We start from the raw sequence: 103,262 nt of genomic DNA, 5'->3' as shown, positions 1-103,262 counted from the left end.
AAAAACGCGCTCGGTTCCAGGTTGCAAGAACAACAATCAAACCAACGAACCCGATCAGGATGACTCCAGGAATCGAAAGCTTAATATATACGAGATTGTTCAATGTAGTGATTGCGGAATTATTACTCGTTCACTGCATGCGATTGCGCGGCGTTCTTACTACTTAAATTTCAGGTTTTTTCATTTTCCAATCGCGTTTATGTATGTTTTATAAACGTAAAGTGCCCTTTTTCACTCACTGCATTTACTACAAGCTAAAGCAGGTTTATTTACTTCGGAAGCGAGGTGAATGATGGACATTTAAAATTTTATTCACTGACACTGATGCATGTCTTAACGACTAGACCATCGTGGCTGCTCTTGAAAAGCTTACATTTTTTGGCACACAAACCTATTTTCCGACAATTCCACGCAATACGTACATGGAAAAGTCAAGTTGTTTTTTTTCTGGAGCCAATTTCTTCTCTTGTCACTCCACAGGCCCGAATCTGTGGACCTACCTGTTGCAACTCTTAACCACTACACCATCGTGGTTGTTTTGGAAAAACACTTACATTGAAACATACTCTTGGAATATTATCATTTCGAACAAACATGTTCAGGTGATATATACTTTCCCATGTCAAGACTATATCAGCTAAAAACCTCTCTCAGTAAAATTTTACCCTAAAAATGGAGACACGCAGTTTTACTACAGCTTGAGTACATTTATTTACTATAAACAACATCATAATCATACAAGTACATCCAAAATTGATTACAGTGCCAAGATTTCTTGAACAAGCCATGCATCTTTATCATGCCCATCCAACGATCAGAACGCAGACCTGACCACCAGAAGTCCAGAATGACCTTCTTCTTCTACATAAGCTCAATCATTTTTCACACATTTCAACAAAATTACGTACATCTATTTCGCTATCATATTCTGCGTATGTGGTTATATAAACAACGTTTAATTAGGTATTATGTTTAAGTATGACTAACTACAGGAATAAACGTTTGAACGGCTACGATACATGAAATGTTCTTACCTATACATGAATATAAAAAAATGTCCCCAATTCAATACCCTGCCGGGTATATTTAGTTAGTGTGAAATATTTTTTGAAAAGTGCGTGCTGCATGCCCTGAACATCCAGTTTTTTCTTTTAAACTTCATCGATGCCATTTTTCTTCATATTTCACTGGAAGATCTAAAAAAAGAACAAGGTCAACGACTCTTAGAATTTGAACATAGAATACTATATTTGACCCACTACAAAAAAATACAAAACCATCAACTATTAATATTTATTGCTTTTCATGGAAATATTATTACAAAAAATAATTATAAACTATATAAATTCGTATTGAGTAATAAAGTTATGTAATGATAGTCGTTCAAAGCAAAGTACTAACTCTGAATTGAACGTAAAACTGCTTTCAGTTCGTAAAGTACTGCCTTTGACCCTTGTCGACACGAGGCAGTCCCGCTGAACCAAAAACCGTTCAGGGAGAGTATATTTAGCTCAATAAACAAGATTTTCAGTAGAAAATCTGATTGCTGAATCAGCGTTAACCAAGACTTAGGTTAGTTGGCTCAGCACGAGGTAGAAATTAAACGGAATATCGTTGATAGCATTTCGTTACTCCTGAAGTAAACAGAAGACACGCGACGATATTACGATATCAGTACGGTATAGTGTTACATTATAGTAAACTCAATAATACACGATTCATGGCATCCAATCTACCAGCTGATGAATCTTTCTGGAAACATACATAAACTAGGCGCCTTTTGATAATTTGATAATATGATTGTGCACACCGTATAAAACTGATTTGCACAACACTAAAATTAAATCTATAATCATTTATAAATTACCCTCGTAAAAAATTACAACGATTTCTAAAATTACTAAGTCATTCGTTTTCATTTATTCCAAAATTATACGAAGCTCCGACGGTCTTGAAAAAAATCTACATCCCTTTAAAAAATATCTAATCCAAAAATCTGGCGGTCATGTCAATTACGCCCTCATTAGCGGTGATAATTGTGGCAATTAGTCGTCCAATATGTCGTCTTAAAAATGATCGACGAGAACGGAAACGCTGTTGCTTCCAACTTTATATTGCTTTGGTTCACCTGCAAAGTTCACAGAGAAAGGGTCCCTTAGTGTACTATAATACAGAGGTACCTATTGTGATAGCAAGGGACAACTAGGAGCATCGACGAAGCATTATTTATTCATGCTGATTTAACGCATAGAGATTGAAGAAGAGAGATAACTCGGTATTTTAATAATAATGCATGTTCTTAGAATTCTGTCATAATTTATGTTTTGTATCGGAAAAACAAAGGTAGTATTATTTATTATTGTCCCGTATTAATTTCAGGTCAGTGCCACACCAAGGGTAACCTACCTGAAGAATTGTTACTGGAGTTGAGGGAAAATGACCATCCATCGGGGGTCATCGAAGCCGAGTGGGGCAAGCGTAATTCAACTGGCTTTAGAAATTTTGTACCGTGAGGTCCGCACATCACCAGAGGACTGAGGAGAGTTTCACCTGAATGAGAGAAAAACGAAGAATGTCGAAGAAGCTCGGGTAGCGAAGCATAAAACTACAGGATTGAAGATGTCTGGGGCAGTTTGTATAAAACTCTTTAACTACATTTTGCATAGTTAAATCACAGTTAGCTCAGAAATACAAGACTCTGATTGGCCAATTCTGTTTTTAACTACAGTTAAAAGTTAACTAGCCTTTAAAGATATCCTGATTACTTTTGTTGGCCGTTATGGGACAAAATTCACCTCTCACCTTTTTCTGAGTCCAAGGGAGGCAACATGGAATTATCACTGCCAACTTTAAAATATATTTCTTGTTCAATTCCGGGCGGAATGGCGCCAGACGGAATATAAATGCTCACTCCAGTTTCCTGAGAGGTCAGAATACCGCCACGCGATGTGAAGTAGCCGCGGGCTGTTGCGACCACCGTGGGCTCATCATCGCCAACCGACTCGAAATCGCTAAACACAAAACACGTGATTTCCCTCAGCGCTGCTGATTGGCCCACGTATGTTTCGAATAGCCGCCATTTTGTCACGCCACATTGCAAGGTGATTCGCCGAAGATTGTTTTCGAGCCCAGTCCGCTGAACTACCCTCGAATTGACCTTTGGTCACACCCTTCACATACACTACAACGCGTGTATGTGCGATCGTATTTACGAGAATTATGTAGGAATCTTAACTCGTAATATCTTCATCCTAAACCCATACCATTTACAATGTAAGGTGATTATTAGAATCAAGGTTTCTATTAAATCTATCCAACTTCACATAAATCATTCACTTTGCAGAAACAAAGCATTCACTAACTAGACGTGTTCACCAACACAAACGTTAAAATCAAGCACTACAAATTAGTGCACAATCATCAATAAGGAACTTATTTGTTAGTAAGGCAAATTGGGCAAGCGCACTGCAAATTACAAGAATACGTCTATTTATCCCCTAATTAATAATCACCTTGCATTGTGGTACGACAAACTGCAGTCACACCCAAACATACACGTCTTACAGAATACATTATGAAATTAACCAGATCATAACCAGTTGCCAAGTAATGGTTGAAAACAGCCAAATGGCAAAACTCTAGAGAGTATCGTCTCTTGTGAAAGAAAACTACTTATTTCCCGCCGTATACATGGAGAAATAAAACTCGTCATAATTGTCTGATACTGCATTAACGCAAGTTCTTACCTCGTTGCCTCTCCTCGTTCATCGTCGTAATCATTCGCTGGATAACGATATGCAGCACTACCATAGCGATATGTTGCGCTTTCCGGTACCGGCTGCTGGTAATCACCATTGTATTGTCGTCCTTCGTCGTGATCGGTCGTCGTTCGTCGGTAGTCGGAATAGTAGGTAGATGACTGCGTTCCAAAAGGACGAGGGTACACGTTTGAGTAAGGCATAGGCCTATTCGGCCCTTGGTCTTCGGCGGGAGGCGGGGGACGCCGGCTCGGTGGGGGCTCACTTTCATAGTGGTTTGGAGGGGGTGGGCGGCGATCATAGGAGGGGGGTTCACTTGAGACACGGCTTGCGTATTCCATCTACATTCGAAAACATCGCAAATATTATATAGTGACATGCAGGAGGGCACCAACAAAACTCTTACCACTGTTCGAGATTTGGTCCAAAAATGCCTCAACATATCCACGCTTAACCCCATTATCCCTTACCTTAACTTGAGGTTCCTCACGTCCACCATATCCATCCTGCTTATCCTCACCAATATTCACAAACTTTGCACGTGACCTGCCGGGGTAATACTCACTGAATACACCGCTCTCAACCCTTTGTCCACCACGAGTGTCAACGATCGTGTTTCGTGCCTGCTTCGTGACCTGGTAACTGGTCCTATACTCGGTGGTAGTCTGGTTGCGAATGTTTGTGGACTTTTGCGAGCTAGATATTGATGAAAGTAGTTAGCAATGGTGGAAGAAATGAGAAAGAGCGCTGTATATATACACAGGGTGTATAAAAAAACTGCAACCCTAAAAATTCTCCGAGGGGGCTACGATGTTTTGTTATTGAATAGAAGCGAACATTTTTGGATACACTCTGTATACATAGAATGCAGAATTTGAATTAATTCATTGCTACAAAACACCCTATCGTAACCCGCGTGCTATTTGTTTCTGTGTGGTAGAAAATAATTAAAAAGCTTCCAGACAAGCAAATTTGTAGGAAGCTAGATATCGGTACAAAGAAACTAAGATCAGTGGCGATGTACAAGGTGCGAGTGATGATCGTGTAGTTAATGTGATGTGGATTGTGAATGCATTGGAAAAACAACAGTGAAAACTATAATATTCCAGGAATCCAAGCTATTATTCCCAAGCTATGAACCGACCGATATATATTCCTCGGACTTAAAATGCAATGCTAAAGTGTTAACGATTGACTGTCCTTGTGTGTCTGATCAATTAGAATAATTTGTAGGATCATTTGCTCTATAAATTAATCATTAATTGATTGATGAAGTAATAAATAAAATCATGATCAAATATTGTTATATAATCAAATATGAAAATCTACGATATACTACAGGGTGTATCAAAAAAAACGCAACCACTTAATATTCTAAAATTCATATTGTTCATAAGCTCAATAGATTTTATGCCCCTGGGATTTTAAAATGGCTTCTAATCGTACAGTTCAACTGCTAATGGTCAAATCAGCTAAACTAATAATGGTGCAGCTAACAACTGAACAACGAGTTTTTATTGTCGTGCATGATAACTTGAATGCTAACTGTCGACCTTGTAAAATAAATTGTAAATAAACTTTTACTCGTTAAGTACTTTCAATTCAGCTCGTTGGTTTACGCACCCGACTTTGTTTACCAACGATTGTGCCGCTAGAATATGATTACAAGCTTTCTCGCATTTCAGGGGCCAAACGTGTTTTGTGTTGTAGAACAAAGAGGATATTCATGAATATTAAGTGGTTGCGTTTTTTTTGATACACCCTGTAGACTAACACATGCTAAATCACAAAAACATACATATACAAAAACATTAATATAGACCCTTTCCATATCACCACGAGCAAAACAGAGTCAATCTTAACGAATCATACGACTGATTAAAATGTTCATTGATCTTATCATTTTGCAAGTCACAAGGCTCGTTATAATCATTCTAAGGATATTCATGTTGAAACTGAAAAAAATCACGAAATGTAATAATCAAACGTCATTTAATCAAAGGTGATTTAGCCAACCGTATTAATAATTATATAATTTGCAACCGTAGAACAGCCAATCGTTAACACCGAAGCATGCCTAGTTCCCAGGGCTACGCGCGAATCTACCTGAAGACATCCTCAAAATCAACCGCAGCGGCTTCGACTGGTTTCACAGTAGTCCGCACCATGTTCTCATGTATCAGCTCGCCGTGTTTCTCCACGTCTTGCGTGTTGGTCACGCGTGATTCTGGCGGCTCGCGAGGGAATCCCGCCTCCTCGTCGTCACTGTCACTACAAAGCCAGGTCATGTGTTGAGAATATTTTTCTAGTACTCTTTTTGAGAAACCGTTTTTCGCCGGTACGTAAGAATGAAGTAAAGAGGAGTGGAAATGAACGGCACGTATGAAGAAAAAACAATAACTAGGATTTCTAAGTCCTATAGCATTGCTTTTAAAAGACCCGGAATGTTTCCTAGGGTAAAGTTTAAAGCATTGATTCTTGTCATAACTGCCATTGTAGCTATAACCTAATATTGAAGGTTGTTCCGCCAAGGCAAAACACTGCGGTCACAACAACGTGTGTATGACACAGACCGCAAAAAAAAACTGGTTACAAATACCTCTGGGCTACCTTGGATGATATTATTTGTTTATTTGTTTATTTCTACCTTCGATATCGTCGTTCTTCATTCTTCCGTTCCACGCGTCTGTTATCTTCCTGATACTCCCCTCCGGCTTGAATATCTTTACCAATATCAAACAGATCTGAAACCTTCACCCCAATCCTCTCGTCATATTGATCCGCGTCCTGGTCTCGTTCGACATGACGCAATTGTACGGCAGGCCGAGCGTCGCCTGGGTACGACTCGTCCCGAGGACTTCTTCGATCCCCGGAATCTGTTTTCTTCAGACTGACTAATGGGGGAAGTGCGCCTGGCAATACCCTGGAGAAACGTTGAAAAATCGAGATGCTTCATTCAATACAAATAACAAATTACGACTATCCAGTCTAAAGTTTAAGATCAGTGTATAGAACTTACTTGACACCAGGTGGAATATATGGCTTTCTCTCATCACGATGCTGTACCTCACCACCATCGTACGATCTTCGGTTTTCTTCGTACTGTCTTCGTTCATACTCTCGTTGCTCTAATTGTCTTGCATACTCATCCTCCGGCCTGTCCCGGTTCTGTTCCTTCTCTCGTTCCCGGTCCATTTCCGCTTGACGCCGGTTTTCCTCTTCTTGAATTCTCAACTCCTCCTCCTTCTTTCTTTGAAATTCACGTTCTTCCTCTTGCCTTCTGAGAAACTCTCGTTCTTGGAATTCCTGTTCTTGTTTTCTTTGAAATTCTCGCTCCTGTTCCTGTTTTCTCTGAAATTCACGTTCCTCTTCTTCTCGTCGCTCTCTCTCCGAGACTTCGGGGGTAACGCTGAACGCTTGCACGACGGGCACTTCTTCCGCCTGCAGTCCGGCTGCGGATGCTGCCACGACAACTTCCTCGTCCGGGGTGTTGGGGTAACTCTCCGGCTTACGGTCAAGGTCACCAGGAAGATCCAGACCACTCTGTTCCATGTCATAGCCGACGGAACGCCTCGGCATTTGCAAAACGACTTCATCGTCATTATGTTGTTGGCTCTACAAATAAAAATAAACAGTTAAGAAATAACACAACACTCTAAATTGTAATGAAAGTTCAAATAGTCCTCCTGCACTACAGTAAAACTACATTGGTGAAACTACTAAGCGCTCAGCCTGGACGAACCAAGGTGTTACAGCACTGCCCAACTAACAGTCTTAATATGCAGCACTTCAGAAGGAATATGTAGATCGTAACATACCAAAGTTTCAGGCAGCCATATTGGATCTTCTTGTTGTTTCTTGATTATGTCAACACAGTCAGTGTACCATTTGTTGTTGCGTTCCAGTGGAATGACAGCTAAACGACAGCGTAGAACGATTGCACAGTTAGATTAAACTATCATAAGCATTTAGAACGCTACGTGCGTTCGTTATCATCCGATTAGAAGAAGCAAACAGTTTACCTGTAAACAAGTACGGATACTCGAGACTGAGCGTGTCAGCTTGGTCAAAGAGTTTCTTTACGAATCTCGCGGAGTGAGATTTGTTGGTCAAGTCATGACGCAGGTCCCTAGGGGGGGGATATAATCGATTAATACTGAAGCAAAATGGACAGTACTTGATCTAGTAAAGTGCAGAATGGTTGAACTTACTTAATAAGTTGTTTACTGCTCGGCTGCATGAATATCACTATAGGTTCTAATCCAACAAAGTTCAACATTTCAACTCCGTCCGGTGTTACATCAAGTAAACTGTGTTTGCCCTAAACACGGAAGAATATTTCGTTCAGTAAGATACACGCGACAACTGACCAACAGTGTCCGCACTAAACCATGTCAGTACACAATAGTTAATACATACACTGGCAATGTTGTCCCGAACAGCGCTGAGTTTAATCCCAGATTGTTTACTTGGATCCATTCGACCAAATGTAGCTAAGAAAAGAAAAGAAAAGTCAGAAACAGACGTAGAAATAAATATTATTTCGACGAGAAAAAGTGCATGTACTGTATGCAGTTATTTCACGAACCTGGTGAGGTAAATTTATCAGAATACTCCACCATCAATTTGTCACGACATATGTCAGCAATTGGCCCCAACAAGACGACGGGACGAACAAATCCAGCTGCGAAATAAACGTGTTAAATTGCATGTCACAATTATATTTCATATACATGTAGTGCGGCGCCGGGGCGAAGCTTAATCGGCTGCAAAGCCAAAGGCTATTTACCTTTTTGTTTTACAACTCTTTCATAAGCAGGATATTTGACATCAAGCTCTATAAAAAGTGGAAATCATTTAAAATATAAAATCGTAGTAGGAGACACGTCACCGGAGGAAATGTTTGGGTAGTCAGACTGTGCTTGATAAAAATTAAACCCAAGGGAAAAAACTAAAAGTATTCAGAAAATTCTGAAAAGTTTGATACGTACGGAATGATGTTTCGTCAAGTTGATCAGCTGCTTGGTATTGCTTTTTCTTTGGCGTGTTGCTTTTGGTATCTTTCCTTTTCAGTGTTCCTGATTTCTGTTTGGGATTTGCGCCTTTTTTCGCTTCCAAATCCTGAGCGATTGCAAGTTGCTCAGCTCTAGAGAATGAGAAAAAACGTACGCGTTTAGAGGCCGGTTGTTGATGATTTGAATGTCGACAGTGTTTAATACATACTTCATAATATACCATATAGTTTTAATAACGTACAGTACCTGCATTTGTTTGGAATAATGCCGACTTCTGTCTCTGCACCACTCTGCAGGACCCTCTGTGCTCTCCATGATCCTATGGTACCACCATTCATCGTATCAAGTACATGAAAGACCTCGCCTCTTCTGAATGACAACTCATCTTCATCGGAACCTTGATAGTGGAACTGGGCCCTAGGAATATTAAAAATATTATATCATTGGTGAATTGCTTAAAATGTTTAACAATGGTGGTGATAATGGTGTCTGACACCATGTCATGTTAAAGATTCATGCACTATTTAGATGACAATCGTATTATTAGCATCACATCTTACTTGACATAAAACGAGTCGCCAGGGGAATCTTTGGATTTGTCGTAAACTACAGAGAAAACAAGTGTTCAATAAAACAATTTATCCTGAGTAGAATTTATGTCTGAGTAGAATTTTACCAGATTTTTTGTACTGGACGAGCAAGCTGACTTCCTCTGGTAGTGAAAGCAGAATGAGAACTGCCTCTTCTCTCGTGATGTCTTTGAAATCAATATCATTAGCCTTGACGAATAGAAAATAGAAATGAATTTGTCAAGTTGCGCTGTATTAGTGAATCATAAACTCGTATGTTATCTCGCTTACTGATAAGACTTGGTCTCCAACACGAAGCCCAGCGACTTGCGCAGGACTTCCATCTTTGATGGCATTTGCAAAGATGCCGACAGCATTTCCACCAGCGACCTGGATACCAAGACTGCTACCAGTTCGATGGAATGACACAAGATGTGGCTCACTAAGCAGCAAAATGAGAGAGACACAATTAAATTATTGCCAGTTTTCATGAGTTTAGTAGTCAGAACTACCATATCTTAACACCTTTTTGGAATTTTTTTAGTTTTAGAATATTAGAATGACATGAATGTATACAATTTTAACACTAGTTTGCGAAAAATGAAGGCAACTCACCCATGGAATTTCTTGTCTCTTCTTGCGTCAATGTCTCTTTCCCGTTCATCACTTCTTCTTCCTGCACTTGAGATACTGTAAGTAGCTGTACTCCGTAATGTGCTGTCCCATCCACCATCTATAATAGTAATGATTACATTGTCAGCACAATATGGAAACCTCTGCTGGCTTTATTGATGTCTCAAGAATGAATAAACTATGAAGTACCTCTTGAATCGCCTTGCCATTGACCTTGTTTGAATGCAATTAAATCTTAAATAAGGAATAATTGCAGATTAGATGCACAATTCAACATAATTTGAATGAATTTAATGTTCTGATTGTTCTAATTAGTAGATGCCACACACAGACCTTGTCCATTCATCCCATTACTCGAACTTTCAACCATTTGACTTTTGGTCATAGACACATGTTCATTCACACCTGCAAACCTAAATTAACAGGGCCCATATCATTAAAACAAAACCAGGTATTGTATTAATGTACTACCATATGCTGTTTGGTATCACAGCAAAGGAAACATTAATTTAGCCAAGTAAAGGTCAGTACCTTGCTGGCATATTTGCTGGAACATCTTTATTTCTGAGAACAACAAGATCTAATCTTTCCGGGGCATTTCTCATGATGTTCACAGCATCAGGTCGACTTAGGTCATCCACTCTCTTGTCATTTATCTGAAAAAATCATTAAGTTAGATATATTATCATCATTCATCTAACTAAGCCTGTCATTCAACCACATTTTTGTATGCTTTGGGCAAATACAGACAGTGCAGGCCCTTATAGGTCCAACTGTACTCATTAATTAAATTTTCTGCTTTGTAGTAAACTAGATTACTATTAGATGTAAAGAGGGGAAAGCAATTGTCAAAGTCCAACCCAGTTTTCAATCCCACCTTAAGGATAACATCACCACGTTCAAGTTGACCCTCTCTACCAGCAGGTCCTCTTTCATCGAGATCTTTGACAAACAAAATGGTTCCCAATGACAAGCCATAACTTTCAGATGACATTTTGTTCAAGATCACATTTCTTGGTTCCTTGCTTGTCTCAATAGGTGGTCGGCGTTGCGCCTGGGGTGGCTCTTGAATGGAAGGAATGCTTGTTGGTGATGATGTGGCTGTACTTGGTCTCTTTCTCAAAATCACCTAGAAAGTGAAAAAGTGTTTTATATATCTTGGCTAAAACTCTGTGCACAATAAGAAATTCATTTTTCCAATTTAGAAATTGTTCAACTTGTGGTAAGGCAACTAAATATTATGTTAGAAGCATTAACATGTATTTGGTGTTTATTAATGTGCAGTGCTGCGAACAAGTATTGACAGTCACTGCCATAACTCTTACAAGTTTAACTGAATAGCCACTGTTTTTCAAAGCTTCAACTGCCACACTATGTTCAACTCCTTCAACATTTACTCCATTTACATTGAGAATAACATCATTCATCCTACAAGAAAATACACAACCGGTAAATATAAATCATTAAAATGTTCGAAAAACAAATGCCAGGGATCACAACGAGACATACCGTAGCAAACCATCAGCAGGACTTCTTTCAACAACATCAGAGACAATAATCGATGTATCACCAGTCTCGTAATGCGGGTTATCCAGGCCACCGGATACAGCAATACCAAATCCCTGATCAGGAGCAGCCTTTTCAAGAATGATTGTCTGTTTTTCCATATCTGAAAGCTGAAAAATTCAAAAGCATAGCATGGGCTAAGATTGCTGGCTTCACAACAGCACATTTTTATAATTGAACAGATGAATAAAAAACACTTTCTATTCAACTAAAAGTTGTAACATTAAGCACAAACAAATGCTTTAAAGAATATTGATCACAAATTTACATATCTATTTGTAATGTTTATTTTGCATCACACTAAGCACCCAGTAATTAAATTGTAATTAATTATGGATCTTCACTGCTCATTTGAATAAAAAAATTATTTGTTATTTTATGCACTTGTTATTCAATCACTTCCTGCTGAATAAATCTTTTAGGAATTTAATTTAATTCCAATATCCTTTCATTTGTCCACAGATTCATTATTTTGTACACACAGGGGGTACACCTAACAACAGTAACCACTATGCAATGAGGATTGCAAGTGCCAATTTGAATACCAAAAATTCTACCGCTCCATGTCAGGAGCATTTAGAAGTACGTGGGTGGGTCACAGTCAGGAATTTCCTGGTTATAAAGACAGCACTTGAATATTGATAAGGATGCCTTAAGAAACATTGAAAAATGCACGGATAGACTTGGAGCAAAAAAATATCATATAAGCATCAATTTATTTCACTGATCAAACATGTTTTGATAGTCATTCTAGATCTTAATCAAAGCAAACATTCAAGGAATTTTTTTTAAGCAAAGGAACTGCAAATATGTTGGCACAAATACTGTTTGATTAAAAATACAGGAATTTATATTTGTGTTCGAGACATACAATATAAATATTGCATCTCTGTTGACCTCAATTACGTTAGTAAAAAGTTTGGATAGACATGCTACAGTGTACATCAACAGCATAACTAAAAGTAGTCAAGAAGACAACAGTAAAGGGTATCACGTTACTCGCAAGTCGTAAATAACTGCCAATTTCAGTTGAAAATTCACAACAATTCAGAATATTAAGTCTTGTTAGGAGTATTCGATATTGTTACATTATCAGCCATTCTAATTGGAAGAATGTATCAATTATAGATATTCCCCATCTTTATATATTATTGCAATTTCTAGCAATAGCAGAATGTTGTGTATAAAAGCCTCGCATTTGCCTTTACGGATTCTACACAGGCCTACGGTGATAATATTGCCTGCAGTGACAATACCGAGTCTCATATCGTCACTACGATTTGCTCTCAGTGCCCACAAATTGTTCTGCAAAAGGACAATTTAAATCTTCAAAACAATAACAGATCACCGGGTTTTTAATAAGCTGAATATTCATACTTACGCTAGTAGGCTTAACCAAAATCAGTTTGTTTTAAAACGAAATCATACTGGGCAATTTGTATCTCATAGTTGTATGCAGGGGATAAAAAACGTATCGTTCTCGTTGGCAATAACACTGCACTGATAAATTCGTTGCAATTTGATGTGTTTGTTCGAGTAAGGAGTTCGTAGCGTTCAGTAATGGATTCACGCAATATTTGCACGCAATAAACCCAACATAAAAACAGGGACTTCATACAGTTTACAGTGATTTAAACAATATACATAATGCCTTACAAGGCTTTGAGCAGCTTTGAGCAAAACCCAGGTCGAGTTCAGCACGAAAAGGCACACGGAAGTCGCGCAAAAAAACTTTTTAAAACAATACTTTGTACGCAGATGCCGACTATGAAATTTACACCGCATTGAAAACGACTGCTCAAGCAACAAATCGCATCGCCTTAGGTTTACATACATTGTATTGACAACTTAAAATGAACATCAAACGGTTTAACACATGAACTGTTGTGATAGGTATCAGAGATAAAAAATAATTCTTTCAGGAAATAGGATTAAGGAAGGTAAAATTTGAAAACTCAAACTCACTTTGTATGCGGTATATGGTTCACTTGCTCGCGGGGATGCTCTACCTTCGGTGGGATAATACGGCCCTCGTTCAAAGCTTTGAGGATTCGGATCTTTTCGTCCTCTATAACCTGGTGGAGGATCTCTTGGCTCGGCTCGAATCTCACGAGCTCTTAGATCTTCGCCAGCACCGCGTACGGGCATTTTGCACTGGCTTTTAGAGTACAAACCACGAAGTTTAATAATACCACAGCCACTTGTTCGTTTCGCAACCAATACAACAAACGACTGGTTTAAACACTGGTCTTCTTAGACCATCTAATTCCACCTCGAGCAATGCCTTTCGCTCCTTTACTCCGATAAAACCCAAAATTGCAAAAGGTTTGTTGTACTTAGACGACAAATTGTCGTTTACAAATTCTCAAACAAGGAATGTATTTGGGCGTCTTGTATGATAGCTTCGTCATAGCGTCCACTTGAGAGCCAATCAGATTCGAGTATTTCTCATTGAGGTATTTAATAATGTTGGGAAAATATTTATGCATATAGTCCAGCGCGTATATAAAGATCAATGAAACAATTAAATATCGATCGGTTCATCCAGTCATCCAGATATTTCCACATACTTTTAACTCCAAAGTAGACAGAGAGTTCAAGTGTTTTATATTCACATATACAAGAAATCGTTTTCTCCAAGCTTATATTTACAAAAATTCCATGAATTTAAAATCTCTGATTTGAATTTATATTTTCCCGTGCATCTTGAACTCAAATTGTTCTCCAATGATAGATAGCTTGCGTCCTTTTTCCTGCCGTTTGAACTCAGTTAAATCACCAGCCATGGAAAGCCTACGGCCTTTCTCTGCACGATTGAAGTCTGTCATATCTCCAGAACTACAAAGAGATAATTTTTAGTAAAAGCTGATTTGAAAATACCAGAACATACAGAGAATATTTGCGCGTGTTCATACTAGTTAGCTTCACTGCAGAACGGCGAATCAATAGCGGGCTAGTGAAAGAGATTCTTACTTTCTTCTAACGTTTACCATTGAAGTGATACCACCGCGGTGTCGAATGTCACTGAGGACATTCTGTCGTGCTTTGAGAAAATTTACCAGTTTTGCGTTTTGTTTTAAATTTTCTTTCTAGTGAATGGAGTTAATATAGATCAGAATACTTAACAAGTGGGAAGGGTCAACATACACTAGTACCGTGCACTGGATTCAAGGCTCTGTTTATCAGCTCATGACCCCACCTGCACATGGCCACAGGTATCCAAAAGCTGTTTCTGGACATTCAAGAGCATTTCGATCGTCTCCTGCCTTTCAATATCTTCGTCCTGACTCTTACTCTCCGACATACGGCGAGCACGCTCTGCATTCGCTTGACGGTCCGCCATTTTACTTGAAGCTGTACGAACAAGTTCCTCTTGCATCCGAGCTTTGTTCTCTTTTGTCTTGTCGATATCCATGACTTTCTGAACCTGTTTATCCCTCTGTTTGTGTAAGCAAAAAAGCGTATTCAACAATGGCTCTTCCTGGCACGAGCCAGCACACGTGCCAGACGCGTTTCCTCGAAAACAAATCTCACCTTCAGTCTGGAGAATAATCCCAATAACTGTTCCTGGACATTGACTAAAAGATCACGTGAGCTATCACTCAACATGTCGCGCATGCGCTCATCAAACTCCGCAATCCTTTGCTGTTGTTCTTTACTGGAAAGGTCCTTCGCCGAAGAGACGGCTGATTTCCGGCGGATATCTTGCAGCAATTTTTCTTTGTTTTCTTCGCTTTTTCTCTGAGTTGCAACGTCCTTATTCTCTTTTGTTTTCTTAATATAAACATAATTACATAAGCCACTGGAATCAGCGTGTTTTTTACGCACTTTGTGTCAGTTATCATAAGTGTCCTTGTGAAAGAAATTGTGGGTGTGTCTAGCTTGATGACTTCATGTTTACATTTTACAGAGTGTGTGGCTGAAGCAATTTAAAAACTAAAGAGACTGAGTATTAGTCTGACAAATGTTCGTTCGCCCTTGTAATGTAAAGGAAGGTCTGATTATCCGGCTCTTTTGAATGCACCAAGTACTCAAAAAACGTAGTCCGTTCATTACAAGTATCAACCGGCGATATACGATCGACGACTTACTTAACGCTTGATCCAGTCAGTCTGAGACACTTACTGTGGCAACTTTAAACGCGTTCTTGAGGTCATTTTGAACTCTCGTTAAATTCTCGCTTGCTTCAGCAATATCAGCCTCATTCTCGCCTTCCCCTCGCATCATCTTGTCCAGCTCTTCCAATTTCCGTTTCCTCTCCTTCTCGACTTCCTTATCGACGACTTTCTGCGCAGACCTTCGCAACAGCTCAGCGTGCATGATTTCCTTTGCATCTTCGACCTTCTGACGAGATTGCTCATTTTCCACTTGATATTTTGACTGGAGATAAAGCAGGTAAAATTTATATAAAATCTCGTATAAAGCACATACCTAGCTTTGGTTACATTCAAAATAGAACACGCAATAAGTTCAATCAGCGTTTGGCTCTTAACTATGGCTCCGTTTTCTAGGACGTTTTTAATAGAATGTTTAAAGACTTTTTGACTGGGTAAATTTTTTAAACAAGACTGTTTGAAAGCGATGCAAAAACTATGAAAAGTTCTCAAAGTCAGTCAAAGATTCTCCATGGAGATCCGTGGAAATCCCGAGAATTTCTAAGTTGAACAATATGGCAATATGCACCATGCTTACTCAACTTACGTCATGAAAAGCAAACAAATGTAACAGTTCTTCATTAACAACTTTTTTCGCCTCAGATGTCATTTTAGAATCTTCATCATCACCGTCATCAGTTAGCTGTTCCATTCTCCTCTTCCGCTCAGCTTCCAGCTCTTCGCGCATGGCAAGTAATGTCTCGCTGGGCGTGGAACGAGCTAGGTTTGGCGTTACCACGACATACTCCTTTTTTCCACCGTAAATCCCCTCACTTTTTAATCTTGCAACGTCCTGGCAGATTGGAAAAAAAATGAAAAACCAAGGAATTAAAATAATGTCATGCAGTCAAAAGCAGGGCAATGGCAGGTTTGTCTCAGAAATCTTTCCCGATTTAACAGTGATTTTGTCTTCCAATACTTCCGAAGTCTTGAACAAAACAGTCATCCATAAATACATACATAAAAATAGGTTAAATTTAACTAAAATTAAATCCAGGTATAGCGGGTATTCCGGCTCTGAACAACCGGGTCCCTAGGTCATACTTCTTCTTTCACTTACTTTGTGATGTCCAAAGTGGCGTTGCAGAGCATCTTGCATTGTCTTTAGTTGCCCTTTTATTTCTTCCGTATCGATATCACTATCATCGTCATCCTCAACCCTCTCCATCTTTCGTATATTTGATTCTTTCTTCAAAGTTATCAAAACCGAGGAGCACGCGCGCGCTCTATATGCTAATTATGACGTCACCGTAATGAAAAGATGGGTAAGCACTCCACCTAATAGCGCGCATTCAACACAAACGCGCAAATTAATACCACATAGGAGATGTCAACACACTGCGCAAATTATTTCAAGTGTAAATATATATTGCGAGACTTACGTAATAAACATAGAATTTTTATTCAATGTACAACATTGCATATATATAGCCAATCAGTCAAGTATTTATATTATACTACCATGTTTCAATATGCTATGATTATTCACATGAAAAAACTAATGAGAAACTATGAATTGACATGAGTTAAAAGGTTTACAATTGAAAGGTGCAGCTGATATTTTCTCTGCTGAATGCCATTTTCTACAGAGACAGAGTAAGCTCTCTTATGCATGCAAAAATTACTGGCCACATTTACTGAATTTTTCATCCACAAAGGCAGGCAACAGACAAGCCAATGAGGTGGATGTCTACCAATTGTATTTCAATCATTTCCCCAATCATTTTATCCAAATATTCAACCCTTTCATAGTTCAAATAAATCGTCATGAGAACCACTATCACTTTGTGATGAATTCTTAGTCCTTAACACACGGTTGCTTTTCAACCGAACATGATTGCTGTCCTTTTGACTGTGTCGTTTTGATCTTTCTTTTTCGTGGTTTGCTTCTAGGTTGTTGATCAATGCAGGTACGCTACTTGATCTGAATAAAGAAACAAAAAACTTTAGCGTTCAGTTATATATCTACGTACAGTATGTTTAAAAGTAATGAAAAGCTAGGATACACATAGGTATGTACATAGAAATTATTCTTTGAAGGATAGCTAGATATTAGATTCATTATTTTTTGCTCCAAAGGAGTGGTTTCAGAGATAAAAGTAATCTGGAAATCTCTTGAAATAAAGAATTGCCAGAAGTACCTTTGTTTCTTTGCCTTTTGTATTGAAGCTTTCATATCACCATCAAACTTTTTTAAGAATGAGTTCAATGAATCATCTTCATTTTTTGACATGGCTCTCTTTGTCCTTGAGCTCTCAGCTTGTGAATGTCCTTCTACATCAATACTTATATCCCCATGGTGAACCTCATGTACCCCAGAGTCCACACTTTCTTCGCTGTCACATTCATGTGGCCCTTGTAGTTTTTTATCCATGGATATACTTTGACCATCATCACAAGATGTGGCCTCTGTTAAGCCATCACCAAAAGTCAACTTGACTGGTATGTTTAAAGTTTTCAAAATGTGAATATTATCATTAGTCCATAGTTTGTTCACTCTCCTGATCTGCTCTACCTGAAAACAGATGCAGCATAATATAAAATTATATCATTCACTTTTTGAGTGAACTGAGGTAGAATATGATATCTTTCCTACAGCATACAAGGTGCTTGCATGCTTCAACGAACATAATTTGTAATAAAGTAGGCAATCTGTAATTGAAAGTCTGGTAATTTCCCCTGAAATTATCTGTCAGCCCTTTAATGATCCATTAATAAGAGGCATTTTTATTGTATCCTACAGTGAGATTTATGTGAATTACATCAGCCTGGACTTCCTTATTTTACTTGAAAAGCTCCTTAATCAGTTTTAACGAAACTATCAATGCGTGTCTCCTGCTGCAACAAATAACTTTCGATTACTCAGTGAGTTTGATTGATTTAAGATGATTTTACTTTTCTGTAAAAATCAACAGTCTCTTGATATAAATTTACAATGCAGTACTTAACACTCTTTAGTTGAACATTTTGTCATGAAAAAATCACAAATAATTTAAGAATTTTTTGTCGATTATAATTAGAAAGAAGCCTTTGTAAAATTTATAAAATTTAAATATCTTTTATGACTTTATATGTATGCTACATTCACTGTGACTAAAGAAGGCGAGAGATCAGATCAAAGATTCCCAACACAAACCACTATACTTACTAAAAATACAAATATTCGACAATACAAATTTTGTTAAAATACACAGTGTACCTACCGTAACACCGTATTTTATCGCTAATCCTTGTAAGGTATCAGACTGATCAAGACTATGAACAGCAAGCTTGTAATCGGCTGAACTCTCTGGCTGTCTTGTCGCACCATAACAAGTCCGTGGACCTTTCCGACTTTTCGATAGCGAACTGGTCTCTTTTATGCTTCTACGTTCAGGTTCCATTGGTTTGATGTGACAGTTGCTTCGATAAATTCATGCCGATGGAAAAACTTGTCTCAAAGCGTACCGTTGTTGTTCATGTTTATTTTTTTCGATTACTATGATGTGACTGGGGTAAAAGAACTGGGATTTTAGTTCGTATGGTGCGAAGTAACCTAGGGTAAATTGATCTCTGTAAAACACCCCCGAGGTAAACAAGTTCCGACCATTGCGACGCGCGCCGTAGCATTTTAATTCTGCGCAATTCTTGAAAAACATTTTGAAAAACAGTTTTCGTTTTTTTTACTACAAATTATAAATTATTTTTAGTGCATTTTTACCTACAATTTTTCATCGTCTTTTGTCATTGTCAATGACCCAGGATTATTCCGTCTTAAAATCGTAGTTTATATTTTATTTATTTCAAAGTGAAATTCAACTCAGTTTGAAGAAAAGAGACGGATATTTTTTTCATGTTTTTCTTTGTGAGATTTGCAAATGATTGCATTGCAGGTGCTTTGGAGGCTTTTGTTTACAATGCTTGTAAAGTGTATTATTATTAAATAGATGAAACGGCTGCATATGTGATAAAATTTTTCAAAGATTGAGAAGGACTTTTTGAAAAACACACATAAAAATACTTTCAGGGTATCAAATTTACTATTTCCGCAAAATTCAAGCGCGCAAGAAGCGGAGAAAAATGAATAATAATAAACAAAACATCATTGACAGCCCTGTGACAGGAAGTACTACCGTAGATTTCAAAGGTTAATTATGCCTGACAGTTTGTTTCTAAAAGTTTAACGCTGGCATCGTGTTGATATATGATCGAAAGAGAAGGAAGAAAAGTTCATAATTGCTTGTGTGGGATAATGAAACGCTGTCTTATATATGCGAATTGCGGGGAAATAATTAATGGAGGGCCAGTCCGGGCAGATGTTTTACTACACACATAATAGCATTATAATCATACGTCGCTAATATATACTTCATCATAATCTGGATAATATATCTTTGAAAGAAAGAGGAACACTGACTTGTCTATCGCTAGTGCGCGGGACTTATTACAAGACTGTTTTTAATCTCACACTGAAATGATTGTTGTTACATTGTCACTCATTTTGTTGCTTTTGAAAGACATTGGATATGTTACTTATACATTTGACAGGCATGAACTGAACAATGGGGAAAGTGTAACTCCGTTATCAGAAGCGGATTTAAAGCTTTTCCATCATTCAGGCAAACTCGGAGAACAAGGGAAGATATTACATGGAGAAATTGATGAACTTGATTATTTCCCCAATGGAAAGGATTTTTATGAAAACTTTGTCCGCAAACGGAGGCCCCTCATCATCCGCGGTGCTTGCAAGCAATGGCCAGCATTTGAATACTGGAAAAATGAAACGTATATGAGATCGAAATATGGTGATGTGCTATTTGAGGTAGATTTCACCAAACGATATGAACGCAAGCCTCCAATAAAGAAAACTATAACACTGAATGAGTTTTTTGATATTTATAAGACCCAAGAGGTGTATCTTGATAGTGCATTTCCTCAAAGTAATTTAACGAAGGATATTGCAGTTCCATTCTGTTTACAATGTGAAGAGATAATGACGAAAATTAGTAGCATCCATTTGCTGTACAGTAATGGTGGAACAAGTTATGTATTACATCAGGATGGCTATGAAAATATTCTGACAGTTTTGTCTGGAAAAAAGGTTCTGTTGATTGCAAATACATCATACAGCGCAAGACTTCATGCAGACGAGTATATCACGGTTCCAGGGCTGTCTCCTATTGATCCTGAGAATGTGGACCTCGTCAAATATCCGGGTGTGGCTGGTGTAGCTTTTCATGAGGTGATGTATCTATAGCTGTTGTAGGTGATGTACCTAGCTGTTGTAGGTGATGTATCTATAGCTGTTGTAGGTGATGTACCTAGCTGTTGTAGGTGATGTATCTAGCTGTTGTAGGTGATGTATCTAGCTGTTGTAGGTGATGTATCTAGCTGTTGTAGGTGATGTACATTAATTAATAAGCCTATCGTACATCAATTAAGCATGTCCAACAATTCCTTAATCCTGACCTGCTTTACAGTTTACACCGTCATCACCTATCAATCTTGTACATTGATTCCATTAAGTCATTGGTGTGCCCTTTGGTTGTTTTTAGGTTACTCTTGAAGCTGGCGATGCTCTTTACAACCCACAGTTATGGTGGCATCAAGTTAGGTCATATGATTCTCCCAATATTGGAATCAGCTTATGGTTTTCACAATTTTCAACAGAATGCAGTAACTCATCTGAAGAGTTTGTAAGTATATGCTAGTTCACATATATCCCTTGTTTGTATATCATTACAGCACTGACTCCTCAATCATCCCCAACCTTCCCCATGAAATTTCAGGATAGAAAAACATAGTTTCCTATAAAATTATTATCAACAATTAATGTAGAAAATGGAGGAGGTTGTTAGGCATGCTGAATTATTTGAGGAGTGCGTAAAAGAGTATCCAGAGACTATCGCATGCAGGAATCAAAATCAGCCACTGGGAAGATATTATTGGCCAGATGAAAGCAAATGGGATATGCCATCGTTAGAAAAATATAAAATGGGAGTAAAGAAACTAAAGATGCTATCAGGTTATGAAAGTAAGTACAAAGTTGATAAAATATTGTGAGTGCAAGTTGAGTGCGTTGCATTACAGGTTTGATCAATCATTCCTGAAAAGCTGTCCCTTGTGAAAGAAATTTATATACTGGGTATCATTTTATAGTTCCTCTCTTGGGATTTGGAACTGGTTTCCTAACAGATGAAGCAAAGGTATCTACGCTGACGGCATTAAAGTCTGGATACAGGCAAGTGTTACAATTGATAAAACAGACAAGTCATAGTTCATTCAGGCTCAAGATGTTCATCTTCTTACAGTCCATTGGCAATTTGATATCTAAATTACAGTGGAATTTACGTTTTAAAATATTAGGGAATTCCACGACAAACTCGCTATGCTCAGTCTTTGTTCAAGATAAATGTCGTTGCTCTAATCCTAATATTTTGTTCTGTTAGGTTATTTGATACAGCTGTAGCTTACAAGAATGAAGAAGCAATTGGAGAAGCAATAGAAATTAGTGGTATACCTAGAGAGGAAATCATAATTGTGGATAAGATACATCCTAAAGATTTTCATAAAGCTGGTGCTACCATACAGTCGGTTGAACAATCTCTTGAAAAACTTAGGGTAATTAAATTCAAGCATTCAATAGCTCTGGTTTTACACACTCTCTAATATGGAATATGAAACGCTTTAAGATTAATAACTCTGTAATGTGGTCATCTCTCTAATATGATCACCATTCTCTAAAATGATTTGTGTTTCAAACACAGACATCTCTCCGGACAGCACCATATCTTTTTAATAGGGACTCCTCGTTAATATGGTCACCTCCCTAATAGGGTCACCTCTTCAATATAGACACCTCTCTAATACGGACACCTCTCTAATACGGAACACCTACCTAACATAGACACCTCTCTAATATGCACACCTCTCTAATATAGTCACCTCCTTAATACAGACATAGTGCGGGCACCACCCAATACACTCACCTCTAAGACGCAAATAACTCTCAGTACACATACCTTACTCTACAGGTGAGCTACATTGATGTGATGTTACTCCACGCAATGGAATGTGAGGAAGATGGCCGTTTGTCTTGCAACGGGGCAGCAGAATCATCTACTAGAACATGGGAAGATGCGTGGTTTGAACTGGAGAATGCTGTTGATCAAGGTGAAATATGAATAATTTTGAGTCAAAGTTTATGAAACTGTTGGTTTTAGATCTTGTAATTATGTTCAGTTATAAGAACTATAGCTCTGACATAAATTTGAGAGCGAGATAAAGTATATTTTAAGATATACATTAAGCTGTTTCAACGGAGAAATGGATTTTTATTTGACAACTGGTCCCAGTCCATTCCCGCCATTTAAGATCACTCGGGTACAATATCGAAAGTGATGAATCGTTTCCTGCAGGTAAAGTGCGGAGTATTGGAGTTAGTAATTTTGAAGTGAGTGATCTTTTGCGACTATTGGAGATCTCTCGTCACAAACCATCCGTAGTACAAAACCTGTTTGACCCGTTTATACAAGACATTGAAACGAGGCAGTTTTGCCAAGATCATGGCATTGCATACATGGGATATAGGTACGTGGTGTTACAGTAAATATTCTTTACACTTCTTAAGATCAGTGAAGAAGATGTAACGCGTTTCTTCGTTACTTTACACTTGATATTTTTTATAAAATGTATAATACTCTGCTTTGTAAAATAAATTACTCTGAATGACTGAATTCAACAACCGTTATGATGGTTTTGTGATCCGTTTTCCGTGATCCGATTTCCGTATCTTTAGCACTCTAGGCCGCTCCTGGTCAGACATTGGTCTGCCATACAACCCAGTGTTGGAGAACCAAGTGTTATCCAGCATCGCCGCACGTTACGACGCCTCAGTTGCGCAGGTCGTGATACGTTGGGCCTTGTGGGAAAATGTGATCGTGGTACCACGTTCAAGCAATGCCAAACACATCGCGTTGAACTTTGCTGCGCAGTACGTGCCTCTAAACGCCGATGATGTCAGCACGATACGTGACTTACAAGGACAGATCGATGAAGATGAGCTAACTGAAGCTATTGAGAAATCTGTAAGTTGTTTTGGGGACTTAGGAGCCGGGATTATGATAAAAGTTAAGAGTATAGAACAGTGAATATTTGGTGAGGTTGAAGAGTAGAATTGGAAATGTGGGGGGCTAAGATTTGTGTTAAAGATTGAGTTCACAGATTGCATTTTGCTCTTCCAGTTTTAAGACTTGTATTCAATGATTTTTAGCAATCCCAAGACAAGACCAAGGCTGCTGCAAAGGCAGAGATCATTGACAACCCGTCTGTTGTGGTAGAACGTGCTGTCGACCTTGAAAATGATGTTGCTATATATTTCGGTTCGGACGATCACTGGATGTACGCTTTAGATGGGAATAATGGTTCCCTACTTTGGAAACATCAAACTGCTGACGAGACTGGCTCGGTTTGTTTGGTAAACGGGTCAGTGGTATACTGTGGAGCGGATGACGAATACATGAGAGCATTTCATGCAACTAATGGTTCCCTTATATGGAAATTTCGCGTCGGTGGTCCTATTACCTCGTCGGTCAGATTAAGCGACTCTGGAAATTTGTACTTCGGTTGCCTTGACAGCCACATGTATTGCGTCAGCTCCTCTGGTGACTTGATTTGGCAAGCAGATATTGGGTTTCCTGTGTGGGCCACGCCCGCTTTGGCGTCTGGAGGAAAACTTGTATTTACCGGAGGGCTCGCTGAAAAGCCTGGCACGGGTCTGGTTTACGCGCTTGATGGGGAGACTGGAAAGACTGTCTGGTCATCTTTGATTGGTGGAATCTTCGCCTCTGCGGCTATCGACGAAAAACGTAATATAGTCGTGTTTTGTACCGTCCAAGCAACATGCCATGGGATACGTTTGGATAATGGAGAGCAATTGTGGCAAATAGAAGTACAGTCGGAGGTATACTCGTCCCCTTCTATCCATAGAGCATCTGGAATCATGTATGTCGCTTGTCTTGAAGGAACACTGTACAGCATTAACATTGAGAGCGGTCGTATACAATGGAAAAAGTCTGGTGAGTAGAATTAAACAACAGAGCATCTCCTCTCGCGCCATTTTATCCCCAGACCCTTGAGGACATAAAAGCTCACGATCAGGCAGTATATATGAGATCTCTATATAGAACCTGAACATTCGTTCTCTCATACTGTAGAATACCTGGTTAATTACTCCGCCTACTTTATTCCCTTTTCTTTCTCCCCGTTTCTTGACGAATTGACGATAAGCGAGCATCTTTATTATATATCTTAGTGTTCATCCCAGAAGTTCGATCATCACCGCTGGTCTTGGACGACGGGCGCATGTTTCTTGCAACAGGAGGTGGTATGGTACTTCATATGAACTCTGATAACGGTGATATCATTTGGTCCAAAAATATCGATGAATCAGAAATATTCTCCTCGCCGAGGCTGGCTACAAACGGTTTGCTATACGTGGGTTCAATCCGGGGGGAAATGGTCGCATTACGTGCCACAACGGGGGAGGTCGAATGGAGTTTCAAGACGGAAGGAGCCGTGGTTGCTACTGTGAGAATCAGCGGCAACGATGTTGTCTACAACGCGCCCAGGCAACAGTTCAACGAATAAAAATATTGAATTCTAAAAACTTTACCTAATATATTTTAGTCTAGAATACGCTCCCATACTAGTTCACGATGCCTTTACAAGATCCTTAGAATCAAAATATACCTTCAACAAGAACGAGATACGACAAGAAATTCTTATGTTTTTCGACAAAAAGATGATGTCCATGATTATCTTTGACTATAGCTTCTTTAAGTATCGAATCTAGCATGGCAATTGCCTGAAATATACAAGAAAAAATCCCGATTCGACCTACAAGGGCTTTCGTCAATACTTCTGAACTATATAAATATATATTTGATGACAATGCAAATATTTGAAATGGATATTGCTACTATCTGTTTTAAAAAAGTAATTCTGTATTCACAGTTTGCTCTATAAAATTTTTTGGTGCATGTTTCAGGAAAAAAATAATTGATGCTTACATCTAGATGTATACGAAATATGAAATACAAGTTTATCGTATCTGTGTCAGTATATATCGTATTTTCTGTAACGTTAAGTGTTACTAATTGCCCGCCGTTCATGTATTCCGTCTGCATTGTTTAATGCTGCCCCCTGCTACGAAAATCTCTAGTGTTTACAATGAAACGATGAAGTGTCCTCTTCATGTATAATTGCAATAATTTTCAAGCATCACTAGGGAAAGTTGTGCATGCTAGCACGTACATTGATGATTGATGTTTGCCCTAAGAACCTCATTTAATATTTAATTGCTTTGAACCTCCGATACCTATATATATATAGACTGGTCTTTGTGAGATTACCTCCTTGAAACAGCCTTGGAATTGATGCGAATCAGTTTGGCTGTTATCATAAACTAGTTCCATAAATGAATGCTAATATTTTCAAAGCTTATGCAGCCCCATAAGAATGAAGTTTAATACTTTTTGTCTTTCTTAAACGATGAAAAACACGATGATCAGTGAGTCGCCAAGCCTTCCCGACAGAGGGAAGGAACTGGGCACCTCCTGCAAAGCTATGAAGTTACCAGAAATACTCAGAAAGAAATCTCACTCCAGCTTGTCAGCATATTTTGCATCTTTTAAATGGATTTTATAACAAAGATAAGGTTTCTTCTCAGGAGAATGTTCTTAGTTGCATATCCCCAAACATGACCACACCCAATCCCAAGAAGTGAACAAATATACATTCCGAGGTTATCCAAGGAATTATCGTTAACTTAAAGTAAGGTGGTAGAAAATATATCAACCCTATAAATATTTTCTATGTGATAGATCTCATACCTACTTTATTGTGAAATCATTAGGTAGAAAGGACAGAAAGTAGCTCAAGAATTTGTACAAGAATGTTCCATTATTAACAATCACACAGTACATACTTGAGATATATATTTTGATGCTATCACATGAGAGAGTGCCTCACATAAGATAACGAGTTAATTTTTTTCACTTTAGAGTAAAGAATTTAAGCAAATGATGTAAACAATCTTTTTTTCTATGAATATTAAAATATAGTTATCAGTATTCGTATAAGCACGTCTTTGATATACGTATGCATATGTAGTCTGTTGTTTTGGTGGAAACTAGGTGCCCATAGAGAGGCCTTTAAACCTTTGTTTCTACCACTCTCACTTAGATCAATATCATTTGATGTTCAACGGAAAAAACACTCACACCTTAAGTTTGAGCTGTTTGTTATAACGGCGGTGCTTGGATATAATTACATCATTATGATAATCAAAACTTAAATTGTGATACGGGCTAATTTCATTGAAATTATATTGTTTCTATACTTGGAGCTCATTGTATTGCTGAAACAGTTTCACAACAATGTCTGGATCTCACGAATACTCCTGGGCTACATTCCCTCTGTATGCTCTGATTGTTGTCATTGCTTTAGTTGGGAACTCCTTAGTGATTTATGTTCTGCTCATTCGACGGAAAAAGTTCCTGAATCAACCGTACATGGTCTTTATCCTGAACCTGGCGATTGTGGACTTTTTGACTGCTATCTTTTTGATATTCAGGTAAGACGTTATAGGTACGCGATATTTGTGCATGTTTCGCATAAACTGCACCGACGTTATGTACCATTCATACCTAGATCTAGACCTGCGCTTTGTGACTTATATAATGATTATAAAGATTCTAGCCGAAAGACTTATATGGTGATTTATAGGGAAATTGAGTTGCATGGCTTTGGTGATTTACCAGAAAAATACCTATATATAATACAGACCCACGGTAGTTCCATCCATCGCACAGCTAATTCTTAAGCGTGTTAACAACTACGAGGCTATATATAGGCCTACCTTTGAACTTTGAGGTTTTCGTAGAGTACAAAGGCACTTCGATGCTGCTGTGCTCAATAAATGATTACCACATTTCACGAAAGTCTATATTTTCTCACCAAAGCTCTCTCCCGTTGTTTACACTGAAAAACAATCAAGTTCATAGCCTAAGCTCATAGAATTTAGTTTTAGGGCGTTTAGTAACCGAGCATGCAAAACAACAGCTAAAAACAACTGAATTGAGTAGTTAACTATACTTAGTATTAATGTTGTTCACTAAGTGTATACTCTAAACAGTTAGGTCTAAATTACCTCATAAACGACTCATCAATTTCGTAAACAACTATCATGCAGTATAAAACTTTAATTACAAAATTAAGGGCCTGTTTACATGGAGCGAGTTATCTTGGCTAGGCGAGGTAAAAAGCGCATCACATCAAAGGCTTAACCTGATTAGTCTTTCATTATATGCAGTTTTCACCTCGCCTGACGCCTAGCCAGTATAACTCGCTCCATGTAAACATGCCGTAAAACTATACAGCCTAATTTTTCTGTTCTATAGAGTCTGTACCTATCGAGTCTGAATACAAACCGTTCTCGTATGGCCGCATGTCTTTTTTAAATAATACAAGTTAAGCTGGATAGATAATAAAATATATAACTCTTTAAAACGTGCGTATTTTATTTTAGCCGTTTCCTCTATCTTCCGCCAATACCGACCTACAGTTACACAGCTGCCGAAGCATTCTGTCAAATGATATGGTCGGGAAGACTCGCCTTTGACATGGGTTACATTTCTGCATATACATGCGTCGCGTTAACTGTGGAACGTTGGTGCGCTGTGGTAAAACCAACTACATATCTTTCAGTGAAATCAAAACACGCAGTTCATACGATTATTTTTGTATGGTTTTGGGGTTTTGCTGTCAATCTCGGTGTTGCCTTTCGTGTGAAATACAATGCAGATGAAAAGCGATGCCAGTGGACGAGCATACCGCAAGTGAACGAGGAAGTCACTTGGATTTCTCTAACCGTGCAAACTCTAATACCTTTTACCGCAATTGTTGTGTTGTATATTCATATTTACTGCACACTGAAGAAGCTGCCTCGGTTAAACTCGAATCGGGATGTTCAACTTCGCAGAATAACGGTGGTGGCCTGGTTAGCATGTTCCGCGCTGATCATCGGATGGATGCCAGGACGTGTCACTTTCACCTTAACTAAGTATGGTGTTCTCAGTCCGGACGGGATCGTTCATTTTACCTGCGTCATGATAACTTTCCTGAATAGCTGTTTCAATCCTTTCCTTTATGGGATATACAGTCCAGCATTTCGTGCAGAATACAAAGAAGTTTTTCATTATTTCTATCGCAAAACAGCCGACGTCATCAGTCGTGGTCTTAGTTCCGTGAAGCCTGCTCATGACGATGGCCAAGCTAACCCCCCTGCAGGTAAATTAGGATCTAACCAAGACAACGCATCCACTAATAATCCAGAAAACCAGCAAGGTTTTTCTCGGAACAAGGAGACAGGCGATCCTTGTATAGAACAAGGCTGCTCAGTTTCTGTTTTGCCAGAAAACAGACAAGATTTCTCAATACCCTTCGCCTTGAAGAAAGTCAGCCATCATGACCAAGGCAAGTCTCGAACTGTGATACCAGATCAAAACCACGCCCTTTCTCAGAACCAAGAACCCTGTCTAAAGCAAGGAAACTCACTATCTGTAAATCCAGAAAGCAGCGAAGATCTCTCAATCACATTGAAAAAAACGAGTAGTGGCGTTGGTAAAAGCAAGTCTTTCTCTGTAAGAGCAGAAGATAACCAAGGCTTTTCGCACAGCCAAGAGCCGGAGCCTTGCACAGAGCGACGCAACTCACGTTCTGCAGAGCCAGAAAACAGCCAAGACCTCTCAATCACGTTGAAGACAAGCAGTGACGTGGACGAAAGCAAGCCTTTCTCGATAAAACCAGAAGATAACCAAGGTTTTTCGCACAATCAAGAAATGGAATCCTGCTTTGGAAAACGCGATTCGCTTTCTGTAGAGCCGGAGAGCAGGCAAGACCTCTCATGCTCAATGACTATGAAGACAATGAGAAGTGACGATGACAAAAGCAAACCTCTCTCTGTAGAACGAGAAAACGAAGAAATTAAGAAAAACTGTGAAACAGATGAAAGAACCCAATATCAGAATACTCGCTTTTAACTGTAGTTTAATAATAGTAGTTGACTTGTAGACAACAGCAAAAAGACATTTATTTCCAATATTCTGTGTTATTGTGTAAAGCTGATAGGTTTCCACTAGCGATCTGCGATATTTTTCGTGCAAAGCGAATTCAGTTTTCTTCCATTTTGAGAGACGCAAAATATGAATGCATCTATATGTGTCTGTTACGCCTGATTTATCCAATTTTAGGAAGTCCAGCTGTCACCATCCATGCAAAACTGCTCGAGATGTTTTGTCCACTGTTCAGTTTTTCTTGGCTTGACATTTTCTCGAATCCATGCTCCGAGATCTGAGTAATATTCCTCGTTTAACACTGAAACATTACTGCCTATTATCTCCTTCCTTTTTTATACACTTACTTGTATAACAAGAGTGCATTTCCACAGAGAATCTCCAGGGTGCTTACGCTAATAGGCAATCGCGTTTTTTATACTAAGGGCTGCTTTTCACTGCCATGAAAACAGAAAGAGACCTTTTTCAAACATTGTGCATCTTTACCGTTCGAGCATTAAATTTACGGGACATGAAAGAATGACAAAGAGCCATCAAAACAAAGCTAGGAATTATTAAAAAATACCAAGATTTGCTTTCTTTTGAAGGAAAACAAACCAGGGACCTCAAATTGTCAGGTGAATAATTTATTAAACGATATTATTATTCTAAAATAATTCGATATTATTTGTTCTTCGAATGTAGTGATATATAAAAATTTCTCTCTCTGTGCACCAACCTCTCACTGGCCTCTCCTTATTTGGTGTTGTTGCTGGATTTTTGCATAATTTCCGCAGTCAACCGAAAAAAAATGGCGGCCGAATGCGAGAAAGCAGTGTACGAAAAAGGAGAAGATTATAAAAATATTTGGGATAAGGCGGAGACAAAACACACGGACACGCACTTGGAAATCATGGGTAAACCAGTCATGGAGAGCTGGGAGACGCCATATATGAACAAGCTGGCAGAAATAGCGACTTCAAATAGTGGGCGAGTTTTGGAAGTAGGATTTGGCATGGCTATCTCGGCAACAGCAATACAGAAATTTGATATTAAAGAGCATGTTATTATTGAATGCAACGGAGAAGTGTATAAGAAATTGGAAAAGTTTGCAGACGGAGCTGTACCGAAAGTAACGCCAATGAAAGGTAAACGCTAACTGGGAGATATTGATGCTTGTGGGCCGTGGGGTGTATATTAAATATATTCATGCTCTTTTTACCCGCAGGAACAATAGCGTACAAAAGAAATCAGTCGGGCATAAGACGAATAATCGAATATATAAATATTGTCTTAAATAGTTAAATATTAACTTGGTAAAGTTTTCCAAGGAGTAGGTAAACCATAGCAGAGGTAATGTGACAATGTGTGTGTTGAGAAAACATTGTTCAACTTTTAGGACTGTGGGAAGATGTTGTGTCAAAGTTAGAGGATGAAAGCTATGATGGTATCTTATACGATACATATCCTTTGTCTGAAGAAACTTGGCACACCCATCAATTTCCTTTTATTAGAGAAGCATACCGATTATTGAGACCAGGTTAGTACAACTATAAGGCCCTAATTACATAATAAGGATGTTGTTTGTGCAGTGATCAGTGATGTATACGGTTGTCATATTACCAAATGAATACGAGTGCTAATTGTATGAATATGCTTGATTTCACATCTGGGTAAGAATTGTATATTACAAATTGTAGTATTCATTAGTATATATGCCTTGATGGCCACCCCTATTATTGCACTTGTCTTCAGGTTCTTATCTTATTGAAATAAAACAGGATTGTGTTATTAATCCGTAGGTGGCATTTTGACCTACTGCAATTTAACATCATGGGGTGAGTATATGAAAGGAACATATAGCAACATTACGAAGATGTTTCAGGAAACCCAAATACCAAAACTGCTTGAAGTTGGTTTCAAGCGGGAAAACATTTCGACGGAAACTTTGAAGATTTCTCCTCCGAACGAGTGCAGGTATTATAGTCATGGAGAAATGATTGCACCCCGTGTTATAAAGTAGACTGAAAGACATTTAGACATTGTTGTGATGTGTGAATAATGATATTGTTTGTGTATATCTACAAACCTCTAACTGTTTAGCAATTTGGTTATCTCTTATAGTTTGAAGAATCAGTTTTGTAATGATGATCTCTTCTTTATGGTTGTTTTTAACTTTAAATTATTTCAATAAATTTCTTACTAACATAATTATGACTTGTATTTTGTGTTCCCTTCTGAAAAAATCTTGAATTAAATTGATCAGTTGCACAATTCGGATCCCTGTCAGATGAGTCTAGGTCGGGTCAGACCCCCCCCTCCTCCCACCACTTGGCACAAATTCCCCCATTATTTCAATCAAGTCATTATATATATATCATAGAAAATTGTTTTATTTAAAAATTGGCCTACTGTAAGAGTCAGCTAGACAATAAAAAACTTGGTATGTAAAAATGGATGCATCATAAAACTCAACTAACCAGTTTTTGTGCAATCAAATGTTGAAATAAGATTCTAACGTTCCTTGTCTTCTCACATCTGTCGTCCAGCAATGAAATCCTCCGCCCAAAGACATGGCATAGGAAATATCCACCAAGATGCATTCAATACCCAGATCTTCAAACATCTAAAATAAATTTATGAATCATGGCTATAAGCATGCTAAAACCAGCTACTGTAGGATAAGTGCAGGTATATGTTGAGAAAGTGCCAAACTTGTCATGTAAAAGGGAAAATAGTGAAAATTGAAATACAGGCCTGCAAGTGTTGAAATCCCTAAAAATCTCACCAGAATCTGACTCACCTTTTGTGTTGGATATTCATATTTTGAAACCACCACTCTCTTTGGATCCAACATAAGAACATTCATGGACAACCATTTTGAAGACATCCACAATGGATGATCATCAGAGATGAGTGGTGTTGGTGGTTTAACCACGTGCCATCCCGCCTTGTGGAACATGTCTATTTGGTGACAAGGACGGTCGGGGTTAGATAGGACTAAACCGGGTCCAATGATGTTAAACGTGGCGTCGATATGCATGGGATTGGGGTCACCAAAGGATATGGTATGAACTCTGTATCCCCTAGTTTCCAAATGTCTTCTCATCCACTCAATACCAAAACTGTTTGTCACCTAAATATTTTAAGTTTTCATCACTTTTTTTTCGCCAATGCAGACTGTATTCTGCGCAGTAAAGTTGCTTTGAAAATTAACCAAATAGTACCTGGCTGCGTTGAACAAAAATATCTGTTCCGCATCTCATGAAGTCCGCTGCGTCGAAGCAAATATCGTGTTCAGTTGTGACGAACTTGCCTTCGGCCGCCAACTTGTGACGATCCTCGACCGAGTTTATCGGGTAGTCCTAAAACGTTTAAAACGCAGAATTTGCAAAGATATGGTGGCTGTGGCCATTCTCTGATTGTCAAGTTCATTTTAGCGATATTTACTATTTACGGAGTTTGTTTTGGAAAACGCTTTGGGAAACGCCTTGAAACATTCCTTACTTCCCGTTCATCGGCCAATCAGGATGGCTCATTGAACAAATTTAAATTTGATAGGTCAATAAAATGACCAATACGAATTGCGAAAGTTGTTTCGGTCAGAAAGAAAAGGTCAGAGGGGAATAAGACGTTTTTCAATGAGTTTTCTAAAATGTCAGTTGATCAACTGATAAATTGTTCAATGTTATTTGGAACTGACGCTCCCGTAAAATTGACATATGAACTGATAACCTTATCATACAAAGCATCGTCCATTAATGCTTTCGGAGCGACTGTCCACGTGGCCCCAGCATGAAAATATTCCTTCATGAGATCTCTATAAGCTCTGTATTCAAAAAATCTTGAGCGCCAACACATTGGAGCTTCAATGATCTCTTCACCAACGACCAGAAGAATATCACGAGGCATCGCTGCGTACATCCCCGTTGAAGTGAAATCTGGTGTTCTAAACTCCTAAAGCAAGAAAATCTTACACATAGTTTTAAGTCTGAGGTGTAACGGTTTTGCTCCTGCAAAGAAAACAGGCCCAACGGTGCTGAAAATGACACAAAAACGAAAAAAAATGCAAATAATCTTGTAATGACTGAAAATGTAAATAAATTTGCTGATTGGTAACAAAAGAAATTCCTCCACATTTAGTTAAAAATATTTTTTGTACCTCGCCATGATCCATTACACTTGGTCGACGGACGGTCACTCCTTCCTGCTCCAAAATGTTGCAAAATTCATCGATTTGCTCCACTGCTCTCGAGACATGATCACGTGGGAACGGCTTACCGCCATGTTGTTGGTAGAAGGGCCAATATTTCTGATGAGTATTCGACTTCACTTCAATGGTGAATGGTGGAACATAAGCGTTCTCTGGTCTGCCAACAATCACCTCCTCCAATGGATCCCATTCGTTATGAGAACAGACTGGACTGCAAGGGAATTACTATCAATCGATTGCTGAGATAACTGAGATATACGTAAATCGATAAATCTTTATATTATAGGACCTGTCTTTGAAATATTTTAGCTTTTTTATACATGTACTTGTTCATGTCCATATAGAATCTAAGCGATCCGCCAACGCGACGCGATTTTTACGAATTTTGGAGTCTTCAAAACCAACTCATTTTCACCTTGTTATGATATTCTTGATAATTACTGAATGATACGTTCTTTGGACATGTTTGTGGCCAAAACCTCTCAAAGTTTCCTTCCAGAATTTGATTTACTTGCTTCAAAAAACTGAAAGCTCACGGCGTTGCGTTAATGAATCACGTCCGGTGTGTGTGAGCCTTTATACTACATACGTGCACGTACACGCACACAATGACGTTTGTAGCTAAATGCATTGGCTTAAAATAGAATTTTAGAAATCCGTCAGAAAGAACTCGCCCCTGACGCACGTGCAAACCTCTAAATCTAAAAGTCTTAGGGGCTGTTACACTTGAACTTTTTGCTTTGATCAGTGTACGATTTTCTACTTTTGATACTGTGAGCGAGTGAATGAAAAACTAATGCTCTGACGCCGAGGACGGTTGTATAAAAACGTAGTTAACTTTTAACTATAGTTAGTGTCTTTTAGTGACAGAATTGAGCAATCAGTGTCGTGTATTTCTGAGTCAACTACGATTTAACTACGCAAATAGTTAAGAGGTTTATACAACCGAGGTTTAATCAATACCTTTTGCTTAACTTCGAGCTCCTCTGAAGAGAACTTGTTGTATTCAAGCTCAAGAATGATAGCGCTCGCTGTCCAAAAAAAGAACCAATTAAATAACATTTTAATTGAAAAAACAAAAAAAGGGCTTTTCAAACGTTAAATTTACGGGACACGAAAGAATGACAAAGAGACATTAAAACAAAGTATTAAAATTAAGAATTCTTAAAAGCGACATGCTTCCTAGCAGGTTCCTAGTTATCATCTAGCGCAATTGCTGTCAAAACAACTTCAAAAGCAAGGATCTAAAGCCCTAATTCCACGGGCTAAATTTTCAAGCGAAATGCGAAATATTTTGCCTGCTTCTTTTAAATTGTGAGCAATGAAGCCGAATTAATTTATTCAAGTGGTCGAAATTCAAAAGAAACAGGCGAAATATTTCGCATTTCGCCGAGAAAAAGCGCCCGTGGAATTAGACCCTAGAGCAATCAAATTTCAAAAATTTTCTCACTCGCCGACTCGTGAACGTGCTCCCCCCAAATCTTGAACATATCCCTAATCCAGTAATCCTACACCCCTGTATCATATATTAAGTTCTTGCTTAGTGCTCCAAATATCTAGGTGTATATGCGTAGCCGATAATTATATGAAAGGCGTATATAAATTTTATGTATATCTAAGATAAAGTAACCTTTAAAGGATCAGTTTGCGATGCATTGAATGTCTCTTTGAGAGAAGACAAAGTGAATTTTTATTGCCAATGTGCTGACAGCACAGATAGGTTTTATAACACATGAGATGTTCGTATTTCATTTAAATAAATGCATACCTTTTTTATAATGGCTGGTTCTCTCCCCCTGCAACCACCACGAAAAATACGCGCAAACAACATCGTTTTTGGGATATTTTCGGCACAATTTTCAAATGACTAAACCACTTAAACTTGATAAACAATCGTCTCGACCAAACTTGTTAATAATCAACCAGGCTTAAAAACCGGGTGGGAACTGGGTAGAACTTCATGGAATCATGGTCACGTGATCATTGTATCTTCGAAACAATGACACACTATAAAACATCTATCAGAAGTGCATCGGATCCGACAAAACTGTCACGATCCAGTTTTATCGGATCCGACTCACTTTTGATGGATGTTTTTTTTCAACAGACTATAAAACATCCATCAGCTGTATGACAGTTTAAATAAGGGCTATTTGATTTCAGAACTGTTTTTATAATATAAATCAAATATAATTATAGTCATATCTTAGTTTTAGTAACACTGCTTACAAATACGATTCTAATGTTCCACGTCTCCTCACATCTGTCGTCCAGCAATGAAATCCTCCGCCCAAGGCCATGGCATAGGAAATATCCACCGGGATGCATTCAATACCCAGATCTTCAAACATCTAAAATTACGGACAAGAAACGGCTGATGAAAGCGCATATAGAGTCTGCATTTTTTTACTTCTAAAGATTAAAATCAAAATATAATAATTTGAAATAAACTGTGGGTTGTTGAACTTTAAAACTCTCAGCGAGAGTTAGCACTGATGAAAGCATTGTAGCATTCATCGACGACGGATGTATGGATCATTCGCTATCTTAGCTTCACATGACAATAATCCTCTGGTAGTGGTTGAGTAATGCAATAAAACCCAACAAATTTCAGCTTACCTTTTGTGTCGTAGTTTCGGATTTTAAAACGAAAACTCTCTTGGGATCCAACATGAGTACGTTCATTGACAGCCATTTCGAGGTCGTCCATAGAGGGTAATCTTTTGAAATTAATGGTGTTGGTGGCTCAACCACTTTCCAACCTGCTTTGAGGAACATATTTATTTGGTGACAGGGACGAATAGGGTTAGATAGGACTAAACCAGGTCCAATGATGTTAAACGTGCCATCGATGTGCATTGGATTGGGGTCTTCAAAGGTTAGAGTGTGCACTTTATATCCCCTAGTTCCCAGATGTCTTCTCATCCATTCAATACCAAAATTGTTGGTTACCTGAAAAATTATTCATTCTAATAAAAAAAGGATGTGTTAAGATGGGAAGAGGCGTTCAGCCTCCCTTTGTCTTCCCTGCATGTTAAATCACGATGCACAACACTACCCGGCCCCTCAGGGATTGTACAAAAGCTTTCCTGCAGTTTGTTGAGAGCCAGGGAGATGGTAAACTCATGCATAGTTACCTGGCTGCGTTGGGCAAAAACATCGGTTCCACATCTCATGAAATCCGCAGCATCAAAGCAAATATCGTGTTCAGTCGTGACGAACTTGCCTTCGGCCGCCAACCGTTTCCGATCCTCAGCTGAGGTTATTGGGTAGTCCTAAAATTTGAAATTACAAAATAGACAAATATAAAGATACATATAATAAATTGCTATATATCCCACCTCATCAAACAGAGCAGCGTTTTGCTTCTGATACAAAAAAAGATTAACAATTCCATATGGCTTCGTGCATTTCCTGAGGCCAAGTGTTGTATTATGAACGACGCAGTTTATGATAAACTTAGGTTTAATTATACTAAAGTTAGCTTTGGTGCGTGGGCAGGAAGGACAAGGGGGAGTTATGTTGATAGATAAATACCCACCTCGTCATACAGAGCATCCTCCATTAATGCTTTCGGAGCGACTGTCCACGTGGCCCCAGCATGAAAATATTCCTTCATCAGACTTCTATAAGCTCTGTATTCAAAGAATCTTGATCGCCAACACATTGGCGCTTCAATGATCTCTTCACCAAAAACTATAAGAATATCACGAGGCATCGCTGCGTACATCCCCGTTGAAGTAAAATCTGGTGTTGTAAACTCCTATAAGAATGAAAGTGTTTTGACATTACCATCACAATCATCATCATCGCTGACGCTGTGATTATAAAATTAACACTCGATCTTGTACCTTGCCATGATCAATGATGTCAGGTCGACGGACAGTCACTCCTTCGTGTTGCAAAATTTTGCAAAATTCTTCAATTTGTGCAGCTGCTTTTGCAACGTGATCTTTCGGGAATGGCTGCCCGGTATTCTGCACAAAAAACGACCACATATCCCGAGGAATGACTGCTTTCACATCAATGGTGAAAGGCGGAACATAAGAATTCTCTGCTCTACCAACAATCACTTCCTCCAGTGGATCCCATTCATTGTAAGCGCAGACTGGACTGCAAAGGATACGAAAACGCACTCAGTGCCGTCTGGCCAGAAACCCTAAATGATCTACGCCATGCACCTTTACTTTTCTAGTATCGTCTCCTACCTTGTTCTTGTCTCAGCTTGTGTCTGTTGAAAGCGGCGGGTATGCACACTGAAGAGCATCAGAGCTTGCTGAAAAAAGAGAAAATAAATTGCCAGTAATATCCGGATTCAAATGTGTTTTCAGAAACCATGGTTAGATTTGAAGGCGAACTTTTAAATATCTCTATTTTAGTGAATCAAGAGGGAATCGATCTTTATCTGTGTTTGACCGCGTTCTAGCAACTATTCAGAGATTTGGCAGCCGGTGGTTTATATTTAATTCGCGGAAATCACGGGGCTTAACATGTATTGATATCATCAATAGAATATATAATAAGGAGAAGCTCAAAATGGCGAAATACTATTTAAATATAAAATCGTGTTGACAAATAAGAACAAGCTGAAAATGGCGAAATGCTATAGCTATTCAAACATAAAATCGGTTTCATCAATAAATATATATACCTTCACCTACACCATGCTGTTTAAAACAATTCCACGTGTGACGGTTTTCGTGGCGTTATAAATACGCTGTGTCTCAGACCTGTGCTCAGACGTACACACAATTGTAAGTCGGTGTGTCGGTGTATTAAAGATTAGTAATTACCGAGTGATAATACTTATCACGTACCATCATCATCACGAATGGCATTGTAAGACTTGTGTTAATGTGAAGTCAGTCTAAAGTTTTACGCGTGAGGCGAGCTTCGTGTTCTACCAAGTCCCGAGCCAAGTCCCAATGGCTAGGGCCATGGGGTCTTATATAACTCAAGCTTCGATTCTCCGATGTATTTCTTAGAATGCATTGCCATTCGGTGAATGTGTCAAAATAATTATACTTATAGCAAGCGCCCAGACATCAAGCTTTAATAGTTAATCAATAAATACGATTTTTTAAAGAAAAGAAAGGCTGGAAACGGTCATAATCTTGTGGAATATTATGCTCAGTATATCTGAAGTTAGAGCTGTGTATGAATGCCTGTTAACGGGAATCGTGTTTACATTGAAATTATAGGCATATAGCAGTGATTTAGTACAACTTGTCCCTACACTTAGAATGGAAGCAATTACCTTCTTCACGGATCTTCGCAACCCACCAGTAAATAAACGCAACACCGACATTATGTCCTAATATTTCTGCGTACGGTAGTCGGGTGAATGCAGAGAGACAAAAGACGTGCATGCAGAGAGACCAAACAACTTTGCAGCCGGATGTAGATAAAAGGCATGCGCGGACGCGGACGCAGATCGGCGGACACTGAATAACGGACGCGGAATGGCGGACGCGGGCAGAAAAAAGAAAAATATATAAAAAAATTATGTCGACTAATGTTTCAAACATTTGAGCGAGAAAATATCCACGGGGTTTTTGTAGATCGCGCCATAATTTTAGGCTAATATCACGATAACACTGTAAAGCCATATACATAAAAGTGAGTGCTTGAAGACAGCTATTTTTTGTATCTTCTCTTGTGCCAATACTACAAGGAAATGGAACTTGCCTGTCACTAGAGCAAATAAGATATTTAAGAAATAATGGAATTAATAATTAACAGAAAAGAAGCAGCTATAATAAGTTATAATATAATAATTAATAAGTAATAATATTACTATATTATCGTTTTGGGTTGTCTATCTATCTGCGTCCGCCAGTCCGCGCCCGCCTTTTATCTACACCCCTTTGCAGCCTGTGATCGATGCTCGGCCGGACATTCCTTGCTTTGTGTCTGGTCGTCACGTTTGAGCTGCATGGTATAATCATGCAGTCCTGCTCTGCTTACACATTTCTATGTACAGGCTGAAAAAAAGTCCCCTCTATTGAAATCAAGCCTTTGTTAGAATCTGATTGCCTGGATATTATGATAAACCCAATTGAAAGCAAGATGCTTTATTTGAATGCCTCAACCTAATAACTATGCTATTTACACACTACTGCGTTGATCATGCATTCAAATGCCAACAAAAGCTTCATTTCAATAGAGGGGACTTTTTTGGGACACCCTGTGCATAGAATTCATATATCTACGAGAATCCTTTATTGTTCGCTGTTTGCTTCAATAATATAGTTAGCAGCGGTTAGCCTATAGTTCTTACAAATGTAGAACCATCACCGGCCATGATGCAAGTCGGCGATAACAGACAATTGAAGTGCTTAAATCATCTTGTCAATATTTTGAATAAATTTTCTTTGTCACCGATCACTGACAAGGAAACTTGGCTGTATACAAAACCTAGATAGATACTGTATTCATACTCTTTAAAATAATAAAGAAGAAAAAAACGAACAAAAAGTTGAATGTGTTCACTACTGGGTTTATATAAATAAAGATAACCACCGCCCGATATTCTATAAAATTCATACTTCATGAAGAACAGATTACATGCAGTTAATGCCCATTCACACGATCCAACTTTATCGGATCCAATTTACTTCTGACGTATGGAATGTAGTTTGTTATTGATAAACTACTGCTTTGGGTTTAAGTTGATTTGCTTTCCATCTACATTTTCCTTGTACATTACAGGACAACAGACTAGAAAACATCCATCAGAAGTGAATTGGATCCAACAAAATTGGATCGTGTCAACACACCTTTAAACTGCTACTTACGTCCCCTTCCGATTGTCTTTCACAAAAATACTAACAACTCTTTAAACTAAACAAAACTCTTCAAAAATCTACTCATTTAAGTTTTAGTAACACAGCTTACTCAGCTTACAAATAAGATTCTAACGTTCCACGTCTTCTCACATCTGTCGTCCAGCAATGAAATCCTCCGCCCAAGGACATGGCATACGAAATATCCACAGGGATGCATTCAATACCCAGATCTTCAAACATCTAAATTGATATAAAACGAGACCTCAGTGACGTTGCATTGTCTCCGTTTTTAATTCCCAGACTCTGAGTTTTAAAAGAATGAGTCAGTTTAATATCGTTCAGCATATAGTTTCAAACTAGCACCGATACTCACTCGGACAAACGAAATGCTGGAATATTAATCGTTGTAGAAATTGGAGAATGTGGTATAAAATTCTAACAATAGGCTATATCAATAATTCTGGATTTATCAGACACTCTGTACTTGTTTTCGAAGCAAAAAAATCACACATTTTTCAATTACTTATGTTCATGCAGTAACTTGTCTTGTTGAGGTTCCGTCATCCGGCGTTTTCGACCACTGAAAACAGAAGGCCTTTAGGACGAAACGTCGAGAAGTGTTTTTGTCTATTTTAGGCAGTTGTTATACCACATTTTATGCGAAGTTGTTAGACAACGCTACCACGTCCTTAGCCTATTTTGAAACACAAACATGGTCTCCTTTTCTGTCACCGTTACCCTACCTTTTGGGTTGTAGTTTCCCCCTTTGCGACAAACACTCTCTTTGGATCCAACATGAGAGTATTCATGGACAACCATTTCGAAGACATCCACAATGGATGATCATCAGAGATGAGTGGCGTTGGTGGCTCAACCACGTGCCATCCTGCCTTGTGGAACATGTCTATTTGGTGGCAGGGACGAATAGGGTTAGATAGGACTAAACCGGGTCCAATGATGTTAATTGAAGCATCGATATGCATCGGATTGCGATCAGGGAAGGATAAGGTGTGTACTCGGTAGCCTTTAGGAGCCAAATGACGCTTCATCCATTCAATACCAAAATTGTTGGTCACCTAAATTGATGGTCACCCAGCATTGATTAGACTGGTCTACATGCATGTTTGATTTGTGAGGCTTATTTTGGCTGTTTCAATGTTAATCATGAATTTTGGGACTAGCGATTTTGCATGGAACTCGTATATATTCGGCCCAAACCACTATATGCATCCACCTTTTCACTTTCGATAAGTGAACGTAACTTTGAGGTTCGTTATATTCAGAAACGTTATCTTACTAATAGATCAGACAAGAATGTTCTTGTTTGTGAGACATTAACTGCACGAGGGGTTAATTTAAGACCATGAGATTTCTTCGTTTTTTTGTATTTCTTGAGTACACAAACCAACCATGAAACAGTCAGCTTGTAAATTAGCTTTCATTCATAAAAAGATCAGTACAGTGGACTTAGTACGGTCCATATTTGCTAAGATACCTGGCTTCTTTGCACGAATATGTCAGTCCCGCATCTCATGAAATCAGCAGCGTCGAAGCAAATATCGTGTTCAGTGGTGACATATTTTCCTTCAAGAACCAATTTGCTCCGTTCTTCGTACGGAAGATTAGCATATTCCTGTTGGTACAATCATTAAAAGTTATTGACCGAGCGAAAGGTCTGTGTAAACAATAAGCTTGAGCATGTTATAACAGGTTTATTCTCCAAAATAACCAGGGAGCAGCGTGCATGGCAGCGTCTTCAAGTAACTTGGCATCAAATGTGGTATAACAACTGCCTAAAATAGACAAGATAATTCTCGACGTTTCGACCTGAAGGCCTTCGTTAGGTCGAAACGTCGAGAAGTGTTTTGTCTATTTTAGGCAGTGGTTATACCACATTTGATGCCAACTTATTCTCCAAAAAATCTTAATTTGAAAATATTTTCCTGCAACGTTTTCCTTCTAATACAAAAAACAGGTTGGTAATTCCATCATGTCTTCGTACATGTGTGAGGTCTTTGCCGAGGCCAAGTTTTGTATTATGAACGACGCAGTTTATGATAAACTTAGGTTTAATTATACTAAAGTTAGCTTTGGTGTGTGGGGAAGAAGGACAAGGGGGGAGTTATGTTGATAGATAGACACCCACCTCGTCATACAGAGCATCGTCCATTAATGCTTTCGGAGCGACTGTCCACGTGGCCCCAGCATGAAAATATTCCTTCATGAGATCTCTATAAGCTCTGTATTCAAAGAATCTTGAGCGCCAACACATTGGAGCTTCAATGATCTCTTTACCAACAACCAGAAGAATATCACGAGGCATCGCTGCGTACATGCCCGTTGAAGTAAAATCTGGTGTTTGGAAAGTCTACATAATAAACGATCTGTCGAGTCTACATAAAATCTGCTGTTTCAAATGTGATCTGATGTAATCTACTAAAGTATTCATATTTGGCGAAGTGTGGGAGTGCCCACCCCTCTGCATCGGTCTATCCCCCTCTAACGGCGCCTCCTCTGTCTATGAGCTATTTGATTTCCCAACTGACATTACATTTACCTTGCTATGATCGATAATTTTGGGCCGGCGCACAGTCACTCCTTCGTGCTCCAAAATACGACAAAACTCCTCTATTTCTTCGACCGCCTTCGCGACATGTTCGGGCGGAAACAACTGGCCTGCATTTTGACGAAAAAACTGCACATGCTCTTCAGGAGCGTGAGCTCTCGTTGCGGCTGTGAATGGTGGAACAGTTGCGTTCTCTGCCCGACCTACTATCACTTCTTGAAGCGGATCCCATTCGTTGTAAGAACACACCGGACTACAAAGCATGAGATGGGCGGGCACTTTTGAGAGGGTTTGAAAAAAAACCCACTCTTCAAGTCTTCAACAGTTCAACTGTAGCGTTTACAAAAGATTTAGAGCATCATTTTAGCTGAATCAAATGAGTTTGCTTTTTAACTACAAAGATTTAAGGTAAACTACTGAAATTCAAACTCTTATTCGTGTGGAAATACTTTAAAGGAACGTTACGACGTGATTTAGATCTCCCACTCAGTATATGAGTGGGCTTTTAGAATTTACAGACTTATGTCTGTGACCTGTCTGTTGATACAGCAAACAGTGCCAAAAACCAAGTTCACGTATAGATTTGACAGTCAAAGGTTCGCAAGTCGCGATGATATAACTTCTCCTGAAATGCACAATTTGCAATGCCTTGACATTAACCGAAAAAATCATTGGTGGCATTTTTTTCATATTACTAGTGGACAAGTCTTATTTATTACCTTTCACTGATCTTAATTTCCGACTCAGTAGGTAAATTGTGTAGTCCGCGGGTGGCTTTGCCCCAAAATGACAATACTTGCTGAAAGTTAGAATTTAAAGAAGTTTACAGAACGTCGGGGCCCAATTCAATTCTGGTATAGGGGAGAGGTCGGGGCTATGAGAGGAAAAACACTTTTGACTTGACGAAACCCAGAAACTTCTTCAGGTTAAAAGTTAATTGAAATCTGATCAGATTTATTTCATTGCTTAGCCGGGTTTTAACTGAATGCCTTAATTAGCAGCCTGTCTTAATCCTTTATTTGTCATATTAATTTTGAAATAATTGACTCTTCTGTACGAATATTATACCGTGCTGTAGAAAAGGTTTACTATGAGTCCAAAATGATTTTGTTCCCAATGAAACTCAATTTAATTGTAAAGAAGCATTTGCTTTCGCGATAAAACTGGTGGCACCTCGCCAGGTTGTCGTAAACATAACCCTCACAGATCCTTTAATGCACTTTTCTTTAAAAAATTAAAGAATTCAATGTATGTTTACTTCACTGATCAGATAAACACAATGTGATCATAAACATGCAAGATATAAGGTTGACTCACATAGATCAAACATGCAAGCCTAAAATATATACACGTTCAATCCTAGACGGTTTTAGCAGGTAAGAAGTCGAAAAGGGGTGAAATCCAGCAATAATTGGTTAGTTTGTTTAATATATGGTAAATACTCCAGCTTCAAGGCAATCTTTGTTCATTTTTACCTTTCCAAGTCCTTTACGAAATACCCGAATTGATAGCATCGCTCCTTCTGGAATGATCGTCGGAAATCGAGGATGTCCGTTGATGAGATTTCTGCAGGCGAGCGTTAGGAATCCCTAATCTTTCCTTACATCTAAATCTCAGCGTACATCAAGCCCGCGCGCTGGTACAGAATAGACAACTCCTGGAGCGGTTACCACTTAGCCTAATCATCACACAAGATCACCAATACGAAATGATTATGCAAAAATTTGAAACATCCATCCTGATGATTGCATCACATTATATTTAACACCTTGTCTTTTTTTGACAAAAATTCTTCCAGCACTAATCAAGCAATATAAATGAAAAAAATAATACTGTTTGGTTTATCTTGGAAATATGATATTGCTTTACTCAATGAAACTTGTTATCAACTGTCATATACTCCTTAAAAGGCGTACGGACCTAAAAATTATGGCGGCGTCGGGGGGCCAGCGATGAATGATTTCAGCAAAAAATTACCCGAGTCACAAGTTGCGGAGGAGGCTTGATGACAATTTAGGGACTGTCAATCGTGTAACCCACGTATTCATAACAAATCCTAGAAATCTCTCCTGAATGTCAGGGAGATAATGGAAGTTAAGGGGGTACTCGTTTTACCTTGCTGATACGATCCTAATACGGCTAATACGATCCTAATACGATCCTAATATGATCCTAATACATGCAAGAAAATCCTGTGACAAGTGTGTTCCCACTTTATATAATAGCACAGCAAATGTGAATATTTTGTTTTGAACATTCAGTAATATGTCTCATTTACTTTGTATCTACATTTTTACATCGAAGTTCAGATTTGACATCCACTTTCACTCCTTGATCTATTGCGCTCGTGATTGGTTAATCTCACAGACATAACGCATTTGATTGGTTCATGTTCCCTCCTCTCTGATCTATTGCGCTCGTGATTGGTTAATCTCATAGACAATATCGCATTTGATTGGCTCATGTTCCCTCCCCTCTGATCTATAACGCTCGTGATTGGTTAATCTCATAGACATAACGCATTTGATTGGTTTATGTTCCCTCCTCTCTGATCTATTGCGCTCGTGATTGGTTAATCTCACAGACATAACGCATTTGATTGGTTCATGTTCCCTCCTCTCTGATCAATTGCGCTCGTGATTGGTTAATCTCACAGACATATCGCATATGATTGGTTCATGTTCTCCCAATGGAAGCGGTGATGGTAGGGGAAATCAACCTGAACTTCGCTACTAGTAATTCAGGGACAAGACAAGACAGGGTGCATTCCGTACGATCGTCCTGTCGAATGTTTCGAAATGTATCTTTCTACGCCACGTATTTGGATGAGAAAAGGATCGTCTATGTTTCATTCTTTCAGTCTCACTAGTTAAATTACTCTCGTTCAGTTTCGCCAGCATATTGACATTTTCTTCTTTTGATGGATGTGAACATGTGAATTAGTTACGGATGTTCAAATAAGAGCTCTTATACATCAGAGCTTTCGTAACTAACTACTCGTTCACATCCATCAAAAGAAGAAAATCGCATAAATTATAAAAGGTGTGTATACGTGCTTTTAGCGATTATACCTCACTATCCGCTGCGCTTGGCAATCACGTAGGAAGCACAGCGATCACGCAACGTTTTGTTTAGCGTTTGGGTGATTCGGCAGAATCGCAATCAAACTTCGACTTTACAGGTAAATCTCGTTTAATTTTCTAATTATACGCCAATACAGCAACACAAGTATGGGTTTATGCCAAAGATATTCAATTTTAGGAAAGGAATGCACCCTGGGCTATTATTTATATATGGTATTTACAAAAGTTCAGGAGTCACGTTTTTCCGAAAAAGGCACGAAATTAAGCACGCAGTTGATATCGATCGATCAGACGTCACTCACGGTCTGCCGAATTCCACTGAGGTGTAGCAGAGAATGTAGGCCGCTGGTGACTAAACAAAGGAATATATATTTTACAATCAATGCTAATGCCTAGTTTCCATTCAGTCGTTAGCTGTCGTTATATGTCTTTCCGTGTCTTTGGAATAATCGTGAAAGACCGATAACGAATTATGGGAAGAATCATGTCGTTTCCTGTCTTTTTATGTCTTTGAGATAGGATTTGTTTTATCCGAGCGACACTGTCGTTTTCTGTTTCTTTCAGTCGTTATCAGTCTTTCACGATTATTCCAAAGACACAGAAAGACATGTAACGACAGCAACGACTAATGGAAATAGGCATAAAGATTGCTATAGCTTTTATTCCAATTGTCTAACCGGGAAACATTATTTGCACGAACACGAACAGCCGTTTCTGCACAACATTGCATTTTAAGTCAAACCGAAAGATTTCCTAAAATTTCGGTATAATATATCGAAATATCACCTTCTATGTAGCTAATTAAAAATAAAAAAATTATATAGGTCAGTGGTTTGTACCTTGACGCTTGATTCCGACATCGATGTGACGTCACTGTCGTCAAATTTGTACCATTTGTTGTCGTAAATATTTCGACAAAACGCGGTGTAATGGCCACTTGTCATCGAACCGTAATGATTCGAGACGCCGTACAGGTTGTAGCGCAACGTTTTGTTAGGACCAAGAACGAACCTGGACAGATCAAGTTTTGTGCTTGGAAAATGAACGTTGGTTTGACGTTTCTCCAGCCACGATCCGTCCAAATCACTGCAAGAGAAAACACTTCTTTGATCACAAATTATTATAATTATTCTCTCTTAACCGCTGCCATATTAAATACTTTAAAAATACTGCATGTACGTCAGCCTGAATATAGCATCCCTATCCAGAACGAAAGACTACATGTAGAGGTCTATAGATCACAAATCCTCATCATTTAATTACCGTTTAAATCTGTTGAAATGTACAATGAGTATCGGAGGTAGTTTCCAGATCTCCATCGTCTTCCATGCCTCACGATGCTGTTTGCATCTTGGGCAAAACCATTTGTTGTCTCTGCTAACTTTCTCTCTTGTCGTAAACAGCCGAATACAATCCTAGACAGACACAGAGAACGGAATGAATTACATCCCTGGCCTAGAGAAACTTGTAGAACTTTATAAAGCGACGAAGCGTGTTTCTGATTGGTCAAATGCATCCAGTTCACACCAATCAGGAGCATGCTTTATCCGCAAACGACGTCACAACGCGGGCCTTTTATATATAAAGTCTGTCTATACAGAATACATTTCTTACCTCAATTTGACAGGACGCGTTGGTTGGAATTGGTAGTGTGAGCGACATGAATGCTTCAAAGGTCACACTCTGTTTATTGCAGACTGAGCAGGTCAGAGTCGATTTAAACAGACCCTATAAATTGCAGAAAAACGAACGCTTTTATGATTAATTCCAGTCGCTCGCGGTCTGCCGTGATACGACTCAGAAAAAAACCCGGACACACGCACGGAGCGCGGAAAGCATTCGTACACACCTGGAATAATTCCACAATAATAGATTGGTTACGTTTCTTGTGATTATCCCAAGCTAATCTTGCTGCAACTGTGTCGGGTAACCCATCATTACTTTTTTCTTCAATATACGCTTTCTTGATGACCTTTAATAACATAAACAAGGAAAGCGCGTCAACCACGAAGGAACAGTGGTATGAAAGAGACTCTTAACTACATTATATGAACAACCAAAATATAGACTTCTCTAACCCTTGCCAACCTAAGATGTAGCTACCTACCCGATTTGTGTCCTCGTGAAATTGGTCAAGAACCACCAGGAGAAATTCTTGCGAATCCTGCTGTTTCGTGCCGCCAAACTCGGGAGCAAACCTCCCAATGGTTCTCTTGAACTCATACGGCGAGACTGAGCGATAATTTCCCGAGTGAGCTACTCTCGTCAGCACCGCGAGTTCTTCTGCTATACGACCCCCAGTTCCTAGCGGATTAGTCTTATTGATATCCTCTACGTAAACAGACTCTAGTATATACTTCGCCAGGGGGGCGGTGGCAAGAAGGCACTGCAACACGGAATTCATGTAACAGGAATTTCCAAGATTTCTCAAGCCGGTCAATGCCTTTCCCTGACCACCATGGTTTGGATCAAGATTGGCAAGTTGTGATTCTGTGAGTGGCTTCGTTCTACGGTTTATAACCGGACGGGTTGGGGCACTTCTTGTAGTGTTACCATTCACCTCTTCCGTGTCAATTTTTGCAAGGTTAGGAGAAGACAGCGACCTTTTCAGGGATGGTTTTTTTGGCTCCGTTTCTTTGGCCGTTGGTGTATTATGTCCCATGATGCTCTGGTTCATGGTTTGAGTCAAGCTCTCAGGTAGGTTCCAATGCGTTGTCCTTGTATTGTGATCTTGGAAGTAATACCTACCCGTCTTTCTATCTAAAACACGTTCCCAGCCGGGGGGGAGCCCATGCGTCAAGCCAGTGCGACTTCCTGTGAACGTCTGAGGTACATTGGGTATAGACTTAGGTATTACAGTAGTATTTGAGACATTTGGCGTGGATTTTGCGGGATTTAAAGGCACATTAGGAGTTGCATTTGGTAGGACATTTTGAGCTGAAGGATTTCTGGTTGTATTATTTGGTAAAATGGCGCTGACATTTGGCTGGAGTTGATGACTCATTGAGGGTTGTGGGTGAGTTGGAGGTAAGGTAGGGGAGGGAGTGTGTGGGCGTGGCATAGAGGGTGCGTGACCACGGACATTGTAGGGAGGTTGCGGGGACACTATACCTGAAGGCTGTGGTCGTTGAGGAGAGACTATGGCTGAGGGTACTTGAGGTTGTGTTGCACCTGGGGCAGGTGAATTGTTACTGGTCATCCAACTGGTACTCGACGTGGGTGTTGGTGGTGTGGTGCTCTGTGGTTGATTTCGTGCTGGAATATTTTGAACATTACTCTTAGATTGAGGTGTTGCCTGCTTTGCTGGTACTTGGGCATGGGTTGGAGTAACACCATTGATGGAAGTGACTGGGGCATAGGTATGCCCAGGTTGTTGTTGAAGGCCACGTCCTTGAGCTGTCTGAGTGATTCCTTGTGATGGTACCCGTTGTTGTTGTTGCTGTTGTCGTTGTTGCTGTTGTTGTTGTTGTTGTTGTCGTTGTTGCTGTTGTTGTTGCTGTTGTTGTTGTTGTTGCTGTTGTTGTTGTCGTTGTCGTTGTTGTTGCTGTTGTTGTTGTTGCTGTTGTTGTCGTTGTTGTTGCTGTTGTTGTTGTTGTTGTTGTTGTTGTTGTTGTTGAATAGTAGTGTTGAGAGGAGGTGGTTTGGTTACAGGCGTTTTCGGAACACGCATATCGGCATTTGAAGTTTTGAAAGCGTTTCCGTCGCTTGATAAAGTGCTTTGAGCTACAGAATTTATCGTTGGCGGTAGATTTTGGGAAAAAGTAGTTTGTGGAGCATGATGATTCTGCTGTATGGAACCAACCGGCTGACGAGGGCCAGCTTCCGCAGGTGGTGTGTTGCTGGCTGGAGCTTTCGGCGTCGTTTGTGCCTGATCATTTGTTGTTCCGTTGACTGATTTCGGACTGGTTGGTTCATTAAGCACTGGTAAATCAGGGTAAATGAGGGAATCCAAGCTGAACTGACTTTTATTCTGAGATGGCACAATCTGCTGGTAAAAAATTCGGCTATTGCTATATGTTCACACTCTGCATGAGTTAATAGTCTTGAAATGTGAAATGATAAGTGATAAGAAACCTTCAATAACTTTATAAACGCTTGCTGTGAAACTGTTAAAGTTGATAAAACTTCAAGAAACATAGGTATTTACCTCGGGAAGTTTGGGGTTAGTGACCAAGGATGGATAATGCCAAACCCATGACTCATAACCACCATCAAGAAACACCGGCTCTGACTTGAGACTACATGACGTATCGTATAAATATATCGCATCTTTTAGACATTTCACTTTACTGTCAGGCTTGATGTCCTCAAACTTGGTATTTTGGTCGAGAATCACAATGTGGCTCTTGCTGCCTCGTTCAATCCATTGATTCCACGTCGACTTTGGTAGTTTACGTTCAATACTACCAACATTCACACTGTTCGATGGTTGAAAATTCAAGAAATAATAACATAACCCACTAATGATTATATTGCCATGGTTATTTTGCCATTGGATTTTGGGTATAGCAGGAATAGACTTACTGGGGGGTTTGGGTGGAAGTGGGGGGTTGTGGAAGTGGGGGAGGGTGGAAGTGGGGGGAGGGGTGGAAGGGGGGCATGAAAGGTGGGGTGGAAGTGGGGGGGGTGAAAGGTGGGTGGAAGTGGGGGGGGGGTGGTGTATGCCCTTCACAGGAGGGTTCACCCCCCCCCCTAGTTAAGCCCAGAAGGGGTACAGGAGGGTGTAAAATTAGGTATCAATTCAAATTTATTATGATTATGTATTGAATTAGTAACCAATCATAAATATGGTTTACTTGGGAGTTCGCACTCTTACATACAAAACCACACTGGTTCCATCCTTAGGTTATAATCTTTCTTAATGTGTAGAATTGTTACCTTGCTTTGAGAAGATCATCCGGGATATTTATGCAACAGGGAAAATGGATGTGGGATGACTCAAAATCCTTCTTGCTTCTAGTGTCTAATACAAGGACACTGTTCAAGGCACTGTTTAGAAGTTCGTAAAAGGCAACAGGATCAATTGCAGGTGATGAAATTGAGCTTACTGATGATAGGCTGAACACATCTAAAAATGATTTAAGTATAATATATGTGAACACGAGCAATATATGTGTTTAATCTAAACAATGTGAAATCAGTTGTGTAGCAATGCTGACATAATGATGTCATTGATATACATATAATAATATCAGTTCATATTACAGGGTTATGATTTTTTTGTTGTTTCTTATAGTCGTTAGTCATTATAATTATTAATTTCTTTAGAAATTCATTGTTTTCACAGTAAATGAATACCAAAATATTAGCATAGCATGACTAAATTGTCAGGCTGGCTACACTGCTGAGTGAAATATGCATAGGATATGTGTTGAATGACATATACCTTTTACACTTGGGCTCTTATCATTTGGTGAGAGTATTGAAGAGTGATTGACCTAGTTATTATAAAATGTAAGAAAAAAGTTAGACATTACTTGGGCCGGTTGTATAATGGCTGATAGCAGTATCTGACAATTGGTGAATAGCAAGAAATTGGTTCTAACTGAAGCAGCGACTTACATGCAACTTTTTGTACAAATCAGCAGAGCTTTGTGATGAGAGCTTTTTACCATTTAGTAAATCATCAATGTCTTGAAGTGTATTGCTATGTAATACATGATGTTAAATACACAATAATGTTAAAATGGCTACATGAATAACCCACACAAAGCAATGGAATTAAACTAAATTTGAGCAATGGTATATTATGTACATCACATATTACCAATGTTAAATCAATGTAGCATATTGTGTAGGTAACATGATTGCATACCTTGCTACTCCATTACCATTTGTGGTGGAGTTTATCTTGTCATTTGTCTCTAAAAGGCAATGGAATTAATACATTACCAACTTTTACTAGTTTATATGACTAAACACCACATTACTACAAGTTTTTTAAACATTCTGTTGATTCAAATATGTATTTTATTTACCCTTTTCTTTGGCTTGTCTTTCCTTCTCAATAGCTGCTGATTTAATCTCCTCTTCACGCTTCTTATACCTAAAATGGAGAAAATGCAAGCCAATCAATTGAAATCAACATTCATCTATGTTGCACAAACATAATACTAACTGATTATTGACTGAGCATGAGTTCTGTACTGTGAAATATCAGACCAAAGCTTTTAAGTATGGACCAAGCAAGGAAGAAGCAAGGTCCATGCAAAAAACCTTGGTACGTCTGATATTTCACAGTACAGATGGAACAAGAGATCAATAATCTGTTTATGATATGGCTGAACAGCATGAGACATCAAGGATACTGGTTTAGATACAGATTAATATACAGACAATGGTCTGGATATGGGTTTTACAGACTGCTTGTCACCAATCAGAATAGAGGATTTTGAAAAGCCATATAATAACAATTAAATGTACTGGCCGTACCTTTTTGTGAGACTTTCTGATAAGAATTCTGCTCTCTCAATAGATTTATTCAATGTTGTTCTACCAATGAGACTGTTATAGAATTTCTGAACAAAAGAAAGGAAACATGTCTACTCAATATACATATTGCCTGGTTATTTTAAAATAGTAATATAAACCCAGAACGATTGGATTTCAGAACAGGAAATGTTACACAGAGCTCTTTCAGTTGCAGTGCTGTCACAAAAGATGAAACATATTTAACCAAGCCAGCTAGGATTAGGTATTTATATATATTTGTTACCTTATCTTTCTGATATGTTGTGGTCTTCATAACTTCTTGTACAATATTAAAATAACGGACATAAAACAAATATGCATTTTCTTCATCTCCAAAGAGGTCATACTCTGAGGCTTTTTTGAAGACTTTCTCTGCTGAGTTTAGCAATCTGAAGATGAATTCAAAATACGAATGACAGGGATGAAAGTACTATCACAGCTAGAAGGAACCCAAATAAACTGCACCCAATGTTATCCAAACATCAGGAATACAGCATTCAAAACCCACAACTACCGTGAAATATGATTCATGCATCATGACATTCATTTGAATTGTTTCCTATCATTTATACACAAATATGTCTGACGACTGACAAACCATCTAGGATTCTAGGATAAACTTTATACTATATCTATTATTTTTTCTACTTTCTTAACTAAAATCTACCAAAGACTATATACAACAATCATCTGAGATATTTCAAGCAACAAATCGCAATATTTGAAGCCACAAAATACGAAATATGACATCATTTATTTCTGCGACAAGGCATCGTAGAAAATACTGGATTGTACAATTACAATAGATTCAATACAATTGTACATTATTCAACAAAATAAAAAAGCTGACCACCTTACAAAAAGTAATTCAGGTATAGTATAAAATATTACCCATATACTTACGGTTTTGGGTTAGAATTTCTCGTTATTTTAATATCCTGTAGTTGGGTGAGCTTGTTGAGTTCCCCAACACTCTTCGCTACATGTAACTCCTTCTTTTCAGCGCTCGGCATCTTGCTAATTGCGAACCTACACCGATATTTAAGGATCGAAAACCTTATCCTACAAAATAACGCCCTTTCGGGGTCTTTAAAATCTCTTGATTTCGGTCGAAGTCAAATCATTTTCAATCATTGTTTTGTTTTTGTCGTCTTCGTCTTAGAATTTGTCACCGGAATTTATCATCCACGCTGATCTCTTGCGGAAACTGGAGTGTCTTACCCATGGTCTTACTGATCTCTTGTTAAGAACTGGAGTTTCACTGTATTTGCTACAGTGAACTGTAATAATAAATAATTAGAGTTCTTTTAGAGGTCTTTTTGACGTTCACTGATTTTCTACTGCAAACATAAAAACTGCTTGTACTTTCAAGTTAGTTTTTATGAAGCTTTCATCTCATCAGCTCCAGCTGCCCTGTATAATCCCAAGTCATTTTTGACACATTCAAAATTGATTCATTACAATTTATAATTTTATACAAATATGAAATACTATACTCAAAATATATTAAAGCTTGTACAGTACCGTCAGTCATAATTAACATGATGCTCTAATTTCATTATCAAAACTGCATCAGTAATCTCATTAAAATCCCGCTGAAAATAGCAGGTAAATTCTTAATTTTGTATGATAGATGATATGCATATGTAATAGTAAATCCTATTTAAACATCAAATTGATGCTAACCTATTTAACCATTTTTATGTATTATACATTACGTAAGTGATTAGCTACCACAACATGATGAATAATAGGAATTTCCAGATGGTTTTACTGCCTTGTTGCCCTCATCAACTACACGCAATCCCCTGTCAGGTTCATCGGGAACTATTTCAATTTTTGCCATATCCAATTCAAATCTTGGATCTGGAATTGTTGGAACCTAAAACAAAAAAACAGCACTCAAGACTTAAATTGCTGTCAATTGAATTCAATCAAGTATTTGGAAGTACTATAGGAAAAGAGTTTTCATGTACATATTACAACCATTTCAGTTGGTATGCTTTATAGAAACACACTTACAAAATATGGATTATTTGCATCTTTCATATCTGTTGTTAACTCATCAAAAACCTAAAAGATTCACCCTGAATTGTTTAACACTTGCACAAAAATCTTTAAATAGGATTTACAATAGGATTCACAAAAATCTTTAAATAGGATTTACAATTTACAAATCTTTAAAATGTTTAAATAGGATTTACTATCTTATGACTATTTTAGCTGAACTAAAAATGTCTACCTCTTGAATATTGGTACCATCTTTAGCACTTGTCTCAAAAAACTTGAAGCCAAACTCATATGCAAGCTACAACAAAGATGAAACATGCTAAGATTTTGTGTATAAAGCTCTATCTTAATTAATATCCAAGCAAATTGGACAGCTCAAGGGATATGTATCATACATATATACTAAAAATACCACCTTTTCACCCCTTTCCTTTGAGACCTGTCGCTCTTGTTCCAAGTCGCTTTTATTTCCAACCACAATAAGTTGTTCTTTATCCAGCTCATACTACAGAAAAATAATCATACACAATTATTCTACACACTATATATTTTCACTCTAATTCATACTTTTTTCCAATTTCTTTCACAATTATTTATCTCAACACTGGCAAATTATGGGTATACTGTGCTGAAATACAGCAGTTTACTTTGTACAACATAAAACTTTATGGCTCTTACAGTTTTGATGTCTTTCAGCCAGTTTGTCAATTTCTCAAAAGTTTCCAAATTTGTAAGATCATACATTAAGATGAGACCCTATTTGAATTCAGAAAAACACAGTTCATACGTTGCAAGTTATTAAGCTAGCTGAAAGATTTTTGAAACACCTGGTACCTTAGTGCCTCTAAAATGTAGTTTTGTAAATGTTCTAAATCTCTCCTGACCAGCAGTGTCCCTAAAATTCAAGAAGCAGTATATATTAAGGTCTGTTTAAATGATCTGGATTGTGGAGCAGTCACCTTTATAGGTTCAAACAGAAGTGGCTTAATTGTTAAGGATCAAATCACACAAGTGGTTTGAACATATTCTATCTGAATTATTATAATTGTTAAACTACTTACCAAATCTGAAGCCGAATTCTAACATTATCAACAATTTTAACGCTGTTGACAAAATCAATACCTAAAAATGAATGAGACATACATACAGATTTGTAAACAATTACTGTTGGTATCGCAAATGTGGTATATGAAATTCATAATTACCAATAGTCGTTACATAAGCCATTGCCAATTTCTCATCAGGTCGTGAATATCTCTGAATCAAACATGTTTTGCCAACACTTGACTCTCCGATAACCAGGACCTTGTATGTGATGTCATAGTCTTTACTGGGAGTTGACATAACTTAACACTACCAAAACAATTATTGGTCATTAGGAGACATAACCAATTGGGACCAAAGTTTCATAAGATTTGTATTGCCTAGGTTCAACTTGCATCCTAGGGAAATGACTTAAGCAAACACAATTCAATTTTTATTATTTATAAGCACATACTTCACACAAAGCCAAAGGATTTTCATGAACCTGGTGTAACCCAGTGGTTTGACCTAGGTAGGTCAGTATCTAGACTAGTTCTGCTGTTTTGGATTATTGGGTACACTCGCAACTCCGACAGGCAAGTCTTAACTGGAGATTTGAATGAATTGCGTATAAAATATACATCGTAACAGGTTTATATCCAAAACACACTATTTCATAAACCTGTATGTATGGTGGCCATCATTTATATGCGCACTGTCACTCTGTCAGGCTAGTATAAATAAGACACAACTTACAACACAAAACTCCACCCCAGTTTTTAAAAAACGCTGATTTAGGTAAGAAAATCGCGTCCAATGTGATACTTTTCAACTGCGAATACGAATATCGCCACAAAGTTAAAGTTTATACAAGAATTTGCTTGATTTTCCATTGAAACGGATGACCGGAAGCATCAAATGTTTTATTCACGAATTTAATCCTTAATAATCCTTTAAGATTAGTAGATGGATAATGATTAGAGGGCAAGTTTAGGATTAAGATTATGTATACCAGAGGTGGTTTAAAAATTAACAAATAAAGTCAATCGAGATTCCTAATATAACCAGAACCTAAGACAACAAATACTGTTGAACCGTTTCTTGCATAATGTGTAATGTGAAAATTAGAACACATCATTTATTGCATTTTTATTTAATTTGAACTACAGACCACAAGCCTGTTTCCATTTAAAGAACTCTACAGAATTTTTACAGGGAACAGTGAAAATATTTTCATTGAATGTCAAGTCCGTTCCGCGCATATCATTTTCTTCTAAACTAAGCCATATATCCAAGTCATGTCCTCCCAAACATGGCCTTGAAGCACCACACACTAGGTTGTTCAGTTCTCCGATCATTTTTTCAGTTGGAAAGTTAAAAAAACTTGGGTGGGCTAATATAACTGCCTAATTATCTTACCATTCTGAATCGTACGTATACACGGCTTTTAAAAAGATGAAATAATAATTTAGATTTGCTTTGAAATTTAGAAACACTTTGTTTTTCCGGTAGAAATGACAGTAATAATTCGATGTCTGGAATCCACGATTTTATATAATCCTAACTTTAATCCTAAACCTGACCTTGAGCTTTAGCCAACTACTAACACCAAAAGATTAGATTAGAGATTAAATTTCTGGATTCTAGACAAGGAATTATTATTGTCATTTCCGCCATTTATTAAACTCTCGTTCACCCAGTGAAAATTGAAACATGATTAAAATCTACTCCACTCATTTCGCGCATTGATTTGATTAAAATATCTTCAGGAAATTTAGGATGAAGGTGGTTGGTGTTTTCTCAACCATTCTATAACCTCATTTTCGTATTTTTCGACCCAACGAATGTTTGACTTGATGGTTTCATACGCTTGTTGGAGACTTCTCGCAGCCGAGCCAAGGTCTGGATGTGCATCAAAAAATGTCTTTACCTATTAAGAAAGACAATAAGTTGCCTGATTCGAAACGGTCTGCACGACATGTGAATACAGCCCATAATAATGATAGCCTCGATGGTTAGGAATTTATTCAATTCAAGATCACAGCCAGGTTACATGATCGCATAAACTTACTTCATTGTAATGGAATTCAGTTTGAAAATGAGTTGTGACCGATTTCACCAGCCTTCCAAACGAGAATGCTTCGGAACCATATCTATATGAAATCCACAAATAATATTTGAGCCCCTATTTAACCTGTGCCCAAGGGCAAATTACCCCAGCTTTGCTCCCCCCCCCCTCAACCAAACGCAAATCAACCAACCACAAATTGAATAAACAGTTGAATCAATGCCCTCACCGCTTTCTAAGGGTTGCCCAATGAAGTCTGAAGAAGTCCCACGCCAGCAATCTACCGTTAGGATTTCCCGCCACACTGCTTATCACCGAATCCCCGTCTTGAGATTTGATCAGACTTGTGTTAAGGGCATACTCTAAACATCTGAAAATTGGAAAAAATACTCCTAAGAATTATATACGATAATACTTTGACTTAACGGAGCTAGAAAAGACAAAATGTTCAACGTATTACGAAGATGCTGCTTTCGTTATCTTAGGTATAATTATTATATAAACCCACCTTTGCAAAAGCCACGCTTCGCGTGAAGCAGACAAAGACGACAACAACTTTGTCTTCTCGGCTGCGACAATTTCTTTCTGATATTTATCCCACATAAACTCCCATTCATCACGTGCTCCAAGACGAACCCCAGTGTCGTAGACAACGTAGCGAAAGTTGGCACGTACACTATAGAGAAAGTTTCTTAATCAATTTCTATGCATCTTTAAGATTTTCTTCTTTTGACAGATATGATCGAGCGGATTAGTAATCAATATTCGAATAACTACATATAAACAGACAGTTCATAACTATTTACTCTTTCGCATCTGTCAAAAGAAGATAACAAATGGTTCGACTATATTCGACTCTTTCAATATAAAAAGACAGAGAGATGCGTGCCATCGAAAAAACTATCTATTTTACCTGGCATTATTAACCATAAATTCTTTAAAGAGTTCCTTTGCCTTGTCCACAGCAGGTTTGTAGTCATAATATGCAGTTGTGCTGAACAGCATATCTCGTAAGTACCTAAGCATAAATCAGAGTTGATCATTTCGCTGTATGTGCTTTGGTAGAATGCCAGGTCGGTATTTTCTCAAAACATACTTCTGTAAAGGTGAACCTTCGTCTTCGAACTTCAGTTCATCCAAGACTGGCGTAGCTTTGGATAAAATATAATTCTGAAATGACGCAGGAAATAATGAAATACGTTTTAAAGAAACGACGCTGCCAAAATACTTCATGCAATCGTGTGTATACCTGATACAATCCATAGTACGGAGTCATCGAGAGACGTGCTCCGATATAAGATAAACCCGACGTCGCTGCTCGCCAAGGTACGTAGTCTTTCTCCTTGTCCAAGTATGAAACCATATCTAAAGCTGTTTCGTAGCTCACCTTTCCAGCTCTACACAGGAAGAATATTGTGAAATTCTTAGATTCAACTACCGTGCAAGCATTTCCGATACGGTTTCTTTAAAACAGCACCGTATATGTAGGTTTTGCTTACCTTGCCAGTTCGAAAACATCATTAAGCAAACCAGCTCTGTCTGCTGGTGATAAGCTCTGTAAATGCGTAAAAAGCATGTATGTTATATGTTGTGAAGCACTTCTACTGCAAAAATCTGCAAAATGGATCATTTTAATTGATCCCTATAACCGATAGGTCACCACGCGAAACATCCAATGTTTAGAACTTTATTTTCATCTACAACTTGGGACATTTTAATTTGGTGAACTATTTCCAAAATATTTCAGTACATACCTTATGGTTATTCTGCAATGTCTTGGCTAAATTCTTCCAGTTTCCAAGAGGATAATTCACCCGATAATAACCCTTTTGATCCCTATTTACCTTCAACCATCCGTTCTCATCAACTGGGACATCAAGGACGACTATAAAAAGTAAACAGAAGTATCATAATAACAGCCAAAGTTTGGAAAAGTTCTATTACGGTTTGAACGGTTTGGCTGGCAGTGTATGTGGAGAAATTTCCAGTAAAAATGAACTATTTTCCTTGGGGAACTATTCAGTGAATATATCGTTCAATTAGAGAATAGCAGACCCTTCTTATCAGTCTTCTGTCAAGCAAGTAATGACGGTAAAAATTACTATAAACACTCACCATCACCCAGGTTCATCCACACTGGTTCAGAATTAGTTTTGCCTTTATCCGTGACGTATGTCAAAGGTACATACCATTTATAACTGAAAGATTTCAGAAATAATTTACTATACACATCAGGGGCGGATTCTTCGAAAGGTGGATAAAGTTATCCACTGGATAGTGATTACTTCAAACGTTAAAAAAATCCTCACCACTTGGCATGGCCAAGATTGAACTTCACAATTTTCAAGTTAAAGTACTTCTTAACGATTATAAATTTATTATATGTAAATAGCTATATCGAATTTTCGAAGCTTTTTTACGACGGTTGAAAAAGTCACTATCCAGTGGATAACTTTGTTCACCTTTCGAACAACCGGCCCCCCTGGATGCTATAAACGTTATACAATATAGATGAAGCTAATATATATAATACATTGTGTGATTAGTGTCAATATCAGATGTCGAAATGTGGTATAGCACTTGCTCAAAATAGACATTCGGCTGCGACCTGAAGACGATTCTTATCAAAGTATTTTCATCACAGTCCTCTCGTAAATATTTTTGAAAAATTGTGAAAATCTCTTCGTGGTTTGCAATTCTACTGCTTGCAAACTTCTGCGACCGTCAAAATTCAAGTAAACCATGCACCCACAACACTCACTTGTACGGCGACGTTTGCGCAGGTTTTGCTTCAGGATCGATAAGGAAGTGTTCCTGCTTGGCCAAATATTTGCCATCTTCTTTCTTGATCGTGACAAGAGGAAATCCCATTTGCAAAGTCCACGTATCCATCACCTTCTTTACGTCAATTGAAGCATTCTATGCGAAAGTGTGAAACAAGATAAGTATTGTAGTCACCACGTCAATCTCCCCCGCAGGGTAGGGCAGGGGTTATGGAGCGAGGGGGCTATCCCCGCTCCTATACCATTACCTTCCAGGGGAACCTTTAGCAAGTGAAGTGTGAGAAAAATTACTTTACCTGTGAAAGGGAATTCCAGAGGTCATCTGTCGCAGCGTTACTGAACTTGTACTTTTGAAGGTAAGATTTGAGACCAGCGTGGAAGTTATCTTCATGCAAAACATTGTTGAGCATGTTGATCAATGAAGCACCCTGGATTACAAGGAGTATATAGTGTTAGGCAGGAGATTACAAGGAGTATATAGGGTTAGCAGGATCACCAGGAGTATATAGTGTTAAGCAGGATCACAAGGAGTATATAGTGTTAGCAGGAGATTACAAGGAGTATATAGTGTTAGCAGGATCACCAGGAGTATATAGTGTTAGCAGGATTACAAAGAGTATATAGTTTTAAACAGGATCACAAAGAATGTATAGTGTTAAGCAGGATCACAAAGAGTATATAGTGTTAGCAGGATCACAAAGAGTATATAGTGTTAAACAGGATCACAAAGAGTGTATAGTGTTAAGCAGGATCAGGAGTATATAGGGATCAGGATCACAAGAGCAAACCTATGGAAGGATTGTTGTTGATAGATGGCAATAATTGTAATTAAGGTAAAAAGACAAGACATGACAATACATGTACCATATTGTTTGACCTGGGGTAACAGAGTAACTGCAGCTCACCTTATGATAGGAAATATCGTCAAACAAACTTGATATTTCATCAGGATTCTTCACAACGACAGATATGGGATGTGAGTTAGCAAGTTGATCAAGATGCATTGACCTCTGCAGATTTGAGATGACAAACTGATCCATCATTTTCATATCTGGTTGAAACTTGTTGACACCAAGATTCTCCACATAGCTTGCAAAGCCTTCATTCAACCACAAATCATCCCACCATTTCATTGTCACAAGATTACCAAACCACTACAAGAATACATGTTAATATTTAAATAATTTAATTGAAATAACTACCGGTAGTTTGCAATGACAATGGCAGAGACACGCTATCCAATCCAAATCCACCTAAACAAACTAACTGTCAATATGACTGATCTACCCAGAAACCAGAGGCTGTGGTACAGTGTCCCCTCTCCCCTTGCCTAAGTCAAAAGCCTATAAATATATTCATTCACACCTGATGTGCAAGTTCATGTGCAACCACTGTCTCAACCCATTGCCTATTACTGGTTGATGATTCCTTGGGGTCAACAAGTAATGACGTTAGTCGATAGGTGATTAGACCCCAGTTCTCCATAGCACCAGCCGAGAAATCAGGAATGGCTATCAAATCTGAAGCAATGATGAAATAGAAAGTTAAGAGACAGCAAAGAAAACAAAAAAATAGTTAACTAAGAAGTTACAAGCAAGCTGCAAGAATTCACAAACCTTGTTTAGGAAGAGGGTATGCTACACCAAAATACTTCTCATAATGAGTCAAAATAACATTAGCACTAGTCAATGCTAACTCAGCTTCATTTATTTCCTCAGGTGGAGTCCAAACACGGACCTAAAAAATGCATCCACTGTAAACCCTGAGGATTCTCTTATTGGAATATCACGTAATGCCTCGGTTTATTATATAAATAGTTGACAAGAAATATAAAAACTAGAAGGCCTCACTTACCTTCTTGCCATTAGCAGTTGTTATTCCAACATGTTTGAAGTCACAAACAACAAATGCCACAAGATATGTGCTCATCTTTACACTTTGCTCAAAATGTGTTTCAGTAAGGTTATTGCCAATGTCCAACTAAAAAAATGAAGACAAAAACATCAAATTGTTGAACATCTTGTAAAACTACACCACATTGAATGCAACTAGCTAGCTCACACGCTCAACTATCATTCTGGAGGATTTGCAATTTTGCAGGTCTGATATGAAACAAAAAGCTTAGATTTCTACCTTTTTCATATCTGGCATGTTAGAAAGAGCTTCAAGGTGCTTCTCGTGGACAAGTATTATGGTGAAATTTGCTTTCATTGCTGGTTCGTCAAAACATGGAAATGCTTGTCTTGCTGCAGTTGCTTCAAAATGAGTTGTAGCCAGGTACCTAGAAAGAAAATTATGCTTGCCGAAGTTGTACATATAATTTATTATGCAAATAACTCTGTTACAGCATTTTTAAAGTTGTTATATTCAGAGAGTGAATTTGGAACAAATAAAAATAACAAATCTATATTGAATGTATTTTGTATTTTAGCAGTTTCATGCTATTATAATTGTTTGTTTTCATAAATGCAATGCAGTAAGTTGAAAAGGAAATTATATTATAAAGTATAGTAATTGGACTATATTTCCAATCAAGGAGTATTGAGCTATGAACAAATGAAAAGTCAATTTCCTCCGTCGTGTGACCTCAGTGAGTGACATACAGATGTTTATGTTATTTTAAAATCACATTATACAACAAATCTGCATAGGAGACACTGGCTATATTAAACTGTCATACTTCTCTATTGAGGCATGATAATCTTAATATCACATCTGTAATGGAGCATAACAAGATTGTTCTTGATGTGACATTATACAGACATAAATATACCACAACCATTACCATAGTATGAATAGCAAACTACTATACCTATACATGCAGGTACTTGTGTGATAGATATTTAGATATATGCATATGTACGGTTTTAGTAATCCCAGGCCATCTTTGGTACTCTTGCTATTGTTATCATAATCATGCTAAATAATATGATGGAACTAAAGCAGAACCACACAAGCCTTTAGTAACCTAGACAGCGAATCACTGACCCAAAAATGTCTTATTTCCTGTTCAGAAGTCTACTTAAAAGAAGCCTTGTAATACTATATTGGTCATCCACCATTGAAAGAAGATTCTACCTAGCAGCCTAGCATGCTACAACAAAAAATATCTTTTTAAAATGAGGGGGGAAATGGCACATGTCGTCGGTTAAAGACATAATTTGAAAAACAAATTATGCGATGACATGAAAGTTAAAAAGATATGAGTACAAAAGATGCTATACAACATTAGCCATGGCATCTATTATTGAGTAAACCCACACACAGCATGTGATCAGTATGGCCCAATGATATTTTGCCCTGTATTAATAAGCTAAAAAAACTACAAAGTTCTGAAATATTCAGACATATTACCATCCTAAATTTAATAAAGTCGAGAGGAACCGCTATAAAGACAAACCACATGCAACTACAAATATCGCAGAGTAACAGATTAGACCACAGTGAACAATATTCTGAACGTTGTAACCAATCTAGAACAGATGTACATTAGTACGTCTATGAACAAGATCAGGCATATCCATTTATATATTAATCTTTTGACTGACATATTGCAGGAAACTTTTTAGTGTCGTTTCAGCTCCAACTGCGCTGTATAAATATTCCGGTATATAAACAAAAGTCTTTATAATGAAACTTACTTTATTTGACCTGCTTTTGTTTTATACGAACTCTTATAGAAGCCTTCCAATTTCTCGTTTAAATTTCCCTTGAATGTGACTTTAATGGCATATTCTTTATTTTTGTGTAGTAATTGACGCGTTTTCAAAATGACTTGCTCGTCCTTCAGATCCAAGCGCATTTCCTCGACTCCAACAGCTCCATTTAGTTTGCCATTCTCAACTTCGTGAATTGTAATATCATCCTTGCTAAATTGTAAATCCTTTTGATGGAAAACAACTCGTCTTGTGGATTCTAAACATAGCACTACGATTTCCACAGTGCCGTCGAATTTGAACGTTGTAAGATTCGGATGTAGGCGAACGGTGTATGTTAGCGGCTCTAAAATTTTAGGCAAACGAGTTTTGCCTGTAAAGAAACATTTATCGCTGTCTGTTTTCGACGAGCAATCCACAATAGATGATTTAGTGGCCACCAAACCAACAACAATCCCAATAGCAAGAAGTCCAGCAATTACAAATACTATTGCCCATTTTTTAGCTTTCAGTAATCCTACTATTTGAGTTTTTTTCGATTCTGGTTCCTCCGTATCAAAAAGCAGCGGCCGTTGGCCTTGTTCATCGTCGCTTGTTTCCATATACGGACGAATAAATCCTTTAAATAATATCCGAGAACCTCTCTCTTCGTTTAATAAATATTTTGATGCTTCAGCCAAGATCTTTTGGGTTGTTTTGTTTTCATCCCTTCGGGTCATTTGCGCGTGGAACTATGACGTCACCACGTCACGCGTGGGCAGTAAAAAAGCCGTTGAACTCTAAGTAGACTGGAACGTTACCAGAAATGGGAATATGAGGTTTAGTTTGAAACCTTGTGGATTTTATAATATGTATAAAAAGTTATTTGTCTCCATGTAAACATGTATTAGCAAACGCATATAATTCATTTTAAATTGCAGGGATTATAATATAACTAGAAAAATTTCAAGGCAAAATTGATAGGCAGGTACGCCCATGAAAATATGCTCAATTTACAGAAGGTAAAAGACTTGGGTGAAATTACAAGTTTATTCAATTGTTCCTAGTCTATACACTTCGACTTCAACCAGGTTCATCGTACGCAGGTACGTTGTAAATGGCAAATACACAGAAACATATCTACCACGCAACGGTTTGCGACAATCGATAATCATAGGTCCAACTCGAGCTTTGGAGCGTCCACCACATGCAGCATTATTTCGTATTTCAGTGCCATTGTTACCAACAGAAACCGTGAAATCATTCATTCTACGAACGCAGCAATCTCGACGATTAACCACGATTACCGTTGAAATTGTTTCCTAAATATTGCAAGCCAAATTTAATATAAAATACTATTTTTATGGCTAATGATCAGCCTTGAGAAGACCAGAGGAAGCAACAAATGGGGAGACAAAGACTTTACGGCAGTATCGTATCACATTTCATTAAAAAAGATATTGCATTTGCCCGATTGCTTTACGCTTTGATTAGTATCAGGTTGCCTGTGATCCATTTCGGCAAAGGATAGCAAACAATCGGAACTGATGCTGTTTAAATAATAATAACTAAATTAAAAATCGTGTCCAAAGTATACCTACCTCTCTTTGTAAATCGATTCTTAACCATGGTGCAATTTCCCATTTCGTATGGAACATTGTTCCTGCTCTCTTACCATCAACTGCAAATCTTCCTGGTCCGCCCCATTCTGGGTCAAAAGAAGATATTGAGGTTGGTTTTCCAAGCGCTATGTTCGGATTCGAGTCTAAAGAAGGATATGCAGAATACATCTTAATGATTCATACGTGTATTAGTTGATCAGGCACTGAAATCGAGCTTACAGATGCACTTTGGTTCTGCGCCTTCCCACATTCCGCTTTCGTTACAAATTTTTTGACCAGAACCCAAAATAGTTAGTCTGGAATCTCTACAAGTATATGTGGCTTTTTCATTGCATGAACGAGATGATTGCTCAACAGTAGCGTTGTCTGTGTTTTTGAGCGTAGGACATGTTATTACTAAAAAGAAAAGTAATTGTCATTGGGCTATTATGTACACCGAAAAACGGCATACTCGACCATGGTCGAATGCACCGATGATGATGATGATGATGATGATGATGATGATGATGATGATGATGATGATGATGATGATGATGATGATGATGATGATGATGATGATGATGATGATGATGATGATGATGATGATGATGATGATGATGATGATGATGATGATGATGATGATGATGATGATGATGATGATGATGATGATGATGATGATGACGACGATGAAGACGATGATGATGATGATGATGATGATGATGATGATGATGATGATGATGATGATGATGACGATGATGATGATGATGATGATGATGATGATGATGATGATGATGATGATGATGATGATGATGATGATGATGATGATGATGATGATGATGATGATGATGATGATGATGATGATGATGATGATGATGATGATGATGATGATGATGATGATGATGATGATGATGATGATGATGATGATGATGATGATGATGACGACGACGACGACGATGATGATGATGATGATGATGATGATGATGATGATGATGATGATGATGATGATGATGACGACGACGACGACGATGATGATGATGATGATGATGATGATGATGATGATGATGATGATGATGATGATGATGATGATGATGATGATGACGTACATAACTAACATTCGCAAGTTGGTTGGGTTCCACTCCAAGTTTCATTTTTCAAACATGTCCTCCTTGAACTGCCAACCAAACGATAACAATGGTCACAACCAAAAGTCACTTCATCGGAAATGAAGTATGATACACCCTGTTTATAGCCATGCATAGGAGCACCAGGATCTGAACAACTTTTTGCTAAATAACATGCAAAAAAACCAATATCTTCATCAGCTTACATCTGCCAAAATATCGTCACTTTAAATTATCTTTAATCTTTGATACAACCTAATAAGTAATCTAAATATGCTGACCAAGTCAGAAATTTTCCACGAGAGACTACACGTACCCAAACATTTTGCACGTTGCTTGATAGTCCATTGACGTTTTTTTAAGTTACATTGGAGCCAGCCAAACTTTAGGCTGACATAATTTTCTTTGCATCCAATCAGTAAGATATTTTTTCGGTGCAGGTGTATTTTTGCGTTTTGCGGGAGAGAAGGATGTCCACAAGTCGATTCTGGAGGAGAAAGAAGCATATCTCCGAGTGTCCAAATGGAATCGACCCAATTGAATCGGTTTTAAACGGTTGTTCGACTCAAAGTAGAAGGTAAGTGCTTAGATGCATTAAACTAAACTTTGTTCAGCATAGGGAATGTTTAAAACAGCCTGTGACTTGAACTGGAATGTAAAAAAGGAAGGTCTCCAACCAGCCCCAGAGGGAGAGAGATTCAGTAAAAACAGTGATAAAGACTACTGAATAACAGTGCATGCAGTATGTATGAACTGTGAACATATGAACTGTGAACATATGAATACTTACTTAAAACCATGGACGTAGTTTTTGGTAGAGTTGGATTCGCACTTGTGCTGAAGATAGTAGGTATCGTAGTCATGACTGCAGTTGTTAGTTTATTTGGTGGATCAGTTCTGACTGACATAAATTTAAAAAGAAGTGTTGCTTGGCTTGTTTCAAAAAAGAACACACTAAATTACTTTAAGCTAAATATTATTACCATAACCTTTGCCTTCCTCAGTGTTTGAACAGAGAAACTAAAGAACCGCCTATCTATACAATATTTAATGTTCGGCTTACTTATTCAGCAATAGGCCGGGCAAATCTGTACTCAGAACAATAAGCGTCTTACCTGGGAGACAAAGTGGAGTTCCTGCAGACCAGGTTCCGTCAACCTGACAGGTTACTTTCCATGAGCCTCTTAATTGATAACCAGGGTCACATCGGAATTCTGTAGATCTCCCGCAAAAGGTGGAAAATACAACGCTTCGTCCATTCCTTGGCCTTTGCAATCGGCTGCATCTAACAGCTAAATGTAGAGTGAAAGGTAGTGTTACACGAGTTACGTTTTGCTGCATAGCATTTGAATTACCCCACCTTCTGATAATACAGCTATTTTAAAACACATCTGTGATTTTCATAAATGTGACAGCAACTGCCCTCTCTCCCGACAAACGTCCTTAGCTCGAAACGTCGAAAGAATTTTGGTCTATTGTAGACATTTGTTAATTTGATGACAAGTTATATTATAAGTTTAACACACGATTATTCATTCGCTGGCGGCTGGACAATGTAGAGAAACAAAAAAGGGAATATTATTAAGCTTACCAATGCAAGTAGGCTGTTGGCCAGTCCAGGTTAGATCAGATTTACATGTCCTGGTTGAGCTGCCGAGCAGTTTGTAACAGTCATCACACGAAAATTTAATAGTTTTTCCGACTTCTAAATCTCCTTCGAATCTTCCCTTTAATAATGTGCCTGGATCCCGACAACGTTTAGCTGCAAAGATAAACATACTTTTTAAGACAAAGACAAAGTGCTTGATGGTAATGAAAATAATGGTGCTGGTGATGGTAAATGAAAATGGTGGTGGTGGTTACGATGATGGTTATTCAGAAAATATTTCTTATGGTGATGATAAAGGCACGTAAATAATCATCAATGATGACAATGCATGATGAAATGATAATGGTGACGATAATAATGATACCATATATATGCCAATGTTGGTACCATTTTCATTTGTGTGTGTAGGTGATAGTCATGATCATGATGGTTATTATGGTGATAGTAAGGGGATTGTAATAGGAGACAAATTCACAGTCTTACCTTCACAAGTTGCTTCATCTCCACTCCACGTGCCATCGCTCTGACAGCGCCTTCTGGGTGATCCATTCAAATTATATCCATGATCACAATGATACTCAACAATGCTGTTGCACTGCTGTGAGTTTGAGGTCAGATAGCCATTAGTTGGATTTTGAAGAAAGCTGCATCTGACCGCTGCATAAGATACAAAATAGCCATGTTCTTCAGGAGAAGAAGTCTACCATACATCGAGAACGCTGCGCATGCGCGAGTGAATCTTTCAAAAAATACGGTCCAAAACTGGCAACTTTACTTACGCTCGCAAGTAGGTTCTGTGTCAGACCAAGTCTGATCCGCTTGACAAACCCGGTATGAAGGTCCTCTTAACTCATAACAATCTTTACATGTGTAATAAACTTTCTCCTTAAAATGAAATAAACCCCTTATATCTCCATTTCTTGGTCTTCCAAGATTAGGACAGCTTTTCGCTAAAAAATAAAAAATATGTTGAGGAGAAGAAGGTAGACTTTAGTGTTTTACCCGCGTCTCTGGCTAAAGATAATGTTATACACGAAACAACTTCCAACATCAACTCGCAACGCAACAATAATAAAAGTAGAAACAGTTCATAAACTTTCAACTTGTTTCCAAAACAATATCTGTGTTACAAACTAGCTCATATATATCATATTCGACGCATGAACCTTTTTTAAAACATTGTTGCGTTGCGAGTTGATGTTGAAAGTTGTTTTATCGTAACATTACCTTAAATGGTGAGAATATTGGTAAAAATCATGAACGAGACTCACGGAAGCATTTGAAGGTACTGGGTTCAAGTTGCCAATCAGGAACGTCGCATAGCAACGTGCCGCGTTGAATTGAGGTATAGCCATGGTCACATGACAAACTGAAGCGTACGCCATATTCACGTCGGCTCTCCCAGTTGCTAGGTATTCGCACATACGTGTGGGCAGGCAAAACTGCTTTCGTGCATTTTTGGGCTGAAAAAAGAAAAAAAATTCCATCAGTTTTGCGCATATCTTCTGTGAAGCCTTGGTATGCATAGTAACAATCCCTAGGTGAATAATACCCGATTTTGCAATGTGGCAAAGGCTTAAAAACTCTCAGCGCCAACATCTATTTAATTCTTGATACGAGGCATTATATCTTACCAACACACTTTGGTACGGAGGCTGACCATGTCCCATCTCTTCCACAAACTATAGATCTTGATCCCCTTAGAGAAAATTTGTGTGGACAATAGAAGTTTAACCTGGTACCAGGTTTGTATGATTTCTTTCTTTTAGTTGTACGCAACAGCAAATCGCTCGTTCCAGGATCCTGACAATTATTTTGCAACCTTTCTAAACGAATAATTTGTGTCTCAATTTCAATTTCTGGCGTAAACAACGAGATTATCTCTTCTCTTTTGAGGGTTATCTCACTCCTCAAATTCATTCGGACAGATATTGGCAAATGTGATCGACAGCTCTATTTGAAAAGTAACATAAAACCTTACTACATCTTGCTTGTTTTCCATCCCAGTATCCGTTTCCGCGACATGTTCTTATCACAGATCCCGACAGCTGAAAACCAGGATTACATTTGACTGTTTGGGTACCGCTGAATCGATATTGTTGATTCCAAGTTACTCTTCCATTTCTAATCCTTCTGGGTCGTGAACAACGTATGTCTGAAATAAAGAGGAAGAGCGTTTCAGGACATTTCGTTTTCTGAAATGGCGGCCAATTCGCCGGAGAAGTCTGGTACACCTGATTGTGGTACATCTGAGTGATCTTCATGAACTGTGCACAGGACATTCAAGGACAAGGCATGCAAGTTATGTACTTACTGGGATAGACACAACTGTATCCGCAGTCGCCGTCGCAAAGGCACTTCTTTCTGGAATTACGACACCCAACTTGTACTATGCATTCATCCGTGCAATGACGTGATGGCACAGCGTTGGTTCGTGGACACAGCAGAGCTTCTGAAGCTATAATCATCAACGCTTACAAGAATACTCGTAAAATCACTTTTAAGATGGGAGAAATAACTGTCTACAATACAGGAAAGTCTCAAGCGGGCTTTGTACAATAAAATCAGCAAGATTCCGTCGAGTTTTATTGCATAATAGATACAATGATGGCACGAAAACTCTACCTAGAATTGACCAAGTGACACGCAGTAATGATCGACCCATTGTGGCGCAGTTTGCATGCTATTTATGCTGCCTGCTACTTATTATCAGTCACCACTTGATAACCTGAGATTAACCTTCGTAGACGATACAAAAAAGTTGAAGATTCTGTCGGTCTTGAAGACTTTCTTACTCCAAAATGCTTCCAGCAAATAAGGTAACAATTTTTTGGGAAAGCATGCAACATATCTGTGGATTGTTTTCAACGACGGATTTCCAGATAACGTAAAGTTATTGAACGCAGTCATTCCAGAAAGCTTGGTTCTTTCACAAGTCTTAAGGTGACTAGGTGAGATCTAGACTCACGTATTAAACGTCATATATAGATGTGCGCTATAGTGCGTTTGCCATAGTTATAGCCGTTATCTACAAAATTTGTGCAACCAGCGAATAGTAGGCAAATTTGCATATTATATGCGAATAAATACGTATTTAACTTTCAACTAACAGGCTTGCCAATGACTAACGTTACTAGTGAACAATTTCAAAGCACGACAATCAATTTGATCACCAGCAGTTTAATTGTTTGCACTAACAAGTGCTATGTCAAATAGCCATTGGCATTATTAACACTGATGTTTAAATTTCCTTCCCAGTTGTAGTTGAAATATCTATCGGTATTTCACAGTGTAGATTCATACCCAATGAAAAGAAATGCGACACATACCTTGAATGAGATGCGCCAGGATAGCGAAACAGAATATGCCAAGAAACGACTTAATCGGACGAAAATTCGTATCCATTTTACTGAATTTGAGAAAAGTGGATAAACACAAGGAAGTTAAATACGGGGCGGAAATTGTACTGCGCTGTGACGGGGTGACGCACAAATCCAGTGTTGATATCTCCGTTTGTCATTCTATACGCTATTGTATTCCCAATCGTTGACAGATAATGGTCAAGTTCGAACTGTGATTTTCCTGGAGACTTCTGATATGGCTCGTAAGGGCAGATTAAAATGACCACAAACATGCAACATGTCAAATATTTTCGGATCCCGTCTGGTCTGAGGTGCAGAGGGCCAAATTTAGAAATGCCATGCATTTCACTGCAGCAAAATAGCGAAATGAAATTCATATTTTGAAGTTTGATTTTGCCCGCAACAATATTTAAACGTACAATGCGTTCTTGAAAAGTCTTCCTAGCTGTGATAAGACGCTTAGCTGAGAAGTCATGCAGTAGTTTGAATTCAAAGCAATCCAAGGTCCCAAGCTAGTGTATAATCTTACTTCACAAATATATATATCAGCGCCTCCATTCATCGTCGAAACGGAACGAAGAAAAGTATAATCTGACACTGTGCACGTTTTAGCATCATGTTCGTTATATTGGCTTTCTTACTATTCAGAATACAAATCGATGTGACAATTGATCATGCAACAAATTACTATTAAACTACGACCTTCCAAATGTGGTGTGGTATATATAAAATGGTTATATTACCATTGCCTTAGAGTTGGTGTTTATTTACTTAACTTACGCTAATGTTTATTATCTTCCCACGTTAAACAACTAAATCGCTTAATTTCATCAAATATATTTTCAGCAAGAACTTGAAAAAGTTTTGTCAAATGCTGGGGGGGGGGACCAAAGGACAACCGTGAGTTTTCGATCAAATTTTAGGAATTTAAAAATATAAGCCGAGATGATTGCAAACTAAAAAAATTTTTATGAAAAATTATGTTTCAGGTGATGAACTGAGACTCTTGGACCAATTGGAAATTGTATTCAAATGCAAACGGTAGAGGAAAGGACGGGAAGCGTTGATCAAAATCCCATGGTTACGATCTAAAACAAACGTTTTCGGCTATCTAAGACTAAACTAAACTACTATCACGATGCTTTTTTCATGCATGCATATTAATCACAATGTATCTAGCTTGCAGAAACTATAATAATGATCAAGATGACGGAGCCAATTCCACAAAATATCGAAGCATACGAAAGATTTCTTGCTGTCAATGCTGAAGACATGGCTTGGGTGTAATTCCCTGCGTTGAAATGACTTCTCGCCTATAAAAGACCAATATCAGTGACCGGAAGACTACATTTAATGCATCGGTTGCTCTTAGGATACGAAGCCTAAATCGATGTTTGTCTTAATTCTCGACTAGCTTAAACGTGCTATAAAGAGGGCTTAGAGGGTATAATTTTTGCCTTAGGTTATAATCTCATCACATGCACATACCTCGCTGGATTTAATGATGGCAAAACACCCAATAAGCCAACAGCAGCAAAGGCAGGAGAATATGGACAGACCCATGTAATCGTTTACGTAAGGAATCACGGTTGCTGTCACTGTCGGTTGTTGCTAAAAAAAGTAATAGTTAATGAGACATCATTTGCTTGAAGTGCAACAGTTTGCAATAGAAATCCTTCGAAACTGAATACATGAATATTCACCACCCAATTGTCCTTCTAGTTACGCCCCTGTTTGAACGTGGCCTGCTTGGAAAGCAACAAAGATCAGTTGAGTTATTTGTTGTCTGGTGAAATGATAAAGAAGTCTAACTTACTGTAACGACAACAGTTGTGTTGGTATTGTTTATCATACTGGTCGGTTGCTGTGCATATGGTTGCGGCGCGGGTTGATAGCCAGGGGCGTACCCCTTTTGCCCATACCCAGGTTGTGGAGGGTAACCCGTCGCCGGCTGAGGCTGCCCCGGGTAGGATGGACCAGCTTGAGACGGCATTGCTTGAGGGGGATAGCCAGGAGTTGGCTGGGGAGGGTAGCCAGGCGTGGACTGAGGAGCGTAGGAGGGTTGAGCGGGGTAATCTGCAGGTAATGGTTGCTTTGTATTCTCTCCTGGGTAGGGTGGTGGTTGTTCTGCCATGCTTCAATATAGTAAAATGAATTTGATACGTTATGACAACGACTTAGACGATTCTTAAAAATACAATTTCTTGAAAAATGATCGTAAAATCATGTTTGCTTAAAGTATTTATCCTCACTCTCAACGTACATTCAGCCATAAGTGTGACGAAGATTAAAGAATTTTCCAGTGTAATACTACACTTCTAGTGACATCTACTGCGTCAACCCGAAACTTTACATATTTATATAAACTTGTTTAATCCTAGTGCTCCTATACAGGCAAGAATATCACTTTAAGCAATATCGATCAGTTCTTACAACCGAGGGAGACAAAGTCAGAAACAGAAAGACAACTGATTAATATTCAAAATTATGTTTATACTCCAGTATTTGTGTTCGCATCATTCGCATGCAAATTTGTTGAATTGCCGGGAATAATATATATTGTATTGTCTTATAAAAGTATTGTTTTGTATGTAACTTGGACTCCGATACTCCAAAATAAGATGCGTTCGATACGTTTTGCAACACAGGGTTATTTGGAATTGTTAGGACTATACTCTATAGTTACGACGAGCCCCTTAATTAAACTTGTGGTAAGTTCTTTTCTCAGAAAACGCAGTCGTCAGTGACGAACCAAATTACTTTCGAAATCGACTGTTAACTGAGGTGCATTTATTCACATCACTAAGCGCAAACCGATTTCTTCTTTTCATTCCTAAATTTCCTGTAGCTAAGTATCGAGTCTTTAGCTCGTGAAATTGGTCAATAAAGGTAAAGCGGTGTTTGAAGCGATTGAAGTGATTGCGTATAAATTTTGTCTGCAACTGATTTTATTAAATTTTAATCACGTCGCGATTCCTCGCCAATTTGCCAAATAGTCTTAATAGGTATATAAAAATTGTATGAAGCTTTAAAGCTTTAGCTTCTGCAAACGTTTAAACAGTCAGAGAACCACTTTAGAGACAACATTCCGGCGTAGGTTGAAAATGTAAGTCGTAAAGACATACATATACTGATATACATGCAAAGAGCTCAAGAGTATAGTGTCTATACTTCCTGTATAGACCCTCAATCAACGACACATGGTTTTGGGAGACAAGACGTAAAAGTTCGGTGTCGTTAGAACAGGAGTTTCTCAGAAGTTTGTGCACCTTTGATGTATGCGGTTTTAGACGTTTTTCTTTCTAGAAGCACGATCATTTTCGCTGTTCTTACACACACAGCCAACGCAGTGAGACGTTAACCCAACAACAGAACAACAGCTGCTCCAGTACAATAAAATGAAATGCAAATAACACAGGTTGAACGTCTACTTATACTGGTGTCATAAATACTTATATCACTTTATGTTATTGTGTTATGGCTATAATTTTGTAGATATTACACGTTTCGTATAACTTGTATTGATCGAGCATTCGACCAACCATTGCGTTTATAGATGACATCAGTTCGAGTATAAAACCCGCTTTATTTTGAGCACTAGGAAGCACTAGATGTCTGCTATATACTTACATAAAAAGAGTCTGTGCAGAATAGTTATTTAAGCCAAGTAGATGTAGTTCGATAGATCCGATGCGACTTGGAAACAAACTCACACACGGTAAATGCAGTCTTGTAACCTTTGAGGATTGCTGAAATTCCGGTATGCGTGTAATTAAGCGGTTGTTAACAGTGCTTTCGGTTTGGCTTCGCAACACGTCCACGTTACGGGGGACTAGGTCGAGAGAAAATGCCCAGCAACGGAAACGGCTAGCAAGTAATGAAGGAAAAATAAAGACAGCAAAGACGCTGCGATTTTCTAAGTTTCTCTCGCGTTGAATTAATATATATATTTTCTCTACCGTGACGTACACTTCTGCAATAATACAGGAGTTGAATACCATTACGATTTCTATAGACCTTAATTGGATCGGGCATGGGAAAGCGATTTTGAACAAAAGCTCTCGAATTGTGTTCAGAAGATCGAGAATTCTCCAGTGCGTTCATGAAAAGATTTATACAACCATGAAAACTGTAGTGCGCAACATCAAATTGGTTAGAAGTGGAACACTTCCTTCGTCTTTACGAGTCGAATACAAATTCAAGCTGTAAATTACTTCATTCGTGATATATTTCCTATTTGACTTTTCTGACTCGATATATACTCTAAGTCATTGAAAAAATTTGAATAATTGAAAAAAAATAAAAATTGAATGCTATAATTTCAATATTAAATGTACCTAATTCTCTCCAATTCCCGGTTAAGCGGATACTTCCAAGATTTCTTTATCGATCCACGTTCGAAATCTCGCTGCCCTCGCAAACACGGTGTAGATCTCGGAGATTCGGCATCGCGTACTGCCCCAGCTCACGATCCCTTGTAAAAACCAACGGCCGCTTTTGTCCTTGCACACGTAAGGTCCTCCACTGTCTCCATGACAACCGCTGATGTCATTATCTTCTTTTCCAGCGCATAACATGTTCTCGGTGATGGTCAGTGACGAACCACCTTGTGAGGTTAAAATATGAAGTTACGGGCTTGTTTCTATAATTTTCAAATACCTATGCCTATATATGGCCCAAGTTATCGTGCATGTAGATCATCTGAGTTTGCGTTACGTTTGAAAGTTTCATATAGGATCGTAAAGTCATGTTTTACTGATAACTAACCTTGTTGTTTCTTTAGTTTCTCGTGACAAACAGCATTTGAGATAGGAGGCATTTCTCCTTGTTGTAATATTGGATGCGAATTACCAGGATGTCGAATTTTTCCCCAACCTGTATAAAAAGAAAGTTCACTGATAATTTTTGATCAACGTCAAACATGCGTCACAAAGATAACATCTAAACATTCAGACATAAGGCTTTAAATATCTGGAATTCTGACAATTTTCTGGAGAAAAAGTTCACCCAAGTAGCAGATGCAAACTTAAACACTCACAGGTAGAGCTAATTGCATTTTGCGTACATTTGATTTGTTTTGAACTCTACTGAAATTTTGTCCCATAAGTTCACCATCGTCAAGCCCAACTTACCGGTAATGTAACAAGTTGAGATAATTGGTGGTACTTTGTAGTTCTGTGGCGGTAAACATACGGTATTAACACGTGATGTTATCCTCGCTGGAGTATCCAACTGAAGTAATGCAATGTCGTTGTTGATTGGATATGGTTTGTTGTAACTGGGATGTCTCACGTATCTTTTCACCATGATTGTCTGTTCGGTTCCTTCGCCGTGTCCACGGTCGTGCTCACCCAGTATAACCTTGTATCTCCTCGCGCTGAAGAGTAGAGAACATTGTAATGGTATAGTCGAACTGTCAAAGGACACCTTAACCACCCTAAAACCAGCTTCAGTAATTGACCAGGCATCTAACCGATAAGATGAGCTGTCTGTCTTCCCACTTACCTTATTCGGGTGTTGATACGGTGCGCTGCAGTTACAACCCAGTTTTTGTTTATTAAAGAACCTCCACATATGAAACGACCATCTCGCGTGAGTGCCGCCTGAAAAAATAAGACTCTATTGTTTATATTCTCCTTCCAGCACTGCAAAATCATCAAAGGTGCTTCCCAGGTAGTGGCGTCCAGTTTTCAATGCATTGACAAGTTCCAAAGCAACAACATGATTAATTACCTGCCACGGCCAGGCTCCTGGTTTAGCATTTACCCCACCAATAACCAAGGCAGCTTTCGAAAGTGTAGGTCGACCACAATTTCCAATTCCTGGCAGGGATGTCGGTGTTGGCATTGGTACTAAAAATATATCAATGGAGAACACGTAGTACATTAAGAAACGAAATAGCCGTGTCTTGGCACTATCAGATTTACAATAGATCATCTTCGTAGATTATTTCGTACCTGTTACGAATTCGAACTTGTCTCTAGGCGTGTCACATAAAGAATTTAACACAATCATCGACGTATCTTCGTTTGTTACGGGATAACTGCTTGGACGAGCACACGTTTTCGACATCACATGCATTAAACTTCCTTTCTCGGTAAAACTAAATTCGGTCTCTTCTATTCCACACAGATCAAGAAGGACGAGCTCTGCATCCCTTGAAGATTTAATACAACCGCCTCTTGGACCGAGACACATTCCACTATCGATGTGCTGGAAAGAGCCGTCGGTGAGACTTCGGAAACGGGCGAAACTTTCCGAACATTTTGCAGTTAGCATCACCACCGAATTGTTTACGACCTGCTGGTACTTCGGAACAACGCATAGCTTTGAATTTGAATGTTGCAAGACTCCTTGGATTTCTATCATAAAAAGGAGGGGAAGTCATCTAGTACAGGAAGACACGAGTGGTCATGAACACCAGTTTATTTCGTTTTATAGTTCTCCTGCCTGGTTTTGGAGGTTTTTTAGTAGGACTTTTAGTTGAAGCTGAAAAGAAAATGTGGCGATCAGATAAAAACCAGTTTCTAGCTAACAATTTCTGTTAAAATGTTTAGGTAATATTCCTGCCCTATGATATTCCATGCCCTACAGTAAAAGCATCACCAAAATTTGTCTTGTTTTTCAATATCTTAAACGCTAAGGTTGCAAAGTAGTTCACTCAATCGCTAGTAAAATATCTCAAACTAAGGTTGCAAAGTAGTTTACTCAATCGCTAGTTCTGCTAGACTCTCGACTTACGTTCGTAAACAGCGACTTCACAAAGAGTGAGAAATGTTCCACGGGATCGTTGGACCATTGATATGCTAATAAATCGTCCCTCCAGCGGCGGTCGGCACAGAATTTCCCTCGTTTCGCCGCGTTTTAGAGAATGTTTCGTCCCGCACTGTGGGTTTTCCGCGATGTTCTTCTTGTCGCCAACACGAATTTCAAAACCAGAAAGTCGCCACCAGCAGCAGTCAGCGCGATTGGACACGTAGACGGCTTCCACTCGTTCCTCAAAAAAGATAAAAGCTACTTATTTCCTATTTCTACCGCAAAAAGAACTTGATTTATTTTCGGTTTCCCATTTTTACATTGGATGGGTGGAATAAAGAGCTTCATTTTCATTTCATCAAGTTCTATCACAAACCTTTTTACCAAAATCCAACATCCACCACGGTTGAGTCGATCGTAATGTATGAGAGCAGAACCCTTCATAATAGTTCCCATTCCTCTTTCCATCCACAGCTTTGGATGCGACGCCCTGTTTGTAGGTGGACCTTTGCCCCGCGGGCTTTCCGAGCGCAAGGTTTTTCTTGTTAGTTCGCGGTAAGGCTAGAAAAATAGACATAGCAATATTTGATGTTTGAATCTTGAAATGTTTGAATGTTTGAAAAGAAATAAAAGCTTGAAGGCATGCTCGTATCACATGATATGGTCTTAAAGTTACACGAATTGAGGTCATAGAACATCTGAAAATATCGTGAAAAGTTTACGTACTTACCGGTGAACGCAAAAGCAAATTTTGAAGCGCTGCAGGTTCGGTAAATTACGACCCTCGTGTTGTCTGGTACTCGTTCGCTGTGGTGGGCTGGTCGCACGCATGTCTTGCTGCTGTGAATTAGCAAACCATCCAAGTTGATCAAAAACGACCTCGTACGACCACCGCATGATTTGGATAAAACCAGCTCAGTGCCATCTTCCGGGGGTAAACAATCCCCGTTGGGATGTACACACATGCCGCTCAATACGTGTTGAATGGTGCCATTCTCGTACATTCGAAAACGTCCGGTATGCTTATCGCACTTGTACAGTACAACTGGGTGGTTTTCTCCCTCAACCTTATCGCCGGCCGGGTAAAAGCACTTTTTAGATTGAAGATGCATGATAAACCCTACAGGAAACAAAACAAAAGTGAATGGTTCAAATTGAAAACGAAAAATTTTGCTTTCATCATGTTGAACACAATTAATTTCCAGTTCTTAATTAATCCACTCACAAAATTAGATTTCGATAAAACCCTAAAGAACCTGTCATACTCTTCTCTACTATGCAAGATAAAAGCTGATAAATAAAACTGCAATGCTTATCTACCTTCTGGAGCACTGTTCTCCGGTGGAGGGATAGTTGATGACTGCGGGGGTACGATTGTGGATAAACATTGATACATTAGGTTTGCTTGTAGTGCGTCCTTGCCACTCAGCCGACTGCGTTGACCAATTTCCTGGTAAATATGTGAAAATGATTAAAATGTAGATTATAAACGATACAGCGAACAGCTTTATCGTCCAGGGGCCGGTTGTTCGAAACTCGTTTAGCCTAAACGGTGGATAAGTTTAAATGAAAAACAAAATTATTTACTTTTCGAAAAACTGAGCTGAAATACTTCGATATGAATAGTTTAATTGTCAATGGAACTATGGAAGTACGTATTAAATGCATTTCAATGCACTAAACGCCTTTCGAACAACCGGCCCCAGTGCAAGCCCAGGCAGGCAGGCAGGCAACTTACAACTCCTGGTTTCCTCGGGACGATGGTATCCCGACCGTTGCCGGAGAATGCACGACGCGGATAATGCATGACACTGCCATAATCATAAATGACGCCAAGAGAGTCGATTTGTCCGTGGGAGTATTTCCTGAACTGTGATTCCAAACCTTAACGTAAAGCAAGACCTATATTTCCTAACATGTTCAAACTTCGCCTCGCTTTTCTGAGTTTCTTTCAGTTCTGGAATGTTTATGTCTCCTTCGAATAAGTCTTTTCGTTCTGCAAAAAGAATACGATGTAAAAATGCGATGAACATTTTAGTAGAGTTGGCCGACAAGCGATCAAAAACATCTCGAAACGGAGTTGAAGCTTAATTTCGATATTTCGTTTTGAGGAATGAAGATACAGAGAACAAAGACGGCAAAGTTGCGTCCGACACATGCACAGTTCATTTTATCGGCTTAGTTGAGTCATATGGTCCCATTGAGTGTTCTATATAATATACATTCATACCTTCTGGCCGATTGCTTGAAGGTTGGGCTACAGCCATAACGATGCACAGCAAAAGGACAAGTCTAGTTTCGTCCAGCCTTCTCATTTCAAAAAAGCTTCTTCGACGTTCTTCTATCGCTGGTCCGGTCTCGTCTGTTCAAACACGTTTCAAGACGTCTTATATAAGCATTAGGCTTCCTAGCACAATTGATAATTAATTTTCAATTAACGTTATTCTTTTGCCTCGTTCATTGTTCTCTAACTATTTTTCTTTAATGCAAACCTGTTCCCTTGAAGCCTGGATTTCACCGCGATTTTATTAAGCACAATAGTAGAAGTACTTCTATTATGCAACTCACAAAGTGAATATTTTTTGCCTTTTTTATACACCCTGTAGCGAAAACGCAAAATTGCCAAATACTCAGAAACACTCCATCTTTTCTTATCATATAGAAAGCGAATATCATGAAATAAGAATATCATGAACTTCGTAAACACAGCATTCAAATTTTAACACTGAGTGATTTCAATAGTTTTCGGTATTTTTAAGACACCCTGTATAGCGGCACAATTGTCTAAATAAAGTCTTGTGGTGCGCAAACAAATAAGATTTTCTAGAATCATTATGCTATAAGCTCTAAGGACAATGTAGATTTTAGAATATTAAGACAGTGGTCGCTTTTTAAACACCCAACACAAGGTTTAAAAAAAGGTTTCAGTTATTAAGTTTTAACAAAACATGAGACATGCTATTGGCCCGAATTATACAAAGACAGATCATTAAATGCATGTGTGCGTGTGAAGTTCGCCAGTGTGGGCAACGCTTTAAAACGTATTCACTATATTCATGCGTGTTCACTGACCGTGTTCATTTTGAAAAGATTTGAATAATGTAGAACACAAATATGTGATTATACTCACTTATCGATTTGGCATTGCCCTTTACACTAGTAATACAACAACATTTTGAAAACCAACACAGACCAAAAGTTCAAGTATAAGGTATATTTATTTTATTTTTTACAAGACGATTAATAGATTACAGCATATCCCAGCATTACAGAGATATAATCTGAGAGTGACGTGTCAATGAATCTGGTTGCTTCTCAATCGCATGTAAAGATCAACGAGAAATTCGTCTGTGATTCTCCGATTCACATGAAACGATCGATTCCCGGCGCGACAAATCCTTCAATCAATATTAGACACTGGTCATTCATTTTGAATTTCACGAAATGCAGACGACATATTACATATATATTATGCATGACAACATGCCGATAAGCGATTGTTATTTATGTTATTGACTTTATACTTTATACGGAGGTAGAACAAAATGTCAAAATATAAAAAGCACCTATAACTCAGCCAACTGACCAACTGGTTTGTTCGGCAAATATTCAACAATCATCTGTGACTGTGTATGACAAAATTCTTCACAATTATATTATTAATAACAAAATCATTACAAAATTAGATCGTACATAATATTAAATAATGGCTTTCAATACTAATTGTACTCCCACGAATAGCATTTTCCCCGTTATTTCGCATCATGTATTTTCACTTATGTTTTTTTAGGCTGAGGAAAGTTGTTACAACACTAAATTCCAGGAACATGGTCACGTAAGTTACCAGACAAATTTGCCACATATCAATATGGTTCCTATATTTATAGCGAAAATTTGCATTATTTTAATAAAACTGTTGTTATTCTTGACTAAAAGCGAAAATTTAAGTTTTTTTGAAGATTTCCTTCGTGTAAACTGATGTGGCTTTTTTCTCCAACAGATGGCTGCGTTTTTTTCACGTTTGGGTTGGCGTTTTCGTCCTTATTCAGATTTTCCTTTGTGGATGGTTTTTTTTTCACAAAGGCCACATCATGCATCATGAGGTGGTGAAAATTTATCAAAACGCCTACGATATCCCAGTGAACGTAATGCAAACGACAAATTCGCGGCCGACAGAAAGCAAAACTGGTTATCGATACAAAGGAAAAATTAAAGGTCTGGACTATCAGGATTTGTTCAGAAAAGTTAATGGAATTATTCGTAAAAATCTTCAAGTGCAAATCGTCCGAAACTGGAAGAGCAAAACATCTCTTGTTACTTTGAAATACACCAACTTCAGCTTTTCAAAAGCGATCAATGTTTTGCCGAAAGCCAAGTACAAATCTCCACCAAAGAAATATGTTTTTGTGCATGAAATCCTCAACGACCAACTATCAAAAAACACACGAGCACTACTGAGCCTATGCGTGCAGGCTGGACAAAGCGGGCGATCTGTTGTCAGGCCTTTTGTCAGACAGACTAAATTTGGTCCAAATGCTGCATGGTCGCATTTAGAAACATACTTTAATGAAACGTACCTGGATAACTTGCTCCGGACAACTGGGTACACTTCACTGGCAGACAAACAAGAATACCTCAAGGAGTGTCCATCAAACAACGCTGATCATGTGAGCATCCATTTCATTGAAAACTCGACTGCTTCGAAGAAGTTCACAAATAAACGTTTCGGTATTAAAGACAACGATTTTAATAGCATTCTACAGAAATCTACCAAAAAAGGTTGGACGGAGTGCACTTTAATCGATAAAACGATGAGGAAAACTGCGGGAAAACAGTTTTGTGTTAATAGTGCTGTTATAACTGACTGGAGAGTGTTGGAAAGAGATATTGTTAAGGATGCAAAGTGTTTAAATATTGTTCAGTGGAGAGGAATTGACGGTAAAGCCTATCGGCTAAAGTTTCGTGAAGATCATCTCAAGTTCTCTTCACTGGATCTCACATTTGCTTTAAAGCCGGGTCTTTCTGTGATGCAAGAGGTCCAACGTTTTAGAAAAGAAAATTTACTCGGAAATTACATCGCTTTATACGTACGCGGTGAAAAGATTTTGCTTGCAAAGTCATTGGATAGACTTTATGAGTGCGTCGATTTGCTTCTTGAGGTTTGTCCGCATTTGTTTTTCGAGATTTATTTCGGTTGAAAACTCCGATTTAAATCCATTTTTATCAATATTGCTGTTTAAAGTAAATCTTTTCAACTGCTTTTCATGCAACTTTTTACTTTGTAATGCAGGTGCTGGTGGCTCTAAAGAAGACACATGGTTTATCAAAAGTTTTGGTTGCCACAGATATGGGAGATTTTGGTTCCGGGTCGTTAGTGCGCTATCGCATGACAAAACATCTCAATGAGAATGTCTTTAAAGATATCCATGACCGCATTTTGAAGGAATCGAAGGGGGTAACTTATTCTCCCTCTTCGGATAAACTAGATCGCGGTGTAATCGCGTTGGTCGATATTACATTGCTTTCTCAGGCGCGCCATCTTGTTAGTGCCGGTGACGGAACTTTTCACGAGTGGTTAGCGGCGAGATTCCTGAATGAACACCGAAATGATCGAGAGATTTGGTCTAAAACAACTGTTTGTGCTAATTTGTAATACGGCAATCAATTCTTCAAATTTCATTTTTACCCAAGATCTAACAAAGCGAAAAAATTACTTTGAGGTATTATTGAAATGAGTTAATAACATGATTCTTGTAGTTGTGTCAGACATCCTAACAGTAGCATCTGCTTGTTTGGTTTCAAAAAGATTTTTTGCAATACCTCAAAATCATCTCTGAAACACGGGTAGCCGCGCGGGCTCATGTTAGCCTGTGCTCCCCAGTCCATATCACGGATTTTACGTGGCTAGACTCATGCAACTGTTGGCAACTTGAGACTAATCTTTGGGGGACCTACTTCCACTTTGTTCAAGCATACCACACATAAATAAAACCTTTACCGTAGGCAGGCATTTATAATACTTTTATTTACGGTGATCTTATAACCTATAGGCCAGGGTCGTAGTTGAGTAAGCAAGCATCCATGCCGCTATGGTAATGGATGTTTTAAAATATTATACAAATAATGTCAGAAAAATCAAAGGGGAGCAGGAGCGTTTTGGATGAGATATCTATATATCATGAGAATATTTGCCAACAAAGCCAAGCAGTGTCAGTTGTTGTAGCCTATAGGCTACAGAACCTAGTTCAAACCTAGAGCTATGCTTATACGCTCGTAAACATGGCTTAGTACCGACATTAAAAATTGAAATAAGAATCATTTTACCCTATAAACCCAGCTATTATACATTTTAACTTCAACTCACTTTCTTTTGGCGGCGAGGCCATTTCAGAATAGTTTAAACAGAGTTTCTTCGGTTTATTTCTCACCTCCCTTTCTCAACGCCATTTCAGAAGTTTTGAATTTGCCTCGCAAATTAGGCCTGCTTATTAGACGTCGCATATCAGTCGCGTGGAATGTGATTAAGGAGCTAGTGCGTTTAAAGCCTGGTTTCCATATGACGCCGACGTTGGCAAAGTATTATTGTCGGTGATTATTGAAAAGTGAAATCTTTTGTTTTTCCGAAATCATTTTCTCCCTGGATGATTACAGGCAATGGGTCGGCTACATACAGGTCGGTATCATATGGAAACCAGGCTAAAGAAAGGTGTAGCGGTATAGCCTGCTTGGAATTATTTGGTCGAAATGTAGACTGTAGAGTTTTGATTTCTGCACAGTTAAAAGCAGATACACGCGTGGTAAAAAAATATAGTTTGCATTATTTTACACTGAATTGCATGGAATAAATCTATGTCCTAGATAAAACATGGCTATATGGTAATCGACATATAATTATGTCCTTATACTTTCTATAGTATATAGTTCATTTCCTTCGCTCGTGAATAATGGGAAATCGATATAAGTTGGTACAATGTGGTGATCAAATCGATATTCTGACAACGTCGTAACGACTAACGCACGTGACATGTTTGTCTTGTATTATATACAAGCACTGTCCATCCAGACTGCACATATAGACCACGAACTTTTTGAAGTTCATTGATTTGTTAAACTCTATCTTCCTTGGCCATGATTGCGTCTAGATCTTTCATAAGGTTCTGAAGATTATTCGCGTCGATATCGTGAACACCCTGAGAACACATTTAACGTTGTAAGAGCCCAGTGGCGTAGGAAGGGGGGGGGCACTGGGGGCACGTGCCCCCTCAAAAATTTTTCAAAGGACCAAAAATGCCCTTTTTTGAAAAAATAATCCTTAATTTTCCCAACAATCCTTAAATTGAGAGGGGTTTGTGGCCATTTCAGAGGCCTATATCTTAAAATTTTCTCGGGGGAGCATGCCCCCGGACCCCCCTAGCAGTACAAAGCCCAAGAAATACGAATCAAACCGTCCCTGTATATCTTTATTAACCATTTTAACCGCCATTTTTATTAACCAAAAGTGCCCCTAGACGCTGGTGCCCCCCCAACCTCTGGATGGTTCCTACGCCCTTGTAAGAACCATATATATCTGCCCTAAACCTTGCGGCTTTGCCTTCCCATGTTTTTTTTATATTATTGAATGAAAACGAATGCAAAATATCAACCTTGTCGGTGGTTCAATTATTCTGAAGGAAAAATGCTTTAGCAGTCGAAGTATACCTTGTTCACCGGGTAACTGTAGTCAGAGGCGACGCTGACGCAACCGTTCGGCGAATTCTTTGGTATGAACTTAACCGAAGCTGGTTCATCTGTGTCACATTTCGGAGAGACAAGCTCCTCTGAACCGTAGTCACTTGATGGTCCTTCGTCCGGAATTTCATCCACACCCTATCAAAAAACAACAAATGCCTTCAATATCATCCAATAGATATAAAAACAAGAATAGATCTTGCCCGAGTTTCAATTTCTAATACATTCCATGAAAAGAAGCCTTTTAGCTATTGCTCGGGATGAAATAGATCGCCTAAGCTCTCCTTAGAAACTTCAGTTTTTCCAAAAGATTTCAAATCTGATCGAATATTTTTATGATTGTGGCATTTTGATAATATCGGTTTTCTTGTGAGCCATACCTCAGGGGGTGGTGGTGGGAATTCGTCAGGATCTTGAGGGGCAAATGGTGATTTCTGAATATGGATATTGTTTTGCTTCGCCGGGAATACAGGTATTGGTTGATAGTCCTCTCTATGTCGGTACGGAGGAGGTTCCTCCCGATGGTCTGTTAGAAAATCAAAAGCAGAAGAAACATGTGAGATTCTGCATGCGAGATTTGATAAAGTGTGAATTGTACTTGCGATTAGATTATGTTGTTTGCCATCGTGAGCGAACTTAAGAAAGAATCTACCTTGTTCTACTGGATCATCTTCGTCATCCTCGAGAGAATTGCGGTCTTTTCTTGACTGGAAAGGACTATCCAGAGGTTTCATCTCATCAGCACTTCTAATAATTAAAGTATTAGATTTTGGAAACATGCAGGAAAGCTGACCAATTTCGCAGGGCAATTCAAGTACCATATTGCCCACAGCGGTCCCCTCTTATCACATGGCGTACAGTACCTTGGAATCGTTGATGTAACGAAATCCTCACTCGTTGTCTTCACACATGGTTCCAACTCCATATTATCTTGTTTGATCCAAAAATTTTTCTCTTTATTCGGTTTTTTCTTACTGTTGCCATTAGCAACAGCTTTGTAAGGATCTGCTGGTGGTTTTCTATAGAGTGAATCATATGAACCATATCAGTCAGCATGCTGTAAATCTGTAATCTTTGAGCACAAACACGCAAAAAATGACTGGCTGGCTTACAGCTGGTTAGCAGAGTCCTTCGTCTAATATACTGATGAAAGCTCAGTGGAGTCGAGGAAAATGGTTATGGAGAACTGTTACAGAGCAAGTTACAGACCACAATCAATACATTTCCTAACTCAATTGGACCAGACAAAATTTGATGGTGTGAACAGACCTTTACAACACTAGACTATGTACTTCTCGGAACCCTACATGTACATGGATGTACCTGGCTATGGTTGGTGTCCCGCATGCGGCCCGTTTCTTGCAAAGTACAATACTAATGATTACTATGGCAACTAAAGTTACAGCAGCGATAACAGCAATAACTATCCATAACGTCCTCTCTTCGTCCGATAAACCCTCCGTAGTAGCCCCTAAAAACCGAGCAAGATTAAAGAAAGTTAACCACAGAAAGACCTGACAAAAATCCTGTTTCTGAGCCCGAAATTGCTGGTGACTTTTGGCGGGAGACGGATGATGAATAAATAAGATTCCTAGGCTACCTGCTAGTCTTTTGCCGTCTTCTATAGTTGGTGTTCCTAAACGAGTATAGAATACGAAGCGAATAATGAAATAAAAATGCTTCAATTTCAAAGATTCCTTAAACAAATTATTTGCAATCCAGGCAGCATTATGCAAACACACGTCAGGTTACACCTTCGATTGATGATTTACCTCTGGGCTTCGTGAAATTTTTGTTAAAGATTCCATCAGGATGGTCATCGGTATTGTTAGTGCCGTTGGACGATTGATCTACGCGAAAATAAGTATCAAGATTTCATCCTGGACAATTACAGTTTTACTTTTAGATCTAATATTAAACTACTAACCTTTTGTTGGAGGGGTAAGATTAGGCAAAGGTATAATGGAGTCTACAAAATAAAAAAGATTCATTTATGGAACAACACGAAAGGCTAGACACTGTCCATTAGTGGATGTGCAGTTTTAAAGTGTAATTTATCGTCCAAATAAGAGGACGATATAAAATCTTACCTCCATAAAATTTGAAAGATTTTGAGAACGCTCCTTCACCGGCGCGATTTTTTGCCAGTATTTTTACAGAATATTTCAATTTCGGTTCGATATTTGATATATGGTCGTTCAAAACATAAGACTTCACAACCTTGCACGTCCAGTTGTAGTTACGAAGATCATCTTCCCGCCGCCAGCATATTTTATAGCTACTCAGTTTTCCATTAGGCTGATCCGGAGCATTCCATTGCACTTTAACGGTCGATATTTCCGATGAAATCGTTACCGTGAGATCTTTCGGAGCACTTGGTACTTTTGAATAAGATATACATATATATATATCAATTAAAAACAGCATATATATAATCGATATATAATGTATATCACATATATTTTTGTCATATTAAGATGTTTTCATCTCCAGCAAGTTGAATTCAACCGTATAGCTAAAATATAAATGCTTACCTTCTTCCATTGTGCTGTTCGAAACTTCGATATAATTTCGTTCATCATTTCTCTGCACTTGGAATGTGTACTTCATGCCCGGACGAAGGTTTTTGACGACTAATGCGGTTCCTTTCGTGACGTTAAGTTGTTGCGTCTTGTGGTCTTTTTTAAACCTGACAGTGTATCCAACGTATGGTCGTAAATTACTGGTGGGATCAATCCATGAAAGTCGCATAGATCTCCTCTTAAACGGGATAGCTTGCAAGTTGTAAATGCCATTTGGTTGCTCTAAGAAAACAGAATTGACATAAAAATAGATGCTATTATAATCAGGGCTATTGGTAGAACTAAGTACCGTCTAAAAACAAAACTAGTTGTGTTTAGTTTATCTTGAAAGAGAGATGCAAAACTTGCTTACTCATTCGCGGAATAGTGACGCGGTCCAATGCTTCAAGTCCTTGTCCCATTTTATTTTTCGCCCGAACACGAATGATGTAAATAGTCTCGGGTTCTGCAAAGCAACAAAACTACATCACTATCATTCAAGTCAGTATAAGATTAAGAGCGATGCTTCAGCATGGCTGTTAAACAGTAAACATATTTATAGAGCGATAGGATACCCAGGGAGGGATTATCTTAGTCCGACTATAGACCTGCCTGAAAAGTATTGTAACTAGTTAGAACAATTCATTCATTTGAAGCTTAGTTTCTTTCTAGTTCTCCGATTTTTTGCCTTGCTAAAAACTCTTCTAAAAATCAGCCTGCTTGTTAAAAATACACCTACGTAAATTCCGAAGAAGATATGACGTGGTAATATTTGGTAAAACTTTGGAGGCGTCGTCAGGCGTAAGCTTGCCATAGCTGAGAACATAACCACGCACGACTATATGACTTTCCTTGGGTGGATCCCAGCTAATCTTAACTATCCCCAGTACAACACGGACTTGTAGATTGCTTGGCTTTCCAGGAACCTCGTCCTCTGTTAAAGAAAAGAAGAGCATAAACATATTAGCACTCTAAGAAAAATGAGAATCAAATACCATTGAAAATTTACCGGTTGTATCTGGCGGTGGAGTACGCTTTCTTGTCCACTCGCTAAACTCTCCACGACCAGCCTCTGTGACTGCTGCAACTCTGAACGCGTACGTTACGGATCTTTGAACATTCATAAAAACATAATCACTGTCCTGAAAAAATCCGAAATGTAGGTTTAGTGAAAACCCGTTCGCAAAAGACAATACTTTGAGAATTTTTTGAATGCATGGCGTAATTTATAATCCTTGCATTGCCAAGCCAATGGGAGACGCAATGTTTTGTGGTATGTCGTCAAAACAATAGTGGCTAGTCATCAAAGTTAGGCTCCTCGGGTATTTAAACTTATCTTCAAGACAGCCTAAAATATTACCCACGCTATATGGCGTACCTTGCTCGTAGAGTTGGAAATTACACCCGAGTTTTCGTTCTTCAATATCATTAAATATCCAGTGATATTACCATTAGGATGGGACGGTGGGTCCCATCTGGCTACAAGGACATCTTGGTAAGCAACTAACACTACATTTTCTATACCATTGGGTTCTAAAAGAAGAAAACAAGATTATTTTGCCATCCAATTGAATTGTAGATTTATTGAGAACTAGTTTGAAGAAACTGAAAAATCGAATACTAGAAACTCAAATTAGTCTACTAAGCTGTCCTTTGAAAGAGATTCTTAAACTCTCTCAAATTACCCCTGCCCGCCTCTTGAGGCACCTTTGAAACAACTTACTTCCACTTTTAGTCTTTCCAACGATTTCGGATGAAGTTTGCCCAGGCCCAAGCGCGGTATGGGCCGTGACTTTTACTGCATAGGCAGTGTAGGGCCGCAGTTTGAGTAAAACAACATTATGTCTCAAAGATGACTCGGTACGCCATGCTGTATTGCGATCAACATCGCGGTACTTGATAGAATAGTTCTTTATCACTTGCAGGCTGGGAAAAGAATGGACATGCGGAGATAAAAATATGAAGAAAAAAAATGAACTGCACTTCAAACTGTGAGATGGTAAACTGATGGAAGTTGTAGCTACTTTAGGCATTTTTTTACTTTGGGGGACTTTGCTTGGTGTTTGGCAATATGGGCAATATTAGATGAGATTATATAAAAATATAAAGGACTTGAGTTTTGAGCGAGTTTGGGTGATATGGGGTGACTTCGGATGATTTGAGGCAAGCTAAACTCACCTCAAGTTGCCTTTTTATTATCAACTAAAGATAGTTAATATCCCTAAAGTCAACCAAAAGCCCAAAACAACCCCAGTCTCTAGATCGAATATTTTTTAACAAACCACAAAGTCAAAGACGTCTATAAAATCAGCCTAGAAAACCTTTTTTTCTCAAAACTAAGCAAATAGGCGGTATTTCTGTACGACTTACTTATTTAAAGGTGGTTTCCACGACACTTTCAACGCCATAGAACTAATTGCAAGCACTTGAACATCACGCGGTGGCCCTAATGCTGAAAGTTTTCTCTGCGATGTGAATTCTTGAATGGCATTGCTCAGTTGTCCTCTCTTATTATGTTCATTCAACGCATATACGTTGAATTGATAGAGAGTGGCTGGCTCTAGATTGCTAACAATTAATTGAGTGTCTTGTGTAGTTGGCATTCTCGGTACAAGCACCATATCTCCTATGTACAGAAAGTACAGTACAATAAAAAACATTGTTAGAGTTACACTTCACCAATATTATTAGTTATAGAGGGTTATAATGCATATGTCATCGTAATTTGAATTAGAAAACATGAATTGTTGAGGTTTTTCAGAACGAAAATGTACCTGTAACACTTTGGCGTTGAATGATAACTGTATATTCCTTGATTTTGCCATTAGGTTTGTCAGGGGCTTGCCAGAACAGACGGATTGTCGTTGAGTTTTCAGCAATGGCTTTCACATCTTTTGGTTGACTTGGTGCCTCCATTAATGGTGGTGATGTGGTTGTATGACCACCTGGATGAACATAATCATACTCACATACTCAGAAATAACATTATTTTTGAATTTTGATTGATTGAAAACTTTATTATAATATGAATAAAACGCAAGTCACATTATCATGTTATTTCTTAGTATCAAAATAAAAATACAGAATATTCATGAGAAGATCTTGTGGTAATATACCACTCAAATTTAAGTTAAATTTCTTGGCTTTTTTCAATACAGGTTACCCTTTAAATATTTAAATAATTTACCATATATATCAAGTTGCGCAGAAGCCATAATTTCCCCTCCCTGGTTTTCTGCAAAACATTGGTACATTCCTCCATCACTTTCCAACACTTCCATTATTGTTATTTCCTTGTCTGTCATTTCAATATGTTCAACTTGTACATCTTCAGCGTTACCATTCTTATACCAAGTTATTTTAGGCTTTGGATTGCCAGTAGCTTCGCATTGCATTGTTACGTCCTTATTAGCTACTGTTTTAACATCTCTTGGAGAAACTTTAAACTGTGGTGGGACTAAAATAAATTGGATGCCGTATAAAAGAGATGCAAATAACAAAAAGATTTGGTTAGCAATTGCAACTACCAAAGCATAGAATACTTAGCATTCTCACCAATAACTTGAAGATTGGCTTCAGCTTTGTCTGTTCCCATAACACATTCATACTTGCCACCATCGGCAGTCTGTACTGAGGAAACCTTTAAGCTACTTGAACCAAATTTGCTATAATGGCCAGACTGTGTTAAGGTGATCCTGTTTCCATCCTTATACCACTCAACTTGAGGTTTTGGGTAACCAGTGACAATACATTCAAGGATAACATCCTTGTTATGCAAGGTAACAACATTTTTTGGTTTCACCAAGTAGCTGCTTGGTTTTGGAGCGACTGATGCTACAATTTTTAAAAAGAAAATCAAGTATGATTATAAACTCATTGATAGTAATTCGAATTAATCCAAAGGGTACCAAGCATTGGTAGTCTAGCTAGAATGATCAAAGAGCAATTATTAAAATACCTGTATTAATGTTTAGTTGAGCTTTGACTTTTGGATTTCTCGTTGTAATTGCTTTATTTGTTACTTCGCATTCATAAGTCCCTGCATCACTTGCCAGTACACTATGTATTTCAAGTATCCCAGAGGGAAACACAACAAATCTAGGATTTAGTGCTAGGTCTGTATTCTTGCCAACTTTCTTCCATGTCACTGTGGCTTTGGGATGACTTCTTTTTATTTTGCACTCAAAGAATGCTGTCTCACCTTCGTTCAAGGTCACATTTTGAGGCACAATGGCGAACGATTTTGATATGGCTAAAAACATATTGAAAAATTTGCAACTTCATCTAACAGGAACCAGGTCCACTTATAGCAGTGGGTAGAAATATGCATTACAATTGATGATGAGTTTAATAGGTGTATAAATTGAAAGCATTGAACTTACTTGCAACTGTTAACTTTGCTTTTCGACTTTGTATTTTAAAAGTTTGCCCATTGACTATTGTTTCACCTACACATCTGTATTCACCTGTATCAGGAGAATACCTTTTTTTCCTTCTGATTGGGTTAAAATATAATGACCCATGTGGCAAGATAGTCCTTTGTGTAGTATTTGTAAGATTCAATTTTACACCATCCTTTAGCCATGATATGACAAGTTTACCCTTTGCCGTTATATTACATCGAAGTTCCGCTGGTTTATTTCTCAACGCAACCAGATCTGAAGGCTCTTCGTTGAACTGTATGAATCTCTTTGCTACAAGAAACACATATCTTATTTGGCACAATTTGGATGCAAATTGTAAGTGGTCTTAATGGTGGCCCAAAATTACCCAGCCCAAAGCCCTGCCCAGGCTTAAAGACCCTTTGTCCATTCTTTGATCTACTTAAAGTATAAAGACTAAAAAGTGGGTGTTTAATTCTCTTAGTTTTCAAAACTCAAAGAAACTATCTTATGGGAACATTTTATATCCTAAATGCTTTCGTGGCTATCAATGCTGCAGCTTATTGTATATTTGATCAACAACTCGCAGAAATCTCAGCCTCATAATTTAATTGTTAATTATCCCTCTCATTAAAATTCTGCAAAACTTAAAATCATCCTGGAGGAGGACACACATGTGTCAACAGATCATCAGAGGCAGAACATCTGGGAACAGATGTGACCATAGCTTTCAGGTCCTGAGGGATATTACAAACACTGGCACAATGCCTCTATCCTATAATTGGCTCGTAAATCAAAAACTTTGCTCATAATGATCACTGTGTGTGACAAACAGCATGTTATGAACACCTCTGAGACTAGACCATAGTCTCAAGGAATATTATGATCTGTGTATATGAAACCCCACACATTGTTATACGAGCTTATTGTTACGCTTGATGAAAAAACATGTAAGGTTAACAAAGAAAATTAATAAAGTATTTAAAATTCTATTGCTGTCAGTTTAATCAAATCTCAGGCCCCGCATTGCTGGTAAAATAAAAGCCAGCGCAAGCTTATCTAAGGAATTTCGCCACAAAAGGAAACAATTTATCATACGAGAGGAAATATAGGCATTTTAAAGTGCCTTATCAACTCAACTCCGGTTCATATGTTGCACAGACAAGTATTTTATCTGCGAACTTTGTGCAATCAGAATGCGATAACCATCAACACTTGGATAAATTCGGAATCCGGTTTCATCATTAAGCATAGCTTTGTCATTAAATCAATAAAATCGTACTCAAGACACAATGTTAAGCGTACCATGTTCGTCCCCAAAATTGTCTACTTAGTACCATTGTACCTGATCGTATCGTTCTAATACAATGAACACCAATTAAAGTCTGTACAAAAACCCCAAAAGGTCAATGAATCGTCCGTTTTACAAGAACACTTAGTATATAAGGCCATGCTTAACTAAACAAACAGCGTTACTCAAGTTATATTAATGTCAGACAGTCGACGAAAACACACATTAGAACAAATTTAATAATTAGAATTAATATGTATTCGTTCTGATTTAAGCTTCTATTTCTGATCTAAATATACCGATGTGAATTGATGTACGTACACACCGGCAATTAGAGATTGTACTCTAAAGTTTGGAAATGTAAATAAAGCCAAGAATATTGTGACTTTCAACTTGCGGCTATCGACATATTCATAAACACTACACTATAGACGATATTCATAAGAGAATAAGTACGGTTTCTTACCTAAAATAGGCACACATGTGACATATAGAAGGGTCGCAATAAGGTACTTCATTCTTGCTCCTCTTTCCACTAAAACGTCGGAAGAATCGGCGTGTTTTTATTCATTAATCCCGTAACAACCCATGCTTGTCAACTTTCCAAAACAGTTCAAACGAAAACAACGCGTGCGTGGACGACGCGCGAGGGGTTCAATAATGCTGGGAGTTAAAAACCATCCACCGAAATGATGTCCTGTTGAAGAAACGCAATCATTATCGAAATAAAATTACTATATAATTCAAACGTATGCTTCAATAGTTTGATGATAGCCATCGAGGAACATTGTGTATGTAGCATACAGCTATAGATATTATCGAAAACGAAGTAATCCCTTCATTCCCTTGGTAAAAAAAAAGGTTTCAGTACGCAGGCTGAAACCATTTCGCTATTGAGAAGAGATTTTATTTTGAAGCTCAAATCAGAACGAAAAGGTTAATTAAAATTAGTGAACCTTCGTCTAGAATATAGCATGGAATTGCAAGCTTTCTTCGTCGCCTGATTTTGAAGTATCCAAAATTGGAAATTATTTAGCTAATTATAGGTAGCCAATGAGGCTCCAGGCGCACAGCGGGAAACATGCTCATATTTCACCAGAGCGTGAAAACGCGGAAATTACAAGCTAGAAAATTGCGCTAAAAATTTGCATTTCCTGTAATTTACTCGCCGTTTCTTTGCCATCAGTCGGCACGTAAATTGCATGTTTTATAAAAAGCGAGTTCAGCTGGTTGTTCAGTTTGAAATAAAGGATATTTTAACGTTATTGTATTGTATATTAAAATAGATACTGTCAGGAAATGCGGTTGAGATACGTTTTGTCACAACGGCGTCCCTGCCGTGAAACACAGTGTCCTTTTGAACTCCTAATTTCCGAATCCGTTTATTATCAAGATGGATGCGAAATTGGAAAAATTTTTTGAATCGTAAATATCAACTCGTTTGTATTAAGATCTAGTTATCATCGTATATAAATAGAAGGCAGAAGAAAGGCAGATATATCACAGACGCTGTTTTTTAATAAATCAAATGAAAGATACTGTTGATTGAAATAGCACATCATCTACGGCTAGCTCGATTGTTAAATAAACATGCCTCGAACACGTCGGCAAAATCAAACGAATCGTTTACAAAGTGAACGCCGTTGGGTGGATTTTCTATCTCTAATGAAGATCTATGATTGGCCGAAGCGCTTGAATTGTAATTTTACGTTCTCACCGTGCCCAGCAGTGCTAAAGAAAGAGGCATCTGAACGATTTGTACAAAAAGCGTACGTGTACCAAGCAATTTTTTTCTTTTTGAGTGCAAAATTCAGTAGTCCGCATGCATCTGATGGTATACCGCGCGTATACGACCCGACAAACCCACGCGATTTTCACTTTCGGTTAAAATTGATCCGATTTACGGATTTTCCTATATTTAGAAACGCTGTGACATTTCAAGTTATTATTCTGCCCACAGCTGATCGTTAAAAAAATTCTTTTCGTACGCGTTTTCACTCACTGCTAAAAAAATCTATGATCGCAAGGAATTGCGGTTTTTGAAGGAGGTGAATGCAGTTTAATTTGGCAATCAGTTTTTGTTGTAAACATGCCCAGAACGCAACAAAAAGTTGAGTGGAAATGTGGAATTGATCGGACATGCACACACTCATGACTGCAAATAACATGACGTACTGAAAAACAGGTGAATGGAATGTAACCATATAGCGACTTGAGAAACAATAGACATTTAATGACAAATTTGCTAATAGGTAGGTGCGTCAAAGACGCATCGTGGGCGCAACGTTCGTCAACAACACGTCAAAGCTTGGGTTGTTTCTTAGCGACTCTTGAAAGGATTTCAAAGTTTACGAAAACCATATTTCAACAGACATTCCTCTAGACAAGCCACTTGTCCAAATCGTGACTCGAATTAAGGCGTGGCTGTCGTTAAGGTTAAAAATGCAGTAAACAAGTTAAGGCCGATAACTAAAAAAGGAATGTAAGACCGTGCAAAGATCCTGAAAAATATCCCATTTTGGAAGTAAGACGTGTCTAAATATCTTCTCATTACCAGCACACCTTCGGCGCGACGCCAGAACGACTAGCCAGGCGCGCAATATTGGAGCCTAGGGACGATCGTAAAAACACCCGGGAATTTTAACCATGCGATTGTCGCTGTTTCTTATCTTCGTTTATTTCGCCGATCAAGGAATTTTTCTCAAGTGACCAAACCGATTAATATGGATCATCGTGAAGACCACTTGCTGGTACTGGGTGTTCCACGGGAATGCGGAAAAAAAAGTTATTCACCAATCATCAGGGTAATCAGTCTTATCAATCATGATCTTAATCCATGATCGAACTTTTAGCCGATGGGACTGCGTTACCCTCTAAACAGGTCTCATTCCCGTACTGCGAGCAATTCCTGATGTCGGACCCAGACCTCATTTCGGGCGTGGATCATGTGGTGCGTAGATTTACTCCTTCGTACCCAAGTCCTTGCAATAGGCGGAGGACAGAGCAAAGATCACGGATAGGGGATTCTGCGAATTCTATGAACTGAAAAAACAGAATTAAATTGGTTTTGAAAAGTATTAATCGTATTACGCTTGACGCGGAAAAAGGCATTCACACTTCGAGGAGAATGTTGATATATCAGACCCACTTTCACCGTCGTTCATCGGTTAGCATACATGCTAGCTTGGAAGACTCAGGATATCGTCCCCTTGAGCCTTGAGGGGCAACACAAGAAACATTTCCAAAAAGTATATTTAGTATTTAAGTACATTAGTATACCAAAAGTGATTCATTAGGCTGATCCCACGAAATATGTGGAAAATATTCCACAATAAGCAGTTTGTCTGATACATCACTCATCGATAGCTTTATTGCTCGCAACAATTACACGAAGTTTCAAACGAACGTCCAGTGGTGTTGTTAGATTCCACAGAATTGAAATTTATTTCTTTACTTTTGGATTTCAGGAACATAAAACTTCATAGCCACAGAAGAGTGTTTATTCCAGTGGTTGTTTCCACAAATTGGCACTTCGATTGATTCGGCCATCTCTCAACAGACTACTCCCGATGCTTTTGGATAACTGCCGGCATATGTAGCGTATAATTTTGCCTCTCCGGGGCACTTAAATTTTAATACTCATTGGGAGAGAAAGACCTGATGTCGGACCCAGGCTGATGTCGGATGTGGATCACGTGGTGGGTAAATGTACTTCTCCCTCGTACCCAAGCCCCGCACGTCTTGTAGGACAGAGCAAAGATCATGGATAGGGGATTCTGCCAGTTCTACGAACTGCAAAACCAGAATTAAATTGGTTTTTAAAAGTATTAATCGTATTACGCTTGACATGGAGAAGGGCATTCACACTTCGAAGGGAGGATGTCGATATTTTAGACTCACTTCCACCGTCGTTAGCATACACGCTAGCTTGGAAAGAATTAAACAAGCCACTAATGGGTAACTCACGATATCGTCACCTTGAGGGGAAACACAAGAAACATTTCCAAAAAGTATATTTAGTATTTAAGTACATTAGTATACTAAAAGTGATTCATTAGGCTGATCCCACGAAGTATGTAGAAAATATTCCAGAATAAGCAGTTTGTCTGATACATCACTCATCGATAGGTTTATTGCTCGCAACAATTACACGAAGTTTCAAACGAACGTCCAGTGGTGTTGTTAGATTCCACAGGATTGAAATTTATTTGTTTATATTTAGAATTTCAGGAACATAAACCTTTATAGCCTCAGAAGAGTGTTTATTCCAGTTGTTGTTTCCACAAATTGGCACTTCGATTGATTCGGCCATCTCTCAACAGACTACTCCCGATGCTTTTGGGTGAATGCCGGCATATGTAGCGAATAATTTTGCCTCTCCGGATACTTCAATCTTAATATTCATTGGGGTAGAAAACATCGTTAGCTTGATTCTCAATTGATATCCGAAGTTTACTCTTGGTGAATACCTTGTTCGAGATAAATGGTTCGATTTGTTGACGCAAGTTTCGACGAAGGTATATTGGTTTTATATCATTATTGATTGATCTGGCTACTCACGTCTTGAGCATCGTGGAATTCTACAGAGTTCGTCATAGTTATTATAACTGCCGACATGTACGTGCAGTGACTACAGCACAGTTCAAAGAGTGAAGATGTGAAAGAAAGCTACATGAATGAGAAGCTTTTTGTCTTACGTTTATCATTGCAGGATTGTCAAACCTGTGGCAGTGATATATTCACACACATGATAACAGCCAAATTATAAACGACTGGTTGAAGCACATTTACGAAACCTTTTTCAATTCAAAAAAGTTAGTGTGATAAAAGGTGAGAGGGTGAAAAGCAACAAAGAACGTTGTTTTATAAGCTGTATTTTTCTCAGACAAGTACCTCTCCTGCATGGCCGAGTTCTCAAAACGTCGAGACGGCTTTCTATAGCTGAATGATCTTTTAAATACAGACATTTCCTGAACATGAACTGATCAGACACTACTGATACAATGTTTTACAGCGAACATTTCTAGCTGTTCGGCTTGTCATACTGAGTCTTTTGCAATAGATGAACGACCAAATGCCTTTTGGATTATTTTGTAGATGGGCGGAATAATTGTTTATCAAAGTAGGAACGGATGCATGCAGCAGAATTTCATGAATGGCTATATTATTTCAATCCTTCGTTTGAACAGAACGAATCCTACCATGTGATGTTCCTATTATTTGGTTGAAGTATGCCATTCATTGCAAATTTTGCATGCAAATATAGTTGCAGTATTAAAGGTCTTAAAAACATTTCGTAGATCGATATAAAAAAGGTTCAACAACTGCGAAGTATGCATGTTAACTCGACGTTTCAAACTGCGTTGAAGACGCCTAGAGAATTATAACTATAGGAGATAGATAAAATGTAGTCTTTAACAATGTGTATAGATTGTGGCCGCCATAACCCTGTGTTTTCTTGCCATTACAGAAGTACGATATTGCTACGTGCGTCAAATATAAAGGCTTCATTTTTTTGGAACAACAGTTCACACATGCATGACTTCAAATTCAGTTTGATTTCGCAACCACTGTGTTTGAATGCTCTTATATTTTCCCACATATCTAGTTGTAACTGAAAAGACTACTCCTATTTGAATATGCATGCAGGCGTTCTATATAAATACTCAACGACAACGTAAACCATTTTCGATTTCAATGAATCATGCACGTTAAGCAACACCTCTAATTCGTTCGGAGATCAGGCATTTTGAAAATGTTTGTAAATCGTTTTAAATTATATTCACATTTTTCCGCTTCCAGGATCAAAGTTTTGGGCTATGGTGTGTGAAATAACAAATAGTTTATCATAACAATTTATATTTTATGTCGAACGTATGGATCAAATATGGAAAGAGTTTTCAATGCGGCGACAAATATTATTATAGGTTCAATGTACTGAGGAACGTGCTAATATATCATCGCCAGACTTGTGTGTATATTTACAGATGGGAGTACATGCATTTAATAAATAATTTCAATGAAATCTTTTATACATATAAACAAAGTATTCACTTCAAATAAACTGTACCGTTCTCAAAGCCAACGCTTTTAAACGATAAAGATATAATATTGTCTCTACAGTGCATGACTGCGGCAAGGTCCATGTTTTTTCACGTTTTTCATCTCTATATCCCGGCGTATTTTCCCTTGTCTTTAATTAACCTTACTCGAATCTTTCTTAATAAAGATATCATTATGAGGAAGGCCATGAACAATAATCATGTGTTGCATAATCTCCGGCTGTCTAAAAGCAACAAGATTGCATAAGCGACATGTGTAATGCAGGTCGGGTAATGCCGGTGGAGTCACACGTTTCTCTGAATGAGTCAGAAGGCCTGCATTAAAAGGAGAGGGAATATCGATAGAATCTTCTACGGACTTGATGCAACTATTCTCGACTGGAACACTCTCGATCAAGCCTGGCCCAGCCATGCTTGACGGTGAGGAAACTTTTGCAATAACGCTAACACGATGAACCCGATTTTCCTCTGGTTCAAGAGGACTCTGTTCGCCGTGAGAAACGACGTCGGCTTTATTTCTGCCTCGTTTTTTAGCGGGCTTTAAAGGATTGTGAGACCTTGACATGTGACTTCGGTAGCCGCTGCAGAACCTAAAGGTTGCCCCGCAATCGTTACAGGAATAAGGCTTTATTCCACTGTGTACACGCAGATGTGTAGTTAGGTTTTGAGATTGATTAAACTGCCGCCCGCATTCGGGGCATTTGTACGGACGCTCGCCAGAATGAATTCGTAAATGTACTTTCAAATTTTGCTGCTGATCAAACGTTTTGTCGCAGAACTGACAAGGATATTTCTTTCCGCCGTCATGTCGTTGCAAATGCTGCCTGAGCGAATCTCGTCTGGATAAGAGTTGGCCACACTCAGGACAACCGTACGGTTTCTTTTTACAATCTAATCTTCGATGTTTCGATAAATCTTTTTCCCTGAGGAAGCTATCTCCGCAGTTTTTACAAGTAAACTTTGCCGAAGTCATCTTGTTTGATAGCTCGTTCCTGTTTTTCCCTGCAGTCAACAACTCCACGTCCATGTTCAAAGGCAGATCACCATAAATGCATTTTGTTTACAGTTTCATGAGGGCTGAAATTCGATGCGGCGCGTGATATTATTCATATATGCGGGTGTTACGTAAGGGGGTCTTTATAAATAATGGCCGGTTTGCCCCAATGCCAAGGTGAAAAAAAATTCAACGAAATTTAAAGAAGGTTCTAGCCGTTGACTTATTAGGTGAATACAACCATTTTTGTAGCTTGGTATGTTTGCAGAGCGAGCATTTTGAAAGCAAAAGCGTTCCATGAAATTGCTTGCAAACGAAGCGTCCGTGCTCCCTGACATGTTGCGCTTTGCGATGCCGCTTTGTGATTGGTCTACTGAAACAAGGGTGCTCAGTGGTTGTTGTTTATCATAATCAACCAATCACAGCTCGTCTTTGTGCGGGTAAGACGCGCTATATCACGCTGCAACCGAGCATCACAATGAAATCAAATCGTTATCTCAGAATCGCCATGCCAATTCTTCGTGTCGTTAACCGGCCGTCGCACGGAATGTAGTTTAGGTGAAGGGTCACTTCGTCAAATCCAAGATATAACTCCATGCTGTAAATTGAAAATGAGGGTCCGTAGAAAACCTTCCAGCGTATGACTATACGGCGCTCGCAGTGAAATTCATAAGCACGCATGTCCGGAGACGCCGGCAGTGCATTCCTATATTACTCTGAAATATTAACCACACGGTTCCCGGGGGTAAAAACCAGGAACATTTCCCTCAGGAAGAATGTTAAGCGGAATGACAAAATAGGCATATGACAGATTTGCTTCCAAACACCGGGCATTTCTCCCGGCGTTCTTGTCGGCAAGGCGGATATCATATCGGTAGGGCGGAGCAGCTGCCTTGATGAGCACGTCAGCGTTACATGTGGTTGCATTGAATTTCTAAAAATATCTTGATTTTTATTGGACGCATGCCATCAAGGAGTTATTCAAACGTCAATAATCACCTTCAATCATTATTTAAGGATTCAAAGTTTGCAAATGAAAGATGGTCATTATTTACTAGAACACGTTTCATTTGGATGATTGAATCAACATCTGTATATTTCAATGCAGATAGAGGGGGGTATAAGGTCAAGTACTCTTGCAGACAATATTATTCCTCATTACAAGTGCTTCCTGAAACACAGAAACGCAGTATTCAGACTGATTGACAGGGTCTCTTTAAGGTGGTATTCTACCATTGTTTCAGTGTGGTAAATTTCAACACAATGTGACTACGAAGTGCAGTCTCAATGGATATGCTCTCAAAACTTCTTATTTATCAAAAGCGTTGTTAAGCTTGCATATTGGGGAAGTCCTTGAGCTGTTTCAA

General features: G+C 38.4%; 17 protein-coding genes across 24 annotated transcripts; 3 read left to right on the top strand and 14 right to left on the bottom strand.

Annotated features, from left to right (window-relative positions):
* Positions 1 to 691: 691 nt before the first annotated feature.
* On the bottom strand, positions 692 to 13,924 carry LOC114525320 (tight junction protein ZO-1-like). Of its 4 annotated transcripts, none has more exons than XM_028546575.1 (27): positions 13,507 to 13,924; positions 11,485 to 11,651; positions 11,301 to 11,403; positions 10,853 to 11,104; positions 10,507 to 10,631; positions 10,309 to 10,388; positions 10,165 to 10,209; positions 9,958 to 10,075; positions 9,634 to 9,784; positions 9,450 to 9,552; positions 9,334 to 9,379; positions 9,020 to 9,190; positions 8,750 to 8,904; positions 8,548 to 8,595; positions 8,347 to 8,442; positions 8,178 to 8,251; positions 7,970 to 8,079; positions 7,781 to 7,887; positions 7,577 to 7,674; positions 6,778 to 7,373; positions 6,406 to 6,681; positions 5,865 to 6,029; positions 4,229 to 4,454; positions 3,747 to 4,099; positions 2,803 to 3,011; positions 2,407 to 2,550; positions 1,718 to 2,128 (listed from the first exon to the last, which is right to left on the bottom strand). In XM_028546575.1, exons 1-27 carry the CDS (start codon positions 13,687 to 13,689, stop codon positions 2,067 to 2,069), a joined length of 4,263 nt encoding a protein of 1,420 aa, XP_028402376.1. In that variant the 5' UTR covers positions 13,690 to 13,924; the 3' UTR covers positions 1,718 to 2,066. The 4 variants fall into 4 exon arrangements, with proteins under 4 accessions (XP_028402379.1, XP_028402376.1, XP_028402377.1 ...); XM_028546576.1 differs by having other exon boundaries at positions 10,189 to 10,209; XM_028546577.1 differs by lacking the exon at positions 5,865 to 6,029.
* Positions 13,925 to 14,728: 804 nt separating this feature from the next.
* LOC114525357 (coiled-coil alpha-helical rod protein 1-like) lies at positions 14,729 to 16,863 on the bottom strand. The gene is made up of 5 exons (XM_028546620.1): positions 16,756 to 16,863; positions 16,243 to 16,488; positions 15,667 to 15,921; positions 15,076 to 15,315; positions 14,729 to 14,980 (listed from the first exon to the last, which is right to left on the bottom strand). The coding sequence occupies exons 1-5, from the start codon at positions 16,861 to 16,863 to the stop codon at positions 14,729 to 14,731; spliced, it is 1,101 nt and encodes a 366-aa protein (XP_028402421.1).
* A 215-nt stretch (positions 16,864 to 17,078) lies between these two features.
* LOC114525442 (lysM and putative peptidoglycan-binding domain-containing protein 2-like) lies at positions 17,079 to 19,183 on the bottom strand. The gene is made up of 3 exons (XM_028546796.1): positions 18,899 to 19,183; positions 17,837 to 18,210; positions 17,079 to 17,619 (listed from the first exon to the last, which is right to left on the bottom strand). Exons 1-3 carry the CDS (start codon positions 19,076 to 19,078, stop codon positions 17,442 to 17,444), a joined length of 732 nt encoding a protein of 243 aa, XP_028402597.1. The 5' UTR covers positions 19,079 to 19,183; the 3' UTR covers positions 17,079 to 17,441.
* A 587-nt stretch (positions 19,184 to 19,770) lies between these two features.
* Positions 19,771 to 25,763, top strand: LOC114525471. Its single transcript, XM_028546834.1, has 10 exons — positions 19,771 to 20,916; positions 21,230 to 21,370; positions 21,513 to 21,708; positions 21,834 to 21,915; positions 22,124 to 22,295; positions 22,709 to 22,847; positions 23,093 to 23,264; positions 23,473 to 23,761; positions 23,947 to 24,751; positions 24,988 to 25,763. The coding sequence occupies exons 1-10, from the start codon at positions 20,149 to 20,151 to the stop codon at positions 25,320 to 25,322; spliced, it is 3,099 nt and encodes a 1,032-aa protein (XP_028402635.1). The 5' UTR covers positions 19,771 to 20,148; the 3' UTR covers positions 25,323 to 25,763.
* Positions 25,764 to 27,607: 1,844 nt separating this feature from the next.
* LOC114525311 (glycine amidinotransferase, mitochondrial-like) lies at positions 27,608 to 35,843 on the bottom strand. 2 transcript variants are annotated; one of them, XM_028546567.1, is made up of 8 exons: positions 35,770 to 35,843; positions 34,965 to 35,032; positions 33,951 to 34,212; positions 33,524 to 33,745; positions 33,016 to 33,153; positions 32,592 to 32,924; positions 32,269 to 32,414; positions 27,608 to 27,716 (listed from the first exon to the last, which is right to left on the bottom strand). In XM_028546567.1, exons 1-7 carry the CDS (start codon positions 35,830 to 35,832, stop codon positions 32,283 to 32,285), a joined length of 1,218 nt encoding a protein of 405 aa, XP_028402368.1. In that variant the 5' UTR covers positions 35,833 to 35,843; the 3' UTR covers positions 27,608 to 27,716; positions 32,269 to 32,282. The 2 variants fall into 2 exon arrangements, with proteins under 2 accessions (XP_028402368.1, XP_028402367.1); XM_028546566.1 differs by lacking the exon at positions 27,608 to 27,716 and having other exon boundaries at positions 32,200 to 32,414.
* On the top strand, positions 30,596 to 31,989 carry LOC114525313 (guanidinoacetate N-methyltransferase-like). The gene is made up of 3 exons (XM_028546569.1): positions 30,596 to 30,936; positions 31,188 to 31,328; positions 31,591 to 31,989. The coding sequence occupies exons 1-3, from the start codon at positions 30,600 to 30,602 to the stop codon at positions 31,809 to 31,811; spliced, it is 699 nt and encodes a 232-aa protein (XP_028402370.1). The 5' UTR covers positions 30,596 to 30,599; the 3' UTR covers positions 31,812 to 31,989.
* A 280-nt stretch (positions 35,844 to 36,123) lies between the features above and the next one.
* LOC114525312 (glycine amidinotransferase, mitochondrial-like) lies at positions 36,124 to 39,388 on the bottom strand. Its single transcript, XM_028546568.1, has 7 exons — positions 39,259 to 39,388; positions 38,210 to 38,277; positions 37,853 to 38,114; positions 37,543 to 37,764; positions 37,139 to 37,276; positions 36,621 to 36,953; positions 36,124 to 36,352 (listed from the first exon to the last, which is right to left on the bottom strand). The coding sequence occupies exons 1-7, from the start codon at positions 39,307 to 39,309 to the stop codon at positions 36,227 to 36,229; spliced, it is 1,200 nt and encodes a 399-aa protein (XP_028402369.1). The 5' UTR covers positions 39,310 to 39,388; the 3' UTR covers positions 36,124 to 36,226.
* Positions 39,389 to 40,396: 1,008 nt separating this feature from the next.
* On the bottom strand, positions 40,397 to 45,477 carry LOC114525297 (glycine amidinotransferase, mitochondrial-like). The gene is made up of 7 exons (XM_028546549.1): positions 44,831 to 45,477; positions 44,075 to 44,154; positions 43,347 to 43,608; positions 42,936 to 43,157; positions 42,285 to 42,422; positions 41,533 to 41,865; positions 40,397 to 41,029 (listed from the first exon to the last, which is right to left on the bottom strand). The coding sequence occupies exons 1-7, from the start codon at positions 44,867 to 44,869 to the stop codon at positions 40,904 to 40,906; spliced, it is 1,200 nt and encodes a 399-aa protein (XP_028402350.1). The 5' UTR covers positions 44,870 to 45,477; the 3' UTR covers positions 40,397 to 40,903.
* Positions 45,478 to 45,557: 80 nt separating this feature from the next.
* Positions 45,558 to 54,095, bottom strand: LOC114525356 (ubiquitin carboxyl-terminal hydrolase 8-like). Its single transcript, XM_028546619.1, has 16 exons — positions 53,813 to 54,095; positions 53,154 to 53,298; positions 52,871 to 52,956; positions 52,417 to 52,484; positions 52,254 to 52,302; positions 52,001 to 52,085; positions 51,825 to 51,876; positions 51,317 to 51,506; positions 50,586 to 50,856; positions 49,986 to 50,426; positions 48,546 to 49,838; positions 48,288 to 48,410; positions 48,053 to 48,166; positions 47,702 to 47,853; positions 47,278 to 47,524; positions 45,558 to 46,790 (listed from the first exon to the last, which is right to left on the bottom strand). The coding sequence occupies exons 1-16, from the start codon at positions 53,920 to 53,922 to the stop codon at positions 46,737 to 46,739; spliced, it is 3,480 nt and encodes a 1,159-aa protein (XP_028402420.1). The 5' UTR covers positions 53,923 to 54,095; the 3' UTR covers positions 45,558 to 46,736.
* A 200-nt stretch (positions 54,096 to 54,295) lies between these two features.
* On the bottom strand, positions 54,296 to 56,856 carry LOC114525299 (ras-related protein Rab-13-like). 3 transcript variants are annotated; one of them, XM_028546551.1, is made up of 9 exons: positions 56,714 to 56,856; positions 56,125 to 56,272; positions 55,981 to 56,041; positions 55,754 to 55,814; positions 55,598 to 55,675; positions 55,335 to 55,424; positions 55,152 to 55,217; positions 54,932 to 54,982; positions 54,296 to 54,791 (listed from the first exon to the last, which is right to left on the bottom strand). In XM_028546551.1, exons 2-9 carry the CDS (start codon positions 56,261 to 56,263, stop codon positions 54,636 to 54,638), a joined length of 702 nt encoding a protein of 233 aa, XP_028402352.1. In that variant the 5' UTR covers positions 56,264 to 56,272; positions 56,714 to 56,856; the 3' UTR covers positions 54,296 to 54,635. The 3 variants fall into 3 exon arrangements, with proteins under 3 accessions (XP_028402352.1, XP_028402353.1, XP_028402351.1); XM_028546552.1 differs by lacking the exon at positions 56,714 to 56,856 and adding an exon at positions 56,418 to 56,484; XM_028546550.1 differs by having other exon boundaries at positions 54,297 to 54,791; positions 56,699 to 56,856.
* Positions 56,857 to 57,076: 220 nt separating this feature from the next.
* On the bottom strand, positions 57,077 to 65,163 carry LOC114525424 (endoplasmic reticulum aminopeptidase 1-like). The gene is made up of 18 exons (XM_028546758.1): positions 64,435 to 65,163; positions 62,927 to 63,074; positions 62,648 to 62,773; positions 62,410 to 62,530; positions 62,159 to 62,313; positions 61,699 to 61,947; positions 61,090 to 61,221; positions 60,772 to 60,929; positions 60,126 to 60,208; positions 59,765 to 59,895; positions 59,510 to 59,565; positions 59,260 to 59,407; positions 59,107 to 59,180; positions 58,924 to 59,028; positions 58,519 to 58,686; positions 58,240 to 58,380; positions 58,014 to 58,095; positions 57,077 to 57,872 (listed from the first exon to the last, which is right to left on the bottom strand). The coding sequence occupies exons 1-18, from the start codon at positions 65,049 to 65,051 to the stop codon at positions 57,717 to 57,719; spliced, it is 2,850 nt and encodes a 949-aa protein (XP_028402559.1). The 5' UTR covers positions 65,052 to 65,163; the 3' UTR covers positions 57,077 to 57,716.
* Positions 65,164 to 65,336: 173 nt separating this feature from the next.
* Positions 65,337 to 72,234, bottom strand: LOC114525544 (CUB and sushi domain-containing protein 3-like). Its single transcript, XM_028546926.1, has 15 exons — positions 72,089 to 72,234; positions 71,074 to 71,217; positions 70,741 to 70,914; positions 70,394 to 70,585; positions 70,031 to 70,222; positions 69,539 to 69,709; positions 69,243 to 69,416; positions 68,742 to 68,912; positions 68,266 to 68,442; positions 67,941 to 68,051; positions 67,467 to 67,637; positions 67,142 to 67,315; positions 66,270 to 66,446; positions 66,030 to 66,193; positions 65,337 to 65,750 (listed from the first exon to the last, which is right to left on the bottom strand). The coding sequence occupies exons 1-15, from the start codon at positions 72,162 to 72,164 to the stop codon at positions 65,478 to 65,480; spliced, it is 2,541 nt and encodes an 846-aa protein (XP_028402727.1). The 5' UTR covers positions 72,165 to 72,234; the 3' UTR covers positions 65,337 to 65,477.
* A 1,933-nt stretch (positions 72,235 to 74,167) lies between these two features.
* Positions 74,168 to 78,495, bottom strand: LOC114525546 (chymotrypsin-like protease CTRL-1). Of its 2 annotated transcripts, none has more exons than XM_028546929.1 (8): positions 78,079 to 78,495; positions 77,855 to 77,973; positions 77,627 to 77,724; positions 77,254 to 77,498; positions 76,889 to 76,996; positions 76,459 to 76,727; positions 75,752 to 75,988; positions 74,168 to 74,256 (listed from the first exon to the last, which is right to left on the bottom strand). In XM_028546929.1, the coding sequence occupies exons 1-6, from the start codon at positions 78,488 to 78,490 to the stop codon at positions 76,480 to 76,482; spliced, it is 1,230 nt and encodes a 409-aa protein (XP_028402730.1). In that variant the 5' UTR covers positions 78,491 to 78,495; the 3' UTR covers positions 74,168 to 74,256; positions 75,752 to 75,988; positions 76,459 to 76,479. The 2 variants fall into 2 exon arrangements, with proteins under 2 accessions (XP_028402730.1, XP_028402729.1); XM_028546928.1 differs by having other exon boundaries at positions 76,492 to 76,727.
* LOC114525354 lies at positions 78,490 to 80,732 on the bottom strand (the record flags this gene model as incomplete). The annotated part of the gene is made up of 6 exons (XM_028546613.1): positions 78,490 to 78,610; positions 78,863 to 79,118; positions 79,254 to 79,438; positions 79,608 to 79,997; positions 80,198 to 80,327; positions 80,616 to 80,732. Coding segments are annotated over 6 exons (1,179 nt in total), but the record flags the coding sequence as incomplete, so codon positions are not given.
* A 1,231-nt stretch (positions 80,733 to 81,963) lies between these two features.
* On the top strand, positions 81,964 to 85,018 carry LOC114525545. The gene is made up of 4 exons (XM_028546927.1): positions 81,964 to 82,088; positions 82,668 to 82,712; positions 82,878 to 84,036; positions 84,168 to 85,018. Exons 2-4 carry the CDS (start codon positions 82,705 to 82,707, stop codon positions 84,528 to 84,530), a joined length of 1,530 nt encoding a protein of 509 aa, XP_028402728.1. The 5' UTR covers positions 81,964 to 82,088; positions 82,668 to 82,704; the 3' UTR covers positions 84,531 to 85,018.
* Positions 85,019 to 85,621: 603 nt separating this feature from the next.
* Positions 85,622 to 95,470, bottom strand: LOC114525543 (neogenin-like). Its single transcript, XM_028546925.1, has 23 exons — positions 95,306 to 95,470; positions 93,549 to 93,860; positions 93,125 to 93,418; positions 92,722 to 93,000; positions 92,354 to 92,623; positions 91,941 to 92,111; positions 91,537 to 91,792; positions 90,890 to 91,092; positions 90,545 to 90,699; positions 90,176 to 90,308; positions 89,906 to 90,100; positions 89,540 to 89,632; positions 89,140 to 89,409; positions 88,696 to 88,986; positions 88,533 to 88,574; positions 88,378 to 88,455; positions 88,206 to 88,241; positions 87,929 to 88,076; positions 87,469 to 87,624; positions 87,258 to 87,352; positions 86,986 to 87,131; positions 86,576 to 86,743; positions 85,622 to 86,067 (listed from the first exon to the last, which is right to left on the bottom strand). The coding sequence occupies exons 1-23, from the start codon at positions 95,355 to 95,357 to the stop codon at positions 85,984 to 85,986; spliced, it is 3,927 nt and encodes a 1,308-aa protein (XP_028402726.1). The 5' UTR covers positions 95,358 to 95,470; the 3' UTR covers positions 85,622 to 85,983.
* A 4,844-nt stretch (positions 95,471 to 100,314) lies between these two features.
* LOC114525503 (zinc finger protein 267-like) lies at positions 100,315 to 102,450 on the bottom strand. The gene has a single exon (XM_028546879.1). It carries the CDS (start codon positions 101,926 to 101,928, stop codon positions 101,035 to 101,037), a length of 894 nt encoding a protein of 297 aa, XP_028402680.1. The 5' UTR covers positions 101,929 to 102,450; the 3' UTR covers positions 100,315 to 101,034.
* Positions 102,451 to 103,262: the final 812 nt, after the last annotated feature.

Source organism: Dendronephthya gigantea, unplaced genomic scaffold (genome assembly GCF_004324835.1).
Source record: "Dendronephthya gigantea isolate DGI-Jeju-01 unplaced genomic scaffold, DenGig_1.0 000034F, whole genome shotgun sequence".
Classification (NCBI taxonomy): Eukaryota; Metazoa; Cnidaria; class Anthozoa; order Malacalcyonacea; family Nephtheidae; genus Dendronephthya; species Dendronephthya gigantea.
The sequence above is the reverse complement of the archived record's forward strand: the minus strand, read 5'-3'. Positions and strand labels throughout refer to the sequence as shown.

What these genes read in the sequence shown, in the direction of transcription:
- LOC114525544 (XM_028546926.1), bottom strand. Translation starts at nt 72,164, where the DNA reads ATGGATACGAATTTTCGTCCGATTAAGTCGTTTCTTGGCATATTCTGT. An exon ending in CAGTACCTTCAAATGCTTCC is followed by an intron (nt 69,710 to 70,030) that starts GTGAGTCTCGTT and finishes TTTATTTTTTAG; the next exon opens with CGAAAAGCTGTCCTAATCTT. An exon ending in AGATGAAGCAACTTGTGAAG is followed by an intron (nt 68,913 to 69,242) that starts GTAAGACTGTGA and finishes TTATCTTTGCAG; the next exon opens with CTAAACGTTGTCGGGATCCA.
- LOC114525313 (XM_028546569.1), top strand. Translation starts at nt 30,600, where the DNA reads ATGGCGGCCGAATGCGAGAAAGCAGTGTACGAAAAAGGAGAAGATTAT. An exon ending in GAAAGTAACGCCAATGAAAG is followed by an intron (nt 30,937 to 31,187) that starts GTAAACGCTAAC and finishes TTCAACTTTTAG; the next exon opens with GACTGTGGGAAGATGTTGTG. An exon ending in ATACCGATTATTGAGACCAG is followed by an intron (nt 31,329 to 31,590) that starts GTTAGTACAACT and finishes ATTAATCCGTAG; the next exon opens with GTGGCATTTTGACCTACTGC.
- LOC114525546 (XM_028546928.1), bottom strand. Translation starts at nt 78,490, where the DNA reads ATGATAGAAATCCAAGGAGTCTTGCAACATTCAAATTCAAAGCTATGC. An exon ending in CAGGAGCCTGGCCGTGGCAG is followed by an intron (nt 77,725 to 77,854) that starts GTAATTAATCAT and finishes TTATTTTTTCAG; the next exon opens with GCGGCACTCACGCGAGATGG. An exon ending in CTCAACTTGTTACATTACCG is followed by an intron (nt 76,997 to 77,253) that starts GTAAGTTGGGCT and finishes CTTTTTATACAG; the next exon opens with GTTGGGGAAAAATTCGACAT.
- LOC114525545 (XM_028546927.1), top strand. An exon ending in GCGTCGATTTGCTTCTTGAG is followed by an intron (nt 84,037 to 84,167) that starts GTTTGTCCGCAT and finishes TTTGTAATGCAG; the next exon opens with GTGCTGGTGGCTCTAAAGAA.
- LOC114525471 (XM_028546834.1), top strand. Translation starts at nt 20,149, where the DNA reads ATGATTGTTGTTACATTGTCACTCATTTTGTTGCTTTTGAAAGACATT. An exon ending in GATGCTATCAGGTTATGAAA is followed by an intron (nt 21,709 to 21,833) that starts GTAAGTACAAAG and finishes ATCATTTTATAG; the next exon opens with TTCCTCTCTTGGGATTTGGA. An exon ending in ATTGCATACATGGGATATAG is followed by an intron (nt 23,265 to 23,472) that starts GTACGTGGTGTT and finishes CCGTATCTTTAG; the next exon opens with CACTCTAGGCCGCTCCTGGT.
- LOC114525424 (XM_028546758.1), bottom strand. Translation starts at nt 65,051, where the DNA reads ATGGAAACAAGCGACGATGAACAAGGCCAACGGCCGCTGCTTTTTGAT. An exon ending in ATACCCTCTTCCTAAACAAG is followed by an intron (nt 62,314 to 62,409) that starts GTTTGTGAATTC and finishes TCATTGCTTCAG; the next exon opens with ATTTGATAGCCATTCCTGAT. An exon ending in GATGTTTTCGAACTGGCAAG is followed by an intron (nt 59,408 to 59,509) that starts GTAAGCAAAACC and finishes CTTCCTGTGTAG; the next exon opens with AGCTGGAAAGGTGAGCTACG.
- LOC114525543 (XM_028546925.1), bottom strand. Translation starts at nt 95,357, where the DNA reads ATGAAGTACCTTATTGCGACCCTTCTATATGTCACATGTGTGCCTATT. An exon ending in AGCAAAGTTAACAGTTGCAA is followed by an intron (nt 93,419 to 93,548) that starts GTAAGTTCAATG and finishes ATATGTTTTTAG; the next exon opens with CCATATCAAAATCGTTCGCC. An exon ending in ATATCTTCTTCGGAATTTAC is followed by an intron (nt 89,633 to 89,905) that starts GTAGGTGTATTT and finishes GTTGCTTTGCAG; the next exon opens with AACCCGAGACTATTTACATC.
- LOC114525356 (XM_028546619.1), bottom strand. Translation starts at nt 53,922, where the DNA reads ATGCCGAGCGCTGAAAAGAAGGAGTTACATGTAGCGAAGAGTGTTGGG. An exon ending in CTAACCCCAAACTTCCCGAG is followed by an intron (nt 50,427 to 50,585) that starts GTAAATACCTAT and finishes ATTTTTTACCAG; the next exon opens with CAGATTGTGCCATCTCAGAA. An exon ending in TTCACGAGGACACAAATCGG is followed by an intron (nt 48,411 to 48,545) that starts GTAGGTAGCTAC and finishes ATGTTATTAAAG; the next exon opens with GTCATCAAGAAAGCGTATAT.
- LOC114525299 (XM_028546551.1), bottom strand. Translation starts at nt 56,263, where the DNA reads ATGTCAACTCCCAGTAAAGACTATGACATCACATACAAGGTCCTGGTT. An exon ending in ATGGTACCAATATTCAAGAG is followed by an intron (nt 54,983 to 55,151) that starts GTAGACATTTTT and finishes TGAATCTTTTAG; the next exon opens with GTTTTTGATGAGTTAACAAC. An exon ending in ATGCAAATAATCCATATTTT is followed by an intron (nt 54,792 to 54,931) that starts GTAAGTGTGTTT and finishes TTTTTGTTTTAG; the next exon opens with GTTCCAACAATTCCAGATCC.
- LOC114525357 (XM_028546620.1), bottom strand. Translation starts at nt 16,863, where the DNA reads ATGGAGAGGGTTGAGGATGACGATGATAGTGATATCGATACGGAAGAA. An exon ending in ATTTGTTTGCTTTTCATGAC is followed by an intron (nt 15,922 to 16,242) that starts GTAAGTTGAGTA and finishes CTTTATCTCCAG; the next exon opens with TCAAAATATCAAGTGGAAAA. An exon ending in ACGCGTTTAAAGTTGCCACA is followed by an intron (nt 15,316 to 15,666) that starts GTAAGTGTCTCA and finishes GTTTATATTAAG; the next exon opens with AAAACAAAAGAGAATAAGGA.
- LOC114525442 (XM_028546796.1), bottom strand. Translation starts at nt 19,078, where the DNA reads ATGGAACCTGAACGTAGAAGCATAAAAGAGACCAGTTCGCTATCGAAA. An exon ending in CGATAAAATACGGTGTTACG is followed by an intron (nt 18,211 to 18,898) that starts GTAGGTACACTG and finishes ATCTGTTTTCAG; the next exon opens with GTAGAGCAGATCAGGAGAGT. An exon ending in CAAAAGGCAAAGAAACAAAG is followed by an intron (nt 17,620 to 17,836) that starts GTACTTCTGGCA and finishes TTCTTTATTCAG; the next exon opens with ATCAAGTAGCGTACCTGCAT.
- LOC114525312 (XM_028546568.1), bottom strand. Translation starts at nt 39,309, where the DNA reads ATGTCGGTGTTGCGTTTATTTACTGGTGGGTTGCGAAGATCCGTGAAG. An exon ending in TGCGAAGATCCGTGAAGAAG is followed by an intron (nt 38,278 to 39,258) that starts GTAATTGCTTCC and finishes CTCTTTTTTCAG; the next exon opens with CAAGCTCTGATGCTCTTCAG. An exon ending in CCGAAACTACGACACAAAAG is followed by an intron (nt 36,353 to 36,620) that starts GTAAGCTGAAAT and finishes CCGTAATTTTAG; the next exon opens with ATGTTTGAAGATCTGGGTAT.
- LOC114525297 (XM_028546549.1), bottom strand. Translation starts at nt 44,869, where the DNA reads ATGCTATCAATTCGGGTATTTCGTAAAGGACTTGGAAAG. An exon ending in TTCGTAAAGGACTTGGAAAG is followed by an intron (nt 44,155 to 44,830) that starts GTAAAAATGAAC and finishes TCTAACTTTCAG; the next exon opens with CAAGTATTGTCATTTTGGGG. An exon ending in AAATTATCGATCATAGCAAG is followed by an intron (nt 43,158 to 43,346) that starts GTAAATGTAATG and finishes TTTATTATGTAG; the next exon opens with ACTTTCCAAACACCAGATTT.
- LOC114525503 (XM_028546879.1), bottom strand. Translation starts at nt 101,928, where the DNA reads ATGGACGTGGAGTTGTTGACTGCAGGGAAAAACAGGAACGAGCTATCA.
- LOC114525311 (XM_028546567.1), bottom strand. Translation starts at nt 35,832, where the DNA reads ATGTTGTTTGCGCGTATTTTTCGTGGTGGTTGCAGGGGGAGAGAACCA. An exon ending in ACGATGCTTTGTATGATAAG is followed by an intron (nt 33,154 to 33,523) that starts GTTATCAGTTCA and finishes TAAACGTTTTAG; the next exon opens with GACTACCCGATAAACTCGGT. An exon ending in TTTTTGTTCAACGCAGCCAG is followed by an intron (nt 32,925 to 33,015) that starts GTACTATTTGGT and finishes TAAAATATTTAG; the next exon opens with GTGACAAACAGTTTTGGTAT.
- LOC114525320 (XM_028546575.1), bottom strand. Translation starts at nt 13,689, where the DNA reads ATGCCCGTACGCGGTGCTGGCGAAGATCTAAGAGCTCGTGAGATTCGA. An exon ending in TTGGAGACCAAGTCTTATCA is followed by an intron (nt 9,553 to 9,633) that starts GTAAGCGAGATA and finishes CTATTCGTCAAG; the next exon opens with GCTAATGATATTGATTTCAA. An exon ending in AGCAGTAAACAACTTATTAA is followed by an intron (nt 7,888 to 7,969) that starts GTAAGTTCAACC and finishes TCCCCCCCCTAG; the next exon opens with GGACCTGCGTCATGACTTGA.